Genomic DNA, 144179 nt, shown 5'->3' on the forward strand with positions numbered 1-144179 from the left:
TGTCCTAATGTCACAAGTTGTGATGAATTCTGTAACAAAGAGAAAGACAAAGAGATTTTTTTATAGAGATGCCCTCTACAGAATTTGCTATAGTTTTAATGCCGTTGAACCTTAATGACTCCCCAGTAGGAAAAAAAATATTCTCCTGTATGACAGAGCCATACAGCCCTAACTCAAAGAGATGTCCCTATTCCAAATGTCATGACATATCGCAATCAGTTTTTAAATTATATTTATTGGAAGAAGGTCACTTCTTTATAAAAACCTACTTGTGATTAAGGTTAAGGCGGTGACCTTCAAAGTTATTCATAAATAATAAATTGGCAATCACTTCACAGGCACACTTGTAGAAAGGGTTTTTATAAATACTAAGGCCTCAAATAAATTAGTTTTTCTTTTTTAAAAAGCCTCTGAATTAAGTATTTTGATTTTGATAATTAAATAAACCAATTATATTATATAGTTTCATGCATGAATGTGTAAATGCTGAAGCTAAAGCCTTCTTTACACCTGCAAAGAACAAAATAGTAGTATGGGGAAAACTGAAACTGAAATCTTTGAACAACTGCCATATCCAAAATTCAGAGAAAAAGCTGCGAGTGAAAGAAAGAGACCATCCCTGTATCATTGTGATATCTTTTATTGTTTTTTCAACACTCCCAAGTACAAAAATAACCTTTTTGTCATTAATCACTGCCAAACATGTCTTTCATTAAAAAATATCAATAAAACAGTTTACAGTACACAGATAACAGGATGGAAACTTCAGTTTTACCCCCGCAGTTACAGACTGAACATTTGCCGTCTTACCTCTGACTCCATCCCTCTGGTGCAATAACACTGTACACTTACACCCCTTCACCCCAAAAAACAGCTCTGAGAAAACCACATTCATTTTACAACCATCAGTCAGATGAGATCACAGTATTCCATATTAGTCTCAGAGGTCAAGGATCATCACTAACACTTTCTCAGCAAAAGAACAGTGTGAAATGTAAACATTTGGTATCAGTTAAGTCATTTGTAATCTTTTAGGCAGCAGGTAACTGTAAACATCAGTATGGTTTTGTTATAGTATATATAACAGCACGTTAGCAGCACTGTGTCCATCACAGTTTAGTCGGTGTTAAAGTTGCAGTGTGCGCGCGCGCACACGTGTACACACACACACACACACACACAGAACACACTTTGTCAAATAAAACTATAGTAGATGTTCATCTAATAAAAAAAAATACCCAAACATTCAAATATCACAGTGAAGCAGCAAGGAGGCTCAAAGTTCAACATGATTCACAGTTTAAAAAAAATAACTTATGTACAGGTGGAGTATGACAGACGAAAAATGTCTTCATGGTTAACATCCACCATATTAACATAATTTTTATGAGCAACACATCATAGTTATCTATTCATTTAAAATGGTTAAAAATCACAAAAATATATCCCATCTGTGGACTCATGTATAACCTGAGAGTATGTGATCAATATTCATGTTAAATACTAACAATACAAACAGTTTAGATTAGTGGTTCCCAATTGGTCCAGATTTTTTTTTTTTAAGCCAAAAGTTCAAGGTCCACATAGTAAAGGCCTCGTTTCCACCGAGCAGTTCAGTTCAGTTCGTTTTTTTCTGTTTCCACAGTGAAAAGCTGTGGATGGTACCAACAGAACCGTTCCACACCATCCCCATGTTTGGTCCCCCCTCTGTTGGGGTACCTAGCACACAGATCTGGTACTAAAAGGTGGAGCTGTGAACACTCCAGTCTGATTGGTCAGTAGAAGGCAGTTACTCTGCTCAGGGCTGAGTTGTATCTGGTTTTGAGGCTCATGTAACCACTGTTCATACTGTGGAGAGTTTTATTAGTAAACTGTAACTATAAAATGAAAGGATGTTTTGCTGCCTCTCACAGCAGCTGCAGTCTGGGTCTGGTCTTTTTTAGCCTTGCAAGCTGAAATGTGCTGCATGTCAGTAGCATTCATGAGAAAAAAAGACAGGCTTGTTAGTGCCTTTTAACTCCTGTCAGTGGAAAGGTTGAGGAGGAACATTAGCAGAGTTAGGCCACTAACAAGAGGAAGTATGATCTGCCTTTTTTGCAGCTCTAAGGCCACAGTGACTGGTGGCTGTGTACACAAACTGCCTGTGTGACACAACACAACTCAAGTGAACAGCAAACAAAATGGCTCAGTGTCAGTGTTCCACAAAAGTCTGTCTGTAAGCTGGCTTTCTGAAGTGGTAGGAGACTGCATAGTTCATTTATGTTCCACCAAGTTCTTATATGACATGTGGTGGGAAAAATACCTCTCCACATAAACACACACACATTCCTGTACATACTATACTATATAAAACAATACCTCCCCTATCTCAGTTGCTGCGGTTCTGGAGAGGCAGGGGAAGATGATGAGGTGGAGGAGTTGGAGGTGGTCAAAGGAGGCAGCTCCTCACAGGCAAAATAATCCTTTAGAGGAGCAAAGAGGTGACGGATAACCGGCACGCTCCAGGCCTTCCCCAGAACCTTCTGCCTCTGCTGCCGGTTCATGTTCCTCACGTCTGTGTAGTGTTTGGGGAAACCAAAGATCCTGGTGGAGAGCAAGGAAGAAATCACGTACTGTATGTTAGCTGAAGTCTCAGTGTGCTAAACTTAAGAGTTGCAATATGTTTTCTTTTATCATGATGACAATTCAGCGAATCACCGGTCATTTGTACACACACGCATGCACACATGTACACACACACACACACACACACACACACACACACACACACACACACACTCTTAAACCCTTTAACTGATGCTTACTTTTCTAGTTCAGTGATCCAGAGGTTGTCCTCTTTGCCGTTCTGGATGACAGGCAGCAGAGACACATCTTTGCCCTGCTTCAGAGAGTTTGGATTGGTGGTGATCGTCCTCACCTTCGTGACCTGGAACAAAAACAGCATGAAGTGAGTGATTATTTGTACCTTGACATACAGTGTTGTCATAGTTGTTTAGGAAAAAAGACACATTAATTCCCTAAAATAGAGGGACTAATTGAATAAAAGTGAGCCAGCAGGTTCAGTCACTGACCCTGGCTTCTCTGCCGATCTCTAAACAGTCCTGGAGATTCAGCTTGTCGTTCTGGGACGCTGTAATGGGCCTGATGGAGGATGAGCAGAAAACAGGCAAGTGACCTTTGTTATAATTTTTATCCTCTGCTTTTCAACTTCTAAAAACAACACAGAAGTTCAGAGATGAAGGAATAAGAAAAGAGGGAAATAAAAGAGACAAAAAATAATATATAAAAGCAAAATGACTGTTACAACACTTAAACAGACAAATAATTAGCAAAAACTATTGAATACTTAACAATACTTGACACCAATTACTCCAGCCAAAAAACAGAATGTGAAACTATTACTCTTGAGTAATTTAACCCTTATATTTCATGTTTAGTTACAAGTCTCACCTGCTCATCCCCGGGATGTTTCCCCAGAAGTAACGCGATCTGTGAGCAGGGCTAACTTTGACTGCATCCACCAGCACTGGGTTACACTGTTGAGAAGAATCAGATACAGGCAACATTTATTCTCTTGGAGTTCAATACATCTAATGTAAGTCAGAGAAAAAGAGGTAGGAAGGAAGAGGTGGGAAGACAACATGCAGGGAGAGGAGGGTAAGAAGTAACAGGATAAAAGGAGAGAAGAAGAAGAAGAAGAGGAGGAGAGCACTTTGGAGCTAAGATCCACTAGAAACCAAACACAACTCGAAACGTGAACCTCAAGGAAGCGGCAGATGTTGACTTTGTCATGCGTGTTCATGAAGACCACATTCTCAAACAGCCAGAAGAACGGCCTGGGGTCTTCCTCTTTGGGCTTCAGCAGCTGGAGGATGCGGTAGTACTCGAAGAACAGCCTGCCAGTGCCCTCTGCAGGAGAGAGGAGGGAATCACAGCTTAGATCAATATCTTCAAACATGAATATACAGCATCTGCATAACAACTTGTCTTTACAAAAAGTTTAAAAAAAAAAAAAAAAAGTATGTGGAAGTAGCACTGACTGGTTGGCATTTTAACTTGGTGCTTATGAACACAATAATTAATCAATTCATGTTGACAGTGATTATATTTAAAGCTGACATGGATACAACATAGTTACGTACCATAGAGGCCTTTTCTGAACGGGTTGACGATGGAGAGGTCGTTACAGGGGCTGCCACCAATCAGCAAATCAAACGGACCCCACTCCTCGATCTTGATCGTACAAGAGGAACAAGAAAGTGGTTAAGTTCAGTATTGGGCTAATTTTTCATTTCAGTTACAAGAGAGAAACTAAAACAAACAAATGATTTCAATGGGACAGATAAACAAACAATTTCAAACAGAGAAATATGAAGGAAGGAAGACGAATATTAACATTTCAAATTGTTCATGACGATGTGAATATATGGAAAAAAGAACACACATGTTCCTGGGTGATGTACCGGGCGTCACCAACATGGATGATCTTCCCATCATGATTGATAGCCGCCACAGCAAGTGAATCCTCACAAACCTCTGAGGCAACATATTTCTCCACTTTGAAGCCGAGATCCTTCAGCACCAGGTAGCCTGAAAAAATACAGACACACTTATTCAGGCTGTAAACTTCTATCAGACATCTATTTCAATCCATCTTTTTTTTATTCTACCAAACTATAGCCACCAAACGAATCACAGCGCAGAGGGAAACACGCCTTCACCGCTACTTCACCTGGCACCACTGAGCTAGCCCACATTACATCTCAGCAGACGAGGACGCCATGAATGTTTACATCTTGTGCAAATGTTCTTAACTTCTGAAATCGATTGTTATTGGGAAACAAGGCCCAGGTGTGTGAACTCACCTGTTGCTATGCCATCAAACAGTGAGAGAACCCGGAGCGGTCTGCGCAGGTTTGCAGGGATGGATGGGTAAACACGATGGGGCTCCTACAAAATAAAACAAAAAGCAATGTGGCAGCTGAGTTAATTAATGGAAACCTGTGTTTGAGGGAAAAAAAGGAAATTCAATTACTTCTGTTGATAGTTTGTTTTTGCTTATTGAATAGTTATTTTGCCACCACAGTTCACAAGACTAAGATCTTTATATGTGCAATTTGTGTATTTCACTATTAACGTCCTCCTTTTGTCAGAATTTTGTAACATTTTTTTCTAATTTTTTCTTTAGTGCATATAGATTTTAGTACCTTTTATTTGTTCATATATCTTTTTAAGATTATTTTTTGTCTTTTTACACCTTTATTAAATAGTACAGATAGACAGGAAGGGTAAGAAAGAGGGTAAGACATGCAGCAAAGGGCCACAAGCTTGGAATCGTACCCAGGCTCAGCATATATTAGTTAACCAGGTGAGCAATTCTTATACCAAGGTGTATTTATGGGTTGTCTGCTAAGACAAATTTAATGTATTTTATAAACACTTTTTTTATTTCCATCTGAAACGTACCCCATCACAAATCTACTGTAAATTTAAAAAGCAAATTTAAGATCCTACCTTTAAAACCACATGACACAATAAAAAAGAATAAAGAGCAAAATAAGAGTAGATACCAAAACCAGAAGTTTAGTGAAATAAAGCAGATTAGCACTAAACAAGTATTCGAATAATTAATTTTTGGATTAACAGAAAATTAACTGACAACTATTTTGAAAATCAATTAATCATTTAAGATGTTTTTTTTAGGCAAAAACGGCTTTTCTCTGTTTTTCATCATCTTAAATTGACATGTTTCTCTATTTTCTGATTCTCTTTTATAAACAACACAAATAATAATGAAAATAATTGGCAGAATGACTTGAGAAAATGACAGTAAGTTGCAGCCCTAACAGGTAACTCAGCCATTGTAACAATTTTTTTATTATTAAGAATGTAAACCACACACAAATTACCTTGTTACTGCATAGTGGTGGATTAATACTCACAGACATTTTAAAAGATTAAAAGAGCAGGGGATGCATTGTCATTAAAATGTCTTAAAAAGAATCACTCACAAACTCCATGCCACTGTTGTTGGCAAATAACTCCTGAACACGAATGCTCCAGTCCTGTCTGGGAGTCAGAGCACCGTGGGGTTGATGAGGCTGACACAAGTAGCAGTTCCATGGGTCGAGCAGCTTCAACGCCTCAAACGTCCCCGGACTGACGAGGATGTTCAGACAGTCTGCGCAATATGATCTGCAAATATAAAGGAGGAGAAGAAGAAGACGGGATGGAAACACAATTAAACAAAGGGGAAAAACTTCCATCTTTACCTTTTCTTTAGATAGCGATTACGATGTACAGAATGAGATGAGCGGACCAACCTGCAGCAGCTATCGTTGCCACACAGTATGACCTCCATGCCATAGCAGCAGATGGTACAGTAGGACTGATATCCATCCTCATCGTAACGATACAGAGTTTCTCTTAAGTTATCCTACACGGACACAGACAGCATCACAGACAGTGGTGAGGGAAAGTTAGAAAGACTTATAGCTGGGGGAGTCATGAGTTTTCAAAATTTGATTAGAATGTGGATTTTAAAGTCACGATTTGATGTAATTTTCAATTTAAACTCTTTTTTTTTCTGGACTGAAGGCTTTGGAATTGTTAGACAAACGAATCTTGATTTGTTAAGATTGACACGTCATTACTTTTATTCTTATTTAATTAAAAAGATAGACTCCATGATATCAGGTGTGATATAACTGCCATATTCTTTTGGGGAGGTGGAATATACCACATGAAGGCCCTATGATCACATTTAAATAATTTATTTCAAAGGGTAATAATAATAATTTATTTCACCTGTCAATTGGGAACAAACTGTTAAACACAAAACGGTACCTTAAGTATCACATTCTGCTTTTTTCCCAGTCATATCTATTTCTCTATGTTGCCTGCGAATATGTCCTGCCATATTTGCCTGTCACTGACTGTATATAAAGATGAACGGCACAACAGCTCCCCCATGAGTGAGGCCAAAACATCTCCATCGGCCCCTGGTGACTGACTGCAGATTCGGTCATGAATTTCACCCCCACCATGTTTGTGGATGGAACATGGGCCAAACTAAAAGATCTACAGTATCACATTAAGTACATTTTTTCCAAAGATGGTTTCTGTCATTTTAGGCAGTTATTTTCTTACTGAGGTATATTCTATTAATTAATATAACTATTAATTAGTTATGTGATGCTATGAAAAGGGGGTGTGACGTCATGACTGACAGCTGTATGTGCCAAACACTGTGCACCCAATCGATAGCGCTGCTCACAATTGGGTCAGACAGGTGTACAGCCTCGAACTAGACACCACGCGGCTCCACTTCCTAATCACTGCTGTGCTCTGGCTCCAAATGACATCACCAGTGACAGATGGCAGCACCTGTATCCGGGATATTTTGGCTTCATATTTGCATTGCTGCAGGAAGTGTGTAGTGTGTGGTCGTAACATAAAGAGAAGCAGATGTGTCCTTACTTTGCACTCCAGACAGAGGCTGCCTTTAAACAGAGGGTGGTGAATCTCAACTTCTTCAGTTCCACAACACAAACAGAAGCCTGCAGACAAAATACAAACATACAAATGATTGACTGAAGGAGTGATATCATCTATACAGATCCAAAATGCAAATATAGCTTCTTAAGACAGCATGCTTACCTCAACATCATCATCATCACACAGAAGCTTAATGAGAGATACTTGAGGATTACAATACTGAGCACAAGCAAACACAGCCACTACTCAACTGGCTGATCATTTCACCAGTTACCACTACAAAATAAAAAATTAATGCATAGAAGAGAATGAATTCAGAATCAAAATGAAATACAATACGCTTCAACGCTCACCGTCTATGTCCAGCTTCATGTCCATGATCCGACGAATGGTCTCCTCTGCAAGGACAGAAAACGATAACTGACTGATAATGGCCAAACACATCAACAACTTAAACTCTCTGATTCTCTTGCATGGGTAAATTAAAACATGTTGCATTATTCAAACCAGTTCTCACGTAGAGTTGTAGCTAAGTGTTTGCAGCCGGTAACTAACTGAGAAAGCTTACATGTGTACCATTACATGCTCAACAAACACAACATCATATAGGTCAAATTATAAAACTTTCTGCCTACAAGGTTTGAATAAATAACCAAATAACATCAGTTAAACTGGCATAAGTCCACATATCCTCAACTTGATGAATGGACATGCTGAAACATTTCTCCAGGTCACATACTGGAATAAAACGATTCATTTCAGCCCATAAAATTGCTTTTTTTGGAAGTCATGTTTCAGCTTGTGATGCTTTTGACTCCATTTACACAGTTGATTGCATTTGATTGGACATCATGAGCAAATGCTTGATGCATTTAAAGTATTTACCAGCTAAGAGATTCCTTAACTTTTGATGTTGCAGTCTGATTAAGTAGTTCAGTTGTGAAAACAGTCAGTGAATCAAGCGGTGGTTATTAAGAACTAAAGGACTTCATACACAAAGAATGCCGAATAGATCCTAGATCCAGATCTAGATACATTTTGTTTGCAAATCATGTTAATCTTGTGATTTCCCTCAGTCATTGAAACATGTTTGGTATCAAATACTTGTATTCAAATTCATGTTTAAAAGGCAGAATCTGCCACCTTTTTTTGTGGACTTCCCATCAGTGTTAATGGTTAACGTAGTGAAAGGAAGCAATGCATTCCTCAGTGCACGTTCCACTGACAGAGAAAGCAGAGTTCTCCTGCTCACAGAGCTGTGCTAGCAGTGCCTACATATACCAGGATGCATTTCACGCAGACTTCTGACTCCTTCTGACAATCGACTACGCTTACCATCAACACTGATTCAAAATACACATAAAAAAGTGACGAATTTTCCCTTTAATGACAGAATTAAATTGTGTGTGGTACCTCTGAGTTTTTGGTCCGGCTGGGTGTAGGTGCTGGTCGGCGCATGGACCTTATTGTAAGATTTGTTGTAGGTCCTCTTCTTATAAGGCACAAAGTCTGGTGACATGTCATTATCAATTCCATCAAACAGACTAAATTTCTTCTTCTGAACCTTCCCTCCTTTACCCCTTCCTCTGCCCGCTCCTTTCCCCTTGTCCAACCCTCCTCCCCAGTCATCTCTCTCTCCCTCCCATCCTCCCTTCTCTTGTCTCCCCGTCTCTGCTGTGCATCCTCCTCTGGATCCCTTCTCCTTCAGCACTCCTCTGGGGCTGTTCTCTGCAAAATCAAATTCTTCTTGCCATGCTTCCCATGTTTTTCCACCTCCACCTCTGGGGGAGGACTTCTCCATTAAGCTGCACTGCGGTTTGGTCGCCGAGACTGACATTTCTTCCGGCTCAATGTCACTGATGTTGCTCTTGCTGGAGGAGTTGAAATTGGAAGAGGAGCTGGCCTTCTGGAAGGGTTTCTGCCTCACCTTTGGTCTGCTGTTTGTTTTAGTAACATCTGTGCAATAGACAATCATACATGTGGCCATCAGATATTTTAAACAGTAAACAGTTACCCTGTGTGGCTGTTTTACCTTACATAGGTGCTACCAATTATTATCTGGCTGCATTCTAACTTCCAAAGACAATGATGGCGCACTTCTACAACGCCATCACTGACTCCAACACCATCTGTGATGTGGCTCAGACAGTAGAGCGGGTCGTACACTAATCAGAAGATCAGTCTGCATGTTGAAGTATGAGCAAAATACTGAACCCCAAATTGCTCCCAATGGCAGTTCCATCGGTGTGTGAGTGTGTTAAAAACTGACTGGCACCTTGTATGGTAGCCTCGGCCACCAGTGTGTGAATGGGTGAATGTGACTTATAGTGTAAAGAGCGCTTTGACTGTTCAGATGACTAGAAAGGTGCTATACAAGTGCAGGTCCATTTACCATCTGGTACACAGCTGCAACAGCCAAGGACAAGGACAATCTGAAAGGGTGATTAGCTGCAAACTCCCATCCTGTAAGCCTGCAGGATCCTCCCCTCCACCACCACCACCACCACGAGGCTGTGATTCATCAGGACTAAAACCTCATCAGTAAGATTCAGAACCCTCACTGGCAGGACTATGTTTGCACCACACGCTTTCATTTTTATTTTATCTTACCATCTTTATTGTTATGCACCAAATTACCAAAGTAAATCCTTGTATATTAAAATCTACTTGGCAGTAAACCTGATTCTGAGGAGCCCAAGATCCTATGTTTTAACTCTAGTGTGCTTTTTCAGCATAGTTGTGTTTGAGGAATATTACTGTGAGCTTGGTTTAAAAGTTGGGAATCTGTGAGCACTACAGAGAGCTGAACTGATGGGACTAGTCTTCTAGAAGTGAGAGAACCTTTGTAACAATGCCAGTATACTAAAAAAAAAAAAAAAAAAAACCTGCCTTAGAACACAGATTGCTCAAACGTTAATCTCACTTCAATCCATTTAAGAAATGAGTTTTTAATATACAAAAACATGGAAATAGATATATAATATGTTTAAATTCTGTTAAGTGCTCCGAGTTTAACTCTGAGAAAGACTCATTTCACCCACTGCGGTGTGGAATTAATAAGTAAATCTTTTCAAGCTTTTCATAGTTCACATGTTCATACAATTTGTGGCAGCTGTTGGTTTGAGTCCATCTGGTCCCTCGGGTTTAAAGCCTCCAAAGGCCCAGTCTAACATTTGTTTCAGTAGCTCATCTCTGTCCCCGAGTTGTGCTGAAAACTGCTTCTTACAACGCAGAGCTGCCTCCTGATGAGACACAGAAACAGACATGTAAGCAGGAGAGCAAGTATGCATCAAATTAACACTTTCTCAGTTATTTGACCCTTTTGATCCTGTTTATGTTAATCAGAGAATAGAGAGAGACACACAGACCTGAAGGGACAAGAAGATGGCTTCTCGGTAGGTGATGAGAATGGCGCAAGACTTCGAACAGAAGTTCTGGGTGAAGGCAGCGAATGGTTTCAGAGCCTGCAAAGCGACCTGGAACAGGAGACGAGAAATCAGAGCAGAAAAACAAAATAGATAAAACACTAATATATATCAGTAACTATTCAACTTTCTGCCCTCTTGCGTTTCCGGGTGGTGTTACTGTTTGCCCTCACAAAGACAACCGCTTACTGTTTTCCTCAGAGCCTGGCAACTACTACCAGAGTTTCACCTATACTTATAAAAGTATAGGTAGTAAAATAGTAACAGGGAGGCTCCATAGTCTGTAACCAAATGGCAAACTTTTTGCTGCTTCACACACACTGTCAACAGTAGTGTATTACAGCTTCACTCACAATTCTATAGCCATTACATTGTGCAACCAACTTTACTTCATAACGATAAGTTAAAGCAAAATCTTTTCTATTTCCACTTTAAATTGAAATTGAAGATCTGACGTTTTGATGATGTTTCCTGTTCACGCCGTCATATTAACACTGTAGTCTGTGTTGTTACTGTAACTTATCTGGTACCAAACATGGAGATCCAGTGGTGAAAATGAGAATCATTTATGTACATTATTTTGTACTGTAGTGTATAAACTTTTCATCCGACTCACCTGAGAGGACATGTTCTGAGAGTACCACTCCACCATCCTCGTCTCTGGATTTGGATTCTCTTCATTGCAGGGTATAATGATTGCTGGCCAGGGAGAGAAGAACTCCACCTGACCCCAGACCAGCTCACCCACCGCATACTGTACAACAAATACACACACACTTTTACATGCCACCAAACAGCTGTGATGGTGGGACTAACACTGTGTTTTTGTATTCATTTGAATGGGCATGAAACGTTTGCTAGCTGAAACATTATTTTAAGTATAACACATACATTGTATGTATAAGCTATCAGTGCTACAAATTACTGTCAACTCAACACCGTAGTAATATGAAAACCCTTACAGTAGGTTTTTCGGCAGGGGTGGGCTGTGTGTTTGTGTAAACCATGTCATCGTCAGTGTCATCACAGCTCACAATGACTACATGCTCTTCCTGTTGAGCTCTTTGACCTGCAAGACCTGAAGGGTATATAACATATAAACATTAAAAAACCAATAATGCCAAGGCTCTGCTTCTGTTCATCTTGAGGCGACTCACTGCTATGATGTTGCTTATACTATTCCCACAATAATCAAGACCATGTGTCATCTTAATACACAATACAGCTCTCAAGTATTGTGCATGGTCGTATGCAGTAAGTGTCTTTAATGCATGTTTATGAAGACAGCTGTCAAGGATGAAATGCATATAATGAAGAGGACTCTTACCCCTCACAACACTGAGTTCGGAGGACGAAAGATGCCAAAATAGGAAAAAGTAAAATAAAATTTAAAAACCTGAATCAATTAAATTAATGTCATCAAATGGACCAAAATAATAAAAATAAATGTAGTCAGAAATTAACTGATATAAAGTAACAGAAATTGTTTCATCTTTTAAAAATGATTAAATACAATTATAAATGAATAAAACAAAAGCACACACAAATATAAATATATTTAAAAATATATAATAAAATGAACAACTAAATGGGAAAATTACACAGAAATTTAAATGGAAAAAAAATGAAACACCCATTTATGTCACATTTCTTAATTACTTACTGCTAACATTAATTTAAAAATAAAACTAGCCCTTTTACTAGATTCTGAACAATATTACACGTCTTACTTTGTGCTTTTATCAGTCTGCTGGTCATTTTGGAATCTTCGGTGACATCAACCACATCTGATGAAAATAGAAAACAGTCACATTGGTTAATATTATCAACACTTGGAAATGCTGTTTGATTTACGGCATTAGTGAAATTTTTCATGTTGATGAAGCTGTTGCAGAAACATAAATGATATAGCATGCTTCACTCTCACAGTCACAGCAGACACTTGACAGACTTACCAGAAGAATTGTCTGTGTGTTCCGAGTCCTCCGCACTGCTGGAGCATCTGGGAGGAAGATGCAGTCTGGGTTTGACCTCAACATCATCGTCATCCTCTTTTTTTACTTCTTTCTCCTCCTTCTTCTCTTCTTCTCTTTCTTCTTTTTCTTCTCTTCTCAACTTCTTGCTATCATGACCTCCCTGATTTGGGTGCCTTATTTTCTTGATGCGGGGTATTCCTTCCCAAATGCATGGCTGCAGTGTGGCTTTGAGGGTTTCCTCGTTGTCAGGAAGTGCCTTGTTGAACACCTAAAGACAGCAGTAAATGCAAACACACAAATCTCTTTATGTTTACAACATAACCACGACATCAAAGAACAGAACATATGCTGAATGAACAGAAATGAAACACATCAAAGGATGGATCCACTTTACAGTTTTAATATCATCCTGTAGCCTCCAAGTGTGTTCCTTAGGTAATACAATCCAAATAACCCAATCCTGACTGAGGCACATACGTTCTAGCATCAAAATGTTATTTTCCTAATCCTTTCTAATGTTTTCCCACATGACCTGAAGTGGGTGACATGATGACATTGCTACATATAAACCCCCACGCCTAAGCAGTGAAAATATCACACTAAACATGTTGTTTTTGTGGGGAAAATGTGTCCAGCAAAGACAAGTGTTTGTCTGTGAATACTGCGAGTTATACTGAAGCCATGTTTAATGTGTGTTTAATGTGTTCTTTGAATCAACTTTACAGCACTTCACAGAAACCCCGATGCCGACTAGTGTTTTGGAGGCGTAACTGCAGAGTGACACAGACACACCACTGCACAAGTATAAATGCTCACAATGGCATGGGCCACGTGCGTACGCTATAGCATAGACTCTGCATAGAGGTCATGCACAAATATAAATCCCGCTTTAGACACAAACACGTTGGGAAAATAAGGTCTAGATTGAAAAATACTGAAATCTCCATGCAAAACATACCTTAGAAAACACCTGCGTCCTGCAAAGAGAGCTTGGCAAGGCCAGGATGATCAGCAAGAGTTTACGCAGAGCAGACTGCGGCCTCGTGGCATGCAACATCTGTACAGACAAAACCAGCGACTCTAGTAAAGACACTTCATATCAAATGGCAATGTTTCTAATGCAGCTACTGAATTAGCATTAGGTTTACCTTTGCCCAGCAATGAATCTGTTCCTGTCTTACTGTCCGAATGAAATTGGTGTAGTCTTGGTAGGCAGTGTTTAACTGACCTTGAGGAACCCCCAACTGAACCCCCAACTCTAACAGCTCAGACTTGGACAATTTATTAACCTGAAGGAAAAACACAGATATCACGAGAAGCACATTAGAATAAATCAGGAATACAGACACCGAGGTTTCATAATTAAATCCAAGAGTCTATGTCCAGAAAAAAAGGAATAAAACATTTCAATGACATTTGCCTAATTATAGTTCAATTAATATTAAGCTGTTCTTAGTCTAATGTAGTATGACAAAAATAAATCTACTTACATTGATGTTATCAGAATGTTTCAGCACTCGGCTGATATTCCTCAGCGCCACCTCTCCGAGACGCTCAGGAAGACTCTGCGCTAAACTCTGCAGTGCCGCTTTATAGAAAGCCGCTGCATCCCTCTGGAAGTCCCTCCTCTCCTGTTCTCCGAGATCCACGACAGCGGTGGCCCACATGAATTCTCTGGCACGAGCACCTACTTGCACCATTGATAAGGGGAGCAGCTCGGAGGTGTTTTGGAGAAGGCGCAGGTCGCGGTTCCAGAGAAAGCGCTCTGTGACTGTGGGCCGGAGGAGACTGGCTGCGTAGGAGTGAACGAGCATGGAGGTCATCTGGAGCTCCATAGCCACAACAATTGTGCCGCTCTCCTGCAGCGCTTGGAGAGCTCGGAGCGGCTCCAAAATGTGGGAGAGGAATATAAAGCGTAGTTTGACTTTATGATCCATTAGCCGGGTTCTGATCTGGTTGGCATCCTCCGCTTGCCTCAGTGACTTAAAATAGTCCACTAAAAGCCTCCACTTGCTGGCTATGTTCTTCACAGCATGAATGATAAACAAACACTGTGCAGACATAGGATGAGACGGGTTATAAGACTCAGCAAATAGCCCTTTCAGACTGTCACTGACAGAGGGGCAGGTATAGAAGTGATAGTGGATGTCTCTAACCAGGTCAACCACGCAACTGAAGGAAGCCAAGAGTCCGGCCTGGCAGGCTCTTCCTGCCACCCCAGGATGGCCACAGAGTGATACTAACCTTGGACTGAACACCTGGAGCTTGGATACAAACACCTTGCTCACCTCTGGGTGTGGAGCGTTGCAGTAAAACGCAGCAAGGTTGGGCAGAGTAAGTCCACATTCCTCCAGCTTCTCAATCAGAAGGCGTGCATCATTATCTGCAATTTCTGTGTCTATGATCGTGTCAGAGTCCAAATCCACTGAGGTTTTTGAATCAACAGCATCAATGCTCATCTGCAGCATGAGTAGCGGCCTCACCACACTGACACCTGATCTCTCATCGAAGTAGCCAACAAGGACGACACTCATGTTCCGTCCTCCACCCAGCTCCACGCCCACATACAGGTAGAGGCAGTACGGCAAGCCTGAGCAGGTCTGAATGGTGTCCGTGAAGTGGTCTGGACTCAAGAGGGCAGCAATTTTTGTGTCAGAATGCCTAGCATTTGTACTCGTATTTAGGTTTGCATCCACAGCGTCACTATAGTATCTTCTGATGACTTCCAAAAAAGTATCACTGCTCCCTTCATTTCCTTCTGCCACTGCTGTTGCTGCTGCTTGCTCCACCTTCATCCCCTGCGCCTCTTCTTTCACAGTTGTCTCCTTTTTCTCTGTTTTCAGCTCCACTTCCACAGCCTTCACATCATCATCATCGGATATTACTACTATCATATCTGCCTTCTTGTCCAAACTCTTTTTGCCCTTCATCTTCACAATAATCTCCAGTTTCTGAGGAGGGGTCTGGGGTGGATGGCCATCTGTAAGACACGATAAGATGTAATGTTGCAAGCTTCATATTCCAATTAAAGTAAAGAAAGACACTTTATCATTCGGACAGAAGTTTCCATAGGACTTGGCTGTCACATCGGAATATTTGACTATTTGTTTCTTTTTTTTTCACACAGACTTTGAGTCTTTGAATGGATATTCAGGGTTACAGTCTCATAAACGAGGCAAGTTAGCCCTCCAAGCTAATACAGACTAACTCTGCAAATTTTTGCCAACACTACACATATAACAAAATCCAGAGACTGTATCGTGGTAAGTTGCTGTGCACTGTAAACATACCACTTATAAGAACAAGGCTCAGAGCCTGACCGGCAAAGCCTCGCTTCTTCTACGCAGCTACCTCTGTCTCATTCACTCCACCTGGGTCTGGGTCTGCAGCTGCCTGTACCAGAGGCAGATCTGCGAATCCTAGGTGAGCAAAGGAATGATCTGCCCTGCTCTTCCTGTGATTGGCTAGTACTTGCCTTTGTTGGTTGGATTGATTAGGCTTAGACAAGAGGAGTGAGACTGGTTAGGATTAGGGTCAGAAAGTCAGGGTGAGCCATTGAGAGGTAGAGTAAGGCGGGACATTTCTTCTCTATCTATCCCAGGTCTGAACTGGTCTTTTAATCACCAATCTGTATTCAATATTCAATCTTTTCACACATTGTTGGGTTAAGATGAAAAAAGTATTCATTGGGGAATAATGATATGATTTATACATATACATATTTTCTTTATTTTATTTTTTCTGCCATTTCAGTTTTTGTATTAACTACGGACATTTAGGCACGTTAATTTTGGTGGATTTGCACTGAAGCTCACAATGATCTGCACCTTACTGTGTGCACCTGCAAACAAATCATAATTTAAGTCTTACTGCTTTCTAAGTGTGACAAATTGACAACTGATATACATTTTAATCAACCACACCTTTGCTGTGTAGGATATCTCTGTAACAACTGTGTGATTCACACACTTCTCCCACCTGAGTCAGCAGGGGCCATTCTCTGTCCACCTCTGGCCTCCAAGGCATGGTACTCCCTGCCCTCGGGTTTGTTCTTGTCAAAGAACGCCTTAAACCACTGCAGGAAGCTGAGAGACGACTCGGAGTTCCTCTTCATCAGTTCCTCGACGGGGATGTGCTGGAGAGAAGGAGTCCAGTTTAAGTCTCATACTTGATGAGTTTATAACCAGTAAACAAAATATTTTCAAGTTTAAGGTGTGTTTCTATATGTAGGTTTAATTAGAATAGACAGATCTTTTGAATATTAACATCAATCAGAAAACATTTTCAAATTGTTATCTGCTCTATAGCCCGACCAATAATGAATTTTAGAAGCTGATATTAAGATCAATATTTCAGCGATATGTACGCCAATATTCCTTGTAAAAATAAACACACAACATGTGCAAACACTTTGGATAGAGATCATTTTACTGTTTCTTTTTTATTGTGATCAACATATGTGCGGAGTGCAACACTTGACAGTTGGACCATAAACGTGTCAGTGCTTTCATGGTGACAAAATATGGAGTGAAACTGTTTCTAAACTACCTTTGTTACACTCAGCCATAGGTGAATGTAAAACTAACTTGTGGTGTGCTGCTCCTCAAGCTTTCTAGGCCTCAACCTAAGCTCCTTCTCCCCTCTCTTGTGCCATTGGCTGGTGGAAGCTGGGAACATGGAGCCAATCAGTCTGTCTCGAGTATATAAAGGCTGAGGAGCTGCGCTTCTGGCTTTCTGTTTTGCTGCCATGTGTTGGAAGGCCACTCCAGAGCTCTTTATGACTTTTTGTAAACTTAAGAAGGCAAAGGCTGTTGTTGGATTAATCTGTGTTGAAGTGCTGTTACTTGCTGAGCCAGTCTTGACCTTTGTCAAACTACAGTGACCTGTAAAACAAGCCATGTTGTTGTTAAATTTAATTTTGTGAGACTTATCTCGGACTTCATTTGTCCTAATTTACAACCCTAAAGTTCATTGCTAGGAGTCTCTGTAGGGGAGAGCTGCCAGTTTTGTTACCCTCCTGTTCTCCTCTTTTTTCATGTTTGGTTTGGGAGTTAGTTAAAGGATTGTACTTTATTTTTTCTGGCAGTTAGCTACAGGGCTTGACACTAACTTTTTTCCCAAGGAGCACATGTGCTCCTAAGTTGAAAAAGTAAGGAGCACACAAAGAACTTTAGGGGCACAATGTAAATTGATCAAATAATGTGTTTTCCGTAATAAACGTGATGCAAATAGACATTTACAAGCAAAATTATTTAATGAATTTGTATACAAAATGTACAGAAAGGCAGAATCATCAAGTTTTGAAAAAGTATTGCAATTTAATTTTGTCTTTAATGTTGTTATCTTATACATATTATCTTTGCAATATGATTATCTTATATAATGTTATTACTATCCTGAAACATTCCCCAGGTCCTCTGAAACTCTGCAGGACTTATTTCCACCCTGCCCAGCAGCGGTACCGTGGCGAATGGTCCCTAACTGCGGGGAGAACGGAGCAGGCTTCCCAGAGGTCTGCCGCTTTTCCCGGTCCCTCTTCTCCGCCACACTTTGACTTATTCCCGCTGCAGACAGTGGGACTTATATTCATTCTGCCGACAGTGGCTTGGAAAACCGCCCATAACCGTGTCACACGGGAAAGAGGGAAGGCGGCTGGAGTTCCTCCAACATTTGTGGTTAGATTATCTTATTTTTTTATTGACAAAAATATAGGCTGCTTCGGCTGATTTTTTTAGGCGCACATGTGCCACTAAATATTTTTTACAGTTTGCACACACCTATTTTTAGTCGTAAATGCAAGTGAAACGCTTGCACTGTCGAGCGCTGTAGCTAGCTTTGTGGGTTTGTTTGTATTTAGGGCTATTTTGTTTGTTATGTTGGCCACGGTTTTTACGCTTCCTTAACTTGCAGTAAAATGTCTTGATTTGTTGAGGGCCTCGAAATTGTTTTTTTGGGGGGGTTTTTTGTACTTTATTTTTATATAAAGAACAAACACAACACAGGTATTAAAAAAAAACAAACAAACATAGAACAAACAGTTGGTCACCTACACATTCATACATACGTTATACTGATGGAGATACAAGTCAGTTCATACAGTAATGGCTCAGTTATCATCTCTTGTGGTCACAAACATAATCCATTTTTCCCAGTATAAAAAGGTCATCCTTTGCATATTTTGAATATTAGTCACAATATCTATCCAGTCTGGCTCTGTTGGAGGTGTCGCGTGCAAACATTTTCGGGTTACAGCTTTCTTGCTGGCTGCTAATTATATTTTTGAAAGATATTTGTCTCACATCAGTAAATGGGGTGCAATAATGCCCAAATAGATTGTAGGGCCTCAAAATTGTTTTATTGCCAACCTAATGTTGCAGCATGATTAGCTAACCACTGCCAGCTGTGTGACAAAGGTGTGGCCTATAGAACAGATCAGTGCATCTGTGTATTATTTTTGATCTTGAGAAAGGCCCAAGGGCCAAAAAAAACATCAAAATAAAAAATGCATATAGAGCCGGAGTGTGCAACACTTGTTCTCTACAAACAATACTTACTCGTAACACTCCAACTTGTCTGAATGCAGCTTGCAGTAAACTGTAGTTGTGGATAACGTCCACCTCATCGTTGCTTTGGAACCGAACCCTGGAGAGGTCCAAGCACTTAGGAAACAACCAGTCCATCAACTGGCAATAGGCTGCACCTGCACACACAGAAGCAATCAATAATATGAAGCCAAGTGGGCTCAGAGCACAGCTCACCATCCACAGACCTCAAACATTCACAAAATATGCACTATAACAGCATAACTCATGATTATGTGTTGATTTAAACATGAAAAACAGAAATGCACATTGACCTACCTGTGCATATCTGCTCCACCTTGGTGAAGCCCGTCTGTAAAGTTTCATTTAGCCAAGCCAGCAGCTCATAGCGGTCCTGCAGCTTAAAGCTATACATAGGTACATTTACTGCCACATTCAACTCCATCTCCTGAAGGTATGGACCTGCACAAGAACACCACACCAATATGCCTTTAATGATCAAATCAGTGAGTTTGAGTCAGAAGTCACGTTCCCTAACGTGTCACAGATATTTGTGTGCTTCCTGACATTTCATGATGTGGCATAAAATGTGACAAATATGTGACCCACACTTTTGAAATAAATTCTATAAACGGGTTTAGTGAAACAATGAGTTTGTTAACACCGAGATGAGGGGAAACTAGAAATACAGGTAAGTCAAACTCTGGGTCAGCAACTGTGGTAACTGACTGTGAACCTAAGCTTCTCGCTGGCAGGTTTTCTTCAACAAACCCTGAGTTTCTCTGTTTCCTCCCTCTTACAGAGCCAGACATGCTGTTTTATTTTCTCACTGATTCAATCCACATAAAAGCATGCATCAAGGTGCATTAATTAGCAGATGTTTGCTGTATGTCAGAATCAAATCTTGGTTAAAAATTAGTTTGTTACTCAGGACTAAAGTTATTCCTTGCTGTCAGTCACTTCTTTGAACAGCTGTTTTGGAAATATTACACATCACCCTAGTCTCAGGATAAACTTCTACATGTCCCTCTTTTTTTATAACACTGTGACTGTTATGAAGTTTTAGACACACAGGATCAATAAATAACAATCTCTATCACTCATGATGTGATCAGTCACACTAATGGAACAAAACTCCTGTAATGTTGGAGATTTTAATACTTCTGGGTGACCAGGATTGTGGGCAGCTGCAAAATGTAGTTTGAAGGTGAGTTTTGAAAAGTGGCTGCATACAGTCTGAAGTTTTTTTCACAGCATTTCAGTGATTGTGTTGAAAAAATTACCCTTTCTGAGGTAGCTAGAATAAAGCCGCTGAATTTAAAATTTACTGTACTATAACCATGACGCCCTTTTAAGTGCAAATCACCAACCATGTTGTTACTGGATAAGATTCTGAGCTTACAACCATGTCTCTATCCTTGATCTATATATATTATTAATCTTCAACTACATTTTTTCATCTTCAGCTGATGTTGTGTGTGATTTGTCCCCGTCAGACACTGTTGGAGGGTTTTACAACTCACGTCCACTCCTCACTAGTTGGTTTGGGATGGCACTCAACGTTTGTTAAAGCTGAGTACTGAAACAGGACTCTGGGCTCTGTGTTAGTGAAAAACGACACGACAACAAACAGCTCTACTTACATTCCAAAACCTTGTCTCAACCTTGAACTACTGTTCTGTCGGCAGACTTGTGACATTACCAAATCCTGGAAGGATAACAGCCAGCGATAGAGTCGCATACACTACTGTGTTTGTGCAGGATTCTTCTTCTCTTAGGTTTAGGGCGGGTGGCAACAGCGTTAAGGTGCATTACCGCCCCCTACTGTGTTGGAGTAGTGACCAGAGTTAACAGTCTTCCTACACTGATGTCTGATACTTCTTCACGTTATCGAGAATTCTTTTGGTGAAACAAAACTATGTAACACTGACTCTGCTTGACAGTGTTCACATGATCCCGAATGATGTTTATTTATAAAATACGGGTATGCTGTGTGGAAGACTTAGTACTTCCTGCCCATGTGCATGACAGGCTTTTCCCGCGAACATGCTACGTTCAGTTTTTGAGTAAGTGCAGTTTATGGCGGACTCACTGGATAAAATACAAGCTATGACTAGTCATCTCGGCCTTTGGTGATGTGCTCCAGTCTACGGGACTCCTTTCAAATCCCTTTCATGGGGTCGTGTCTGCCGTGTGAGCAAGAACCTCAATGATCGCCCCCCTGTTGTGGTATTCACGACTTCGCTAGTGGTATTTTTCTGAGAGGTCCGAGGTTAAAATACACGACACACATGTCACATGTCGTAAACATGAGCTCATGAGTTCCCTTTGAACACAGAGGTTGTTCGTAATCAGCAGCTGACATGGTGTAAGATTATACACTGGTGTCACCCTGATATGAAACATAAGCAACTGAAATCAGATCAGCTGTTTACAGTAAACTCTGCATGCTCTACAACACTGACCGGAAGTGAAGCCATGATGAAGGACAACAGAGAATGGGACGATGTCGGGTCCAAACAATGCTAATAAACAATGAACCGAGAGATTTCCATTCTCTGAACGCGTGCTAGCTTTTACACCTAACGCTACAGTAGGGTAGCCATGTGACATAACTTTACCAAAACGACTCACACATTAACCTGAACGACATTCAACGTTTGTCAGTGAAAGTGTTAGCTGCGGTTTAAATGTCCGAAGTCAATGCGCAAGTAAAGATATCGTTAACCGTTAACAAACCCAACCTGAAGTGTAGTTAATGCATGAAGAGGGTAGCTAGCTTATTTATAATGCGCCTCAAACTGGTTACGTGCAATGTATAAGTGCAACTGGCGAAACAAATAAAGACGTTAGCCGCTGCGGCTACACACGGCATGCTAACACACGCGCTAACTTTACAGCGCAGTAGCTAACGTAACGTTACTGTACATTCAAACATGGCGGATTTAACTGTTACGGTAAAGTGGCGTTCACGAACTTGGTGTTCTTTAAAAAATAAACTGGAGTTTGAGTTTTGACGTTAAATCTGTGTCAAACATACTGAATGCGGTTAAGAACGTGTGGTGTACTCACCTCTCCATGGGGGGATTTAAAACATTGATGGGGTCTGGTTGAAGTTGGATACCGCCCCGCGACCCTGAAGCCCGCCCCTCGCTATCCGGCTCGGCTAACTTTAATGCTGTGCCAGGTCTCAAAATGTATAATTCTATAAATTGCAGATATATAATCTATAATATATTTATAAGTAATCTGAGATTGATCAGAAAATACAGACACGTAACAGACTTTAATAACAACCACAGCAAATGTGACATTAACACTCTGTGTTAGCATGCGGAGCTAAGTAGGCTAGCATAAGGCTACAGCGGTTAGCAAGATGTCCTGGTTAGCCTTTGTAGCTAATTTAAGCTAACTCCAAGGTAACTAACCTACTTTGCGATTTTTAGCTCATTAGCCGTCAGCACATAATCACAATTTTAAGTGAAATATTTAGGCGATTATTACAATGTTTGATTGCAATTTGTTAATGTGTAATTACTGACTTCTCTGATAAAAACGACAGAGGCCAAAACCATTTTCAAGTCCAACTCACTACTTTTATTCTGTCACTTAACACACTTGACTTACTGTCACTGTATTAAAAACTGTTTTCATCTTCACGATGTTTATTACAAGTCATTATACATATATTGTTACATTTCAGTTTAACCTTACATTCAGCTTATTCATTTGCAATACCGTGTACACAAATTTCTATTGGGCTAGGCTACTTAATTTTACTTTGTGTTTATATTTTAGGCCTATACCATAACTTGCATTATATTTTGTCTTAGATTCAGTTTTTGCATTTATTTGCGTGATTTTCTATTTTATAGATATTTATTAAGTATTGTTGGAGGGTCCCAGAGCCCCAAGATTTCCATTGCTAACAACTGCCTCAGTGTGGCCTAATTGTTCATATGGTAATAAAGAACACACAGTGCCCTGTCCTCACCAATATTGGGCATTAAATGTAACAGTATGGTGTGGGCCCAATTAATCACTGTAAATAGCCTCTTCCACAAGGCCACAATCAAACTACATTCAAATGAAGTTAATTACTAACGAGACAGTCTTCCAGCCTCTATCCTTTCTACACAACACTAGAGAGAGTTGTTTGCTGTCAGCTCACAGACGTCCTTAGTCTTATATAACTAAAGGCGAGGTCTTCCATCCCCATGGTATTGCCCAGATTGCACACTGTAAAATTGCTGCTCATTACTCGCAAGCTTTTTATGAATAAGCATCTTCTTAGCTCATTAACCCAAACAAATATATAAACACTATTTTCAAGGGCAGAGCTTTTTCAGAACGTGCTCCATTTTTGCAGATTAAATTCACTCAGTCAGAGACAACTACATTTTTCTGTTGACTCTCAAATTTATGACGGGCTGTATGTTCTGATATATATTTTTTATTTCTATTCTTTAATTACATTTTTGACTTGCTGCTATACATAAAAAATAATTGTATTCATTTTGTTATATACTTCACATTTTTAAAAATTATTTGTAAAAGTGTAAAATCAGTACAGCAGATTTTTTTTCCATGATCAAACTCCTCCGGAAGCAATTAATCAACTAGTTGTTAAACAAGAGGCCAGTATTGATAACTGATGAAGCACTTAAGTTATTTATCATGTACATTTCCAACCATTGTCAAGTCGTCTTATTTAGCTTTAGTGGATTTTGACAGTTGCTTTGACAAGCAATTTAAAAACATGAAGGTATGTGAATTTGTCATTGTTTTTATGACTCTATATAACAAACAACTGATGGAGTCACTTAAAAATAGTCCATTAACCAACAATGGAAATAGCCTTTACTTGCAACCTTATTAACCTTTAAAGACCACTCAAAGTAAATATTAAAAAAAATAAATGCACAAAAATAATACATATTTGACACACAAGACTCAGGTTTTTAGCAGCCAAGCTGCCTTTTATTGAGTAAAAATTATATATAGGTTGCTATAAGAAGTACACAAACATAAAAAAATACATCAACACTTTTCCACTATTCAAATAAGTATAAAAATAGCACAGAATCTGTTCTTTTGAAATGCTTTTGCACTTTAGATTCATAAAAAGGCAATAAAGCGAAACAAAAAAAATCATTGAATGTGATTCTGATAAAAGATAAAGCACTAAAAGGTTATAACAAAAGAAACTGTTCTCAGATATTCACACTCAAGCCTACAATTACACTCAAATGGTTTACATCTAAATAACACAAGTTATTAAAAGCTATTGATTAATATGCTCTATATCTTGCTATAACATTACAAATTTAAAGAAAGCTTTATACTGTTAATATATACTGTATTTGTTCTCAATATAAAAAGTCTTAAAAGAGCAGTTAAAAAAGAAAAACTATTTTTTTGTATACTGTTTTCAAGCAAAACATTCAACAAGCTCAGCAGTATTAATGAAGCATGTAAACAATTACTTTTTGGTTTTTAAGGGACTTTAGAATCAGACTTGAAAACTGAAAGAGGCTCCCGGTGGCCCTTTAAGGGGCCTTTTGAGCACCACAAAGGAGTCAATATATTTCTAAATGAACTGGTCATTTTAACATGTAAGAAAGATGTTCTTTGAGGAGGCTTGTGCATTTGTGTTTCAAAAAATAATGTAGTTCCTGGTCAAACGAGAGTTTAAACACTTGTAAACCTTTCTATCGATACAGTACGCAGAACATGGTGTAAAAAAAGTTCCAGTGATAAAAAAAAACAAGCTATATATATACACACAGGGCATATAGGAGCATAAAGCTACAGTATGTATTCACAGAACAGAGATCCTACAGGAGGAGTGATGTACAGTTGCCCCTTTGTCTGAGGTAATGCCCATTTAGGTATGATTTGGTGACAGCCAACAGCATTTAAAATCCTCCAGTTACCAAAACAAGTAGAAAAAGGTTATTAAGAAGGACAGCACCAAGATTTGTGTTTGGTCACATGAAGGGAATCAGTACCAAAATAACCTGTTGAGTAAATCCCCTGTCTGGTAAGCATAAGCATACAGTATGACATGCGATTGCAGGCAAAACCAAAAATGTTTATCATTATTAAGGGGTTTTAAAAATCTACATTGCTGCAGAAGTCTTGCAGGAAAACAGGAAATCCCTCTGGGCAGGAATGTGCACCACATCCTACACATTCAGACTCCTGTTTTCTCACATGATGTAGAATTATTTGTACATACTGTATACCAAAATGTGTAAAATGTGCACCACACAGTATCGACCAGCATCAGAGATGATTTTCACTTTTTGGAAACTGGAAAAACTCCTTTGAACCAAAAGTAGTCAGTGGTAAGATAACATAAGATACTGTGTGTTCACCAGTGTTTCCTGCCATCCAGTCATTACAGTGAATTAAAACAATGTTGTCTTTAAGATAAAAATCTAAACATCTACAGTAGGATAAATGCCATCACTCTTTAACTCTTAGCTGTCTGGAATGGTCAAAAAGACAAAACAATTATCTAAAATTCTGTTTTTGCATTGGCTTGTTTCAAGTATTGTACAGTATGTAGCTATCAGGGAGATGTCGCGGTGAAACTAACTCAATGTGTCACACTATCTATACAAAAAGTTTTTATAAAATCTTTAATAAAAGGTTTTTTCCTTTTTTTTTTAAGGAAGCTAGTTTGCTCGTATGAACTCATCTCAGAGCAAATGACAAAAAGTAATATTTTCTTCTCTCTTTCTTTTTACATCAACAACAAAGAAAGAACATGAACTCATCTAAATATAAAAACAAAAAATTCTGCTTCATCTCCAGGTTTGCTTGTGGTGCACTAGCCTCCATTGCTGAATGTATTTTCCTGCAGAGTGCTTTGCTCAAACACGACTCCACGGTCAGGACATACAACTCTAATATCTGGGAACTTTTAACAAAGTCAGAGTCATTTAACGAAGATAAAAGATTATATTACCGCTCCGACAAGGAGGGTATTAAATGCTGGCAATTTTGTTGTTTTATCCAGGTTAATCATTTAGTAGAGTTCCCAGTTAGTAGAGCTGTACGTCAGGATGTGCACTTCTACAATCTGGGAACATTTAAACTCGTCATTTTGACAAAGACAAAAGATTATTTTGTAAGCGTTGTACAACTACAGCTCGCACAAGGAGTGCTGTTAAATTAATTGTTTGATCCAGCTTAATCATTTATTCTCCAAAACAGTTGTGGATATTTATAATCTGAGAATTTAGGCAGAAAATCCTGATATCATGTTTTGGCTTTTTTAGACAGGCCGACCCTGCTGTGAGGAAATACATTCAGGCGTGAGGCTAGTGGAACAGCAGGAAGCCCAAAAACTGTCCGTCTAATGACTTTGGTTCAAGTGTTTTTGTTTATTTTAACAGCCTGTACAAACAGCCTGTTGTCACATATTTTAATCATCTGCTAAATGAAGGAATGAGCGACCTCTGACATGTTTTACACTTCCTAAAAAGTAAAAAAAAAAGGTTTGATACAGAGCCACTTAGACAGCTGTATCGTCGGTGCCATGTTGTTCTCTATTTTTCTACAACTACTAAGTGTTGTCAAATTTAAAAAATGCCTTTTAATGGCATTTAAAACAAAAAGGAAATCCTGTTAAAATCACTGTACAGGCCTGATGTTAAAGAACACAGCACAGCGTGTCGTCGTCTTTTCCCTTTAAACTCTGCTGAACCTTCAGAGAGCAGGAGCACTCTACTGTCCGCCCTGTCTGTCTGACAATACAGGGCAGTGATAAACCACAGCCTATGCTGCATTTATGTATCTCTGCATTAGTGTGTGTTATGTGTGTTTAAGGCTGCAGTGCATTAACTCCAGGATCCAAAAAGAGCTGGACACAAACTAACAGCTACTTTCACTATTTCCCAGCTTCAGTGATGTTTTAGTGGAGCTGCCGGCCAGAGTGGAGACATCTTCAAGCTCTTACGATATCTGGCTGGCGGCTGATGTTTGTCGGAGCCGGCATCACAATAGAAAAGCTGGTGTTTAATCATAGTTGTGTCTGTTTTCTTGGTGATGGGTGGCGTCTATTCACAGGCGAAGTAGTCTTTCAGTGGTGCGAACAGATGCCTGATGACAGGGACGCTCCAGGACCGGCCCAGGAGTTTCTGCCTTGCACCGCGACCCATGTTGGACACGTCAGTGTAGTGGACAGGGAAGCCGAAGATCCTGCAGGGTGACAAAATACACAACCACTATTACAATCAGAGTCACAACAGTGCTGAAGTGGTATGACACCAACATTAGTCACTAACACATTGTCACCAAAATGCCGTTGCCTTTGAGCTTTTTAGCAGCCCAAAATTCATGTAATACTGTCATTTTATTTGCCAATAGGCTAATGACAGTCAACAAGGCAAATATCAACTGATACCTTAGTACAGCCAATAAATCTGTGCATCCCTAATATTTAATCTTTTGTCATTTTAAGGTTCTTTATTTAACAGTGTGTGTTTCCTGCTCACCTCTCCAGCTCAGTGCACCACAGTATGTCCTCCTTCCCGTTCATCAGGACAGGAAAGTGCTGATCCTTCCCTTGTTTGATGGAGTTGGAGCGGGTAGTGATGGTGCGCACCTTCCCAAACTACAAAACAACGAACACAAAGGTCAAACAAGTGCGACCAAGAAGCCATTTTGCAAATAAAGGACTGTATTCTGTAGATATATCAAACCTTTGCAACTCTGCCGTGATCCAGACAGTCCTGAAGCTCCAGTTTGTCCATCCCAGAGGCACACAGAGGCCTGGAACAGAGAGGAGTCATCACATTTACATACTGTTTATATCTGCTGTCAAATGCAAAACTTACATTCAATATATGTGGATTACAGTAAAATATTTAGCCTTAGATACTACGATGTAGCATGCTGACCGACACTGAAAAATCACAAGTTATGTGTGAAGAAGACCGGATTCAAAAGTGTTTCTGAGATGATGATGAGTTGTTTTTTCCTACCTGTTCATGCCCGGCAGGTTTCCCCAGAAGTATCGTGCACGGTGAGCAGCAGAGACCTCGATAGCGTCGATCATCACAGGGTTACACTGCAAACACAACAAAGACACTCTTTACTCATAAGTTCATGGTTACTATACTGTAATTCTTTCTCTCTGTTTCTCACAGGAAACAAATACCGATGCAGAAATTTGGGCTTACAGTGTATAACTAGGAGGTTAAGCCAAAAATTATGCTTCAGACTGATGTCTTGAACAATGTCTTCTGGTAGATGTAAAAGAATTAAAGAATTATCTTTCCTACATGGATGTCCCTGGTTCATGTTTTTGATATTTGCAGCTGTTTACCCTCTACAGCCCACGTAACTCACCTCCAGGAATCGTGAGATGTCCCTCTTGTCGTTGACGCCCATGGCGACCACGTTCTCAAACATCCAGAAGAACGGCCGGTCCTCTCCTTCTTTGGGCTTGGCCTCGCTCAGCAGGCGGTAAAACTCAAAGAACAGCCTCCCTGTGCCTTCTGGAGCAAGAAAACAATGTTAGAAAAAACAAAACAAAACAAGAACACATCCGCCAACCTGCTTCAGTGCTTCTGTACAGACTGACCTTCTCCCTAATGGAGTTTACTAATATGACAACCTCCTAGTGGTGACTCTGGTTACAGTAAAATAAACTACCACAGCCATTCGCTGCTCAAACTCTTGGATACATAAAACAAACTTAAACTATGTTTTTCTGACATACTAAATAGTTTGGTCGTCTGGGTCTCTGACATGACGTCCTCTGGCAGGTACCTACCATAGAGCCCTTTCCTGGCTGGATTAACGATTGACAGGTCGTTGCAGGGACTTCCTCCGATCACCAGGTCAAAAGGGCCCCACTCCTGGAGCTGAGAGAGACAACAGCACCACCAAGTGTTAGACTGAGGGAGTGACAGCTACTGCATGAATAAAACAACAAAGTGACACTGAAACACAAGTGTAGACTTCCTTATTTTTCATGTTTCTTCTGCAAATTAACTGACAAAACTGTGAGATTTATACCTTTAATTAAACTACTAATATCTATACTAGTGATTTTTGGGTATTTTATCTTAAAAACTGACCTACACGATGAGTTGACAATCAAAAAAAGTTGCTAATTACTGTATTTTTGATTGACAAATCAATTATATTGACTCAGCTACAAATCCAGCAACACGAACTTGACTGCTAATTTAACCCACCATCTAAACTCTAACATCTACCCAGTCTTTGTCCTCTCTTACCACACACGCACGCACGCACGCACGCACACACGCACACGCACACACACACACACACACACACACACCCCTCCTTCCCCAAACACAAGACCCTTTTACAGGAGGACAATGAGGGAAAAGAGGAATGAAAGAGATGAAGAGAAAGAAAGAAAGAAATAAAGTAAGACAGACAGAAAGGAAGAAATAGGAATTAAGGAGTTGAACACACACACACACACACACACATTTACACACTCGGTCAGTGTGACTAACAAGTGAATGGGTTTCTGAGGGGATTTACAGAGGCTGAAACTGCTCTTTGTCCTCTGAACTGAACCAAGTTACTGCAGCTGCCAGCCTGTTTGGTGTGTGTATGTGTGCGTACTATGTTATAACACACTTATTCACTTTCTTTCTGAGAGTTAGACTGATGCCACTTTCATGTCTGTTCATTAAATATGGAGCTCATATGGAGTCAGGAAGTGGCTAGCCGAGCTTAGCGTGACTACTGTTTGTGAACGCATATGTAAAAAACCCTTTCTGGGGGGGAGTAACGTCATCACAGCGGCCCTCATTTATCAAACTGACGTACAAATCAGAGCAAAAAAGAAAAACAAATTAAGCTTTTTCTTCAAAAACTACACACATAGCTATAAATGTCCTGTGCAGGTAGACACATAAAGGATAAATGTTTGCACAACACAAACCTGAAACTAAAGAGGAGCATTTCTCCAAGGTGACAAAGTTTAAGACAATCAAAGCTCCACACATGCAATCAGACACAGTCTGAACTCTGTACATGTACTTGTCAGTACTGGAAGTCGTGTTTTACGTTAACCAGCCAGAGTTAAAGGGCAGGAAGGGGAGAGAGACCATAGCGATTTAGCAGCAGCTAAGAGTACGGCGGAAGCTATGGCAGAAAAACCTTAAAAGCATCCCAGAAAAGTTTCCAGAGTGGATGCTCCAGATAATAAGAGTCTCGGTGTTCACACGCAGGTTTAAAGCAAAAAAAGACGGCTAGCTGTTGTAGATTACCTGTGCACTGCCTGTTCAAAATATGCCTGGTAGAAGAGTGTGCCAATTGCTGCTTGCAGCTTTCTCGAGAATTGCTCAATCAAGTGCTTGACATGATCTGGCCTTGTCTTTCCCCTCTGCCCTTACTTGTGCGGAAAGAGAGTGTGGAGGTGGAGATGTGGTAAGCTCACCTGCAGGCATGCCTCACCAGCACGTGTCGACAGTGTTTGTGTAATTACTCTCACTGTAAGAGGTGGGACTGCACGTTTCACGACAATTAAAATAGTCACTGGAAGTGTTTTTGATGTGTTAAGTATGGACAAAAAGTTGCTGAAACCAAGTTTACACAAAGTAAAACCCAGGTTTACTTTGATTCATCCATTTTGTGTTTGTATTCAGACACTCAATACTTGTCTTGCCTAGAAATGTAAAAAGGACAGGAAAGGTACATTATAATATAAATATTAGACGACTGAAACAACAATATTTGTACTTACATTTTTCTTTGTGATGTTCCTGACATCATGGACGTACTGGATCTTTCCTTCATGTCTGACAACACCCACTGAGATGGAGTCCTCACACACCTCTGACGCCACGTACTGGTCCACCTTAAAACCCAGGTCCCTTAGAACCAGGTAACCTGGAGACACAGACACACCGTTTGTAAGATGCATTTAAAATGAATGAATCAACAAATCAGCTCAAATACATTAGTATTGTTTCTCATTATTCACACACTCACCAGTCGCGATGCCGTCAAACAGGGAGAGGACTCTGATTGGTCGTCTCTGCTCTGCAGGGACTGCTGGGTAAATCTTTGGTTTCTCCTGGAAGATAAACAAAGGAAGTTGCAGAGGAATTAGGACAAATATTTCAGGCATCTCTTGGACGCTTGTTCTTATCTCCGCAGCTCGTGGGTCTGCTGGTCGATAGTGAAGGTTCAGAAGAAATCCTTATCATAAGTTTCATTTTTTATTCAGATGGATGATGGCGTTTTAAGAGCTAAAAAATCCCTCACCAATGAAAAATCTGTTGGCACATTTTCTGATCACATTTTCTCATTATTACTGGAAGACCGATGACCAGCTCTGCAGATTTTAACTGGAACATTACAATATGATGCAATCCAAGTTTCTGCCTTAGATGTATCATCCAACCATTACTTCTGCCCTCAACAAACAACATTGCAGTGCTGTTTTTTCTGACCAGGGCTGCAAATAATCATTATTTTCATCGTCACTTGATCGGTTAATTATTTTCTAGATTATTAGAATAGTTCTTTGGCCTACAAAAAACATCTCTAAAATAAAAGCATTCAGAGTGACTCACAAACTCCTGTCCGTTGTCATTGGCGAAGAATGCCTGCAGCTTGAGGCTCCAGTCGTGCCGTCGCTTCAGGACGCCGTACTGCAGCAGCGGCTGGCACATGTAGCATCGCCACGGGTCCAGATAGCGAGCGTTGTTAGATGCACCGGGATCGACCAGGATGTCCAAACAGTCGACGCAGAAACACCTGCAGGGTGGAGAGGAGATGGTTAACGGTCGTATCAACACATCGACGGAGCAGGAAGTAGTTAATGTGCTGTATCTGCTCTGTGTGTTTGTGTCGCACCTGCAGCAGTTGGCGTTGCCGCAGAGCAGAACCTCTCGACCTCCACAGCAAACAGTGCAGTAGGACTGGTAACCATCATCGTCATACATGTAGGACATCTCCAGGTACACATCCTGAACACACACACACACACACACACACACATAAAACTTGTTGGTTATACATCACACATCAGGCTTTAGTGAAACCCTTTAACACAATCTGATTTAACAGAAACGTGAACATTTTACTGATTTAAAATTTCTGGTGCAGTGAAGAGCAAGGATGTGATCTAATGTAAAGTTCCAGGAAACTCGGCATGACTCACAATGACTATAATTTCCCCCGCTTCTTTTCTTTGCCTACGGGAACTGTGGTCAAAGTTCAGTCATCCAGCTTTTACTGATACTCTGGTCAGTTTTCCTGGTCATCATGTGGTTAACCAATCTGTCACGTACCAGTTTTACTGCTGCCTCTCACAGTGACTCAGCCCTTTTTCTCTTTTTCCTTTTCAACAAAGTTTCTTTTTTCTTGCTCCTCTAAACACATAACGTTTGGGATAAGATATGTCTTAAACTGAACTGTGTAAAACATGAGTGCCATTCTCTGAAACTGGAGCACTTAAATCAAGTCATTATCACCTTTACTAAGACCCCTGAATGCATCACGAATATGACCAACGCAGCTGAGCACAAAGCGCCACCTTCAGGAACTCATATAAACATCACACCTAATAATTGAATGAGATGAGCTGCTGATTCTGTAAAACAATTAATAGTTCGCTGCCATACCTTGCATGTTTGGCACAGGCCTCCTTCAAACAGCGGGTGGAAGGTTGCGACTCTCATCTTTCCACAAGAGAGACAGAACTCTGCCAAGACACACACAGAAACAAACACACATCAATCAACAGTCATAAAGTAAAAATGAAATGAAGCTTTTGCACAATTCCCATCAGTCACACGGAAACAGTGTCGACGTGTTTTTACCTTCTATACTTCTTTTATTCTTCAGAACTTCATTCACCATTTGTTCTGAGAGGAAACAAAGGACAACGTTACAAAGCATGAAAAGACAAACATTTTCATCAAGTACACTTTTTCCTAAACAAGGTATGACATGATATCGTTGTCTAAAGAATGAATATAAAGTTGTATCATGGTGAACCTAGTGATTTACACCTCTAACAGTGAATTAGACCTTTGACCTCTACCTCTGCTGTAGGACTCCTCGGGCGCGGCCTTGCTCTTACAGAGGCTGACTCTGGGCCGCTTCGCGCTGGGGAAATACTCTGGCAGGGAAACGTCGAGGACCTGATGGTCCAGAGGGTTACTGTCTGCAGGGGGACAAAGACACACAAATTTAACTCCTTGCTGAATGGCAAATTTGGACGCAGTTTTTTTGATGAACAGTATTCGACTGGTTTTGTTCTGCTGTCTTGCTCACCGGCCGTGTGTGTGGGTTTGAGTCCCTCCTCTCCTTTGGGCAGGAAACCACCGTTGGCCCAGTCCAGCATGGGTTTGACCTGGTCGTCGGGATTGTCCGACTCGCAGGGAGGAAACTTCTTCTCCGCCCGGATACTGGCCATCTGTGAGCGAGAGATGTGACATGAAGGCAGTTTTAGATGAAACAAAAGTAAGACATTCAAAAAGTATCAAAAGTATGTAGCAGAAGTGTTATTTTATCATATATTACATTATTAAATTATCATTACAGTGCATCATCCTGACAGGTTTTGTGACCATCAGAGAAAATATAAAACAAAAACTAATCGAACAAAGTTCTTAAACTCTTGAACATTCCTCCTCATTTTCTAATCCTCGAAGTACAGAGGCGAGACACTGACAGGCAGGCAGAGAAGGTGAGAAAGTACAGCAGGTTCTTAATCTTAATAAGACGCTTGAGTGACAGTCGAGGGCTGTGATGTGTCAGAGGGATGCAGACGAGGCGAACGAGGCAGACGAAACACAGTGGCTACAAGAAGAGAGGGTGAGACAGCAGCAGCATGAAGAGGCCTGCAGTCACACCACTGACAGAAGAGCACATCTGTCAGCTACACGTCATTAAGAAGACAGAAAGAGAGCGACTCCATAAAACAAACACAGACGAGAATGAAAGATGGAGAGGAGTCAGAGGGAGACAAAGGAAACAAAGACGGACTGTTTATCCAAGGTCAAAAATCAACTTCTTTTGCATCCTTTCGTAAGGTTAACACAAATAAAAATAACTTACGAATACCTACGAAAATGCACTTAATTTTCTTACGCTTTCAACATGAAGTCGACTGTGGAGGATGAAAAACTTGCTGGCAAGATAAGTGAAGACGACAAGCAGAAGATCTTCTGCTAAGAAAATTAAGTGCATTTTCGTAAGTATTTTGCACATACAACACTGTCACAACATCAACAGATGTTGGACAGGACTGTGTGTACGACTCTTTGAATGAGACACGAATAAGACAGAAGTGCTTATAAACAGCACATTACTGCAGCTTTCACTGCTGGTGATGTGCGAAGCAGCCATATTGGATTTTGAGGTCGTGCTGGTGAGGTTCCTCCTACTTTCAAATGGAATGTACCTTTAACTATTCTTTGTTTTTTTAACACTGGGTTGTGTTGTTGATGTGCTGACTGGCGAACTAGCATCTTGAATCTGTCCTGTCGATCTTCCAGCTTCCATTTTTGAGTGATGAAGACAGGCTATCTCTGTCTGCTGGTATGTAGGCATGTTATTTCCTCTCATGCAGGTGCAGAATGTACATGCTGATTGGCTGTTAGCTATAGTTTTTGCGGCTTGTTCAAGTGCAACTTTTTGGCCACGACACATGCAATTAAAAGACCATAAAGATTTTTCACATAGATTATCTCAGGTGCAGTCGCATATTCTCTGCCTGTCTCCAGCTGCCTCTTGTTGTCCGTCTGCTTTATAATCTGACATTTCTTCTTTCTCTGCTCTCGTCATCCTCTCTTATTTTATTGACAGGTTGAGATGCAGGTAGTGATAGTGTGGAGAAGTCCCTTTCACACATCTGTGTTTATTTTATTTGGCTAATGGTGCAGAACACACACACGCATGCACACACACACACACACACATAGAGCTGTAAACTTGCATTATTGCACTTTCAGTGAACCAGCATTGTTCTTGGTTGGGAAACCTCACAGTATGTTTTTACAGCACATGTCAGATCAGCCCACTAACACCTCACCAAACACACACACACACACACACATATTCAATGTAACTGGAGACACCTGCACTGAGGAAGAGGAGGGCAGGCTAACTCTGCCCTGCGAATAAAAGGAAAGGTAAAGTGAAGATGAAGTGGTTTATATCCCAGACAAAACTGCTGTTGTTTCATTTCAAAAAGTTCCACCTAATCCACCCCATCTCTCACCTCCAGTGCTTGGAAGATGGCCCTGCGGTACGAGGCCAGCTTGGTGTAGGAGGCCTGGCTGAAGAACTTCGGGAAGGCGGTGATGGAGTCCAGTTTGTCAGCTGAAACCTGGAGAGGAAAAAAAAGTGGCATCAAACAAAGTACAAACTCACAACTGTTATTTTAATTCCCGCCTTCAAACAGTCTGTTTGTCTTTTTCTTCTTTTCCTCACCTCAGAGAACTTGCCGTCTCCAAACCACTGCAGCCACCTCATGCCGTGGCTTGCCTGCCGTTTGCCAGTGGCGCGCCACGTCACCACGATGCCTGGCCACCAGGAAAAACCCTTGATTTTCCCCCACACCAGCTCGCCGATGCCAAAGCCCTTGTTGTCCTTGGTGGAGAAGGGAGAGGAGAGAAAATGTCACTGTCTTGTACTTTGTGCTAGTTTGCAAAAAATGTCTCATGACACATTTTGTTTCTGAGACACAGGAAAGGTCTGAGGTATGGAGAAGAGAATATGAGGGCAGACAGTCACATTATTGATTTGACGTTTTTTGGGAACCTCTTCCTTTCCCTGATACTGCAGCTGCTGAGGACAGAGGGGGGAAACCAGGACGCTTTGGCAGAAAAATCTTCTTATCTTGCTGCCTTGATGAAAGGAGCATGAGTGGGCAGCAGAGGAGAGGAAGAATTAAGGCACCTAAAAGTCAGTTATATTGCTGGTTTGACAGATATCTGTAAACATATCTGTAGTAAGTAAAAGCTGTAAACCTCCCTGCACATATTTGTTTGCCACTTCCAAAAATCTTGTCTTGGATGAAGATACAGTACAAAGAAAAGTTAAGAAAGGGGGGGAAATTTTGAAATTTTGGAAGAAACATCTAAACTTTTTTCGACAACTACAACTGAAAGCTTAATTTAAATAAAGATTGCATTTCATTGTTATAAATAACCTTGGTAAGAAGATAGGTGTACACAGGGTTTTGTTTAAGATTGTAGTGACTTTGACCGTTTATGTGAATGACACAGAAGTAAGAGCAAGTTTCCCTCCACAGATCAATAAACTAGTGGATTTTATTGAGATTAAATGTCCACATCTTTGAAGCATCGGTGTTCATCCACCTTGGTGTCTCTCTCCACCCGTCTGGAAACACATTGTCATCCGCTTATTTGCTCAGGTGTTGCCTTTATCTCTGCTGTTCGCTTTGCACTCCAGTCTTTAAAGAAAAACATCAAACGTCCCTCGTAATGCCATAATTGACCTGTTTTCTTTATTTTGAACTTTAGGTGTGCTGTTTTATGAGCAGGTGGGATTTCTATGCTTGCAAACAAATCCCAGTTGAGCCGGCACTATGTGATCCTTCAGTCCGTCTTAAGAGAGAAAACCCATTAGGCTTTGTAATGGAGTCTGACTCCTCTAAAGGATGCTACGCTCCACCGACCTCAGCCTGGATCAAGTGAAAACACACACCAACACACTGAGACACAGCAACATACACACACACACACAAAAAAAGCATGTGCACTGGGAAATGTCGAAGGAGCACATCGAGGTCCGTATGACCTGCAACACACACACACACACACACACACACACACACACACACACACACACAAACACAGGCCTGGCTGTGCAGACTGGTGGTCGTCATGACCTGAATGAAACTATTGATACAGAGCAAACACTGCCAGACTGTGTGTGTGTGTGTGTATGTGTTTGTGGCCACCTGCACCAACACAAGGCCAGGTGGAGGAGGCTCTGTGGTCTGTGAAGGGAGTTACCCTCCTCCTCTTTCTGTCACTGCCAAACCTCCACTTCCCCTTTTTAAAATATGCTGTCCCTCCTGCATCGACACAGCTGGCTCACTCTTACTCTTTTCCTTTCCCTTTGCTCATCTTCCACCCTTCTCCAAGAGAGCTTGCAAGATATATTTCTGATCTCTGGAAGTTCAATTATAACCTTTTATAGTATATTTATAATAACCTGGAAGCGTGAAAGAAAGTGCTCAAACCTACAAGGCTGCACAATCCTTTAAATTCGTTCCATTAATAATAGAAAACATTTAGAAATGCTAAATTTGATCTTCATCATTGCTTTGTGCAAAATTTGTGCGACTGCTGACTTACTGCCATTAAATTTGAACCACGTTGCAGTAGTGCTCCCTCAAAGTTAAATTTGGCAGCCAACTGTAAGATGACTATATAACCAAGCAAAAAACAAATACGTTTGGTGACGACTGGATGAAATGTGCATTAAATTTCACAAGATTAAAGTTGAGTAGTATCTACGAGAACGTTCGGCTACTTTCACCCCCCTGTTCGTCTGAGTGCCTCATGTGACTGTTACTTCTGAGGGACTGTGTTAGAATAATGCACTATTCATTAGGAGTGACTTAAACACATGTTGAGAAACATCTGAAGCATTCTTTGCAGGACTATGTGCATTTTAAGACATGTTCCGACTTCCTGTTTTTATGTCTTTTTCGTCTTTGAAGAGCTTAAAAGTCAACTATCTGCCCCTGCGAGTGGATGCAGGTCTAGTTTGTATCCCTGTTATCTTATTCTCTCACACTTCTTACATTGTACTCTGGCTGGACCTCAGAGCTGGAGGAGGTGCTGACGCTCTGGGCCGAATCTTTGGAGTCTTGTTCCATCAGCTCTAGACGAGGGGCTTCGGGGACCCCGCCGGACACAACCACAGCTACTCGAGGACCACCTGCACACTGTCAGAGAAAGAGAGACACAGAGAAGTTTATTAGACTCAGAGGAATATTTGTGTGAGACCAGAAGACAGAGAAAGACATGCGAGGTGCTTTTTTTCCCAGCTGTCATTAACCCTGCTTCAAGTGTGTTTTTTAAGTGTCTTTTAAAAGGTGCTCTTCACCTGAGGACAGGCTGTTATGGAAACACGAACATATTGAATCTCCACCACACACACAGTCAGACACGTGTGTCATCTCCACTACACATCTCTACAGCTTTGTCGAAGACTGGTTGAAAGAATTTAAGTGCCTGATTTGAACACTGTCCTTGATCTGTGTCTAAACAGGACGTCAGTCAAGTTTATCTATGGATTGAAAAAAGGATGGAGAGACAGGAAAGAGACTGTGAGGGGTTTTTTTGCTTTTAATTTTTATTTTAATAAACTGTGATCCCAAACAATGAGGTCTTTACCCTTGGAGCAGAGGACAAGATCAGCCACCAGACAACAGGGACAGTAAATAATGGCAATTGCTGTGTTATGCCCTCGTTACGGTTTAGAAAGCGTGTGATATATGTTCTATCACACGATATGTAGTTGTGGACATCTTACGTCTTACCTACCGGCTGTTAATGGAGATACCACGATGTTGGGGTAAAGATGATTATACAGGAGTCTTAATGCAACTTTAGTCGGAGCTATACTTTAATGACTACACCTGGTTGCACGGGAAGGAGGTATTCAGTACACTCATGATCGTACTGAACTTTGTGTGTGTGTGTGTTTACCAGTAACATGCTCTGCTCCTGCTTGCGGTTCTGTCTGCGAGGTTTGTTGTGTCCGTGCGGGTTCAGACCGGCCTGGAAGATGGTTCTGGGTCGAGGCGTCTGTCTCAGACTCAACTGAGACGCTCCTGAGTTCTTGTCCTGGAAACATACACACACACAAACTCAGTGGCTTTAATGTCACAGTTCCCCCAAGGAAGACTTATCGAAACGCTTCCACAAAATTTAGTATCAGCGGTCATACCTCGCTGTAGGAGTCCCAGGTAGTTTCCTCCTCCTCTGACTTCTTCCTGTTTCTCTTCCTGTTTCCTCTCGTGCACTGGTTATCTTCTGAGAGTAGACAGATGAGATCAACAGATGGTTCGACAGATGGCCGAAATGAAACTCAATATTTTCAAGGGATAACATGCAGGCAGAATGTAGCAGTGCAGTCTCTGTTGTTTTGTTTCTGTAATACACCATGTTAGATTTAAAATGTGACAATGCCTTTGAGGTTTAAGTGCTGAATGTCAGCCTTGAAGGAACCCAAGTTATACCCAAGTTTCAGGAGACTGCAGCAGGTCAGTGAGCTCAAACATACAGGGTGTTTTTGTAGGATGAAAAAGGTTGCAAGTTTCTAACTGGCAAAGTCACAAATCCCTTGAGTGTCCCGTAAATCTACAATTAATATAAGTTTCCTTTATGGAAATTTGAGACAACTATAGGACGTGCAAAATAAAGTTTTACAGACTCTGGCAATTTTAGACTCATATTTTTAGGGCATTTTAAATACAATGTGCTGCATTACAGAGACAACATAATAAATACATCACTGTCTAAATACTAAACCACTGAACACTTCATTTGTGTGTGTGTGTGTGTGTGTGTGTTACCTTGAGGTGAGGCGGCGTCTCCGTTCTGCTTGGGGCTGAAAGGAGAAGGCGGTTCAGCAGCGGTCAGAGGGCTGTTCTCATTGGTCAGCTCCACTCCACTGTCGTTCTCTGATAGGCCCTCAGCTGGAGGCGTGTCTCCGTTCACCGGCGCCTGAGGAGAGAAGAAGAAAAACAACATTAGGGACGGTGACTGAAAGGTAAAGCAGTTAAAATACTCTCAACCCTTATTTTTATTGTTTTATATTAAGTCTAGAAACCGCTTTATAGAAGCTAATGAGGGATAAAGACCGACTCAGACAGAAACAGGAAGCGCTGCCAGTGATAACACACCTTCACCCAGCCTCCACCTCCCCACCCAGAGCTGAGGATGATTACACTGTCTTTGATTTTCTGGCTGACATCAACACTCAAGAGCCTTAGATAAAACCTGTCAATCCATCCAGGATGCATTACGTCCACAGTATAGTGTAGTAAACACTGTCTATCTGCTATTAAGTTGTCACTTGTTATTCCTGTATTTCAATAAACGCACGCTATAATTAATTTGCAAGAAACTGAGCTGCGTGTTTAACCTGTTGAATCATGGCTCAAAGCACAGAACATCCAACATCTTCAAATCTCAAAGCGCCACGGATGATCGCTCTGCCAGACGCTTCTGTCGGCTTTCCAACTGGGTCGCTCATTTCCAAAAAACTCTGGGCTGTTTCCCAACATGCACGTATTGGCTTATTGAACCATTTCGTGCTGTATGTTGTATATTACCAAGTTTATAACACTTATATTGACTGAATGACATCTGTCATGGAGCATTTTCTTCAAGCTACGTCTCGCAAGCATTTCAGAAAACAAAAGGAAGCATGACTAATATGCAAGACATTTATTTGTTGACCATACAAACAAAGCAGCCGTTGTTCAGACAAATCAGTTCAAACCTGACGCTCCGGGGCATGAATGTCTCTTTGCAACGTGGAGTCAAACCTTCCCTTCCCTCACGGGGTTGTTTTTATTAATGAAAAACACTCTCGCTCTGCTCTTATTTTAAAGGTGCAAATATTAAACATTAACTCTGCAGCGAGCCGATATATCTAAACAAATAAACATGTTGAAGACCGTAAGGCATGCCTGCGTGGTCTCGGTCTGACTCAACACAAACAGTGCATAAGAATAACACAGCAGATGATACATTTCTGAGGTATTAGCTCCGGTTGAGTCATCTGCTCGCAGTGAGCAATCACACAGGTAGCCTGAAGGTGAGCAGCAAAGCTTTTATTACTGTTTCTCTCTGCATCATTTGATCTCTCCCCTCAATGAAAGTGAAGGAGTAAACCTGCTGGGTGTGTTCCCGTAGCAACTGCACTCAGCTCTTGTTCAGACATGAACTTGCGACAACCCATTTAAAAGTACTGAGTCCAATTAATCCCTGCTTTCTGCCCACTCACATTAGATGAACACTGAGTACAAAGGAAGCGCAGATACTAATGTAATTAGATAACACCTCAGAAGATTTATATGTGTGTGCATGTCAAAATATGTACGTGTGTCTGTGCTTGTGTGTGTAAGAGAAAACCAGGGATGTAAAGCACCAGTAACAAAACAATAGCTAGCGTATTTATACTGTGAAATGCTCCCGACCACTTGGAAAATGAAAACAAATTCCCAAAAACTAATGCACATTGCTCAGGAGGGCCGTGTCCCCGGCAGCATTCTCCCAAACTGAGTCACATGGCCAATTGGTCATCATCTGACCATTCTACATGGCGAAGGCATGACCCGCCGTACTCTTCCTCTGATTCACTGCTTGCCGTCAACCAACCCAACTCAACCAATAAAGGCAACATGTAATCACCAGCCAGAGGCAGAGTAGGGTGGGTCTGCTGATGTCATAGAAGGAAGGTCTGCTGATGTCATTCTGCATGATAATTAGCCGTGTGCTTCTGTTTGGAGAGTGCCTTCGGAAAAAAGGCCTTTAAAAGCAAGGCAAATGACCTTTTTGTCTACTACCTACTGGGGCTTTGAGATTATGAGCTATTAGAGCAATGGGTAGTCCCCTCAAATGCAGATGGCTCAAAGGTCATGGGCGGAGTATGAGACAATGGGCCCCTGGGCACCCACTTGCAGAAGGCCCCACCACCTCTCGTATATAGGAGCAAGACATACAGTCGTTACAGTTGTTTAGCCTCTTTTTCTCGTTGTTTTGAGTCTCTACCAGAAAGAAAAACATTTTTTGTAAATGTCAAGACAAGGTTTCCAAATATGTTGCGAAAATATCCGTTAAATATTGAATGTTAGCCACCAGAGTTTTGTGTGCTGTAACTAACAGACTGAGACGATGTGGTGGACAACTGGAGCAACTGGAGTGAATGAATATGTGGTAACTTAGAGTAAACTGCTTTAAAATAAACAAATGAATAAAACAAAGTGGGATTTTACATGATGTACATGATGAGTCCTTATTTTTAGTGCGAAAGAGACAAAGGTGGAGCAGAGCGGAGACGGAGCAGCTGTGCAACAGATGGAAAATTGTGAGATTGTGCTGACTTTTTAAGGAAAATCACAGCTACGCATATCTGAGGCTGTTTGTGATTGTTAAACGTCGTAAAACAGGGAATGCGTGTGGTGTGCGAGCGTGTTTGCGATGCCAAATTTCCTCTATAATAAATGAACTCGGTGAACTTGTGCGTAAAGTGTGCGCTCAAGATGGTCGAGAGTGAGAGCTGCTGAAAGGAATGAGGAGAGGGAGACGCAGATGAAAAGAGAGACGAAAAGGTCAGCAGGGTCACCGGAAACATCGGGAATAATCTTCTAGAAACCATGAACCATAAACAGGAAATTATGCAGAAGCAAACGTTGATTAAGGGGAAAATGGGAGAGTCACAAAAATCATTAGAGATCGTCTTCTGAGGATCATAAATACCTCCAGAAAAATTTATAGCAGTCTGGGAGTTAGTTATTAGGAAATCTTGCTCTGGACTACAGAGTCAGACGGACCAATGGAGCATGACCATACTGACATAGTTTACACAATTAGATATATAAACTCATATTAACTTTTTTGACTTTCTTATCAGCTGGGTCCAATCTGTGCAGCTCTTATATACAGCTTGATGAACTTTTATCCTCAAAAACATTCTCCAAATTATTATGATATCCAAATTCAGATTAAAATCCACTTATAAAGAGAAAATGTTCATCCATATGTTTGTTTTCATTGAGATAAATAGATATTAAACCGCTTTTAGGCTACATTCGAGTATCAGACTACTAAAGTTAGCTTCTGCATGTGAGAGTTCATCCTCTTGACATATTTCAGGAGGAGTAATTGACAGCAGAGGAGGGGGGAGACACACTTTTCTAAGTGAAGGGGTTCAGGAGGTGAACGGAGGTGAGGAGTGACTGCAGAGTGAGCAGGAAGACAATTTGAGAGGGACGAGTGATGAAAGAAGAAGAAAGAGCAGCGGCTCAGGCTGAGGAGAGACAGAAGAGGAACAGCTGCTGTAAAAACTACTGCAGATGTTTACACAGCAGTACGACTACTGTGTGAAGCTGTAATCTGTCCATCTGTACACACGGATATACAGACTGGAGCTGCAGAGTGTCCGACTCTATGAAATGTCACGGCTTTTTTAGCAGGAGGTGCCACTTATCTAATCTTATTTATGTTTTTATTCCTTTTGTGATTTGCTGCTGTTGATAAAGTAAACAAAACTAAACAATTCCAATGATAATCAATGCAGTTTATGTGTCGCTTTCAGCCCATTCATTCATTCATTCATTCATTCAGCTGGACATAAACGGCTCATTCTAAGGTAACAAAACATTGATTCTTATTTTCAGGTGATTATACACTCTATTATATTCCATTTCTGATAATATATCCCCCTAAGCCCTACACACTGGATCCTTAACTGAGCTGGATTAAATGAAAATGGACAGAGTAAATTTCAGAGGACATGACCTCCATGTCCTCTCTGATATTCAGCAGCCCTGAATGAACGATCACAGCTGGAGGAAATCTGAATCCCTGCAGCACAGCTGTACATTAGTGGCCTCGGCTGCCACAACACACTCCGCATCTAACACATTAACACATCTAGACATGACTTCAGGGGGGATAGATTGACCCTGAAGCTCATTTTAGCCGCTTCCCATTTCACATTTATATACTCACAGCTGGCAGCTGCCCAGTTCAGACTCCTGACACTGACTCGGCTAACACACACATGCAAACAGCCCAAACGTGGGACAGAAAATATAATTTTCAGCACAACTTGAGACAGAAATCTTCATAGTGGAGTTCAATTTCGAGATCTTTAAATTCAACTTTCGTTCCTCAGAAAGCAGCTGATTTTGGCTGTTTTGGGTTTTTTTCTGTGACTGTTAGTCCCAACTTTGATTGCTTTTGATTTAATACACGTCCCCTTGACTGACAGGTAAATCTAACCAACAGCAATTCAGAGAAAAAGTGCACCACAGAGCTGCTTAAAGAAAGATGATACACAAAGAAGCAGTGAGAGTAAACCCCCAAAACAAGACTGAACTCTTTATCTGGCCTGCTCTGAGTCGACATTTGCTTCTGGCAATGTTTGGACTGCAGACTCAGGTACATTATGACTACTCATACATGCCAATCAAGATGTGAAACATTAAAAAAACTTTCTTTTTTGATGGCTCCAAGTCTCTGCCACAAAGTGTTATATCCATAAAAAATCTTTGTTTCACAGGAGTTCAATTTGAACAGAGGCATAAAACATACTCAAAGAATACAACATAAAAGTGACATTATTTAAAGACTATTTCTTCATAAGATTTACAACCCAAGGTGAGACTTTGTTCTCGTGCCCCAGAGGCAAAAATCAATAATTCAGAGCCAGCTCTGATGAAATATCTAACTAACAAACTGATGTCCAAAGACACAACAATAAAACGTTGGTTGTCTGGACATGTTCAACATATGATGTGTCATAAAAACACAAGTAAGTGTTTACAACCATATCAGGTGATGAGACACGACAGCCGAGGATCATAAGGCCTGTAATTGTAGCTGTGGTTAGGCACACATTTGCATTTGACTGGTTGTTGTCCGTGTAATTTGATAACTTCACAATCTTTTGTAATTTTGCTTTAAGGAGCCTTTTAGGATTTGGGCACTAGTGCAAGTAGAAGAAAACATTTCTTTTATCTAAATTTAATCCTTAAATTTAATTTTAAGACAGGAAACATTTATATATTTACAGCAGCGACCTGCAGGGAGAAGTGACAGACGGGGGAGGTCACACACATTCACACCTGGCAGCCGATCATTACGACTGCACGGTGTGTGATTTGCAGCGGCTAAAGGATGCACACAACTGTTGAATAGGTCTGCTCAGTAACTTTTTGGCCTAATTTGCATCGTCAGGTTTTTTACCTGACACATAACTCATTTCTACTGAGCTGCTCAAGGAGACAGACAAGCTCACACCTCAGGGCTTTTGTCGTCTGTCTCCATCTTCCATTGTCTGCCTCTGGTTCTTATAAAGGAAATGTAACCTTTCTTCTTTTAGTGGCACATAAATGTCTGTTTCTTTCGTCTGTTTTACTCACACATCCAGGTATTTAATACATAATATGTTTTGGTAGTTGGAATGCACTACAAATTCATTTTTTGTTGTACTTAGTATAAAACGTATGTTTCAAACACAGCCTATTTCTTGTCTGCAAACAGTAACTTCCTGGAGTCTCCGCTGGTTTCCTGGCCCCTGGACATGGTCAAGAAATGGTTAACTGTCATTTCTTCACTTCAGTTTTTATATAGATTTTAAAAAAAAAACAAGCTTGGGTGCTGAAAGGTGGATTTTGTTACAGTCGGACAGAGCCAGGCCAGCTGTTTCCAGTCGTTGTGCTAGACATGAGAGATCAGTGGCACTGACCTTCTCATTTAACTCTCAGAAAGAGAGCGAAAAAGCATTTCCCAAATTGTCTCTCAGTTTCTTCAAATACAGCCAACATGTATAACAGTTGCACACATTTCTACAACGTCCTGAGCAACTTGATCCATGTCTGACTCCTCTAGAAATTTTTCAAATGGGTGGCCAGAGGGGTTAAAACCCATGACTAAATTTCAGGATTTCAATAATGCTGTTGGAGTATGTAAGTTACAAAAAACGATGCCATTATAAGGGTTAAGGAATCACACGCTAATATACTTTGGTTTCTTTTTATACAGTTTACATGGCCCTTGGGGGCACCACTGCCGCCATTAAGTGATGGCAAAGGACTGTAGCAACTCTGTCTCACATAAAGCTTTATTTTATTTGCTCCAAACTGACTGAATTCTATCGTCCGCACAATAGAAAATTCACTCAGAATTCCCTTTGGACAGTTGGACAGAAACAAAACCCTCTTGTTCCTTTTCTCTTCCTCCATCACCCCGACTTTCTTGTTACGCCTCCTCTCCTATTTTCTCCTTTCAACTCATTTTGTTTAAATCTTTACTCCTCTCTCCCTCTCCTCGCTCTCGGGCGGACTAAACCAGACCGGGTCTGCTTTTGTAAAAGATGAGAAGGAAAAAACTTCTGTGCATACACAGAGAAAAGGAGCAGAGATGGAGGCTTTGAGGCTACAAATTCTTGTAGCCACATAGGTCTAACACTTACACTTGGGACAGGACTGTGAGGACTACACACGCTGAAAAACAACAGAAACTTGCTGACATAAGTTTGTTTTATGACAACTTAGTTCTGGAAGCATTCACCCTCCCCTCCCTTCTCAGATATCGCCAGGAATAGAGCGACAGTTAAATCAGTGATGTGAACAGAAAGTGGGATTTGATGTCAGCCAGGTAGCTGTGTGTCTGTTATCGTCATTATTATCCTCCATTAAGCCGCCTTCCTGGATATCCATCACTTCTCCTCCTCCTCTGTGCTGCTGGCAGACGTGAACAAACCCAATGAAGCATTAAAGTAGCACAAATGATCCTTCTTCTCTCCTCTGCCTTCCTCTTTTCTCTCTTTTATAGTCAAAACACTGCAACTACTAAAACTATTACTATTACTACAGTGTCAAGTGTGTGGAACATGTCTCACGCATCCCGCACTCTATATGACTCTGTGTGTGTGTGTGTGTGGTAAAGCAATGTATAAGCCCCGCACTGTGCAGATTTCATCGACCTACGTCACGCACACACATTCCACAATGAGCAACAGGCCCTGCGGCGCTCCGACAGCGCTGTCAAAACATCTTAGCGAGGCCTAAATGATTAGAGAGGCAGGTCTGCAGCTAACACTTGGGGCAGGACTGTTCCAACGTTGCATGTAGTAAATTATCACCTGAGGGGGTTTAAAGACTCTGAGACTTTTATTTTTTGTTAACAAAGAACTGAGCAGTAAAAAGTGTGTTTTAGGTTTTTTTTTTTGGTCCATGATGCTGCAAGACCCAACAAAAATGCAAGCTTGCAGAGTTTACCAAAGTACAGCAAGGAACGATGCCCAGTATAACTGTCCTCTTTGATACTTAGAGCCAGTTAAATAACTCTTAGAGGCACAAAGTTAAGCTGGTCTTATGTTTTTTTTATTGACAGTGACATTAGTGCAGAAACTTGTTTCCCTCTCAGTGTGTTTTATGTTTCTTTAAAGGTAACCTGTAGAGTTTTCTGACCTTAAGCTGCGCTGATATGTATGATGTATCCTCATACAACAGTTGGTGTGATATCCCATGAACTGGCACGGCCCAAACGAAGCTGTGTACTTAATTAAACAAACAAAGTGTCTATGAGGAAGTCACTGGTATTGTAAAGTTCATGTAAAAGAGTCGTTAGCCCTCCAAAAAATATGACTTGTGTGCAATAGTCACCGTCCTGGGCTCTCTCTAGTCCCTGAAAAACTTTTCTAAAGAGCTGACGAAAAATGTGCAAACACACTTTGACAGAGTCTGAATGAAAGACAGTGAAAAAGTGTAATACATCTGAAAAGCTTTTTCGGACACTCCTATGCATTATTATCTGGGTGCCATGTTTCCATTCATGGCCTGTGGAAATTAAAACGCAAATATTTTTGCTAAACTCTTGCTAAACAAAGCATTTTGAGATTTCCTTCCATTAAGGAATTTTTTGTGAATCTTGGGAAGTGAGTGCAGTTTATATGCAATTCAATTTATTTGATATAATTCAAGTAAAATAAATAGTTGTCAGTTCTTTCATTAATGTAGTAATAAATAAATGTCAGTATTAGGATAATGTGAGGATACTGTTTTATGTTGAACTGTTCCTTTAAGCTGTAGCCAATCATCAGGACTCATCCCCCTCCCAAACCAAAGTAGAGATTACCTGGATTTACCCAAAGATAGTCTGCTGACCCTGTCGTTAACATTAGGACTGTTTTCCCTCTCTGCCCTCCGGCTGCTGCTGCTAAAACTAAGAATGCATCCTCTGATGTCCGTCTAACTCACTCAGGCCTAAATTTATGGTTGACCCCAAAAAACCAGAGGCTAAACACTATTCTGCAAGTCCAAACTTTAGTTAAGGTTAAAGGTTAAAGAAGCTAAACCAATCACCCATAAATGTTTAAATGTTTCTGACTTCATATGTTTGTTTTAGCAAGACTATGGTTCTGATACCTGGTTCCATTATGGATCCAGTCCCAAGATTAAAAATAATACAAAACAAGTACATATGAATAGATAAAGACACTAAACACAAAACATATGACTCCTTACAGAGGTCAGGAGCACTCCAAAAAGCTTAATAGCCTGCATCTAATCTTCCAAACCACTAATGGGACATCTTTGTGAACACTGCCACTCTTGCTGTCTCTGCAGCTCATTCCTTTTCTTCCATCCTCAACTTCTCATGTGTTTGACTCCTCTCATTAAAACTGATCCATCACCTAAAACATGGAATTTGGGTCTCTGAAATCTCTGAAATTGTAGTATGAAATAAACACGAGTGCCGAACGCAACAACTTCCATCTTTGTTTGACATTTGAAGTTGCAAAAAAAAGCGATAAATTGAGGCTAATATTAACATTTTTTTGGGAGCTAATGCTAACCGAACATTAAGCAGGTTCCAGGTTTGCACACCCCAGCCAGCTGGAGCCCTTTATTGTGGAGTTTGCATGCTCTCCCTGTGTCAGCGTGGGTTTTCTGTCGGTGCTGACAGACACAAAGACATGCAGGTTAATTGGTGACTCTAAATTGTCTGTAGGTGTGAATGTGAAGGTGAATGGTTGTCTGTCCATTATGACTTGTTTAGGACTTGGGGCTTAACTCAGAACTTGAGGGGAAAGACCTAAGACTCTCTTCTGACTTGCAAGGCAGTGACTCGCATTGTGGGGAAAGTAGAATCCAGTGTTTTTGGATCTTGATACATGGAACTAAAAGTATATCTCTGCGGCTATGCTTTTAAAACTGTCTCACCCCCAAAATGTCTTTATGAATCGAGAAAACAATCTTCCATTTAGTTGCTTTTCTGGAACTTTTGCTGACATCAAGAGATAAAGTTTACCCAGTTATTAAAATGTACATTCAACTTGCCACTTTTCCAGAGTACTTTAAGGTCTTCTTGTCCATTTCTCATCAAGTTTAAGTGATATGATCAAAACTTCAGCATCTACAAGTAGTATCAAAATTCTTATCAGCCTTCTGAGGGGATCCACTGTTGCCTCAATCCTGCACATTTCCTGTAACTTGGTACGTTCACACACTTGACTGAGGAACTGTCAGATTAACAGATACAGACAGACCACTTATGAAAACTGAACACAGGAAGTGTTCTGGATAAAACTGCCCACCGTGTCACTTCAAGTACAAACTTTAATGTACGATCTGAAAAGCGATAAGTCATTACCCGCCTCCCCGTCAGGCTGTCTAAACTTGAAGTGAATACCTCAACTCTTCGTATCACACATGATAAGATGGCAGCTGAGCCGGTTAACATGGAGACGAACAAACAACAAACAAGAGAGGGATTAAAGTTGTGATGATAGGAGGAAAATGAAGACAGATGGGGAGAAAAGAGAGGAGAAAAGACAAGCAGATGGCGAAGCGAAGAAAGTGTCCCTCTCAGACAGAGTGATATATGAGCACGAGAAAGAGGAACAAGTTGTAACGGACGACAGGAGCAAAATTAAATGTGTGTGTGCAAGTAGGTGTGTGATGTGCACATACAAATGCCCGTGAGTTATGAAAGTGAGATTGTGAAATTGTGTGTGGGTACAAACAGAGAGAAAAAGTGTGTCTAAAGATTGTGGAAATTTCTGCAGAGTTTGTGAGTCAGGAAATACATGTGTATCTCAATGTGTGTGAGTGTGTGTGTGTGAACCCATACAAAGACGCTAGTGTGCTGCCCTAACGTCCTCCATCCTTCCATGATCACTTCTGTCTTGCCTCCTTCCCTCTTTCCTCTCTCCTAGCTGCCTCCATCCTTCTATCTATCCCACATTTCCTCTTTTTGTAGATGCAGCTGTGGTGTGCATGTGTGTTGTGTCTGAGCGCGTGTGTGTGTGTGTGTGTGTGTGTGTGGGGCACATGCATACACCCTCTCAGCCAGCATGCATTCTCAATTAGACCCATATAACATGCTGGCACTCTTGTCTAGGCATCTGCCTTGGCATTGATACACACACTCTTTTAAAACCACAGCTGGCTCAGAGAGGTTCGGGGTGTGTGTGTGTGTGTGTGCGTGTGTGGGGGTGTTAATGAGAGGGCTGTGGTTTTTGTAAACGATTTTGGCTTTGACTCCCTTATTTCCATATACACAAAGAAAAGAGTACAGTGTGACCTCTCCTAGCTGTTGTGAAACGTGTGTGTATGTGTGTGTGTGTGTGACTTACTGTGGCCGTCATGTTGTTGCTCTCCTCAATTAAAGCAGCAGAGTATTTGTTGGAAGGCATCGCTGTCACGGTCGACTGGTCCAGAGGCTGTCTTGATTCCTTTTCAAACCTGGACGAAACACAAAAAGAGGATAGTAAGAAAGTGAAACAGAACTCTGGTGACTAGACGAGGATCATCAACAGTCACAGTCAGTATCACAGTCATGTACATATGAGCTTACAGACAATTACATAAGGAGAATCTAGCATTATCTAAAGATTAATTATGATCAGCCTGAACAGATACTACAACTAGAATGACGTCCTCATGACAGTATGCCTCTGCTAACCAGTGAAGTTTCAATTACAGTTCACACCCATGTCTGTCCAGACTCATATGAAGCAATAACAGCACAGCACACACACAACTTCAATTCCACAGCACAGAGGATCTTTAGAGTCAGCACAGTTTCAAGGTGCGCAACCATTTTGGTATCTTGATCAGATACCAATTCAGTATCTAACCAAACGTCTCCCCTTCTGTTCCTACAATATGATGTCACTAATGCCCAGATAAGTGTTATTATAGAACATTATGATGTCACGGTGAAGCTGACCGTTGACCTTTTGGAAAAAGTCATCACTTCATTGTTATAGCCTGTTCGTCATTGGTGTGAAATTTTGTCATAATCAGCGACTGAATTCTTGAGTTAAGGCCAGAAGGACCAAAATCATATCAGTTCATCCTCGAGTCCAAGTGGACATTTGTGCCAGATGTTAAGAAACTCCCTCGAGGCGTTCCCGAGATATCGTGTTCACCAGAATGTGACACTTGGACAGACAGTCCGAAAGCATAATACTTTCAGCCACAGCTGTCACTAACAAAAAAGTGCATGAAAAACACACACAAAAAAACAAATTAATTAATTTCTGGTGGAAATAATCATAACTGGCAGAGAAATACAGTTTTGTGGCTTCATGAGGTCATGGAGCAAAGCAGAAAAAAGCAAGACAAAGTCTGGTTCTCCATTAGTGGGGTAGGAGCAGATCTGACATGCCCATACAAACCTGTGGTAAACAGATACACAAGCCTGTCAGGGTGTGTGTGTGTGTGTGTGTGTGTGTGTGTGTAAAAGAGAGTGAACGAAAACAGTAAAAGTATGTGTTTGTACATGCATTATGTATGCAGCACTTCTGCATTCTTCTTTGAATGTGTGACAGTACATTCTTTCGGGCCTCCATGCTGCTGTGCATGAACGCATTTTTTAATGTGGATATAAGTGTGTGTGTGTGTGTGTGTGTGCATGTTTAGGTTTAAATTTCATGGAGGTGACAGGCCAATGGCTTTGTTAAACAAGCCCGTGCAGAGAGACCTGCAGACCTCAGGTAGCCAACTGTCAGTTTTACTTTTACTCATGTTAATCTGTTCGGGGATGCATGGAAACAGTTCACATAATTACACGGAGAAATACAATTATGTATACACACACACACACACACACACACACACCACAGGGCACAGCCTCAAATATGACCTCTGTGTCAGCGTCAACTACAATTAAATCATTTTTATGTACAACTCCATAACAGAGCTGTCGTATATGATTGCATTACAGTGTTAAGGGGTTTCTATTTTTCTGGTTTTCTTGGTGTATAAAAGAAATAATTCTCGAACAAATACTTAGCGGATCAGTCGGCTAACCAACTGCAATTAAGTCAGTTTCTCTTATGAGGATTTGCTGCTTCTCTCCATCGTAAACAACATATTTGGGTTTTTGATTTAAGACATCTGAAGGCATAATTTCAGCATTAACCCTCTCGATGTACCCTAACGATTATAACCAAAAACCAAAACCTCACACATCGTGAGGACTTGTGAGTACCCACAATGTCCCCACAACATGAGTAATACGTGTTCACATGCACACACCCTTTGGTGGCAGGCTGAAGGAAGTCGTGCCGTTCTGTGTGCAGAGGTTGGTGCCCTCTGACTGATACAAACGTCTCTGACATCAATACATCATTTAACTGTGATCTGGGACTCTCCCTTCACCAGACTGCAGAGGTGAATGAGTTCATCTCTCAAACAGGATGCTGACGCCTCCTCCCTACCCCCCACACCTTTGACCTTTCATCCACACACAGCTAGAAGACCAAACAGGTACCTGCTAACTGTCATTCAGGTCTCATTAGGTAATGTAGGCTTAAAACACAACTCTCTAAAGAAAAGGAAGAGTTTTCTTTACAAATCTAAGGTACCATAGCAGGACTTCTATGGCCAGTTATTTTATCTATTAACAGATTTCCAAGGAAAAAGGTCAAAATACATAATATATAATCAAATATAAAAGGACATATGACTGTATTGAAATGATTTTTCAGCATGTTTTGCATGTTGTGCCTTTATTTGTCAGGCACTTAATTCACTACAACAGAAATCTATGGCCAGTTATTTTATCTATTAACAGATTTCCAAGGAAAAAGGTCAAGATTAAATTAGAATAAATTAATAAAATACACATCACTGAACTCTGTAAGTGAGTATGAATTAATACACATCTTGTAGCATTACCATTAAAGTGGAAATAGCAAAGTGTTTTACATTAACTTATCTTTATGACGTAAATGTTTATTGCACAATGCAACGGCCAGAGAATAACAACACAATCTGCATTTAGATTGGTTCCATGTAAGTCTCACGTTCAATAGGCAATTTGGTCTTCCAATGGATGCAATCTCCGGGGAAAATGAAGGCTCTTTTTACTGCACAAAAGAAGTACATCAGAAACTGTGCAACCAAAACAGGAAGATGATAGTGCTTTGTTTTGTCTGTAGCTATCCCAAGTTCTTTGCAGTTACTGTTCCCAGTAGTGGATCGAGGGATGTATGGTAGCAGTGCCACTTGGAAATACTAGGTAGGGAATGTTGAAAAGTAGACCGTTTCCATTTTAACTGAACGCTATGTTTGTTTGTTGTTTTCCCTTTTTGCTCAACCAATCAGACTTCTGCTTAAAATGATGCTCAACTGATGTATAATAATTTCGTGGGTGTCCATGCTGGCTGTGGTGTTCTCAACTGTATCTTTGCAGAAACATGTTTCAGCTTTCAGAAACAGAGAAGTGAGAATGAATTAGAAGAACTGAGGAAGGATGGAGGGCAGAGACTGAGGGGCCCAGGAAAAGGGGACACCAAGTATGGGTGAGAAAGAGGGGGGTTCACATCAAAGTTGTGTCTGGTGGCTAGAGATTAGGGACCGCATTGCAAGAGGGGATTGTTCACTCCCCAAAGGGTATGAACATGAATGTGTGTGTGGTAAGGGGGGGGTCAGCTCCTCAGGGTCTCTCGCCGGGGGCTGCATTCCTTGTCTGTCATGTACTTTATGGCCCCTTCGGGCTCCGATCGAGCCCTACAGTTTATACATTGTCTACTTTGTTGCCCATTGTACAGACTGAACTCTGAAGGCACGCAGGCTCATACAGTATATTATGCACTCTCTCAGCAGAACCATTCTCTGTGCAACTGTCACAGAATGATTAAATATTATAGAACAAGTAATACAAGAATGTGCTGCATTTTCTTACCAATGCCTGCTTGCGTAAATTAAAAGACCTGACTCTGCAACTTGGAACATCACTGGTGCTTCATTAACTTGGAAGTTCTGCAGCTAAACCATATGCTTAGATTTATACGTTGCAGTAACTCCCTATCTAAGGCACAGACTCTGCATAAATGCGTGGTCAATGCTGTAGTCTGACGTGCACCTCCCCCAGACATGTAGTAGAGGGCATACTCAGGTATACCCATCTCTATCTCTGGCCGTTAACACTGTACCCACCTATCACGCAAAAAGCCTTAGGAAAATATAGGGAAGTACACCCACCTCTTCCTCAGTAACCTCCCCATGTACCTAGTAGTTCTCCCACCTCATTAACTACCACTGCACCACTGGCCTCCCCAAAAAAGTACTGTTTAGTTTCATAAACTGAAAACCATTTCCCTCGCTGCAAACAAAGCTTTATTTACTATTATTCACAGATAAGAAAGAATAAATTGTGCAGACAATAAAGCCTACACAAAATAACAACTGGAGTCTTGTGTGTGATTTATCTTGGTGTCAAGAGTTGAGGAAAAGTCTGCTAACTGCCTGGCTAATATATGCAATGTAAAATGTCATAGGTGTATGCTAACAATTTTAGCAAGTTGTCTATGCAGAAAAAAATGAGACTAGTATTGACAATTTTTCGTTAAAATCGAGCTGAATTTTGTAACGTTAGCATTGTTTAACGTAGCTGTTGTCCCTGGCTTCATTTGACTAGGGGAAAACTCTTGCTAGCTGCGAGGCTAACTTATGCAACAGAAAATGTCTCAGGCTGATAGTAATAACATTAGCATGTTGTTTTTGTGGGGGAAAGAATGAAAATTGTCAGTGACCCTTGCGAGTTATAACGGTGCTGAATTTCATACTTTTATTTAATGTTGTCACTATGAGGCTACATTTTACATGTGTTGTAGGTGTGTTAGTGGAGTCAATCAAACTTTACTGCACTTCACAGAAGCTCACTCAGCTGCATAGGAACCCCGTCGCCATATAGTGTCTTGGAGGTGTAACTGCAGGGTGACAGAGACACGCCACTGCACAAGTGTAGTTATTAAGGTGGTTCAGGGTGATTAAAAACTTTTCCCCGCCAAAAAAAAAAACTTCCGACGTGACTCTGATAAAGACGTAACCAGAAGGTTTCAGTCAGAAATACATCCGGCACTAAATGTACATGACAGTTGAAACCCTGCAGCAAACTAATTGTAGTAAACCACTCTTTAAGCCGCAGACACCGTCGACAGCAGCCTCTGGGTAAAGCCGAACATGTAACACATTTAACCGATTAGAGACTTTTTCCTTTACCTTACTGAACCTTTTGTCTGCAACATGACAAACAGTCTGTGAGGACTCTCTGCTTGTATAATATTTAGAACATCCCTTTCAGCACAAGTACACAACATCAGCTTACAGTAGCAATAAGTTTACACAAGGGATTGTGGCTGGCACTCTATCAGTAACTGTCATCATATCATGAGGACCACAGTGTGAATCATAAAATTCATTTCCAATAATAATCAGAACATGACAGATCAGATCCTGTCAGGATTAATCCTTGGATAACAGTAAGATTTAAAATACGCAAAAGGCTTTCCAGGGAATATACTACATTCACTTGCAACATAAACTGCAGCTCCTGCCCAGATTATGCAAAAATTAATTAATCATTTCAATTAAGCAAAGCCACTGGTTGCAGCCTCTAAAATGTGGGGATTTGCTGCCCTTCTGTTTCATATCATTGTAGAATGAATATCTCTGAGTTTGGGCTGCTGGGCAAGAAAAAAAACACATATAGATGTAATTTGTGACGCTAAGAAATTGTTATGGATATTTTTTACTACGTCCTATCATTCTTTATACCCTGTGTGATTAATTGTAAAAAATATTTACATATTCATAGGTGTCATATCGACATTTCCAACCTGACATAATATATAACCTGACTTTGGTAGATAAGATGACACTGTTGGACTCATTGCTGTGTTTTCAATGGAGATCATGCAACGAAACATTGCTGTGTTTCCAGCAGTGCATGTGCCCCCAAAACTGGTTATTTCAAGCCAAAACATGATCTTTTGTTAACTATAACCAAGTTGTTTTTATGCCTAAACCTAAGCATGAATGAACCACAGAGTTGCAGCGATAAAGTCTCAATTCGCATATCTACTACATAATAACAGTGGTTTGCAGAAACGTACAATGACAACACTTTGTCTGGCAATCAGATTACAACTGACGATGAAATAAATAAATGTAAATTGCGGGACTAGTCCAGATACTGACACTTATTCTTCTAACATTCCAAAATAAGAGACAGATATGGCAGAAATGCAGAATGAATGAACTACAGTTGCCCTAAAAAAATGGTGGAAGAAGCAATCCAATCTTTTCCTGAGGTAATACAGTATAAAATACTCTGTTACAAGTTAAGTACAAAAGTGTGAGCATCAAAATGAAAGTAATGATATAAGTACCAAAGGTAAAAATTGCCTACTCATCATGCAGATGACCAATTCAGAATAACATGGATGATATGACTGGATAGTAATTATTAATGAATGAATGTGTTCATCACTTTAATGCTGCAGCTAGTAAATATGGAGGTAATTACATGTGCTGTACATAGTAATGGGAAGCCTCACCTACAATAGTAAAACATACTTTACAAACATTTTGTATTATAAATCTGGATCAAATCAGTGTAGTGCAGTAGAGGTATAAAGTACCATTAAATGGAGAGTACAAGTACCTCTAAACTGTACTTGAGTAGATACTTAGTTACATTCCACCACTGCTGAGGGTGGTCCATGTATGTGCCCCTGCTGGCAGGCAGAGTTACCCAACCACCTGAGTGATGTTAATATCCTCCAGTATAAACCCTATCATTCACTCCTACATGACTCCTCCCCTCCACTTTGCACCGCGTGCTTCTTTCTGTACTTTGCAGTGACTCCAACATGACTGAGAATACTCTTATTTCTTACATTTGTTCCTGTCCTGTCTAACAATACACGCCCGAGGCTACTAATAAATCACCGTGTGACGAGAAAGCAATGGTCCAAGAAGGAAGTCCAACCGGTAAACCTGCATCGTCAGGACATGTCCAAACACCGGGGCGCGTTTAAAACCAGGAAACAAAAAAAGTGCAGAAATCCTGTCGTGCAAACCCAAGAAGTCATGCAGTTAAAAGAGATTTAGCAATAGTCCACGGTTCACCCGGCAGGGAAACTACAGGGGGGGGGGGGGCTGTGAAATCACTGTTAAATCACTTTTCTGCACCAACAGATTGTCCCAATAGAATACACTATAATAGTGTAATGCGCACGATAAATCACTTAAAACTTACCAGCCAGCACCTGAAGCAACGTTAAATCCTTCAGTGAATACTTAGTTATAGATAAAATGAGATTAAAGTAGAGTGAAGTAACAGAAACTACCTTAAACGTTGTATTTCAAAGGAGAGACGCACTCTTACTGCAACACTACGCGCCATTAACTCACAATTGTGCGCTACAGATGCGTAAAACTATTGTAGGAACATTATAAGAAATGCTTATAGTCTCACTACAAACATACTGATTGGTACTTTTGTCTGAACTAAGTCAGGTTCAACATCTACATGCAGCTCTGCTCGGCTCACCGTGCACATGGACATCAAGACGACCGAGCAAACTTCACAAGTGCACCACGGAATAAAGAAATAAAGCATACTGCCAACTGTGCGCCAATCCGCCGATTGTGTGTCACATGGGGTTAAAATGAAATATGTGTTTCTATGTGAAGCTTTAATTATTCGCTTGGTAAATTCCTGCAAATAAATCCTGCAAAAAAAGAAACCCACAAACCGCCCACCGCGGTGTGAAACTTACATAACCATCCACGCTCCTTGCGCTCATCCACGACTGGAAACTGAGAGTGGAGATGTGTCGCGGTGTGTGGACTTCAATATGTGAAGAACGAGTTGGAAAAAGAGTTGAAAACAAAAAAAAAACAGCCTTGAACTTGGAGCTCAGATCAGCAGTCGGTCTAGTAGTCCTTTCGCAGGTCACTGTGTTGGAGCATGCTGCTGCACAACTCTACAGTGCAACTGAGTCACTCACTGAGTCTCTGCGTGCGTGTCCCGTGAACACTGCGTGAACCTCACTCTGGGTCGGCTCACGTTATAGCCTAACCGACCCACTGAGGGGGGGTTGGGGGGGGGGGGGGGGGTGAGCGCAGATTGGCCGCTCACAGCGATTCTTAGGTGGGAATGTCAACTCCCATTTTTCTGTCCCTGCAGGTTAAACATGCAAACAGGAACTACTCTCTTTACCTCCCCTTCATCACCAACTTCTCCCTCTCTCCCTCACTCTCTCAGACTTTCCCTTTTCCCCCGGGGAGGCGAAACCTGTGCAACTAAACAGAAACTACACGGTGCACTTTATTCTGCTACCTTATGTATTTTCCTGAGGGCAAAAAATCAGTGGTGAATGTTGTTGGTGAATGGAAATGTTACAAATACAAAAAGATATTTATGGCAGATATAAATATGAGGAAAAGCTGTGCATATTTATTATTTATGCAAATAACTGGGTTTATTACATATTTATTTCAGTGGGTGGTAAATAGACTGGGGATAGTTGTAAATAAATTGTTGTCTAACTTTTACTTCTACCTACTCCTATTTGGACACCATTATCTTTGTCTTGTTTTTTTGGTTCAAAATAAAGGAATTCATTCATTCATTCAACAATACACAGTGTGAGAATACCCTGCTACAAGTTCAAGTCCTGCATTCAAACTTTACACTATTATAAGTGGGGAGACACAGGACAGGATATCCAGATGAAATTCTGCAACCACTGGCAATCCCATATCTCCACAGTCTGGGACTGAACTCTATCCTTCAAGATGACAACGCTCACTCCCACAGAGCGGGTTTATCAGAGACTACCTCCAGAATTTGGGAGTGCAAAGGATGGAATGGCTTGCCAGCAGTCCTGACCTCAACCCCATTGAACACTTGTGGGATCAGCTTGGGCGTGCTGTTCGTGCCACAGTGACCAACACAACCATGCGATGCCATCCCACTGCAGTGTGTGACCAGGCTGCTGTGGCTGTGTATGGTTCTTCCACACGCTACTGAGGCTGCTGTTTGTTAAATCAATAAATTGTTAAATTGCAAATATGTCTTATTTCTTCAGACTTCAATCATCCAGTCCACCAAACAACAGCAAAAAAGCTGTTTGCCATTGGCAGAGAAGATTTGGCACATTTTTCATGGGCACAACCACATACTCAGCTCTGCTGCTCATCCCACAAATGCATGATCCTTAAAAATGTGGCACCATTTAAAAGGGAACTAAACAGGCTTTCCAACGGTATCAGATTTAATGCCAAGAAGCATTGTTACAACAAAGAAATAATCAACCAAACACAAATCTCCTTACTGTTTGTGCTTAGTTTACTTGAGTAAATGTACTTAGTTACCATTGGTGGATGACATACTCAGATAATCTGCTTAAGTAAAAGTAGCAATACTCTACTTTAAATACTCTGTTACAAGTAAAAATCCCACATTTTAAATTTTACTTAAGTATAAATGTGAAAGTATTAGCATCAAATTATATTTAAAGTTATCACATCACAAAATAATGTATATTGGATTACACTTATCATGTTATAATGTTGCAGCTGGTAAAGGTGGAGCTCATTTTGATTACTTTATTTATTGCTTGGTAACTTCATCTTTAATAATACATCATAATTTACTAGTTATTTATATTTTGTATTAATGATCTGAATGTGCAAAGTAACTAGTAAATAAAATTATCAAATAAATGCAGTGGAGTAGAAGTATAAAATTGTTTAGCATAAAATGGAAATACTCAATTTAAGTACAAGAAACTCAAAGTTGTACTTAAGTACAGTATTTGAGTAAAAGTACTTAGTTACATTTACATATTTTGTGGTATTGCTTTTTTCACGTAGGTAAAAGGTGTGAGTACTTTTCCCAATACTGCTTACATTGCAACCATATTAGTTTATAACTTCTCTTTGTCGTTGACATTATGATGAGATTGAAATAAGCAATATCTTATATCCTTATAGTAACAGTTTACATTGATTGTTTGCCGTTTAAACCACATTTTTATGATAAATAACAAACCTTGAGTTCTGCTTCACAAGTTCCTTTGCCAGTTGGTCACGCATGCGCACTGTAGAACCCGGAAGTGAAATCCACAACAGAGCCGAGCAGCTCTGACGGTTTTTCCAATTCAGAAAAAGACTTTTATAAAGATGCAGCTTCACTTCACTAAAGATGTTTTACCGGATTCTGTCAGCACCGACTTTCAGAACCTCAATAAGTTCAACGAGCAGGTAAATACAGCAGGTTTTTACCGGCGACACCGGAGGAATAAACCAAATGATATCACTATAGTTAGCTGATATAACTGAGCCCAGCTCGTTTCTGGGGGTGAACTCTTCTTCGAGCAGCTCTGTGAATAGCTGTCACGGATTTTGATGCCTTTAAAGTTGAATAAAAAGGATGCGTGGTTATGAATTTGCGGGATTTATCTCATTGAGGTGTCAGTAAACACACCAGTTGACAGCTCGTGTGAATCATGTGACAACAGGCTGTGTGTGTGTGTGTGGTAGAGGAAGACACTCTGATGCTTCACTCATGTAAAACAAGTGTGAAAATACTCCATTACATGTTAAAGATCCGCATTCAAAACTTCACTTAAGTAAAAGTATTGCAATGCATAGTGGCTGCTGTTCTTTTCAGGACAGAATCAGCAGTTTATGAAGCCTGTATTGTGTTTAACTTCAGAAATAATATTCAAAATAGTGTGTATATACTGCAGGTGTCAAAAACTCTACATTGTAATTATGAAAATGATTTGAATACAGACTTTTTACGTTACAATTCTAGCCCTCCTTTTGCAGAGGACCTCACTTTGAAACCATAAACAAACAGGACTGTTAAATTCAGTTATTCATCATGATATTTAACTTTTACTGATCCTAGGGTTTCACTTTTTCACATTAACACGTGACACTTGCCGGAGGACATTGAGACTGCATCTCTTTTTACGATGTGGAATGAGTCAGAAGTTTCTAGAAAATGTAGATTTTTACAAATTAGTCTGCACCAGTACCTTGCTGGTCCAAGTGGGTAATTTCACCCATTAAGATGGTCTCTCCCACCGTCTTATAAGATAACCTGATGAAGGTCTTAATGCTGAGACATTGTCATCGTCCCAATAAATCTGTTATTACCAGTGTAGCAGACGGTGTGTGGGAGTTTTTTGTTTGATGATAATCAGCCTAAGGTCTTGTCCTACACACTTGTCGACCCTCAGGTGTGCATCAATCTACAAATAAGTGATGCAGACATCTTCATTAGATGACATGCACATCATTAAAAGTCCTGTATATACACAAGAAGTATTGGCTTTTAGTTTTAAAGAGAGGAATCATCAAAAAGAAGACACATTTTTATTATTTTGGTAAAAATCGACGTTTGATCAAAGTTGATTTTTCTCCAACAAACCAAACACAACTTCAGACATTAACAAAGAAGTTGATGTTTTCATTTTGTGCAGCAATTTCTTCATCTGATTGAAATTCTGTTCCAGTTCCTGCTGGAGCCTAAAGAGGTAAGCACCCACTCACACTCACACACACACACACACACACACACACACACACACGCATGCATGCACACAATTATGATGTTAATGGGACTTTGGACTCTGTGATTAGCCATGATAACTGAACCGGAGCAAAACATTGCCTGTCCTATTGTGTGTGTGTGCAAATGAATGCGTGTGTGTGTGTGTGTGTGTGTGTGTGTGTGTGTGTGTAGACTGAGAGGTTCATGCAGCAACTTGGTGAGTTTGCAGGGGAACATGGGATGAGTGCTGGTCCTTTGAAGAACCTGATGAAGAGCGTCCTGCTGGTGCCACAAGGTGCGAAACACACACACACATACACACACACACATCCATACAAACATAATGAATCAGTTATTCCCAGGTGTTAGACTGAGACAATGTGGTGGGAAGTTTGTTGGCTGCCTTCCTTATCTACTTCATTTGGTGATTTACTATATTACCTGGAATGCATTTTATTAACCCCCAGAGAACCTCTCACAATACATTCATGTGGTGTTGGAAAAAATTGGAAAAATTTGTTTCCAACTGGGGATATTCACAGGAATGCCCCTCAAGTCAGAACAACAACTAAAAATGTTGAGCAAACCTTTGGTACGAGTTGTCGAGTTGACATCATACACACAGAACCATGGCGGACAAAAGTAAATGCTTGGCTGATGGTAATAAACTTATATTGAATCACATATAGCGTGTACATTGTTTGGTCATATGTAATTTGTAATATCTAACTAGATTGTAACCGTCTCTGTCCATCTAGAGTGACCTAGATTAGTTAGAAACATTGTTTATTAACTTTAGTCGGGTAAAATTTTAGTCATTTTAAGGGATGAACTGGTGCAGCAACAAGTCTGGGACAAAATCATTTTCATCGACGTGTTTTTTAAATGCTCTGAGCAATAAAATACAACTTATCTTCTTTGTAGCGTCTCTGTTTTTTCCACATTATGAGCACACCAATGTCAGAGGAGCAACACTGGACAATCCGAGGAACACATGAATGCAGCATTAGATGCAGTATTGTAGATGGAGAGAGCAACAAGAGTTGAGAACATTTAAAATATGTGTAAAGTAAAAATTGAGGTTTCTGGCCTGTCCTTGAACGTATCACTCTCAAAGGAAGAGTTAAACATATTAGGTAATATGCCTATTAGCTTTTTTTGCCTTAAGTTAGATGCGAAGATATATGCCAAACATGAGTGGTAGCGATTTTGTCATCCAGCTCTTGGGCAAGAGAGCCGATAAACCTATTTCCCAAAATCCAGATCTATGTTGTAATGCAGCAGAGCCTGTTTGCCTCGTCTTCCTGGTGTAGAAATCTGTTTATGTGTCTCCTCTCACATCGTGTTGTCATTGTGAGATAATTGATGGTTAGTAGGAACTACTTTGCCTTTTCTCTAAGTAGTAAACAGTCAGCAAAAACAATGCTATCCATAGTATCACCTATCTCTGAAGAGAATACAGATATAACATACACATAGTGGGGGTTTTTTTGGGCAGTTTTTCCTTATCCTCTGTGAGGGTCCTAAGGACAGAGGGATGTCGTATGATGTAAAGCCCTGTGAGGCAAATTGTGATTTGTGATATTGGGCTTTATAAATAAAATTGATTGATTGATTGATTGATATAAATACACCAGTTTTGAATTTCCCACAGCACCAGACTTGACATTTTTGAAAGTTCAACTGTACAGTGTCAGATCGGCTGCAGCCACAGGAAGGTTTCTGTCTCAGTAACAATGATTCTGTCTGTTCTCTCCTCAGGCGCCCTGAAGAAAAACCTGACAGCCGAGCAGATCAAAGAAGACCTTGTAACATTAGGTACACATCCGAATCGCTCATCGCAGGGTCAATTTTCTAAATGAGGGGGTTAAGTATAGCTGCTGGAGAGTGTGCTCCTATGACAGCATGTCATTTTATGAAGGTGGCATCTAATTCCTGCAGCAGCGTTTCTACTTATTATTGACAACGTTGTACACATGAAAACAAACCTGCTTTATCTGTTGATTCCTCAGGTCTGAACGAAGACAAGGCAGCTCATTTTTCAAAGCAGGTAACTACTATTTTAACACATCTATATAGAGTTACCAGCAGAAGCATTTAGGTCCTTTACTAAAGTAAAAGTACAAACACCACACTGTGAGAATATTCCACTCCAAGTAAAAGTCCTGCATTCAAAATATTATTTAAGTAAAAAATATGTGATCATGAAAATATACCTAAAGTACTGAAAGTCAACTTTTTTTTTGTGCAGTAAAATGTTCTGTCAGTGTTTTACTATTATATATTTTGTTTTTGGATTAATATCCCAGCTGCATTAATGTGTATGTTGCATTTTGTGCTCATTTTAACTCCTTTATATACTGTTGGGTAGTTTTAATCTACAGCAGTGCATCATATTCTATAAGATCATAATATTTTTGTAGCCTGGCTGTCCTGTGAGAATCTCTAAAGAGTCCGAAAAACAGCCTGTGTTCGATGTGACGATGCATTTTCCAGCTGATCCAAGAGGGTTTTTAAAGAGTTTATTTAGCTTAAGAATTAGGAGACTTTATCAACACGTACAGGAACACTGCATGCTTGAGTTTATCACAGTCATGCAGCATCAACACTTCTGGAGATACATGGCTTTCACTGTAGAAGAAGGGGATGAAAACTAATCTGGTTTGATTTGATTTATTTATTTTGAACATTAAAAAAATAATAAGATAAAATAGAATATATTGTTTGAAAAAAAAACTTACAAAACAGTGACAAACGAGAAATCATGAACACACTTACAGTGAGAAATATAAATTAACATTTCATGTCTGAAAAGGAGTTGGAAGAAGCAACATTCTTGTCTATAACTATACTAATCCATCACTAAGCAGACTATGACATAAATACACTCTTGTCACAATCGATCCACCACACATTTACACCACTGCACTACTTAATACCTGATAAACAATTTAATGAAACAAATACGAAAATACAAACTAAGAATACAGACATCACTGTCACCCTGAATGTGCTTTACATTCCCTCTAATCATTTCCCAGCTTTCTGAAGATACTGTCTTTTTACTTTGTTAAAAACTGTCTGATATCTTTGCTTTATTTTATTTCTTCACCCAGTGAGTTCCACAAAATGACGAAAACACAGTTGACACCATTGTTTCAAATTTAATCTACCTCTTAAGTTATACCCCACCCCCACCCCCATCCAAAAAATGTGTTGTAAGTTGTCAGGTAGTACGTTATTTCTTGCTTTGTACATGACTTGAGCCGTTTTACAATCCGCCAGGTCCATAAATTTCAGTTCATGTGACAGGTTATTAGTGTGTAAAATTCTTATGTCTCTTGGAGTGGAGTTGAAGTAAAAGTAGCATAGAAGGGAAATATTTAAGTAAAGTATCAGTACCTTGAAATTGCACCTAAGTATAATACTTAAAACATATGTAGTTATATTTTACAGCTTTTTAAGAGGCATTATGGCATCATCCTTTGTAAACAAAACTTCAGAAACATTTGTGAACTTCTCTCTAATCCAGCAGACAATCAAATGAATCTCTTTGGAAAGTTAATGGTTCATAATTTGCTTTAAAGTTGCACAAAATGTCTTTCTAACATCCCAGATATAATTAATGAGCACAGTCTCATGTATGTTGCAGTGGGGAGAGCATTATGCAGCACTGTCCAGACTTGCTGTGGGACAAACCCTGATGGTCAACCAGCTGGTGGACATGGAGTGGAAGTTTGGAGGTAAGCAAAACCACCAAATGTAGCTCTTGACAAAATTATAGGTTGACTTAAAGTCTATTTCTGGGCACACTAGCAGCACTGCAGTTGTCTGTGATCTCTCAAACTTCCAGCACATATTCATGAACACACACACACACACACACACACACACACACACTGTACTCTAACATACCCATTAGCATAGCTTATGTCCTCTAATTCTTTGTTCTTTGTTCTGATTCATTTGAACACCTCAGCTGATGGCTCTCTATCAAGCCTCATTGTTTATCCATACAGCCTAATGACTTCTTAAGACTCACAGATAATAGAGATGCTAATACACTGAGCAGGGCAGTCATCAGCCCTGTGTTAAGCTATTGCTGAGCTGATCTTCACATTTAAGGACACTGTGATCCAGCTTATGGAGGAGAATGGACAGGGAGTGCCTGTATGTGCTGCACCCCTCTGTAGTTTACTTGACTGGGCTGTTATTGACATGCAAAAAGTTTCAGCCGGACTGTGTCTCTGCATGTCGTCAGTGAGGCGGCTGTATCCGGACGGGCATCTGTGGAGACTTGACTAGTGTGAGAGCCAATGTGGCTGCAGCTTGTCTCATAGGTTGCTGTTCAAACAGACCATCTCATACAGTGCTTAATATTATAACATGTTTTATTTTTTTAAAGTTCAGGTCCTTTGAGGTCTTGCACATTTTGTAATGGCCTCCCTAAAAACACCAAACATCTTTAAAATTCATAATCTGTCTGTTTTTTGGATGATAGTTGTTGCATTTACACACTCTGCATTTGGGGAAAACAACTATTAGTAATTCAGAGGTGTTGATCAAGCAGAAAGAGACAGTGGTGGTTGATTCAACTTAGATTGAGCAGTCAGATAAGTTCAGAAAATATCTTTTAACAACTGTAGTACAACCTCTACAATAAGGACAATGTGGTGTTTCTGTCACATGACAATATACTAACCTAAAGTCCCTGATAATTGATGGTGTTTTTACAGTGTGAATATTTTAGCCGTACATCACCCACATATAGCTCTAGGTAAGAAATAAGAGTAAAGCAAAAAAAATAAGATGAAAGCAGTGTAAAATTCAGGTGAAATGTACTTGTTAAAAAAATAAAGCACACAAAAGAGGAAGTTGTCATAAAGAAAGTGAGTTTTAAATCACTTTTTGGCCTCTAGAGGTCAGATTTACTCAAAACAGTGTTGATAGACGTGCAGCGCTGACATATTATCACCCTAAAAAGAGGTCTATTTGCACATGCAGCCAACACACAGTCCTGCATTTGTGCCTATGTGATGAATTTATGTCCTTTTAGCTCATGTTTGGTCTCCTAAGATAAATATCTGTCTCTTTAGCTGCTACATGCTCCACTTCCATCACCAGCTAGTTGGTGACAGTGTCTGTCAGCTTGGTGCTGCTGAGCAGATAGAGTACAGAGTGTTTATCAGAGCATGTCTGCTGGAAACAAAGTGTGGTGAGACTGAACTCTGCAGTATTTGTGCCTTTAAACCAAAACAGTGTGCTTGAGGATGCAAAGCTACAACTCGGAGTGATTCAGTTTTTGGTGGGAGTATTTTGTGGCATTATGTGACAGCCAACAGTAAAAAGGCGACAGGATAGTAGGGGAGAAAAATGGAACAGGATGTGCAACAAAGTCCCGTGCCAAACACGAACCAGTGATGTTTCAGGAAGTAATGTAATACACTGATCTGGTTTGTTTTTAACAAATGAGGATGACTGAAAACACCACATGAGGCAAATTAACTGAACCCAACAGATACAGTTCAGTTCAGTTCAAATAAACAGTGTAACATAGCTCAGAGTATGTTGTTTTTCTTGTTGTTGTTTTTTCAGTATCAAACAGTGATACAGTCTTCGTAAGCATTGCAGATATGTGTTACTGGTATCTTTGTTGTTGTTTTTTTTACTGATTTTTTTTTGTGTCTAGTATTACTTGTTTGGAAATGGGTTTTTTTTAGATATTTTATAAATATATATGTTTGTTTTTAAATTAGTGTCAAGCAGGTAGTTGTCTTTAATTTCAGTGTTAGTTGGGGTCCTTTTCACGAGGCCCCCACATTTTTTTCATCCAAACTATGCATTTTCTGATGTTACTGTATCTTTTAATCTCTCTCATTTTATTTTATAATATCCTCCTGAGACCCTGTGTCCTCATATGAAGACATCAAATTTTCTTTTTACCAGACCTTCTACTTCATTCTACTTAACTCCGACCTGTGGTCCTCATTACTGGACACTATTTATGCCATCTAGCATTAGCAAAAGCACAATACACTAATCCATGTAAAAACAAGATGGCAGCCATCTCTGCCAAGTCAGTCTGCAGCTGATCCTGACACAAAAGTGGACAAAAACCTGATCAGATTTAATGGTTGAAACTTGTTTATTTCTGATTAATAATGTTTGTAGTTTGATATACCATGCAAATCTGGCCAATTCTAGCAACAGTAACAAGCTGTTAATTAGGAAGTACTTGTTTGAGGACATTGGGACTGTATTATCGTTGACAGTGTTTAGTTTTTTTGTACTTATCAGGTCCTACTGATAGCTAGGAGAAATTAAAAATGCATACCAAACAAAAGTTTGGGTCTCAGAAGGATATGCACAAATAGAGGACCAAAGAACTAAACATTTGAAGAAAAAATAAGTGATACAGTTACAACTCTGTAAAGTGAAAAAAACAATAAAGTGTTCTTTATCGTGATTTCATTGATCTCTTTGTATCAGTCTGAGTGTTATGAGGTTTTTTTCTAACCCCCACAGTGACTGTCGGCAGCAGTGAAGTACAGAAAGTGGGCAACATCTTCCTGCAGGTATGAAAGTTGTGCGCACACACACACACACACACACACACACACACACTCATACCTTCCGCACACCTTTGTTCAGTGTTGTTGAACACAGTTTCGTTGTCCTCTTACAGTTGAAGCTGGTGGTCAGAAAGGGGAATTCCACTGAAAACGTCTACATGGGTGAGTGACTGAACTGTTACTGACACAAACAGAAAACATTTGTTCACAAGAAATTCCATTCAGCAAAGAACCTCCCGCCTCACTGATCTCAAAAGGTCAGATCCAGATGAGTGAAGGTGCATGAATGAAGACATGGTAGATGCACAGACTGCAAGTGCCTCTTGCTGAATGTTGCTGTCTACTCAGGGCAGGAGATATGAGACAGACCTGTTCAAATATTTGAAATTATTTCCACAGGTAGATCAGGTCTGCAGGTTCTCTTTTACTGTGCTGAAATGTAAATATGTGCCGCTGTGTTGTCACACTAGCAGAAAGATATTTGTACGCAGCAGCAGGAATGCACAGTTTGCAGAAGCAGCGCAGAGAAAATGTAGTTTGACCCACTGATGGAGATTATAATTTGCTTTCACATTCTTGTGACGTTGAGCTGCTGCCACTCCTGTCGCTCCCTCTGGAAAAAAGCTTTACAGATGTCATTTTTTTCCCAACACTTGAGCACCAGTAGCAGAACCACACTGCACATGAGTCGACGAGGTGGGTAGAAAATAAAACAGCTGACTGGGAGCTTTTGAGGAAGATCAACATGTGGAGTTGTTTTTGTGCCCTTAACTCCCCAGACAGGTGTGCAGAGTCTCTTTTCATGATCCTCTGCAGCTGAAAAATAATATTTATTAAATCCTGTATTGGCACAGTTTTTTTATGGGTGAACTTCTGCCTTTACACACTCCAGGGGTGTTTCCAATAACATCTGGCATTCTGTATATCAAGTGTCTGGAATATTTTGATGGTGAATTCCCTACATGCTAATGTTACTCATATCCACAATGGGGGGACTTCTGTGATCTTAACTGGTGCAGGCAAACAGCAAGGAATTCATATATAGTCCTTGATGTCTTTAAAGTTGGGGTAGGCAGAAATCTGTAAAAGGCAAAAAAAACACGGCAGACTTTGGAAATACACCCTCCTCCTGCAGCTCTCTTCTCTGTCCTGAGCTGATCCCACCCAACAACCAGGAGCGTTTGCGGTTCATACTGTAATGCACTATAGAGATCATGCTATAAAGCCACCACGAAGTCCCTTCTCTATGCCTCCTTTGCATTTTTATACAGAACCAAACAACTGCGCCATCAGTCTGCTCCAGTGTGTGATTATACACTGTGTCGCGGCTTTGCAGAATCAAAAGAGCCATCCAAAGAACCAGTAACACATCAGCGTTGGCCTCCAAGGTGATATATTACATGTACGTTGGCAGCGCTTTCTAAACAACAACAACGGCGTTATGTGTCTATAACATAATTTACTGTCCCTGTTACATGGCGGTTGATCTGGTCCTCTGCTGGCAGGGTAAGGATCTCCCGGACCCCATTGTTTTCCCAAATTGTAGACTTTTACAGCTGCTGTTCTTTTTCTTTGAGTTAGCTGCTAATTGCTAACAGCTACGTTTTAAATCTCCTGTGGTGGGTTGCACACATACAAGGTTTCAGTGCTGTTACAACCTCCAGTGATGGATAAATGACAAGACCACTCTGTCCCCCCATTCTGCAATCATACCTACCACATACAGCACGGTGAGGCGGTATAACAGCACGATATTCCAGCCTTGAACAGGCAGTGTAAAAGGGACTTGTGTTTATCATGCCATAAATGAGACAAGCATTAGTTAGCCAGGGGCACCCAGTGGCTTAGTGGGTAGAGCAGGTGTCCTTTATACAGAGGCAATGTCCTTGCCGCAGCAGCCGTGGGTCCAATTTCAACCTGTGGTACTGCATGTCATTCCCTCTCTCTCTCTGCCCCGTTCACTCTTACTGTGGCCTATCTAATAAAGGCAAAAAGCCAAAAAAGCCACCCCACCGTCCCTCTGCCTCACACCCCACTGCTGTGGATTGCTTCGCAGGGAGCACAGCAGGCAGCAGCTCAGGAGAAGGAGCTTTAGTCTGCGGCTGTCGTGGCTCAAATTCAGCCAGCGCAAACTCTGCAGTGCCGGATGTCCGGCAGCAGCATTGGGTTTAACCTGTGTAACAGCAGCAACAGAAAGTTTGCTGATCTGGCGGGGAGTCTGGCTGTCTGGTACCCTGGAGCTGGGGCTGCTGCAACTGCTGACCCATGATTTGTTTGTGGAACTGTTGCCCGCTCTCCTCCCGGTGAAGCAATCTTAGCTACATAAAAGCAAAGATAAAGCTGCAGCCGTGAGATTCTGGCTTCAGTTAGCAGAAGGCTAAACTATTAGCAACATTTTCTCTCCATCTCTAAAATGCTTTACCAGTATTGACACAGGTTTCATTTTGTTTTACGTAAAAACTCTCTTTTAGACTTCTGTTTTTTGATGAGTCCCTCTTCCTTTTTGGGTTGCTTTGCAGTGTAGGCCGTTGTTGCCAATGCTGGAATAGCAACATTCTCAACAGGATCCTCCGCCATTGGATCAAGCTTTCACTGAAGGAATGTGCACGCTATCTGCATTTGTAGAACAGCCAATAGGAACGCCTTCTCTCTGAAATAACCTGTAATTGGCCAAAGTTTCCCAGCCCTGCCTAGATCTCCTAAAACCTGAAAACTGTGCCAAGAGGAGGTGCAGGCATCTAGTTTTCTCTCAGACGACTTGAATTACAATATGTTTTAAGTTTATTATGGGGTGTTTCCCCAGCGATGCCAAAATGAAATGTTGAAGTTACTTGTGTGACTCATTTATAGTCTGGGACTCCCAGATCATTTCTCACGCACCTGCAAGAACTTACTTTGTGCAGTCTGTCTGTATTAGGACTACGGTTCAGGTTTCTCTCTGGTCCATGTGTCACGTTATGTCTATGATGAGGCATGCTGTAAAATAGTTTTGGAAAAGCAACAGACAAGTTTTCATCCTATAAGCTATAGTTCTGTTTTTCAAGAAGTTGCTTCATTTCTAAACACTGAAAATGTCCAAATATAGCTACACTACCATTTAAGTAGTTAGCACTACTGGAACTGGATCAGGAAATGTCAGCTGATCAATATCCCAATATTTAGAGCCCAGTCGCAGCAGTTTGGTTCAATAATGATTGAGGGTTAGTTACACCTTGCTGAATCCAAGTTCACAGAGTATTCTCCTCTGTCGTGCAACACTGGAGTCATCGACTGAATGGAAGTTTGAATCATTTAATTCTCCTTTTCTGGGCAAAAAACTGCTTCAAATGTAAAGAAAAAATCTGGTGTTTGATTGATACTGTTTTTATTAAAATAGTTATCATAGGAAAGAAGAAAAACATCAATATAACAACTGGTGCTAAACTTTGGAGCAGTAGTATAAGCTATCACAGAGTTTGAGTTTTCTACCTCCTGCTGCATATGCATCCATGACTGTTTATAAACCAGTGGTTCCCAACTGGTCCAGCCATGGGGTCCAGATGTCTCCTTAGTTTAAGGTCCACACAGTTTAATATTTTCAGTGTCAAACTTGCTTTTGGCCATGTTGCTGAGCGGCACTTAAAATTAAGAGCTCTGTGCCAGAAATTCACTGTACTTGAAAATACTGTATGAATACAACTGCCACTGTAAAAAAAGTCATTTTATTTTAACTTGAGTGAGCTGATGCTTTAGAAAGAACATCCTGGTAGTCAGGGTTGTAAGACATGTATTTATCAACTAGACCAAAAATAATCCCAGTCGCTTACAGAGAAATTTTCCCGTATGAAAGCCGACCCGTTTTTACAACAAGAAATCTAAAAAAGCTGCCTTAATAAATAAACGATAAACGATTGGTTAAAACCTTGTTGTTTATACCAAAGTGTGAAAGGGCGCAGACTTTTTTTTTTAAATTCTATCTAGTGTCATAGAGTAGCACTCAGTCTGTTTATCTACTAACTGTTTCCTGTTTTCTTCCCTCATCTCCTCCAGAGTTGACGCTCCCACAGTTTTACAACTTCCTACACGAGATGGAGAGAGCCAAGGCCAGCATGGAGTGTTTCAGCTGAGTGTGTGTGTGTGTGTGTGTGTGTGTGTGTGTGAGAGAGAGAATGTAAGAGTGTGTGTGAATGTAACAGTGTGTGTGTTCATGTCAGACTGTCGCTGCAGGGCAGAGTGTGGTATGTAGTACTTCATGTTTTGTGTCTGTGTGTGGCGCTGACAGCCCCCCCAGTGACTGAAGCTAAAAACAAAAACAAATCTAATTTACTGCCAACATTTCTACTGAAATCGACTAATAAACATGAATCCAAAACAACACACTCCGAGGTGTTTTTTTTTTAAACTTTGATTTATGTGGGACAGTCCTGTCAGTGGGTTTCTCTCTGTGGCATTACAAGGGAATGTTTCTGTGAATGAAGTCTGACGTTTCGTCGATACTTTCTCCTCGTCCGTTACGACGAAACATGAGCGAGCCCTGTGGCGAAGTTTTGGCATCTTGATACGAATAAAAAAAACTGTAAAATGAAGAGAGAAAATTAATCCAACCTCAGCGAGACCTGTTTGATCAAGTTCAGTCCTGTTGTTGTTTCAAAGAATTAATAATGGGATTCCAAAGAATACTGCATACATGTACTGTACATTTACACAGTCATGATGGGGTGTGGTAAATGTTACCACTGTTGAAAAATAAACGTATTAATTTGCAGCAGTAATAGATATAAGGTAGATACAATAGGCGATGGTAGAAGAAGCGTTCAGATACTTTAATTACGTATTAATACCACACTGTAAAAATACCCCTCCTCAAGTAAAAGTCCTTCATTTAAAACCAACTTAAGTTAAAGTATTATCAGAGGTAGAGTTTTATACTGAAATACTTTAAGTACAAGTACCTCAAATTTGTACTTATGTACATTACTTATAAGTAAATATACTTAGTTCTATTTCCTCCTCTGAAACAAGTGGTGATGAAAGCCTTCATAGCAACAAATACCACACAGTGATACTTCTGAACCCCGAGGCAGATTTCAGAGGTGTGAGCATCTCGGATGTACGTGTGTCTACTAGTCCATGTTTTTGTTCCTCTACATTTCTTTTCTTTCATGATCTACACAATTAGCTCAGTACTTATCTGTGGGATTTTCTCTGCATGTCTGTGACAGTACAGTAACAGTGTCTCTGTGACTCAGTCAGCAAATTTCATGGCAGTCTGCCCACTGGCTAATAAGATATCTTGTTTTATTCTTGAAGGCTTCTCTTTGATCTACTGATCTTTTATTGCACGTCGCTTTGTGTAAAATCGTCTGCCAAATAAACATAAATCTTTGTGTTGACATTCTGGCCCAAAAAGTCTGAAATAGAAACAAGCCTGAGGGGGGTATTTAGGCCCTTCACACATTACTGAAGGCATCTGTTTTGGAGGTTATTTACTAATCCTACAAATGTATGTATCCTATGATGTGATGTATTACTATAGATTAAATTACCAAGCAGTATATATGAAGTCATAAAAATCAGCTCCACCCTCAGCTGCAGCAAGTGATAAATGTATTAATGCATCAGTAATACCAATCCAATAATCATTTTTCTACATAAAGAGTACTTTTACTTCTGGAACTTTAGGTTTTCATGTCAGTACTTTTTAGCTTTTAATTAGGTAAAAATATGAATGCACTTTTACTTGAAATGGCGTTTGTTGTGTTTTGGGTTTTTATTTTTACAGTCTATGCTATCAGCACACCAAGACAACTAACGTGTTAACCACCACACACCGCACACTTTTACACTGGCTTACACATGTTAACATAAGCTAACGCTACAATAATGTTACAAGGCTAACGTTAGTCCTCTTACATGTAATATTTGCCAAATGTGGGCCTGTGTGCAGTTAGCTAACGTCACTAAGATTACTTTAATACTTACTTCTAAAGTTTACCTCCAATTATGGAACTTAACTTTGTTAGTGGCGATTTAGCATGGCAAAGCCTAGTGCAGCATTCAGTCACGTTGCTGGTGTAGGTGGGCATGCGTTGTGTCCTCTGGCTCGCCGACGTTCCTCCATAGCTCCACGCTCTTGTCCAAAAATGTGCATGTCTGGCTCCAGAAATCCAAGATGGCAACGGCCAAAATGCCGAGCTTCAAAACAGCAGTCCACAAACCAATGGGTGATGCACCGTGGTCCATTATTTTTACAGGTTTTTATATATGAAAGCCATTTCTGCCAGTATGATGAAAAAAACAAAGAGTCTGTAAGCCATGAGAAACTTTCTCGAAATAATAAACGGTACTAGGCCTTCATTTTTAAAGGTTTCTCATAATTTTGAGATACTAAGTCATTATTTTGGGAAAGTTTTTCATTATTTTGAGAATTTTGCGAAATCTCGAAATCCAGAAAGGAAAAGTCTCAATGGAAAATAGAAAATGTAATAATGTGTGGACAGATTTGTATGCTTTTACTGCCGTGCTTCAAAGTCTAAGTACGAAATAATCATCAGTAGCTCGGCCAACTTGTTATATGCTATATTATATGCTTTGTGTGACTTATTTTTAATAAGAGGCAAAGTTAGACTTAATAGGCTGTTTCTTTATTTATAAGTCTCAAACAAAAGAATTGATATGTTTAATTCAAATGTCTCTCGAGTAATATAAGTGACCAGTCGTCAGTCGTGACACTTTATGAAGCACAGCAGCAAAAGGAAACTTTTTTCAGCCCGAGGCTTTCAAGTATGTTTTGCGTCTCCTGAAAGAGTGGTTGTTGGGGTTTTTTAGCCAAAAATGGCTCTTTTGACAGTGAAGGTTGCCGACCCCTGTTCTAAGTCGTCATTATTTTAGTTTCCCATTTTGAAAAACATATTGTTTTGAGACATTAACTCATTATTTTGAGATACTAGCTTACTGTCTTGACAATGTTTCTTACTATTTTAGGATATTAACTTATTATTTTGAGATATTATTTCATTAGTATGAGATACTAATTCATTATTTTCGAGAAAGTTCCTCTTTTTAATGCCTCTCTTTTTTTCATTACTGGCAGAAATGGGCCTCATAGACTTATTTATTCTTTATTACTGCCACTTTTACTTTAAAAATCAGATTATTTCTACCACCACAAGGTTGTTTTGATGCATGCTGCATGTCTTGAAAGTAATGGCAAGCAGAAGAAAGTGTTTTCTGCTGCTGAACCAGCATCTCTGCGTGCGTTCATCCCACTGGAGGAAGACTATATCTGAGGAAGTATTAGATTATCTGATGCTGTCAGCCCAACAAAAACATGACGGCCGAATAACAGCCTATTTAAAAAGTGTGTCTGGATGCCTGGAGCTGCCTTGAGACATTTAAAATCAGGGCAACAGTTATTTGGAAAAATAGATAACAGGTTGTTGCATACACACAGATGCCAATTTATTAAGAACACATCAAACGAATGCAGTGTAACACAACAGTCCTGTAATAAATCCTTCATAAAGAGAAGTGTTTCTGTAATATAGTTAACCTACACTGACATAAATGGGCTGACCAAAATAGTAGGAACACCTGTCAGTATGGTGCAATACAACTGCAGCCTCCAAAATATCATAGAGTTGTATCAACACTTCTCTAAAACTGAATATTGTAATCTGCATGAAGTAGGATTGATTACAGGACTGCATAAATTGAGCTTCTGAACGCCATAAAATATGTATATACTGCAAAAGACCAAACACGCAATTTTCAGCAGAGTCAGTGTTCTATCATGTTACAGGAATGAAATCTGTGCAGTCATTTAGTGAAACAGGACACATATTTAGACCTTTGAACACCTAAAAAAAGGGCCATAAATCCATCATAATATTGTGTTAATAATCGCCTTCATAGTATGTCATTTTCAGGAAGTTATCCATACAATATCATATTGTGAAGAGCTCTAGATACCAAATACAGTTTGCTTCTAACAGCCTGAAGCTGCACATCTTAGCCATGGATACCCTTTATTTAGTGCTCTGTGTTCCGTGATGTGAATGAGTGATGTTTCTGTGTCTCTTTCAGACCGCCACAATCCTCTCTGTATTTCCTCAAGCATATAATTTATCATCATCATGAGCAAGATCAGACTTATAGCTCTTGTGGTGTCCCATTATCAGTGTCTGTAACCCCAGACTTCACTTCACAAACAGCTCTTCCCCTCAGGAAATCTTGTATCTAGTTAAACATCCTGCCATGTGTAACCTTTACAGCGCACACTGTATTTAACACATCCTTCCCTCCATCACATGTTGTGTATTCAGACAGACTGATCACTGGGCCCCCGTTAAATGGTAATATTTTAAACTTCCCATGTCTGACACTAAAATTTACTTCATGGAATCAGTCAGAATCGAGTCTGAACACGCTCTAACAGACTGTACCTGGAAAAAGCACTGGCTCTAGATGTGTCTGCTTGAATCCAGTGCTGATATAAAATACCATTCAAAAGCTCAGAGACAGCTGTTGTATCATTTTTTTATTCAAAAAAAAAATCACTTTTGTTCTTCAACAATAACTATTTTAACAGACTTTTTTTAAAAATATAAATATAATTTAGACATCAAATATATTATTTACATTTGAAATAATTTTGGCCACAAAAGGAGATTGATTCAAACTTCCATTTAGCAGATGTCCCCACGGTGTTACGTTACAGGTGAGAATACTGTGAGAACTTAGATGCTGAATTTGTTTACTGGTCCAGAAAAGCATCACTGACCCTCAAATATTATTGAACCATAACGATGCAACTCAACTCTAAATATTAAGTTAGTCCGTTGGGCCCTCTGCAGTCTAGTTCTCATTCAGAAAGGTTCAAATATCACCGCTTTGTCAGTCAGTAAATTGAACATCAGGCACCAACGCCATAAGCCACCTTTCGGAGCAGTATGATACACCGCCAGGCATCATCAGTTCGTAACGCGGCCATATGGATGATTTTGCATGTTATGATACACTGACAGTAGGCCGGATGACACCTGTCGAAGCAGTATGATATGCTGCTAGAAAGCATCAGCTTGAAATGCTACTGGCAATGACGTAATATAAGGAGCTGAAAAGTCCGTATAGGGGGGAGTGGTGGTGGATGGATCAACACACCCTGGACTTTCACCTGGGAACCTGGTGTTTGCTTCTAGTGTAGAGCCAAACCATGATCTTTTTTTTCGAAACCTGTGCTTTTGTTTGCATACCAGCGTTGGTTGTGGTGTCAACAGCAGACCCAGAAGGATATCTAGCGCGTAATATGTTGACAGGAAAGTCCACTGACAAAGCGGCAATATGTGACAACTTGGGATGAGAACGTGTTGGGTTAGACGGGGAGAGGAGACGAGATACTTGAAAATCTCGCGATAAGCTCCCACCTGGCACCTGCAAGTGACCCCTGCATCCATGGTGACTCCTGCTCATGGATGTATTTTGCATCCGTGCTCCTGCTCCTAGACAATTTCAACTACGGGATCAATAAGGGTAAGGCACGTAATTAGTTACACACAGGGTGTGACAATCTAGCTATGTTTTCAACTGCTTTCTTCTAGTGTAGGCCTATCGCTCAATGTAACAGGTTAGGTTAGTAACAGGTTGTAACAATGTTCGCTGACAAACGTGTATGGGCAATTTTACAACCTGTTACTAACCTAACCTCTTACAGGTTAGCCATAGGCCCACACTAGAAGGATGCAGTCAAAAACATAGCTAGATTATCATACCCTGTGTGTAACTAATTATGTGCCTTACCCTTACTGATCAAAAAAAAATTACCACAAAAAAAACAGGAAAATATTACTCAGAAAAACAGGGAAAAAAATAACTCAGAAAAACAGAAAATATTACTCAGAAAAACAGGGCTTTTTTATTTGTCAAGGGAATGCAATGCGCTTCCGTAAATTCTAGATTGCTATAGGCATTATTGTCCTCTAACACTGAAACAGGAGCCTGTTCATATTTAATCTGCACACATTTTGATTTAACGATTTATCAAGTTCATTTATCAATGACTGCTAATTTCTTCTTTTCTCATTTAACTGTTGCTCAGAAAGATCTTTGAGACATTTCAGTCGTCAGTCTGGTTGAACCATTGTACATTCTTTCATACAAAATAACATCTATTTCTAAAGAGGTTTTTCCACAGCCTAAAGTAACAAAGTCCATTCAGACATATAGAGTAGTCCTCTCACACATCTTATTGGATCCAATCAAGCTTTTGTGGCGGGAGATTACAAACTTTACAATCTGTCACTGGCTACTTATCTCTGTGCCTCTGTGTTTCCTCCTACATTTTCCTGTGAGCTAACCTCACCAGTGCCTCTGCATTTAACATTCCCCCTGTTCTTTTTTTCCTGCAACGCAGCAGTTTTATCTGCAAGAATGCACTTGTATACGCAGTGCCTAATATACGTCGGAATTCAGGATTCCCTGCTTCCTGTTTAAAAGCACGAATCATCTCTTTCATTCAGACTTTGTTGTTTGAAGGTGTGAAACACACTCTCAGTGTGTTGTGTTTGTCTCAATGTTTCTTTGCATAAAGGGTATGTGACTTATTTAAGATAAATAGAATGAGTTTTTTAATCTGTGTAAAAGATCCTGGTTCTCATGAGGAACACTTCAGGCGTCCGTGATAGCTTGAACACCCATTTCCTCATCCGGCTATAAACCAACACAACATTGTGTTGTCTTCCTGAAACACATCCCCAAGCCTTCTACCATTTCAGAGGTGAACATGACATTCCCATATGTAAGACCTCCCTGGCCCGTGTGTCTCAGACACCAAAAGTTTTGTCACTTGTCTGATATTTCTTAAAGAAGCACACAGAGAAACTTAGAACACATTTAATTTAGTTTTTCTATGACCACGTCTTGATGCCCCTGTAATGTTTTCCCTTTTTATATGCAGGTTATTTTTAAACTTGGGAAAGCCCACTAAAAAAAAAGACAATAGTGTCCTTTCCCATTGTCAGTAGCCAGGCAAGCATGCCTGTCTGTTTTGTTTTGTTTTTTGCTTTTTTTACTGGTGTGTCTTGCTCAGTGTCATGGATGCATCACAAATCAATCTGACTCTAGATCGGGCTGTTTGCGTTTTTACAATTTTTCGTGCCATAAATAGAAGCCAATCTGCAATGAGTAGCAGAGGAGAAACACTGATTTGTAATGTGAAACTGCTTATTCTGTGTTTAAACTAGTTTCATAGGGTCCGTTTGTTTTGGAGAGGAAGAGACCTCTGTGGATAATTCAGCTCTCAGTTAAAACCTCCTGAACAATGAATACTGAAGGAACACTAACCCTGAGAAGTTTCATCTGGTTGCAATGTGCAGTCCTCACCACTAGATGCCACTAAATCTCCCTAAATCTCACACTGAACCTTTCAAACTCAGTGCAGACTAATTTAGAATGATTTCTGAGCACTGCTTGGACAAATACAGACAGTATTCTAGGCAGTGATGCACTGCAACAGAGGCGGAAATTATCATGTCCACCTTGGTGTCATGTTCCCACCAGCGGAAGGGAAACTGTTTTTGTCAGTTGAGTTTTAAGGCACATTCACACCAGGATAGTCCTGGGGGGCTCGGTTCGATTGGGAGGGGAATGCCGGAAAATTTCACACATTTGGTTTGGTTCACTTTCACACTGCACGTTTTAAAGCGGACCAAACCTCCTGGACAACATCACGCAGTTACAACAGCTGCTTGTTTGTATTGCCCGAAAAAAACACTGACCAGGAAGAAAATATGCAGGAGGAAGAAGAAAACCTGGCTCATCGATTGGCCAGGACTGAAAACGGAAATCCATCGTGGGTAGCCACAAGCAACTGTGATATATAGTCCTCTGACCATATATCAACAAGCACCTGCACCTCCTCACTACTCCACGTCTGACATTTTCCAACTTTTTCTTTTTTTTACTTCTGCCTCTCGCAGTTCACGTTGTTGGCTTTGTTTTTTTTTCTACCCAAAATACACTGCGCTCTATGTTGCTGTCTCTCCTTGGTTCGCTTCCTGTCTTTGGTTCGCTGGACAGTCCGTTTGCATTTTCCACTGTAAGCGAACCGCACTAGGGTTCACTTGAAAGTGAACCGAGACCCCCAGTTTTCAAGCGGTCCAGGGTTCGCTTGTTTGGTCCGCACCAGAGTTTGAACGAGCGTTCACACCACTCCAAACAAACCAAACTATCCATAGAAGCGGACCAGGGTTCCTTTAAAGCGGACCAAATAGCACCAGTGTGAATACATCCTTACTATCAATTTGCTGAGAGCAAGTATGCCTAATTTCTCCCTGTTATTTCTACCAAGACTCTGTCAGCTCTGGCAGTTTGGGATCACTCTGTAGTGTGTCTGCTTGTTTTTAATCTTAAGTAATAATTGAAATTCTGATGTCCTCACCTTTGCTCCCAACACTGTTTGCAAATCGACCTACCTATTTTGGATTTTATTCTGTCCTCTTTATTTTTGCTCGTCAAAATGAAGCAGAATTTAACCAAAGAGGGGACTTTTTTGTGGACGGACTTTGCCCATCACCACCATCAGCCCCCTCTATATTACTCAGCTAGATGAACATTGGCTCATCAGCTACACAACTTGTTCTGATACTGCAACCTCTTACTGAGCAAATATCCCCCTTCTCAAAAAGTCTTCCTTCTGTTCAGTTATTTTTTCTGTACGAGACTTTAAGCAGACGAAAGTAACTAAACTCCTGGTTTCTCTCAGACTGAGGGATTCCCCCCGTTGTCTAATTTTTATCTTTACCTGTACAGTCTTTCACTTTCTCCTGGAGTCTGGCTTCGCCCCCTCTCCCTCCTCCTCCTCCTCCTTCCTCTCATCGTGTGACCCAACATGTTGCTGCGTGTTCTCATCCACACAGGAAAAGTGTAAAGCTCTCTTATGTTTTTCTCAATTGTGTTTTTATCTCTGTTGAATTTCAGTTTAATGTAAAAAAAAAAAAAAAGTAAAGAAATAATCAAACAGATATAAAATCATTAAGTGTATCTGTAACTTTTAAAGGACCAAAGTTTGCTGTGTTGTGAGCATTTGTCTTCTGATTTGACATATTTTATTACAAATACAGACAAAGAAATAATATTCCCTTAGAACATTTTATGTTTGACAATAATTCAGAGTACTCAGTCAGTAGACAGTGTCATTGGTTCAACCCTGGATGGAAAAAGAGAATATAACTATAGCGTCATCATCAAGTCAAAATTTTAATCTTGAATACTTTGGTTAGCGACCAATTACCGTAGACTGTATAAAATAATGGATGTAGCCACTATGATGTCACCTATTGGTTTGTGGACTCACGTTTGGCATTTTGGCCATTGCCATCTTGGATTTTTGGAGCCAGAAGTGACCATATTTGGACAGGAGGGTGGAGCTAACCCTTACACTAGCTGCTATCTTGGTTAGCATGGTGCATTTGCAGGTATGTCCACTTGTGATAATGCTAATGCTAATTTTTGCTTGCAAAAAAACAGCCTTAAAACCATCAAAACAATATGTACTTGATGAAAAAGGAGTGGATATCAATTGTAACCCTTCCTATTAAATACCAAAGCCAGGTGTTGGGTCTTGGTGGTGTTTTTTTTTTGACCAATGGGAGAGGGGCTTAAGATAGGGACCATGGTAAATATTTTATCTGCTAAACATCAGTGTGTCAACATCATCGTCAGCATGTTAGCATGTCCACATTAGCTCAAAGTGCTGCTACTCCTGTACTAGAGAAGCTAGCCTGGCTGTATGAGAATGTTTTTATCTTGTTTTCAGTGGCTGCACCCCAAACTGATAACAGAATGGTCCCATGTGGGATCGGTAACACTGAATTGTTTGAAAGCTTTCAATGTACCCTTGAGCCAAGAACAGAACGTCTGGGTGCTCCTGTTAGTGTCCTGCAGCTGACTTAAGACAGGTTTGACCAGTCAGAGAGAGTGGAGCAAAACATTGATGAAAAACAGCAAGCATGCACAGTTTCTTAGAAAGAAAAATACAAAGTTATTCGACAAATGAGCTGCTCCTCCTCTGTTTTTCTTTTTCATTTAGTTAGCCAGGCAGACACAGAGCCAGCAATATCGTTTAATGATTAGTGATTCTAGCTTGGAACCAGAAAACCCTCTCAAATGAAATAAATTACTCAAGCAATGTCGCCCAATGTCACTGATTAAAGATTTTTCTAAGGTTTTTAATAATTGTTGGACAGGTGTGTCTCTACACACACTGCTTGCAAAAGCATAAATTCATTTTTGTTTTTAGACTCTTCAGGAGATCTGTTCTAAATGTTGTGAATAGAGTTGCCGCAATATACTGGTTTTAAGGTATACTGTGATATAAAAGTTGACGGCTATCATACCGTGTACATTTGCTTTTCAACAATATTTAAAGAAAACAAAATGCAACTGAATGTATTTTCAAAGGGGAAACTTTTTTACACAATCTACCGTTAACAACATGGTTTCCGTGACACCTGAGATGGTTATCGTACCGTGATAATTTCATACCGTTGCAACCCCAGTTGTAAGGTTAATGATAAAAGGACATTAACACCCGCCATTTCCTTGAACGTGGCTGCCAACCATTCTGTGTAAACCTTGCTTTGGTGTGACAGATTACTCTAACAAAGATAACATCTCTGTCTAGTCTGTCAAACAAATAAAAACGGCAAGACACAGCTAATAGTTGTCTGTATTTCTACTAAATGCAGATCTGGGAAAGCTCTTTCCAGTGTAACAGGTTTAAAAAAAAAAAAAAAAAGAAGAAGCTCTGTGTGTGTGTGTGTGTGTGTGTGTGTGTGTGTGTGTGTGTTTTATGTTCCAGCAAATTGCTGTGTGTCTGTGTTTTCGTAATGGGGAATAACCACGGGCTCTTCAAGGAAAGAGTCTGTATGGAGAAAGAAAAAACTGAAAGATAAAGGCGAGGCCTGAGAATTGTGTGTGTGTGTGTGTGTGTGTGTGTGTGTGTGTGTGTGTTTTACCGTTGAACCTGCAGAGGGAAGAGGAAGTTTATGGGAACTAACTCCAATAGCTCACAGCTGTCAAACGAAAGCGCGTTTGTGTGTGTGTGTGCCACACTCCTCTATGTTACATTTTTTCTAATGTACTTATTGTGCCCCCAAGCTGAGAACATGCAGGGTGTACATTCCTACAAGTTGTGAATGTATGCTGTGTGTGTTTTTGTATGGTCAACACAGTTACTATGGCTCATCATTTTTGCACCTAACAGAGAGACTGAGGCGCTGACAAGCTGCCTGTCTTAAGGGTTTTTCCTAAAATGTTCTGATGCTTGTGTTTCTGTCTGGGTTTTTTGTTTGTCCAGTCCAGGTGTAGAAAGACAAAACCCAGAGGTGGAGGAGAAAGACAGTGATATGTCTCCTCCTGTCAGTGGAGTTCATCAGAGGCTTTGGGGTCAAGAGCCTACATTTTTGCCCCATAGTAAATAGAGAACTATGTCTGGGCATGTTTTACAAGCAAAAGAAGTAAAGCAGTATTTGCATTAGCAGAAACATTAGTAGGTGATGTCATCGCACAAACATCCCTTAAAAACAGATCATAAATAACTGTCTTTTAATCTTCTCACACTGTGGAACACTGTGGCACAGAGATCTGTTTCCTCACTGTGAGGCTGGACATCCAGTCATGAAGCCAGCTGCCACCACCTGGATCTTCACATCCCACCAGTCACTGACAACACCTGAAGAAGAAAGAGGAGATCATTGCTCACATTTATTAAAGGAGTTTGGTTGCGGCCCCTGCAGGTAAAAGTGTCCTTCTGTCACTTTATTATTTAGATGGAGGGAGAGACTGAGAGAATCTACCAACTGGATGACGCAACAGCGGTACTATTTTACCTAGGTTCTCTGAGCTGGTTGAAGTGGGAAACTTGCCCCTCTGTGAACCAAAAAGAAGGAAGCAATCTGTTCTTTTAAGTCCCCACTGTGGGCCCTCAGGAAAGAGTGGGGCCCGAACCAGTCCAGCTCTGAGGTGCGCGGGAAAAGCCTCTACCCTCAGGCCACTATCCTGAATGAAGACCCTGCCTATTACCGACCTCAAGTAAGAGTGTGTGTGAAGGTTTCAAAGTTTCAAATCCACTTATTAGGTCTTTTCCCCAAACGTTGACATGTTTATAGATGGGAATAATCAGTTGGTATAAATATTTTACCTAAACCTGACATTTGACCTCTTTTTTAACCTTAATCTGTTAAAAGGGATGAAACCTGGCCCTAGACCTTTTTTCTAACCCCTAGTTAACCCTTTTTTATTCCATGATTGCGAAGTTATTATTTCTTTAAGTATTTTTTTCTTTGGAATGTAATTAATTTTGCAACAGTTCTCTCTGATAAAAAGAGTAACTATATTTAGACAAAGACCTGTGCTGGTACAATTTCATTACTCTCAAGGCCCTGACACACAAAGTTGAATATCAAACTAAGTTGTGATATCAACAAATATGAATCCAGGGACTGAAAATTATTTATGGTGTATTTTACAAACTGTTTACACCTCTGTGTATAATATCTATTACTCTTATTGTGCATATATGTTTGCTACATTCCTATTTACATTCAGTCTTTTCATTTGCAACTACTGTCTACACAATTTATATTGGTGCATTTATACTTTTTATGTTCATATTTAGCCCTATATTTAGCACTGTTTAATTAGTATTGCTAGAGGAGCTTGAGACTTGAGGTTTTTATTGCCAAAGAGTGCTTCTCTGTTATGAAATTAAAGAACTTGAACTATTATTGACCTGAATCTGCAATGTAGCCAGTAAATAAAGTTATCAAATAAATGCTGTGGAATAAAAAGTCTAACACTTGCCTCTGAAATGTAGTGAAGTAGAAATATTAAGTGGCATACAAGTAGAAATACTTTTGTCAAAAATCAATAAATAATTAAACAGAGAGAAATCGAGAGCCATACACAATGTCACCTTCAATAAGGGGACGGCTTCTACACGACAACTTCATGTAGTCTAATTGCTCTTTCTTAATACATTTTCTTGAACTGAAAAATATATCATAGTAAATATCAATTACTCTAATTAAGTACAGAAACCTAAAACGTACACTTAAGTAAAATATTTGATTAATGATGCACAATAGATGTCCTGTCAAAACATAGAATCTGCCTACAGTTTAAATCAAGACTGTAGTATTAGCACAATGTTAATGATGCCACCCGTACAAGAAACCGGATTGGCCAAGCCCTAACCAATGGTATAGCTTAGTATTGTCTCTGCTGTCTTGTGAACCAATCAGATTCAAAGCAGCACTTCCTGCTGAGTCACGCAGGTAACTGACGTCAAAAAAGACGATATTATTTATATGAGTATAAAATGAATATGCCGTCCATATTTTTGTACAGTAGCAAATTAGCTTCGACATTTAAGCTCAGGTTTAATTTAATCAATACAATACACATTTAAAATCAAAATATGGAGAAACGATTAATATCAAGTGTTAGCTTAGCTAGCGTTAGCGTCAAAACTTTAAGATAGCTAATGCAGTATGTTAATGTAGCTAAAAATGTTAGCATAACATTAGCTAAAGTAGCATAGCTTCTGTCTAGCTGCTACATATATTTGTACCACTGTGAGATTAATTTAGTCTGTTGTGACAGAATAATATTGATGCTAACAGGTGTGTATGGATAATTCTGTTAGTTTACATGTCAGACTCAAGCAGTGCAAAGCTAGGTTGACTATTTTAACTTTATTATATAATATTATTATATCATCGTTACGTTGTTTTCAGGAGATGAAATGGCAGCTAATGTTACACTTCACAAATGGCCAAAAGGATGTTAATATCTGTGGATCGCCAGCCCTGCCCAGATTTACAAGATTTCTGGTATGTAAGTGTTGGACATTTTCGATTTTGTTAAAACATAGTATGTACTCCAATGATGGAATATAAGCATGTACAGTGTTGAGGTACTTGAAGGCTACTTTACTTTATGCTACTTTATTTATTTACTAGTTCTCTCCACTACATTTTTGGGGCAAACATTGCACTTTTGCTACACAATGTTATTTGACAGCTGTAGTTACAAGTTACTTTGCATATTTAGATTATTAATACAAAATATAAATCTACTGATGAATTTTGATAAACTATCATAAGATACCCAGCTGTCTATAAAGGAGGGGAGGGTGGAAAAATCGATACAGCGTAGTATGGCGATATTTTTGTAATGATGGATACACAGTATTGATTTTTTGTTCCTATAATCTATTAATAGCTATTGCAAATACAATTGAACTAATTATTCCATTCATTAGATGCATTTTGCCTCAATCAAAATATTTAACAAAATATTTGAAGTGAGATGAAAATACTATGTCTTATTAAATATAAACAGATGTTGACAAAGTTTTCCTTTTGGTACATAATTTGCAGTAGAAAAAGAGAAATAAATAGCAACATATTACAATGTTATTGCAATACTCAGCATATTGTAGGATTTTTTAAAATTGCAAGAATACTGTATTGATTCTTGACTTAAGTGACATAATAATATTATATTGTGAGGCATCTGGTGATTCCTACAAGTAATTAAAATTACCCCCACCTCTACCTGGTACAACATCTCAAGTTATGCTTTCCCATTAATACATCAATAGGTATAATTCTGTAATACAATTGGCCTATATATGAACCTAAAATGGGCCATTATGTAAAATGGGTTTTACTTGCAATATTTCAAGTATATCATGATGCCAACACTTTTGTGCTTTTAGTTTTGGATGCAGGACCTTTACTTGAAACATTATTTTTACACTGCTACTTTTACTTAAAGTAAAAGATCTGAGTTCTTCCTCCACTACTGCAGTACTGTAGGAAGCAACCTGTGGTCTGAGAGGGGTTAGGGATGGAGTGACATTAGTGGTTTATATTTTATTAATAAGCTTGCAATGTATCCAGTCCACCCCTTATTTTGTGGCACACTAGAAATCACAGGTTAATGTGATATCATATAAAATAATCCATGTTTTTCACTGAAATATGAGACAGGCTGAGTTAGTGGTAAGCACCTGATTTAGAGCACCCTCTGCTGTACAGGAGAGGAACTATGCCTGCCTATAGAGTCAGAGGAAGGAAACGCCATTCATATGGAGGCTGTGGAAGTGTGTGGGGTGTGTGACTGTACATGTGTGTATTTTGTTGATAAGCGTAGCCTTGTCTCGACTCATACTGTTCCTCCTCATGTGGATTTTCTTAGAAAGTGGTTTCTCTCTCTCTGTCGATGGTAAATAATGTCTTCCTGCCCATAACTGTGAGAAACCTGCCTCCTACACAAACAGATACTCTAGGGACACTGCCACACAAAAAAGACACACTGTAACAGACTCTGGGTGCGTAGGTGAGGTCACTGGGGGACCAAGGCGCCAACTAGCTGTTGGCTAGGCCAGATAGAGAAGTTGTTATCTGGGCCCAACACACTCCGCTGCTGCCTCAGTCCTGGAGGAGCCTGAATAATTTGTGGATAAAGATGCATAAAGTGAGAAAGTTTAACAGCTTTGTACAAAGGCAATACAAGATGGATACTGTGTGCAATAGAAAGTCATTTTCCTAACATCAAGTTAAGATTGATTGCTGGAAACCAAAAATTCAGGCAGACTGAAAGCAAAGCTCTCTTTTCGCAGTCTGGAATTTGTCAGATCCCATAATAGTTGCCTTCAGTGAGTTTCCCATCTCTTGAGACAACCTGACCCACTCACCTGTTTGCATAGCTTTTCCTTATTTCCACTCCAGCCTTCTTTTATATAGAGAGGTTTTTCAGCTTGTCTGTTTTGCTGTGATGCTGTAGCGTTAGTGCTGTTCTTGTCTGTTAAAACACTGTTCATAGTTTGTGATTACCATCCCTGCTGCCTCAGCTCCTTCTGAACTGATGCCCTGGCTGTTGCAAAGTGTGGTGAATTGTTCTGAACTTAATACAGCTATCGTTCAATCAGGAGAGACTCATTTTATAGTAAAAAGAATATTTATTAACATGTGCACATAAGAATGAAAAATGTGCAAGTGCAAGTCTTTGGCAAGTAGACCCCATCGAGATGGTATGATTTAAGGAGGGTGATGAATCCATAGTCGAGTAGGGATCCATCCAGATCTCCCTTCTCGTCTCTCAGCTCAAATCCACTGGATGACGTGTTTCATGGCGGCCGGCTGGTTTGTTATCCTCTGCCGCCATATTGTTTCCTGTGTCAAAATAGCCAGGCTCTCATACAGTGTGCCAGGGCTGACGTCAAAACCTGGAAGTTTAGCATCGTACTGGTTCCCGGAAGAGAAAGTGAATGTGATCTTTGCATTGTGTTTTGGATTATGTCAGAAAATAAGCTCTGTGGCTAACACAAGTTTATGATACTTACAGGTTTTGTTCAGCGAGATAATCTTCACATATGAACACCTTTCATACCGCATTTGAAGCTTAAATGCGATCGCCAGAAGTAAAAAGCTAACGTTAGGCTTTAACGGACTACATGACTACTCCACGGTCGCATGACTCTTGACGTCACCGCCACTAAGCTTTCAACTGATTTCGGCTGCTTTATTTTAAAAACATTGTATAATGGGGAAATCGGACTGTTTAAGCTAAATAAGAAGCTGTAATGGCGGACTGCCAGCACTCTCGCCTGTTTGGGGTGATGACGTTTAATGTCCCCGACAGGGTTTGTAGTCGTATTGAGCAACTTGTTAGCAACCGCCTTTTTTACGACACGTAAAAGCTTAAAAATTCACAAGTAGAGTATTTACTGACGTGTTTTATGTCGTAGAACAAAACCTGAAACTCGCTTAAGCTTTTGTTAACCACAGACCTTATTTGAGGCATTTTACCAAAATCCCATTCAAAAAACGTATTGACTTTTAGACAAGAGAACCGGAAGTGCTAAAAGCGCTAACGGAGTTCCGAGTTTACTGGCACACTCTATTACTTCACCCGCCAGTGGAGGTGTTTACTGGTCCGCTGCGGCACAGTGCATTCTGGTAGTTGTAGGTTTTCTTGCTCTTGAGCATCTCTGTTTTCTTTGGTCATGTAGCACCCATGTCAAAACTATTTGCATCTTTCTTCTGCACAGACAGCCCAGTTTATGAAAAGACCATCTTTCCAGCTGTTAAATACTTCCTCATGTCGGTGTACTGAGATGTTTTATGTAGTTGAGGAATCGCCAACTAGAGTCCCCGTGCTCTGAATGAAGACATCTATATTTGTAGACACTTTTTTTAAATCTTCAGTTTAGAATAACTGCATGAAAAAAAGATCGCATTTATTGCATAGGTGGGAATAAATTAAGAGTTTACCGCATTCATAGTTAATTGTCAGTTAAAAAGAAATCGTGTAAGAATGAGATCAAGACTGCATTTACTTGTGAAACCTGTATTGTGTGCTAGCTCTCTTGTTCTCAGCTTCTATGTAGTGGATTTCTGTGATGGTTGAAAACATAACAATTTTTTTGTAAAAATCATGAAACAAAATAATGTGGCTAAATCACTCCCTTAAATCAGTGATATTTAAAAGGGCCCCTCATGGTGGGGCAGTATTGTAGTTCAAACTGTTATACATTTACTGTATGTGTTACTGCAGCTCTGAGAGATTAAACAAGGAAGGAAGGAGTGCTGAGGCAGTAAGTATTAATTAGAAGTTTCTCCTTGATCTGCTGTGACTTGGCTTGTACCACATTTGTACATCGGTTTGGCCAAAAACTTCTTCCAAATTAATATAAATATATATATTGACAGTCGTGTTGTGAAGTGGACAAGAGGAAAATTCTGATGTTCGGAATTCATTGTTACTTGAACATAATAACCCCCCCCAACACACACACACACACACACACACACACACACACGTGAACAGCCCATAATTTCACTCCTTCAGAGGTACCTATCTAATCCCCCCCCCCCCTCCATTTTGTTGCTGGGATCCTGTTACTTAGCTACCAGTTGCCACGGTTGCCTGGGCTGATGGGGTTACCTTGGCAACCATACCCATCCCATTGTGTAGCAATCCAGCCACACTGGGCCTGTCCCAAGGATACACACACACACACACACACACACACACACACATGCTTGCACACACGCAGGCATACACACACACACACACACACACACAGGGGTAACATTATCCCAAGGCAGCCCCCTCCCCCCTCCAGTGCCCAGTGCCCCATGCCTCCTCAACACACACACACACACACACACACACACACACACACACACATAGGCTGTACACTCCCACTCCCCCGCTCAGCACACAGCAGCAGCTCCTGGTGCGGAGGAAGGGGTTGAGCCTTTGCACAAAGGTACACATATACACACACATATACACACACACACACACACACCTGTTAGCAGCTCCAGGTTGTTGTTTTTTGACCACGAAGTCTTCCCTTCACCTGTGGAGAATACTGCTCTGTGTGTGTTTGTGTGTGTGTGTGAGAGAGAGAGAGGGATTAATACCTCATTAATAATCAAACCTGTTTCTAACCCACCCACGACGCTGGTTTTAATCTCTCCTCCACCCCTCCCTCTTCGTCTTTCTTCCACTCCCTGATTCTGTTTCCCGTTTGTGAAAAAAAAAAAAGACCCGGTTAATTGTGACTTAGCGCAATCAGTAACAGAAGAAACACCGCTGTGATTCAGTGTGTGTGTGAATGACTGCAGGCATTCCTCAGTGTGTGTGTGAGTGTCATACTGTCAGCTACAGTGCTAATGTATTCACAGACAACCCGCTAACATAAACATTAACACTCTTTCAGTCAGCACCGCATACTGTTTTATACAAACTCAGAATGAATAATCAGAAAATGACCTGTGCATTTTCTTTTGAATGTAAACACTCGCTGCTCCCCCGTCTGCAGGAGCTAAACACAGAGGGATTACACAATGATGTCATTAAATAGAGGCCAATCAGTATTCATTGAAGCATCCTAAAGAAAATCTTAAAGTGTGTAGAGGAGCTTAAGGAGCAAGAACCAAAGATATACTTTACACATGATTTGAACTAAATCAGACAAAAAAATCCCACTGAAATAAAATGAATAGTGACACAAATGGAGATCAGAAGACGCTCAACAGGTTTCAGTTGGGCCACATCATCCATCTCACCACTAGAGGGTGCTGTTGATTAATGAGAACCATTTTAATACAGGAGCAGAGAAGTTGGAACAAAGACTCTTTAAAATGACACGAAACTCACAAAAAAGGGAAAAATATAACATAAACAGTGAACATTTGGCACAAGTTGAAATGATTTTAATCAACTTAACTTCTAAGCAATTTGTGAGGGCAAAATAAAAAGTTTAAAATTAAGAAACTGTTTTTGCTTCCCAAATAGACGGTCGGAAGATAAAACCACATTAAAGCAGGGAAATGGAGTCAATGCAGCAGCAAATAATATTTAATAATATTGAAGATTAAACAGTGATACAGAACAAATATTAATGAACTAAATTACAATAATTAAACTTTATATTGATAGTAAGTTAAGCTGTAGGAAGTGGTTTAAAGATGTAGTATCATCAGGAAAAACTGTGACTCGTTTATTTTGTGTCACTCAGCTTTAGAGTTACACTAATTATTATTTCAAATCCTCCCAATGTCATTCAGTGTCCTCAAAAATAAGCATGTTTTGTCTTTTTTTTCTAAAAAGTTCACCGAATGTGCCACTGACAGTTTGATTACTACAAAATTTTGGTAACGTGTGTCTATGATTGCTGTCACATGTAGGGTTGCAGTGGGATGCTGGCTTTCTGGTACACCACAGTCTGAGAATTGACGGTTATCATGCCATGTACTTTTGCTTATCTACGATATTGAAAAATAGGCGAGTGAATGGAGTTTCTTACCTGCATGTGCGAGTCCACCTGACTGCCTGTCAGACTTTTTACACAAACTTTGATTAAAAGAATTGGTTTCATTTTTTAGTCATTATACACTCAGATTAATTTAGTTTTTTTGGTCGTTTTCCAACTTACACCAAATACACGCAAAAAAAGACACGGTAATAATAATGATAAAAAATAATAAGTCAATCATTTTTGACAAAACAAAGCAAGTTAAGCTGGATGAAAAGGTGTCGGCCGAAGCCTTATCTTATTGCACTTACCGTTTATACATCAAGAGTTTTATGCTGTTCTCTTTAGGTTTATACAATGAAAATAAAAGAAACAAGCAAAACAAAATATATTCTATATATCCTCAGGTCCCTAACATATTCACATACACACATTGGCGTTCATAACCCAATTTTAAATTTGTTAATCATCCCTTTTTTAAGTATATGGATTAAAGATTAGTTTAGATTTAAATTTATCAAGTGTTGTACACATTTTCATTGTCAAAATATTCCACACATTAACTCCTTTGACTCCTTTACACATCTTTGTTTTGCATTTGTTCTAATCTTAGTTTTTGTGAACTTACAAGTTCCTCTTAGTTCAAACTGACACTTTCTAATTTTGAGCAACTTCTGGACAGTCTGGAAGCATCTTATTCTTTACTCTTAATTTTGCAGATTTAAAGAGCATGCGAGTTTATAGATAATTTGTTGGCTGGTTTGTGATAATCATAAAATGTATGGTTCAACCAATGAAGAAAAAGGATTGTAACTGGCAGTAACAACAGTGTAATACTGTGAAACATTGATATTTTTAGATCGTTATCACACTGTGAAAATCTTATACTGTTGCAGCCCTCGTCACATTTATTACTGACACAAACAGAAAGAGCGTGTTTCAATTATTTCCACCATAGATGAATTTGCCAATCATTTTCCCAATAATTGGTTAATTGTTTTATTCATGAAATGTCAGAAATATGTAAAAAAAAAACTCCCTTTACTATTTTCCTAAAACCTAATTTTGGGTGCATTCACCTTAATTGTCACTTCCAAATAAGCAGTCTGCATTAATACGAGAACACTTTGGATTTCTTTTAAATCCTCTCTAGTTTTCGGACTGTTGTATAGTAACTTAATTTAACTTAGTTTACACTCACAAAATCTGTTGTAAAGCTGTGACTAACAGTGCTGCTATGTCTCTAGATTTATGGGAATTTATGAGTGAAATAACAGACATGAATGTTGGCTGAAACTACAAAAACAAGGAGGCTGTGATTTATCTTTCTTTAGAAGAGCAGTACAGTATACTATGGTAATTCGGTTAGCCTATGTGTGTTTCCATCTACTGTATATGTTGCGTGTGTGTTGACAGCAGGCAGGGAATCGTTGTGGGTCACGCTTCACCAGCAGGCTGCATTCATGAACGCAAAGCAGTCTCCATAGGGTGAAAAACATGCTTTACATACGGCGGCTCATTAATGTGTGTGGGAGGGTCTGTGCAGCCCGCTGTATGTTCATGGGGATCTGTGTGAGGGTGTTCGTAAGAAGTGTGTGCACTCAAATATGACAGAATCACAGCAGAGAAAGTTCGTTTTTTACCAAAGAAAACTCGATCTAACAGGTGATTTAGGAGTTGAATATGTCAAAGTGTGTGTGTATGTGTGTATGCATCATACGGCTTTTTATGTTGACAGCAGGACCACATTTGTGGACGCAAAACTCCACAGGATGAATAAACATGCATTACATACGGCAGCTCATTACTGCCCAGAGAGCCATATTAATGTATGCTGTATGTTAGTGTGTGTGTGTGTGTGTGTTTTCTGCAGCACGGCGGGCAGCTACTTGCAGTCAATGCTACATGGACTCTCTTCTTTGATAAGGCCACATATTTTAGACCGCCTTGTTAACTGTTACCTGTTAAATGCTTTGCCAAAGGGTCCCTGCTGGCTGGAGGCTGTATAGGGAGTTGAACCTGTGACTTGATGTTACAGGTAGGGCTGCACGATATGCCAAAAAATTCATATTGCAATTATTTTTTACAAAGATTGCGATATGAGTCAGGATTTTAGTGAGAGTGGTAATTTCTGTATTTTATTTTCAATGAAAAAATATAAAAATGATAGTTTGTCCAATCAAGCATGTCTCCTCTTACATCTTCCTTGAGTTAAAGGATCTGTTCATCAAACTGGATATTTCAGTTTCACGGGTGCGTGGAACAACATTTTCTTATCTCCTTTTTTGACTGCAATAGTCGAGAGGTGACAGAAATTGAGTAGGGAGAGAAAGAGAAGGGATGACAGACACCTTAAGCGATTATATCATTAACATCTTAAACTCTTAGTCCCCCCAAATGCCCTGTTTAAATCGCTTCAGTAATAAAGGAGACCTTCTAATCACTCAGTAATAGCACAGCTTAAACAAAACTCCTTAGACAGTTGTATCAATTACATTTAAACCTCAGTGGATGCTGAAATGACAAACCACTTGGCATTTAAAACCTTCAATCCCACAAGATGCCAAGGCCAAATTTGTCCTACAACAAACAGAATAACTGATTGAAACACTGATATGATAGGCCTTATCAGACCAAACATTTCTAGGGACTCCCTGAGAGGAACTACCCACTGAGGAGCTCGTCACATACAGTACAGGCCAAAAGTTTGGACACACCTTCTCATTCAATGCGTTTTCTTTATTTTCATGACTATTTACATTGTAGATTCTCACTGAAGGCATCAAAACTATGAATGAACACATGTGGAGTTATGTACTTAACAAAAAAGGTGAAATAACTGAAAACATGTTTTATATTCTAGTTTCTTCAAAATAGCCACCCTTTGCTCTGATTACTGCTTTGCACACTCTTGGCATTCTCTCCATGAGCTTCAAGAGGTAGTCACCTGAAATGGTTTCCACTTCACAGGTGTGCCTTATCAGGGTTAATTAGTGGAATTTCTTGCTTTATCAATGGGGTTGGGACCATCAGTTGTGTTGTGCAGAAGTCAGGTTAATACACAGCCGACAGCCCTATTGGACAACTGTTAAAATTCATATTATGGCAAGAACCAATCAGCTAACTAAAGAAAAACCAGTGGCCATCATTACTTTAAGAAATGAAGGTCAGTCAGTCCGGAAAATTGCAAAAACTTTAAATGTGTCCCCAAGTGGAGTCGCAAAAACCATCAAGCGCTACAACGAAACTGGCACACATGAGGACCGACAGGAAAGGAAGACCAAGAGTCACCTCTGCTTCTGAGGATAAGTTCATCATCCGAGTCACCAGCCTCAGAAATCGCAAGTTAACAGCAGCTCAGATCAGAGACCAGATGAATGCCACACAGAGTTCTAGCAGCAGACCCATCTCTAGAACAACTGTTAAGAGGAGACTGCGCGAATCAGGCCTTCATGGTCAAATAGCTGCTAGGAAACCACTGCTAAGGAGAGGCAACAAGCAGAAGAGATTTGTTTGGGCCAAGAAACACAAGGAATGGACATTAGACCAGTGGAAATCTGTGCTTTGGTCTGATGAGTCCAAATTTGAGATCTTTGGTTCCAACATGGTGTCTTTGTGAGACGCAGAAAAGGTGAGCGGATGGATTCCACATGCCTGGTTCCCACTGTGAAGCATGGAGGAGGAGGTGTGATGGTGTGGGGGTGTTTTGCTGGTGACACTGTTGGGGATTTATTCAAAATTGAAGGCACACTGAACCAGCATGGCTACCACAGCATCCTGCAGCGACATACCATCCCATCCGGTTTGCGTTTAGTTGGACGATCATTTATTTTTCAACAGGACAATGACCCCAAACACACCTCCAGGCTGTGTAAGGGCTATCTGACCAAGAAGGAGAGTGATGGAGTGCTGCGGCAGATGACCTGGCCTCCACAGTCACCGGACCTGAACCCAATCGAGATGGTTTGGGGTGAACTGGACCGCAGAGTGAAGGCAAAGGGGCCAACAAGTGCTAAACACCTCTGGGAACTCCTTCAAGACTGTTGGAAAACCATTTCAGGTGACTACCTCTTGAAGCTCATGGAGAGAATGCCAAGAGTGTGCAAAGCAGTAATCAGAGCAAAGGGTGGCTATTTTGAAGAAACTAGAATATAAAACATGTTTTCAGTTATTTCACCTTCTTTTGTTAAGTACATAACTCCACATGTGTTCATTCATAGTTTTGATGCCTTCAGTGAGAATCTACAATGTAAATAGTCATGAAAATAAAGAAAACGCATTGAATGAGAAGGTGTGTCCAAACTTTTGGCCTGTACTGTATATGCCCAGTGAAGCATGACCTTTAATTTCAGTCCATTTTTCCATGTTCCTTTCTTTTTTCTTTTTTTATTACGAGCTGTTGTTTGGGTTTTGTGTTGTCTGTTGTTTGCACATCTAACAGGATTTTAAAAATGGTGGTTGCCAGTGCTGCAGTGCCTGTGTTTGACTAATCAGTGTACACTTGCATCACCTACGGTTGTGCTAGTAGAGTACCAACTCTCTCCAACATGGAAGCCAAAAAAAGTCCCACAAAACGGCAAACCAAGAACCGCGACCAATCCTAGCTCTTGCGGTCCGGACAGGGATGCTTGATATTGTTTTTTTTGCTGATATCTGATATGATATGCTGATATGTAGCAACTCATTTGACTGATTACTGATACCAATATCTATATATCCACTTTTTCCCTGCCTAATTTTAGTGATCATCAAGTGTCTTCTGTAGTGGAATTAACATCATGTTATGCATGCTAACTCTTATCGTGACGGCCCACCAGCAGATGGAGACATGAAACAAAATGCTTTTCAGTGAATGTAAAATTCATTCATTATGCAAATTAAGAAAAAGCATGTTGGCCGATTCTGATAGTTCACTGTAAAGGCACTATAGGCAGATACCAATGACGTGAACTGTGCAGTCTGATTGGTGCCTAACACCAGGTTCACACTGGATGCAGAAGCGCTCCGATTTTTTAGTTGTCGCGCAGCTGCTCGTCCACAGTCGCCACGCCGTTTACACTATTTCTCCGTGCTGGTCAGCAAGTGATTCTGCTCTCTGCTCTGTTTAAATCACATATAGAGCTCTGTCTGCTTGTGTATGTGTGTGTGTGTGTGTGTGTGTGTGTGTGTGTGTGTGTGGCTCTGTTCGTCTCTTGCTCTCCGTTTAGACACAATTGACAATATGTGGAAGCATGGGGTAAATATTTTATCATTTATTGTATTCAGATCATTTATATTATATCTAATACAGTCTTTATATCATTAACAACACATTTTCAGGGTGTTTTCTTGCCAGAGTCGTTGGCTGCTTGCAGAAAAAATATACTAGATGCCAAAACTATCTCTGCAGATCATGAGCCAGCCACGGCGCTTGGCCGCATCCAGTGTGAACAGCCCAATCATAAACATGGGCGCCGGAAGGAAGCGGTCAACACTCCATAGAAAATTGCACGACTTCGGTGTCCAGTGTGATCCCAGCGTAACTTAACTGATAAAATAACGTCTGCCTTCAATGATTATATATATATATATATATATATATATATATATATATATATATATATAATATTTTTTCAGTGTATCCCGTTGTATCCATGTCGTATGTACAGTATATACACACTCAGTGAATCTGTCCCTGATGACACAGATCATCCAGGTGAATTAAGCTAAAAGCTCCCAGCTCTTATTGATTCCTTCTCTTTACCACACTTCAGTCATGAGGGAGAGATGCAGATGAAAGGCAAACACATGGTTTCATCTTGGATTTTAAAGCCATGATACATTTGAAAAATAGATGTAGCACCAAATGAGATGCAGCTCAGCATCTGAAAGCTTCTCTTTTTGTGTACAGATTGCCTGTTTTCTGTAAACCATCATTCATGTGAGAAAAACCCAGAGTATGATGCGAAATATAAACCTAACATTTCTCCTCTTAATTCCTCAGAGGCCGACTCCTTTCTGGGGATTTGGGGTTTTTATTTGAGAGCAGTTATGTTGTCTGAAAAGATGTGCAGGCTGTACAAGTAAACTGAATGTGTGTGTAGTCTAAGCTGTGGACCACATAAAGACACAACTCTCCACATCTACAGGGCTTATCTGAACATAACCAGATGGTTGTGGTTTGTCTGCTCTCTGAGGAAAGAAATGTAGCCGAGGATGTTTTTATGTAGAGGAAAGGGACAGAAGACTGAAATAAAAGAAACCTTTACCTTTACGCTTACACAGTTTTTTTTATCTGTGGCCATGGCAGTCACAAAGCCCTGGGGAGGAGTGACTGAGAAGGGAATACGGAGCTCTTTTTCAGCACTTGATGAACAAAAACAAAGCTTGTGTTGTGTTGTGTGGCAGTGAAATCTGCAAAATCTAATAAAGGTTATATAAATATATTAGTCTGTAGAAACTGTTTTGTTTTAAATCAGTAATATAAGTCGTTAATTGTCAGCAAAATGATCAAAAATAAGCTGGTTCCAGCTTCTCAGTTATAAGGATAAGCTGCTTTTCCCTGGTCCATATTATTATAAATTAAGCGTCTTTAAAGGTACACTATCCAGGATTTTTTGTTTACTGTTTGCAAACACAACAAACTCGGCCCCTCCTCCTCGGCTTAATGAGACTGAAAGAGCAGCAGTGGTCAAGTGAGCTGGAGAGTGAATGAAAAGAGGTTGCACCGTTAATGAGAACAAAGCAGTGAATCAGAGAAATAAAATGTTATTTTCTGATTATTTCTCATGACGGGTACATTTCAAAGCACACATTAACACACCTACTAGGGGTGGGGCTCACCAGAGGACCCATGAGATGATAATATCACGATACAATTATTGCAATATTAAATGTATTGGGATAAGATGAGTATTGTGATTAAATATATTGCGATTTTTTTTACCAACTGCAAATTATTTCCCCAAAGGAAAACTTTGTCAGCATCAGCTTTACCCCATTAGATAAAGTTTTCTGTCTTTTCATCCGACTGTAATCATTTTTATGGCAGCAAAATGTGACACAAGGCAGACAGACTGACCAACACTGCCATAAAACCTGCCATAAATGCTGCATACACCTATCAAACTGAACTGTATGCAAATTTAACGTCATCTGCGAAGCTCGATTAAATGTGTTATAAAAACACTTCACATGCAAGCTTCCCGCTGACGCCGACGGCACATTTCTGATTTCTTTCTGCCTCCATCGTTGTTTTGATGAACTTCTGCTCAGTGCCGCTGAGTGAGACCTCTACCAACCTCACCAGGAAAAAACACCTCAGCACCATCTAGTGGACTGAAAAAACAATTTATTTTATTATTCTAATATCAAAAGTTGTATTAAAGTGTGTATTTGCAAAATTAATAATGTATATAATAAAAGATAGATACTTGGCATGCGCTTGTGTGTCTCTTGTAATCTAAAAAACATCTCGGAATTTTTCAGTAACGTCAGTGAAGTTCTCCAGTTTCCAGTTTATTAGGTACACCTAGCTAAAATTAATATCCCTGCTGTAAATCCTACATTCACGAAGGTTATAATGTTCAATTTTTATTGAAATTGTATGAAAGAGGAGTTGTTTGAACGTTTGGAGGCTGTAGTTTGTCTTGCCTTTCATGTGTTTGTGCTACACTGACTATTTTAATATTAGTATTAATATCTGAGATTTAATATGATTGTTAAATGAACATTAATTGTCGTTATATATTAAAAAAAAATTCCATCACTTTTCCAGTTGAGTAGTCAAGTGCTATTTCACTGACTAATTAACACCACCTCATCTTCTGCCTGTGTGTTGAAGTGTGTCACATTAATTAAATTGCATTAATCTCTTTTACATTTTGTGTCTCTCATATATTACCATACAGCGTGAACCCCCTCAACTCTCTGAACAGAGCCCACCCTGAAAACATGCAAATCAAACGGAGCCCTGGGTCAACCTGCCTCATCAACTCGTCCACACAAGTGCAGGTAGGAGTATTTTGTCCATGTGTGGTTTTCATATTTACTGCGCTGTGGCCTCAGCTTTTCTGTAGGCTGTGATGGGAATAACAGGTGTGATAATTAACTTGTGAAAATGTCCAGTGTGGCCTTGGAGAGGATCCTCAGCCTGGGCAGTCTTGCACTGACTCTGCGGAGGAACAGGTTGTCTGACATGGGGATGTTCTCCTCCTGAGGTATCACCACTGCTTTAGTGCTAAACACACCAAATAAGCTGAACTAGTGTGTGATAAAGCCATGGTTCGGTGACTGAGCGGCTTGAGTGAGTTTGTTTAAGTGTGTTTGGCCCCTTAAATGCTTCATATACAGAAGACGTGTTTTTTTTTTTTACTTATAAGTCTGTCACTATTGACTGCCAGCCTCTTATATTATTTTTTTGTAGGCCTACTGACATATAATTTTAGTGTGGGGGTTGGAAGCCCAGCTCTTTTATATATATTGATATAATTTCATTTTGAGGCAGTTACAGTCTGCTGCTGGTGCTGTCTTGATTTTTCTGATCCTTGTTTTGTGTGATATGTGGGCACATGGAAGGTTTAGTAACAAGAAAGTAATGTAATGAGTAGATGAGCAAATTACTTTTTTTTTTTTTATTATTTATTACTTTTTTGGAGTAACGCCCCCAACACTGCTGACGTCAAGATATAAAATATTAAAAACAGAAACTTAAAAATGTTTTAAAACAATCTTTTTTTCTTCAGAGAAAGCAAACAGATAAAAAAGTATCACATCCAAAATAGAAATCACATCATAAAAGACAACAGATGTTTGACAGAAGTCAGGATGCAAATATCAGTTAATTTAAATGTGAAACATGAAAAGCAAAGCAAAATATATTTTGAATTAGCAGCCATTGTTAATTGATTGGTGTAATATTGACAATATATTGAAAGATGATTAATGATAATTTATTACAAATATTAATTTTAAATGTTAGATTAGTTCTGATATATTGCTTTATGTGTTTGTCAGTTATATATGAAAAGCAAACACAGATAAAGTCCCTTATATTCCTCTAGAGAGGAACATGTTACATAAACATGTAACTGTAACTGCTGACTGGCAGCAGTGTGTTGTCTGTCTCTTCTGGCTCTGTCTGAACTCAGCTGTGTGAGTACGACGTCACAGATCAGATCCTATGTACACACACTGAACTTTGACCTTTTTTGTGGCACTGCAGAGCCGAAATAGCTCAGTTGGGAGAGCGTTAGACTGAAGATCTAAAGGTCCCTGGTTCGATCCCGGGTTTCGGCAGCAGGTGTGATCTGCTTTTCATGAATATACCACTCAGGGATCAATATAGAACCAATATGTCTATGAGGGTTTGTCCACAAGCCGTGGACAGCAGGATGTCTATGTGTGTATGCCTGTGAATGGATGATTAACTTGTAGTGTGTGTCATCATTGTATGTACGGGTGCATTATAACAGTGTGTGTATTGTGTAGTGTGACGTAACAGATAATGTTTCTGCCTCTTTTTTCACCTTTTATTACAAAGAAAGACATTTTGAAATATGCTCACTTATATTATTTACTGTAAACACAAAGACTTCAGTCCATAAATTAAATATTTATTCGTTCACACAAAATGACTGATAGCACCGTATCCATCAAAACTGAGTCCAGTTAATGAAAACCTGGAAATAAGTGAGCTGGAAAAACATTAAATAAAACAACATGCTGTCCAGAGCATTTTCTCAACATGAAATAATAATAAAAGGAGTCACGAGTGAGAGATGAGCAGTTAGTGCTTTATTAAATACAGCACATAGAATCAGATACAAGTTTTTTTTTAAGTTGTAAACTAAGTGATTATTTTTTAAAGTGAATCATTTAAAGGTCTGTGTAGGATTTAGTGGCACCTAGTGGTGAGGTTGCAGATTGCAACCAACTGAAACTTCGCCGTGTGCCAAGCATGTTGGAAAACTACAGTGGCTGACGCAAAGACATGAATGGCCCCTTCTTGACCCAGTGTTTGGTTTGTCTGTTGTGGGCTACCATAGAAACAACATGGCGGACTCTGTGGACAAGGACCTGCTCTGTATGCAGATATAAACATTAGAGGCTGACATTTTTCAGGAATCCTGGGATTCACGGCTGTTTCAGCTGTTAGGAGTTTTACTGTTCTGTATAGTTGATTAAAAATGGTTCATTTTCATAAGCTAAATATGCAGTTTTAATATTAATAAATGCCTTTTTCTTTATTATTTTTATACACAATATGGGAGCAGGATGGGATGGTAACATTATTCCAGAATTGAGGTGGGACGGGAATAATTTTTGTGGGAGTGGGATGGGACAGGAGTGAAAATTCACTCCTGTGTCATCTTCTAATAAACGGCTGATTCTAAGGTAACGAAAACAAAATAGTTATGAATATAATATTCAATTTATGCTGTTATATCCCCTTTAATCCTACAAACTTGACCTTTAATTAGTCAAAAAATGGCTTAGTAAATTGACAGAAAATTAATTAGCCACTATTTTGATAACTGATTAATTTTATTCTAAAGCTTAAGTACCAAAAATTCACTTCATCTGATTTCTTAAAATGTGAATATTTGCTGGTTTTCTCACAGTAGTTCTCTACCAAATGATAAACGTATTAATCGAGAAAATAATCCGCAGATTAATCGCTAATAAAAATAATAGTAGGATGCAGCCCTACTGCTTCTGGTTTATCATTCCAGCATTTCAAAGCCTTGTGATACGCAGGTAACACAAAGTCCATGAGAGAAATACACCTCTGTTAACTAACTGCAGCCCGTATGAAGACATGGTGGGCTGAAGCCTATAAGCAGCTGCTCCTCATCGCACTTGATACAAGCCTGAAATGAAATTAGAAAATTACATTTTTTATCATGCACAAAAATACACTTTGCTCCATATTTTCAAGGATATTCCAAAGATGTAGACATTATGGCACTAACACATTATTGTAATTATACAAAAAAATGTGTCACATGTTCTTGACTGATTGGAGGACAGCATTAGAGACAAATGTTCACTCCAGTGGGACAAACAAAACACAGTTTTAAGGACAGAGTGTCAGTGTTATCATTTCCATGATCTATGGAGCCACTTCATCAGTTGGTTTTAGGTTTGTATAAGATTAGAATCAGGATTAGGTTTACAGGTTTAGAGGCTGATGAATGACTGCAGTCAGTGAAGGTCCTCTTAAGTACAGTAGGATCAACACTGTGACATGTCTGGAGGCTCTTTGACCAGCAGCACGTCGGCAGCTTTGTTCACTGTGAGGAATGTTTCCGGTATTTCTTTTATTTATCTTTGGAAATCCCTGCGTGTGTGTGTGTGTGTGTGTGTGTGTGTGTGTGTGTGTGTGCACATGCATCCACTTGTGGCTTCATTTAGCTTCTTATATATTTGGTGCGTGCAAGCATGTGTGCACATATCTGTGTGTTTGTGTGCATGTTGGTCGCACAGTCTGCCTCCTTTTGTGCATGTGGATGTGTGTGTTCCTATGTGGCAGCCCCCATGTGTTTGTATGCATGCTTGGACATCCATGTTTGTTCATATATCTGCATACATTACTGTGCCAGTGTGCTTGTGTGTGTGTGTGTGTGTGTGTCTGTGTGTGTCTGTTGCTGTTTGTGCGTGATTGCATATCTGCATGTGTGTACTTTGTGTGCGTTTGCACTGTCTGTGTGTGTGTGTGTGTGTGTGTGTGTGTGTGTGTGTGTGTGTCCCAGCCAGGAGTCAGCAGCAGACCTCGTCCTCGACGCCCACTCACACTCCCTCCAGCTGACTGGCACCATGGCAACCAAGAGATCCAGCCAGCCGAGCAGGCGAGGCAGCCAGGGCCCTCCGTGTGTGTGTGTGTGTGTGTGTGCGCGCGCTCTTGTGTCCATATCTGTGTGTTAAGGTGTGTCTCACTGAATTGTCTCCTCAGTTCTTGTTTGTGTATGTTGCGCGTGCACTCGGAGCATTTACATACATGTGCATAGAGCGTCTTGCATTCATTTCCAGCTACATTGTACATGTGTTAGCTCATGCATACATACATGCTTATGTGAATGAGAGTGAGCACATATGCATTTATGTGCATGGTGAATGTTCATTTGGGCGTGCAGGCGTATGACTGCACAGCTCTGTGTGTGTGTGTGTGTGTGTGTGTCTGGAGGCATGTGAGTGTGTGGATGGGGGTGTTATTGGGCCGTTGCTCGGCCAGAATGCAGAGTTTTATTTACCACGGATGCAGCAAGAAAGGGATCAGAGCTGAGAGAGACTCTCCTCGCCCTTTAACTGCTGTCATCTCCTCATGAGCAGAGGGCAACACAGCTACCTCTGACTGTACCAAAGGCCAGATACATTATCAACAAGGGTCAGTAAGACTCTGTAAAATTACAGATAGTAGACTAAAAATAATGTAAACATCTCATTGAAAGTCACAAGTGCTATATCATGGGCAACTGGACAACTGTGGCAAGTCCAGTTGCCCATGATATATCACTTATGTTTACCATGACCTGGATGACTGATAATCGTCACTGTCATCTCATTGAAAAAGACTTTGCTGGCAGGAGGATTTAGAAGGCATCAGCATGGTCCATGAGAACCTTTGAGCAAATGTAACAATAAAACGACAAATATACAAGTAAAATAGTAAAGGCAGTACTGATCAGCTGTTCAGTCCTTGTTTGTGTTTTTTTTGTCAGCACCATCAAACCCGTAGCAAACACTGTCACTGCTGTTAGCGACGGTAGTGAGCAAGCTCATTGTCTCATTATGGTCAAGTGGCAATTTATGTGGATTTAGATTAATTAATTAATCTTTTTTCATTGGTTCATCCATCCATCCATTCCATGCCACTTATCTGGATCCAAGTCCCATTAATTTAATTAATTATATCATTAGGAATTATTGTTATATACTGCTGGGAAGACCTGAAAAAATTTAATAAAATTATAAATAATTCAAGACTATATCATCACTACTGGTTTCCCATTGTATTTTGGCTAGTATGATCATGAAACAGGTTTTAATTGAATTCTGTGTGGTTTAAAAAGGTCTTAAAAAGCCTTCGAAGAAGGGAAACAGCTCTCTTGGCTTTGTCTGATGGTAAAAAACTGCCTACCAGCACCTTTTGAGCTCACTAATGTCACGATGAATACGTAGTTGTAGTATTAATAGGGATCAACATCCCGAAATCCTGGAGGGACTGATAAACTCACCATCTCTACTTTACGCAGGCAGCGCTGGGGATGAGTAAGGCTTATAAAATGAACACCCCCAGATAAGGGTGCTCTGATCGATTGGCCATCGATCTTCAATGGCTGATATTCGTTCTAAATGGTTGAATGAAGGCTGCTCAGAAGAGCCAATCAGATAAAGCAAAACATGTATGACATTATGCACTGCTAAAAAAGCTTCACTGGGCCATCGTTTTTTGGCTAGTATGATCATGAAACTGGTATTAAATTGAATTCTATGTGGTATAAAAAGGTCTTAAAGAATCTTAAATTTAACTTGGTGAACTCTGCAGAAACCTTGTATAAAGACTGGAAGAAGGGAAACAGCTCTCCTGCATTTGTCTGGAGGTAAAAAAGTGCCGACCAGCACCTCCTGAGCTCACTAATGTCATTGTGAATATGTAGTTGTAGTATATTAATAGGGATCAGTGGGGACATACAGTAAAGGTTGTTGCTGGATTGAACCCCAAGTCAAGTGTTAGAAATGAGAGTGAAAAACTTCCCCTAGTTATGATCTCTGCAGCAGCTCTTGACAGAAGAGGACTGCAGGTTTCAAACCACTCTTCAGCTTCATCCTGGTTTGGGACAGTTCCCCGCCATGTTCAGGGCCTCCACAAACTGACAGTGGAGATTTCAACACTTAAAGGTTGTGTGTGTTTCAAACAGTAGAAGAGAAAGAGGAAGAAAAAGGAGAAGAGGACAGTTTCGCAGAGAAGGAAATCCAAGAGGCCCAACCCAGGACGGCCTCGGACACGGCTGAAGAAAAAAATCCTGCCCAGGGAGGATTAACAACTGGATGGACAGAAAGCACAGCGACACTGTCACATTCACGATGCGTATACACAGACTCTTTATCCGACAGCTACACCTGTAGACAAAACTTTAGGTTCTTGTGTGTCCTTTTTTGTACGGTATACTCAGTGTTGTTATTTCACCGTTCTGACCTGCCAACGGACTGCAGGTGCAAATTACATTAAGGCAACAATCTGGTAGGAGCAGTTAATGGTGACGTTTATATTTTAAACCCTGCATGGTCCCCTTTAATAAAATGAATAAATAAAAAGATAAAACGAAGAATCAAAAGACCCCAAAAGAGAATATGCAGTGCGGAAATCTCAAAGGAAACATGAGCAGAGTCTTTTTCATTCAGTGGAAATGTACAGTAGGAATTATAACTTTTTTATATTGTAAATAGCTATCATTCATATGTTGTATATTTTCCATACATTTGACACATACTTTATTCTTGAATTTAAAGTGTACAGTCTTTAGAAAATGCGGCCATAGCAAATTACACTACAAAGGAACGTTGGCATTAAAATATATTTGCATCAATTGCATAATGTTTTTCAATCGTCTGTTTGCACCATAGTGACATCTTAAGGGCCGCGCACAAAGAGCAGTTTATCTGTTACCCTTAAATGTAGAAGTAATCGCTGAACAGGCTCAGTATGTTGTTTAAAAGACAGAATTTTGGACACGTGATTTATGGATGGTGTTGCACAGGATAAAATTACAGACCGTTTTATTACGAGAAATTTTGTAGCAGTGAAATACTTTTTTAAAATTTCTAAATCTTTAAACTTATTAACTGATTTCTAAAAACTCATTGACTTCTTAAACAGTTGTATTCAGTGTGATTCCCCTCAAACAGCAGTTGGTTTCCCACCAGCTGCCCTCGACAGGCAAACGTTGGCCTCCCGGACAACGGCACAGAGAGAACAAAAAGGGGGAGCGGGAGGAGAAACTAGAGTGTTTTGAAACACACTTTCACTTCCCATGGTGGAAGGTTATTTTCATCCTCTTGGTCGAGTTTCTCTTTTTTTTCTCTCCATCGTCTTATTCCTACGGGGAAAAGCAGGGGCTTTCAGATAAGACACACACACACAAACATAACGGCCCAGTTTGGACTCAACTCAACTTCAGTTGTCTTTGAAACACAGGCACACAGACAAAGCTCTGTTTTTTCTCTCAGTGTGATCTTAGTATCTGTTGACATTTATTCTGAGATGTGAATTTCAGAATAAAATCTTAGTGTTGATAAGAGTTTTTTGTAATTATAAAAATGATTAAAAGCAGGTTGTGAAGTGGATTTCTTAGAATCCTCATTTTTGTATGACCTGCTGCCTTCAAATGGAACTCATGAGCTTGTGGTTATAACATAAGAAGCTGTGTACATGATATGGTTAGCATTCAAGTGGTTGAGTCGTGAGAACACTGCTGTTAGACGCTACTGTCGGTGTCTAGAAGCTGCCAAGGCTAACAATGTAGTGAGCTGGGTAGCAGGTAACATAATACAGGAATCAACATTTTCCTCAGAAACATTATAAAATTACAAATAAAACTCTGACTGAAATTACAATATTTTAAATTACCATCCACCGAAAAATTAACTGTCATGGCTTCCACTGTCTCTGACAACGTCGACAAACATGCCACGACTTGTGAACTCGGAACGTATTTATTTAACCTTTATTTAACCAGGAAGTCCCATTAAGATTAAATTGTCTTTTACAAGAGAGACCTGGCGGAGGAAGCAGCCAATCAAAACACATTTAAAATGCAACAAATACAACATAAAATACAAAAATCCACAATAAAACAACAACTATTCAAACATAGTGGCCTCTCAAGAAAAACAAGCACATGTCTCTGTCACCACTTTCTTTATTATGCCCTTAAATTCATCAGTGGATGTAAGTGTTTCTGATTTTAAATCTTTTAGGAAGCTGTTTCATGTCCATGGTGCAGAGTAGGAGAATGCAGTTTTCTCTAGATCTGATAAAACCCGGGATGCATTAAAAAAGCAACCACCTGGAGGAGCGTGGCTGGAAACTACCAGAGCTGACACACAGAAGGGAGCAGAGGAAGGCCAGAAGTTTGCCCATTGTTGCTTAAATAGATAGAAATATACCAGTGCTGTTGTCTATGAATGGTCAATAATGCTCAACCCACCAAATCATAAAGAACGCAGTGATGAGTAAGTGACTTTGCATTTGTAATAAAATGTAGAGATGACAATTAATGACAATTTCAACTTACAACGTTGTGAGTATCACAAGAGAGGGGCGTTCATATGGACTTGTAAACGTGGTAAAATGACCCCATTTGAAGGCAGCAATATTTACAATCTTAGAGCAAAATCATATTTGAGGAAGAAATTCGATATGTAGAATTTTAGCTCAGAATTAAAACAAACAGTGTCTGATTACATTACACAAAATAATATTTAGATTTTAAAATCCTGCAATAGGCCCTTTGCACAGAAGAAATAGAGACTTGTCACATTAGAAAAAGATCAGTTTAAAATGTCTGCTGTATAAAGCGGCCTATCTTGTCAGTTTGAACCACTAATCCTGTGCAGCAGAGCAGAGTGTCCCATCTCTTCCGAGACTGATGATTCACAATGTGTTTGCAAATAGTTTTGCTGGAAATCTTGTTCAGCTAAAAGATATTTGTGACCTTTTGATCATGGGATGAAACTACCAGCGTTCAGACAGGAGAGGCTCAAAGTTTGATTTAAACTTTCCTTTTAGGGGTTCTAACTCAACGCCTCAACACCATAAACACTTGATGGAAATTGAAGTAAGTGACATGAAGGTGTGCAAACTTAAAATGTGACGCTGAAGTTTCTTGATGCAGTTTTTATAGGGTGCCGTTTGTAAAGTGTCTCACGCTGAAAATAACATCAACATTTTGCCACATTTAGCTTCAAACAATGTTTAAAAAAGTATTGTGAATTTTTTAACGTCACCTTTTACCACATTTACAGCAATATTTGTTAACTTAGAAATATATTAAATAGTTAAATCTAAATATTAAATGTGGCACCTAAATGTTAAATGTTAAATCTAAATATTAAATCTAAATCTAAATGCTAAATCTAAATTTAAATCTAAATGTTAAATCTAAATATTAAATCTAAATCTAAATGTTAAATCTAAATATTAAATCTAAATCTAAATGTTAAATCTAAATGCTAAATATAAAAATAAATATAAATGTTAAATCTAAATATTAAATCTAAATCTAAATCTAAATGTTAAATCTAAATGTTTTGGGTGAAACTAAATATTTAGCTAATATGCAAATTCACACTGCCGGTCACCGGAAGTACCAAAATAAAAGCTCGAGATGGTCAGACTTTATAGAATCAAATAATGAATTAAAACTAACTTATCGGGGGGAATGAACACTTGAATATACATAAGCATGATAATAACTACCTAAAATAACAAGAAACGTGTTTGGAGAAATTTTATTTGATGTGTACTTTGAGTTGTTAGCGTCCTTTCGGAGGGATTAACAACCTAAGCTAAACTAACAACCGTCAGCTCTTAGCCCCGTTAGCAGTGTCTGTAATGACTCATTAACTCTTAAACGGTCCGTGAAAAAAATATTTTTTTCCAGCGGATGTCTTAGTTACAACATGATTGAGCTAGCAAAGCAGTTTTGTGTTGCGATGTGTGGTATTTATTCAGTTTTAGGAAATCACAATGTTTAGAAAGCATCAGTGGCCGCAGCAGCAGCAAAGCTATCAGGACGTCATCTGTTAAATGTCTCCCGTTGTCGGATACGACATGAAACTACTCCAGTTAGCTCAATCATGTTGTAACTAAGACATCCACTGGAAAAAATATTTTCTTCACGGACCGTTTAGAGTTAATGAGTCATTACAGACACCGCTAACGGGGCTAACAGCTAACAGTTAGCCTCGCTAATCTACGATAACCATGTTATTAATTTCAGAACATGATAGTAATGTTTGTTCAATCATTGTGTTTATAGGCTTTACAAACACCAGATTAGTCTAAACGGTGATATAGTGATGTGAAAAACGTGAGATGTGCATATATATATATGTAGCTAAACTCCGCTGGTTTTCTACCCGGAAGTATTTGTAAACAACAAGGTGATTCCCTCCGAAGGGACACTAACAACTCAAAGTACGCATCAAATAAAATTTCTCCAAACATGTTTCTTGTTATTTTAGGTAGTTATTATCACGCTAATGTATGTTCAAGTGTTCATTTCCCCCGATAAGTTGGTTTTAATTCGTTATTTGATTCTATAAACAGTCTGACCATCTCGAGCTTTTATTTTGGTACTTCCGGTGACCGGCAGTGTAAATTTGCATATTAGCTAAATATTTAGTTTCACCCAGAACATTTAGATTTAACATTTAGATTTAGATTTAGATTTATTATTTAGATTTAACATTTATATTTATATTTATATTTAGCATTTAGATCTAACATTTAGATTTAGATTTAGATTTAATATTTAGATTTAACATTTATATTTATATTTATATTTAGCATTTAGATTTAACATTTAGATTTAGATTTAATATTTAGATTTAACATTTAATATATTTCTAAATTAACAAATATTGCTGTAAATGTGGTAAAAGGTGACGTTAAAAAAATCACAATACTTTTTTAAACATTGTTTGAAGCTAAATGTGGCAAAATGTTGATGTTATTTTCAGCGTGAGACACTTTACAAACGGCACCCCATAAGTTTTCAGTTCGCTTACAGTACAAACCTTTATTGATGCTTTGAATGAATCCCACACATTAGCACAACAAAGTTTTCTCCAGAGATCCCTATTTGAGAAAGGACCTTGTTTCCTTTGTTGATTTAGTTTATGCCATGCTGATTCTTTGAAGAGGAAACATAGCCGACTTTAGACCACCTAGCAAAGCACGATGGAGACTGTAATGGGGCCATGTGCAACTAGGGTGGGGCCTTTTGCCCCAGAAGAAGCAGACTGTCAGCCCTTGTTCCTTTGGGCTTGTGTTGAGGAAGCTTGAGTTTTTCTTGAGACTGTCAGTGAGATGTGATCCATCCCTACCCGGTCATTTTTGAAGCAGCTTGTGCTCTGTTAGATGCATTATATTATACAGTTGATCATGCTGTTGTGTACCGTGTCAACCCCCTGTATGTTTTAATCATGATAAGTTTGCAGTTTATTGTTGTCTCTGTTCTTTGTCTCTCTGCAGTTCTTCTCTAGAGACCAACTGGGGCTGTTGTGTTGTAGCTGCTGTGTGTGTGTGTGTGTGTGTGTGTGTGTGTGTGTGTGTGTGTTGTTGACACCACATGTTCTCCAAGGAGGTACTATAACAGCCCTCATACACAGCAACCCACCTTCATAAATGTGAACACATAAACACACCCATAAAAGATGGGACTCTCTAAGAATAAAGAGTTCCAGCCCACCTTAAAAGCAGGCAAATGGAATGGAAAAAAAAGATAACGACAAATGTCTTGATATTTAATGCAGGTCAGCAGGTACGAGAGGTAAAAAAGTGTGATGGTTTGCACACGTGAATTACCAAAATCTGGTAGCAGCTGTTTGTAGCACAGGCAAAATGGAGGGTAATGCCAAATGAATGGGTGTCAAACTACCTGGCACTTAAATTCACAGAGCTAACACATTCATGTTTGAGTATGTTAACAATGAATTCCAATTATGAGAAATCTAAATTAGCTGGCTGGGGCCCTCTGAAAACACAGGGAATATGAATAATCTGATTTCTCTGCGAGAGATGGTGTGACTTCATTCTCTGGGTGGTTGAGATAGTAGTGTTCCCTATGTAGGGTGTCTTCATTTAAAACAGAGCTGCCGAAACCCGGGATCGAACCAGGGAGGTCAGGTAAAGTTTGAAAGAATGACAATGGACACTGAACGTCGACCTCTTTTCATGTCATCAGAGCCGAAATAGCTCAGTTGGGAGAGCGTTAGACTGAAGATCTAAAGGTCCCTGGTTCGATCCCGGGTTTCGGCAGCAGGTGGGCTCTGCTTTTCATGGACAAACCCTTCATGGGTAATGCTACTATCCCCACCATGCAGAATGGAGTGATGTGTTAGCCTGTCTGGCTGCTACTGCATGTTAGTGCACTAACAAGTGCTCACTCATACAACGGTTACCGCCGATATTGGTGCTAACTCAAACTACATGGCACTTAAATTAACTGTGCTAACGTAGAGGGTGTTTAGATGAATAACCCATTTATGTTTGAGTATGTAAACACCAAAGTCTGTTTATGAGAAACCTGAATATGCTAGCTGGGGTCCTGATGAAAACACTTGGATGTATACAGGGAATACGAATAACCCCATTTCTCTGTGCTCATGTAAACACCACATCCTGAATAGAATCATAATCTAGAGCCTTATAAATGGGTTATTCATGTTCAATACGATCAGACTCACAGCTAGCCTGATGGGAAATTGGAGGGTGGTTGCCATGCTTCTGGGATGATGCTGTTCTAACATCAGCAGCAACTGCTTGTTAGTGCACCGACATGCACTAGCAGCTGGACTGGCTGCCACAACAAACCACAGAGATGGTGTGACTTCATTCTCTGGGTGGCTGAGATAGCAGTGTTCCCTATGTAGGGTGTCTTCATTTAAAACAGAGCTCACTAGCTGCCGAAACCCGGGATCGAACCAGGGACCTTTAGATCTTCAGTCTAACGCTCTCCCAACTGAGCTATTTCGGCTCTTTGAGTGTGTAAAAGAGGTCAAAGTTCAGTGTGCGTAGAAAGGATCTAATCTGTGACTTTGTATTCTCACAGCTGACCACTTTTCACTGTCAGACAGAGTGAGAAGACAAAGACGACACACTGCTGCCAGCATGGGTAATAGTCGTTTGCTGCTACAAGTATATTAATGTTCTGAATGTCATATATCGCTCATTTAAGAGTTTTTAAATCAATTAATTTTCAACAAACGTAAGATTTACCAAATGTCACTGTAACAAGTCCCATATTTATGGGTATTTCCAACGGTCTCATTTCAAAGTCGTCAAAATCCAGCACTTGGGCAGTGACGTCCAGCGTCAGACACTGACGAAAAAGCCGCCCTGTCACAGCAGCATGATATGCAGTCGGTCATCGTTATAGTTTAATGTCGGCCGGCGGCATCAGGGGAAACGTAGCGGGAAAAAAACAAAAATTACGGTGGTAAAAAGTAGGGCGGCCGGGCAACACGTTCTCACTCTGACCTCGTCACATATGGGCGTTTGGTCATGGACTTTCCACGTCCACATACGACGTTGCCCTGGGTGTGTTGGTTGCTGACATTCTGGGACACCGTGTCAACTTCATTCTGTTACATGTATTGTCTTCTTTCAAAATACACTTCTGTTTTCACAGGACATTTACCGTTTACATACAGTCTCTTTCAAAATAAAAGCACTGCTAAAAGCAAAAACACTGCAAATTGACATGTTTTTTCCTTCAACAACAAATGCACATGATGGGTTTAGGAAAAAAGGGTTAGGGTTTGGCTTTAAAATCTTAGGGGCTGGAACATCGCTCTCCTGAATGAAAGTTGGTGTTTGTCTGACCTAACCACCACCCCTTCCGCCCGCCCTAGTTGGGCTTTCGCCGCCTTAACTTTTGTCCTTGTCCCTCTGCATTTCCCCCTGATGCTGCCGGGCCGTTAAACTATAATGCCAACCGGCTGCGTATCATTCCGACATTAAAGAACGCCTTTTTTCGTTGGTTTCTGACACGGCAAGTCACTGCCCAAGCGCCGGATTTCAACGACTTCAAGTGAGACCAGGCTCGGTCGGGAGGGGTGCTTGATGGCACCGACCCTTATCCTGGGCGGGTGGTGTTTGCTTCCTGTAAGATTGTGTTCTTTTTTCCTAAACCCAGCCACGTGTGTGTTGACAAAACGTAACCACGTGCATTTATTTTGAAAGAGACTGCATGTAAACGGTAAATTTCCTGTGAAAACAGAAGTGTATTTTGAAAGAAGACAATGTATGTAACAAGCAGAAGTTGACACGGTGTCCCAGAACGTCAACAACCAACACACCCAGGGTACCTTGCATGCTGTATCTGGACATGGAAAGTCCATGACCAAACACTGATATGTGATGATGTTGGACTGAGAATTTGTTGGTATGAATGCCTCTAATCTTAGTTCTATTTTATTCTTATATAACCAGTACTCACCATGCACTTTATTTAAAAGGCAAGACTCAAGGTACTGAGGCTTGTGAGAATCATTGAAATCCTAACCGCTTGGTTTAAGGTTGGCAGAATCTTTGACTTATACAGAAAAAGTGTTCTTGACACTTTGGTGTACAGCTTTTTTTTTTATTATATCCTACTTTTAAAAGTCACCTTCTAACTTTATTTCTTTTTGTTACAAAGATGATTCAGACATAATGGCATTACCAGAAGAGTACAGAGGGTTCAGCTGCATAATTCTAATAATTTTGCCAACCAAGGACTGGGACATTAACAGTTATAACAGTTTTTTATTTTGTGCTACCAATAGCCTCACAAAACCAGCAGTGTCTCCTTTTTTCAACCGTTGCTGCAGTTCAGGGCTGCTGATTGAGCAACAGTGAGAATAACTCTGCAACTAAACACTCACTGTGATATTCAGTCTGATAAGAGGAGACAAACGGAACAGACTGTTTCAGGTGGTTGTCACTGTGTATTAATACAGTGCTGACACGTAGTGATGTTTGTCAGTTCAACACAGGGAGCTTGTTTGTCTTTGTTTGGCCTCCATGTGGTAAAATTACCAGTAACAAACATGTCATAACATGTTTTTAGAGAATCACTTTTTACACCCGCTGTGTGTGGGACATTATTTTCATCTTTCTTCTGGTCACAGATCATTAGCTACAGGTAGATCTATGCTGTGCTCAGTTCACACTGGATGTTGGAACTTCATGCTTGTGGCTTCTTCAGTTGTGTAGTTTGGAAACACTAGAAGCCCATTGCATGAAGACAGAGCTACACTAAGACTTTGAAGTCAATCTGGTTTTAGATGTCAAATATTACCTGTTGCATAGAACTTATTTCATAGTAAATAGAATAACATCGACTAAAATGGCTAAGTGTGCAGTACATAGTGGATAGAATTTGATGCCATCTTGTTTTAACATTTTAATCAAAGTAATGGCAATTCAAAAAGGTGAAGTTTGAAAGAATGACAATGAACACTGAACTCTGACCTCTTTTTACATTTCCAGAGCCGAAATAGCTCAGCTGGGAGAGCGTTAGACTGAAGATCTAAAGGTCCCTGGTTCGATCCCGGGTTTCGGCAGCTAGTGAGCTCTGTTTTAAATGAAGACACCCTACATAGGGAACACTGCTATCTCAGCCACCCAGAGAATGAAGTCACACCATCTCTGTGGTTTGTTGTGGCAGCCAGTCCAGCTGCTGGTGCATGTCGGTGCACTAACAAGCAGTTGCTGCTGATGTTAGAACAGCATCCTCCCAGAAGCATGGCAACCACCCTCCGATTTCCCATCAGGCTAGCTGTGAGTCTGATCGTATTGAACATGAATAACCCATTTATAAGGCTCTAGATTATGATTCTATTCAGGATATGGTGTTTACATGAGCACAGAGAAATGGGGTTATTCGTATTCCCTGTATACATCCAAGTGTTTTCATCATGAAAACATGCACCGCACTTGTACAGCAGTTTCCGTTGATGTTGGAACTGCTAATGGTGCTAACATTAAGGGCGTTTACATGGCCAGTAATAACCAATTTATCTTTTACTATGTAAACACTGAATTCCGTTTATGAGAAACCTGAATATGCTAGCTGGGGTCCTCTGAAAACACTGTACATGTAACACATGTATACAGGGAATATGAATAACCTGATTTCTCTGTGCTCATGCTAGATGCATGTAAACACCATATCCTGAATATGATCATAATCTAGAGCCTCATAAACAGGATATCCATGTCCATGTAATCACACACATAGCTAACCTGATGGGGAAACAGTGGGTGGTTGCTACGCTGCCGGGAGGATGCTGTCTCAATATCAGCAGTAACCGCTGTATGGGTGCAGTGCAGAGCGCTTGTTAGTGCACTAATATGCACTAGCAGCAGTGTGTCATCTTTCTCTTCTCACTCTGTCTGAACTGAGCTGACAGTGAAAAGCGGTCAGCAGTGAGAATATGAAGCCACAGATCAGATCCTATCTTCACACAGTGAACTTTGACCTCTTTTCATGTTGCCAGAGCCGAAATAGCTCAGTTGGGAGAGCGTTAGACTGAAGATCTAAAGGTCCCTGGTTCGATCCCGGGTTTCGGCAGCGGGTGAGGCCTGTTTTTCATGGACAAACCCTTCATGAGTAATGCTACTATCTCCACCACGCAGAATGGAGTGATGTGTTAGCCTGTCTGGCTGCTACTGCATGTTAGTGCACTAACAAGTGCTCACTTATACAACGGTTACCGCCGATATTGGTGCTAACTCAAACTACATGGCACTTAAATTAACTGTGCTAACGTAGAGGGTGTTTAGATGAATAACCCATTTATGTTTGAGTATGTAAACACCAAAGTCTGTTTATGAGAAACCTGAATATGCTAGCTGGGGTCATAATGAAAAGACTTGGATGTATACAGGGAATAGGAATAACCCCATTTCTCTGTGCTCATGTAAACACCACATCCTGAATAGAATCATAATCTAGAGCCTTATAAATGGGTTACTCATGTTCAATACAATCAGACTCACAGCTAGCCTGATGGGAAATCGGAGGGTGGTTGCCATGCTTCTGGGAGGATGCTGTTCTAACATCAGCAGCAACTGCTTGTTAGTGCACCGACATGCACTAGCAGCTGGACTGGCTGCCACAACAAACCACAGAGATGGTGTGACTTCATTCTCTGGGTGGCTGAGATAGCAGTGTTCCCTATGTAAGGTGTCTTCATTTAAAACGGAGCTCACAAACTGCCGAAACCCGGGATCGAACCAGGGACCTTTAGATCTTCAGTCTAACGCTCTCCCAACTGAGCTATTTCGGCTCTTTGAGTGTGTAAAAGAGGTCAAAGTTCAGTGTGTGAAGATAGGATCTGATCTGTGACTTTGTGTTCTCACAGCTGGCCGCTTTTCACTGTCAGCTCAGTTCAGACAGAGTGAGAAGACAAAGATGACACACTGCTGCCAGCATGGGTAATAGTCGTTTGCTGCTACAGATATATTAATGTTCTGAATATCATATATCACTCATTTAAGATAAGGTAAGATTTGGTAAGATTGTCCAAATGTCTGAACTCAAACATGGCACTATAACAAGTCCTGTGGCTCTTTGCCAGTTTTGATTCAGACTTATGGTGACTGACTTTGTTGATTCTGAGTCAGTCATTTTTTATTATTTATGAAACAGACTGTCTGAATCAGACAAGTCTGACTGAGGAATAATAGTTGTTATTGTTTTATTCCTTCCACGTTTGCCTGCATCCATCCTGCTCTGGAAGAAGTTCCCATAAGAAGCTATTGTATCGCCCCCATCTACCTGCACAGAATCAAGGTTACTGAACACACACGGACACACACACACACACACACACACAGATACAGATACAGATACAGAGATATACACTGAGCACAAATTCACATATAAAATGCATGACACAGTTGATACAATTGATTTTGTCTTGCAGCCAAGTGAAACAGAACACACAGACTTCACACATCAGTTTCCCCTGGTCAGTGGTTAAAACACCATCGCCTTCATCACACACCATCATTATATGCGAGACTCACCATCAGCAGACTCATTATGAGAATTTAATAGTTTAATTGCATGAGACATGAAAGCGTTGCCGTTCAGACGGGAGAGCCTCCAACTCTCCCTGTGAAGGATAGAGAGGACTCTGTGAAATGACTCGAGCCTTTGAAATTGCTCTCTTGCAGAAAATTAGAAAATGAGTTAGACGGATCAGGGTGTTAAACACCAACAATTTTTTACAGGTCACTTGTTGGAAAAAAAAAACAAAAAAACTTTACAGAAGTATGAAGGCAGAATAAGGATGATCATGGCGGCCTTCAATAAGATGATTGATTTGCATCAAAATTGAATAAATAAGTTGATTTCAGACTCAGTACTGATACTGTCTAATTTCAAATCTCTGTCCTGATAGGAGCCTTTAAAATAACTAACATAAGACATGTTCAGGGCTCGTCATTAAAGGGGAACACCAACTAAATTAAGAATTCTAATATAATGTTTCTTTGGCCTTGGAAAGTGAAGTCAATATTTGTGAACATGAGCTACTCTCTCTCAAAGCCAGAAACCAGATAAAGTCTCAAACTTGTGATGTCATAGGGTATAAAGTCTGGAGCTGCTCCATAGACAACGAATGGAAGCCTGATTTTGTGAACCCACAGAGTGTGTGTTTCCTTTTTTATACCCAAATGAGCTTTATTCTATTGTAGTGTAGTTCTGAAACAGAAAAAGTACCGATATACTCAGAACATTCCCCTGGGTGCTCTCAGTGTCATCTCGAGCATCTTTCCCTGTAGCTTCTTTGAATATGACATCATACATTGATGCACTGTAAAGATGGAGGGCAGGCAACTGGAGGTAAAGACTACCAGCACTGCACAAATGCCTGTGTTTTGCGCTGTTTATAGCTGTTCCAATAGATCAAATTGGAGAAAAAACAAGGGCCAGTTTAAGTCCCGAAGAGAGTAGGAAAAAGTTGAAAAAACTCACTAAGAAACAGCGACAGATGTGGATTGAAAACTACCATCTTCAGTCCAGAGGGACGGAGTCAACTAATGTCAACACATAAACATGCCTCGAATTTAATGCAATTACAATACGCTGTGACAACAACTGCTTTCAGGCCACGACCCTGATGTTAAACAGTGTTTCACCAGACTTTAGCTAGCTTAACTAGTTAGCTAGTAACATCAACCTGACAGCAGTGCATCAATATACAAAGTTGAAATATAAAAGATAGTTATACTCAAGCATATTTACTCACCCAGCCAAAAAAACAATACAACAGTCATTTCGGTTGTGGACCCAACCGCACACAAAATAATGATAGTCCACTTGAGTATTGTACATTTTTATTAGCTTGCAGTGTAACGTTAATAACGCTAGGAAGTTAGGAGGATGAAGTAATTTGTAACGAGGATCATGTCCACAGTGGGCAAACTGGTCAAGTAATGGGGAAAAATTAATTTTCATTTTTATGGATCACATCCAACATGAGTTTCAGTTTTCTGGCAATACCCACTACCTGCATTTTCATCCAACTTTTTTATGTAGTCGTTTTCCTCTATATCCAAAACCTGGAAAAGTCATGGAATGTCATTCATTTTCCAGGCATGGAAAAGTCATGGAAATCATAAAAATGACTGAAAGTTTTGGAAAAGTCTTAAGGTTTTGTTGTGTGTAATGAAATTGTTAAAATAATCTTCCGTGGACCGGCGACCTGTCCAGGGTGTACCCTGCCTCTCGCCCGATGTCAGCTGGGATAGGCTCCAGCCCCCCCGCGACCCTCAAGAGGATGAAGCGGTTAGAAGATGAAGATCTTCTGTGGATAAACATCCATGTAATGTAAAAGTAATGGCAAATTTATTTTCTGTAGCTGTCAACGTGACAGAGCTCTAACACTCGTGAATGTGTGACATTTTGTGTACCATCAGGTATGTTTCTTCATTTTCTTCCCACATTTTGTCTCTTCCTACATGTATTTAAGCTAGCTGAAATTGTGTTGAACACAGTTTGAATCAGATATGTTTAAAGAATGCAGAGCAAATGGGGCAGGGAAAAAAAAATCAATATTATGGATTCTTGAAAAGACATGGAAAAGTTTGGAAATTTTGCCAGTGAATGTGTGGGAACCCTGATGGATTTATCACTTCCTGTCCTCCATTTGAATTTCTGGTCTAAACAAGCTCTTCATTTTCTATGGAGCAGCTCCAGATTTTTATGCCCTGTGACATCACAACTTTGAGTCTTAGCACTCCAGTTTTTGGATTGGCTGTTTAGTGAGGATCTACTGCTAGTTCCACTGAGCTAGCTAACAATTAGCCACGAAGGACGCCATTAATGTTTAAGCACATGCCTCTCGTGCATGAGTAGATGCATGATTCCTTCTGTGTGGGGACATGGTTGGCCGGTGTAGTTTGGTAAAAAGAAAATAGTTCCTATATGAAACTGCTTACATTGAGCTGTGGATGAATTCGAGTAACCAGGTCAGGATTTCTCGAAAGAGACATTGCTGTTTTTCAAATGAATTTTTAGGCACTTTAAGCACTACAAGCCATCTAGGTCCATTATATCAGAGAGGAGAGAAGGCAGACATCTCTGCAGCCAATATCTCCAACACTCGGTAAATCACACCAAAACAAACTAGATCTATATATGTAGCACTGCAGGTAAGAGGAAAAATATGTATTTTTGATTTTGGGGTGAACTGTCCCTTTAACTTCCGTTCACGTTCTGATTCTTTTGAGGATGTTTGCTGTGAATTCATAGGAGAATAAACTTCTCTCCATAAATAAGTATCAGGCTGAACAAGCCAGCTCGAGGAGCATGATGTGAACTGTCAGTTCAACAGAGTGGTGTTCCTCTTTCAGGCTGGTAGAGGATGCTGTGTTGGGGGAGTGTTTTCAGAAACCTGGTTTAGTGCCAGCTTCCTTATTTTGATGTGAGCGCTAGAGCTGTTTCTACAGTGGGTTACTGACCTGTTTGTATCTCTCCTTGCTCCAGTGATTTCAGGGTTGCATCTGACTGTCGGATGGAGGGCAGATGTCGGTTAGACACCTCAGCTGGAAAACATCCTCGAAAAAGTGTTGCTTTAATCTGATCATCTGTCCTAGTATAGTATTTGGTGGGTTAGTTTTTTGCTCAAAACACGAGGGGATAAAAACAAATAAAGAAATGACAAAGGGCAGATAAGAAATTAAAACATTTCACCTAAAAAAGGCAAGAGAAATACCTGAATAGTCTCACTTTTCACTCTGCAGTGCAATATGTTTTTGACTAGTCTAGATCCCAGAATCAGAGCATCAGTTCTCATCTTTCATTACAAATGATTTACTACAAACTTGAAACCCAGAACAGTGATAAGATGCACAACTCAGTCACCAGAAAAAATGTTAGCTTTGTACATTTCTGCAAACCATGAATACGTTACATTTGCTTGCCATTAATTATGTAGTGGATATGTTGAACGTTTCAACAAGGCTGTGGTTAATGTGTGGTTGGGTTTAGGCACAAAAATCATTTATTTATGGTCAGTAAAAAATCATGTTTTGGCTTGAAATGCTGGCACAATGCTGGCAGAAAACGCTGTGATGTCTCTGTAAAAAATGAACAATTTTGATGGCACTACCCCTGCTGACGGGTTGCTACAAAACACCCATATTTGTAGTCTAAAATGTAGCTACAAACACCCATGTTTGTAGCCTAAAAATCCACTGAAAAACCAGATTGGTAGCTACAAAACACCCATGTTTGTAGCCTAAAAATCCACTGGAAAACCACAGATTGGTAGCTACAAAACACCCAGGTTTGTAGCCTAAAAATCAGCTGGAAAAACACAGATTGGTTGCTCCAAAACACCCATGTTTGTAGCCTAAAAATCCACTGGAAAACCAGATTGGTAGCTACAAAACACCCATGTTTGTAGCCTAAAAATCAGCTGGAAAAACACAGATTGGTTGCTCCAAAACACCCATGTTTGTAGCCTAAAAATCAGCTGGAAAACTACAGATTGGTCGCTACAAAACACCCATGTTTGTAGCCTAAAAATCCACTGAAAAACCAGATTGGTAGCTACAAAACACCCATGTTTGTAGCCTAAAAATCCACTGGAAAACCAGATTGGTAGCTACAAAACACCCATGTTTGTAGCCTAAAAATCAGCTGGAAAAACACAGATTGGTTGCTCCAAAACACCCATGTTTGTAGCCTAAAAATCAGCTGGAAAAACACAGATTGGTTGCTCCAAAACACCCATGTTTGTAGCCTAAAAATCAGCTGGAAAACTACAGATTGGTCGCTACAAAACACCCATGTTTGTAGCCTAAAAATCCACTGGAAAACCAGATTGGTAGCTACAAAACACCCATGTTTGTAGCTTAATCATCAGCTGGAAAACCAGATTGGTAGCTACAAAACACCCATGTTTGTAGCCTAAAAATTAGCTGGAGAAACACAGATTGGTTGCTACAAAACGCCCATGTTTGTAGCCTAAAAATCTGCTGGAAAACCACTGATTGGTCGCTACAAAACACCTATGTTTGTAGCCTAAAAATCAGCCAGAAACAAACACAGATTGGTTGCTACAAAACGCCCACATTTGTAGCCTAATCATCAGCTGGAAAAACACATAGTGGTTGCTACAAAACACCCATGTTTGTAGCCTAAATATCTGCTGGAAAAATGCAGATTGGTTGCTACAAAACACCCATGTTTGTAGCCTAGAAATTCGCTGGAGAAACACAGACTGGTCACTACAAAACACTCATGTTTGTAGCCAAAAAATCAGCCAGAAACAAACACAGATTGGTTGCTACAAAACGTCCACATTTGTAGCCTAAACATCAGCTGGAAAAACACATAATGGTTGCTACAAAACACCCATGTTTGTAGCCTAGAAATTCGCTGGAGAAACACAGATTGGTCACTACAAAACACCCATGTTTGTAGCCTAGAAATTCGCTGGAGAAACACAGACTGGTCACTACAAAACACTCATGTTTGTAGCCTAAAAATCTGCTGGAAAACACTGATTGGTTGCTACAAAACACCCACATTTGTAACCTAAAAAGCTGCTTGAAACACAGTGGGTTTTGTCAGCTGTTTTTGAGCAGTGCTATGCAGCTTGGCAGGCATCTTCTCTAGGTCGCTGGTTCCCAACTGGTCCATCCACAGGCTCCAGATTTCTCCTTAGTCATTAGTTCAAGGTCCACACAGTTTAATACATTCAGTTTCATACTTGTGGTTGGCCATGTCGTCACGTTAGCTTGCTGTCTATCAAATAGCTGTCTGTTCGTCACTCACTCTACAGCAGGAAATGACACTTCACAATAAAAGCTCTGTGTGGGAACTTCACTGTACTTCAAAATGAAGTGTGTTTTTAACAAACTTGACACGTTTGTAAGTCACTTGCAATTAAATTAAATCATTAAATGTTGTCATTACTGAAATTTCTAATGTGTTAATCAATAAAATAAAATCTGATATAATGGGCTGCAGAGGGATGCTTTTGTTTGAGAAAAATAAGGAAGGCAGGTTTAATGTTTTCAAAGCATTTAGCATAAAACATTAAATGGCAAAAGACACAGATTAAGATTTAAAAGTGATGACAAAGGAGATGAAAATGGAATTAAACAGAATAAACAGAAGAATAAACAAATACTGTGCTGCTTGAGACTTTAATAAATAGCCCCAGATTTAGTTTAGTAAAAGGCAAACAGGAAAGTTTTCTTGGAATTTGTTGCACAAAAACTGAACACTGTTTCTCTAGTTTTGACCCAGGGGACAGTCAGAAGACTTAAATGCCTGAGAGGTGCTAATGTAGCACACGATCGGAAATGTATATATTTTGTAAACCAAAAATAGTATTTGAGAGCTTGGCTGATTTGATCCACTGTCTTGGTCTCAGTGAGGATGATAGCAGCAGGTGTGTTTTGGGTCATTATCATGTTGGAAAACTGCATTGCGGCTCAGTTTCTGAAGAGGGGCCAAGTATGTATCCAGCCCTAAACTCACCTGTGCACCTGTGGGCCATCCTCAAGCTGAAGGTGGAGGAGCACAAGGTGTCTTCACATCCATCTGCTCCATGATGTCATCATGGAGGAGTGGGAGAGGATTCCTGAAGCAACCTGTGAGCTCTGGTGAACTCCATGCCCAAAGGGTTAAGGCAGTGCTAGATAATAATGGTTGGCACACAAAATATTGACACTTTAGGCACAATTTGGACATGTTCACTGTGGGGTGTACTCACTTATGTTGCCAGCTGTTTAGATGTTGATGGCTGTGTTTTGAGTAATTTTCAGAGGAAGGTAAATCTATGCTATATACAATATGCTATATGCTACTATACAAGCTGTACACTGACTACTTTAAGTTATATCAAAGTGTCATTTCTATAGTGTTGTCTCATCAAAAGATATAATGAAATACTTGCAAAAATGGGAGGGGTGTACTCACTTACGTGAGATACTGTACATACATACATATATATATATACACATATATATATATATATATATATATATGTATATATACATATATATATATATATATATATATATATATATATATATATATATATATATATATATAAATATATATATATATATATATATATATATATATTTATATATAAATATATATATATATATATATAAGCTCTAATATGCATCAACTTAAGTCTATGATATATCGATGATGTGCAATGTCAAGTAAGGCAAATTAACTCAAATAACTTGCTTGATGCTTGATACAAATAGAAAGCTTGCAAGGTTCTCATTTTCCATGACCTACACCAGCCAAGCCTTCTGCTTTTAGACGCCACACTACGTCACATGTGTGGCGGCGTTTGTTATGGACAGTGAGACACTCTTGCATGTGTGCAACCAGTGCAGCAGACACAGTGACATGCAAGCTTTTCTGAAATTAAATGGTTTAATTGCTCCTTTAAAAGTCATGGAAAAGTTTTGGAATTTTGTCCATGAAAATGTGGGAAACCCTGTTACTCAGAGAAAATCAACATGCCACATGGCCTTGTGAGTTCTTGGACCAGTGTTTTGTTTGACTACTCTGTGCGTCCTAGTTATTTCAGACCAGTCAAAATGATTGTGTGAATGACATTTGTAGTTACAGTGCAAGAAGGTTTTTGGCTGCTAACATTTAAAGAGCCCAGGATCTAAAACCTTGTTTGTCCAAATTACCTAACTTAACCATACTTATTTTTTATCAGCTTCTCTCAGTATGTTTGCTGCACCAGGTCAGCTACATAAAAGTCATTTTAAATCGATTAAATGTGTGAATGAACTGAAACAAATGAGGCCGATCACATATTTTTCTGTAAAATGTGATAAAAATAGATTTTTCAGACCTTCTGCAGGTCACAAAACAATCATCCCAACTTATTGAATCTCCACGTGTTTGTTTCTTTCCTTTTTACTACAAGCTCTCCGTGCAGATTCGTGATCATTTTGGAGATGTATTCTCACATGTCCTCGCCTCAGACTGTGTTACACCCCCTTTTGACATCTGCGGGACCGTGTGGTAGACACAGAGTGCACTTTGGTCATTTTTGGACACTTCCTGCTTTTTGAGCTCGAGCTGCAGCGTGCATGTCCCGTTGACTCAGCCCGGGTTAACAGACTGGACTGGTGGTGTGTCGCAGCGGTGTATTTATGTATTTAGGACTCCAGCTGCTGCTGGGAAGGAGAGCTATTATCACCAGGACCTTATTGTGTATTTGAGGAAGGAGGAAATGAGGCGTAGCGTTGCGCTTTAAGGGTGCAAGAGAGAGGAAAGACAAACCGGATTCAAACAGGTGTCCGGTTGTCTCCCATCAGAGAGAGGAGGAAGAGAGAAGGTGGCAAAACGGACGGAGGAATATTGTGAATATTTTTCATAAAATATTGATCTTATTAGGCACATTTTGAGGAGCAAAAATTGAGGACGTGTTTCTTTTTGCAAACCGTGCGCTCCTTCGGTGCAACCGTGATGGAGCAGCCAAACCAGGAGGACCCCGTCTGTTAAAATCGGAAATATCTTGTGTTTAAAGACAGATAGCCAACCGTGCATCTCCTCTCTTTCTCTCTCTGTCTCTGAGGAGGAAGAGGAGGTGGTAGAAGAGGGGAGGCGGTGACTGACATCCCCCACGGGACAGGCCGACCGACCCACGCTTCTAACAGGTGTGTCTGAAGAGGGCATACCGCTCCAATCTGCACCGCCCGTCCGGCCGGTCCGTGCCCCCTCCCTCCCTGCCTCCCGGTCCCTTGCTCGTGTCTCATTGTTCCTGGCGAAATTGCATCCAAACAGGGGCTGGTTTTGGAGTTAAATCGGGCCGTTTTGGCATCCCCAGTGAGCGCGTATTCTTTTCTTCTTTCGGTCTCCTCGCACGCAGCTATCCGTTGGTGCGTAACAGCCGAGAGGAGGAGGTGGATATCCAAACGGCTCCTTTTGAGACGTTAATTTACAAACGGACGGGACTTTGAGGCTGGTTTGTGTTTTTCTGGAGGAAATGGAGACGATTTAAAGGACTGAAGTGGTCGAAGAGGAAACTGGAAGATTTTGTTTGATTTATTTGCACCAGATTGGCAGGTTTGGACTGATTTCGCCCCCTGGTGAAGAGGCAGAAAGCCACCGCTGGTGCTGTGGTTTCGGCGACGTTGTGCAGCCAAAACGACCCCACATCTGATCTCAAAGTGGGTTTGTTAAAGGACTCTTTCTCTTAAAACAAAGTGCGCCTCGTTTTATCATGACAACGAGAAAAGCCAGCAGTGTGGCGGACACGGTGACTACCTCCTCCTCCACCAGCACCAACCACCACCACCACCAACAGAACCAGCCGAGGAGCCGGAGTCCCAGCAGCGGCGCTCCGGCGTCCGAGGCGGCGGGCGGAGGGGCGGAGATGTTCGGTGAATTTCAGGACTGGTGCCTGCGGACGTACGGGGACTCCGGCAAGACCAAGACCGTGACCCGGCGTAAATACAACAAAATCCTCCAGACGCTGATCCAGGGGGACGAGGAGAACAGCAACGGAGTGTTCCTGCACGAGAAAGGCAACAACCACATCAACGCCAAATTTAAATTCTGGGTCAAGTCCAAGGGCTTCCAGGTCGGGACGCTGCAGGACGGCAAGCACGGCTCATCGGACAGACCGGTGCTGTATGTCCCCATCAAGGCGACGGTTAGTGCGTCTTCCTCTTTCACTCTGGGCTGCGTGTGTGTGCGTGCGTGCATGTGTGTCCCGTTTTCATGATGCGTGCTGTCCGTCACCGTTGGGCTACCCTTATTTGCCTAAAGAAATAAGGTGTGTGTGTGTGTGTGTGTGTGTGTGTGTGTGTGTGTGTAGCCTGAAGCTATACATAACATAACTTTCCCTGGCTCTGTGCCATGGCTTCAGCAAACACCTGTTCCAATACAGGGCTGAGCCTGTTTGTGGCTTTGCATTGGTACTTTATTATTATTTTTAAACCCACTATCTTTAATGTCACAGCCTGTCCCAGCTGAGTGACAGACAATAGCTGTACTGGGAAACATGCTCACAATGATGTACTCAGTGATGGTAAAAGAAACTGACTCTTCTGATTATAAACTCATTTATTTACTTTGCTTTCAAAAGAAATAATGACAGGTGCCTGACACAGTTCCCAAGAACCCAAAGTGATGTCCTCAAATACATCTGTGGGACTGCAAACCCACAACATTGTATTTAAAATGAGGTGAAACCAAAAAAAGGAAACAACTACTAGCATTTCAGGTTGTAACCTGTAGCTCTTATAAATATCTACAAATGACTAAAAATGGTGATTTTGTTATGACAACTATGAAATGAAACAGTGATGAGAGTTGTAAGTCATTCAGGCATTTGATTTAGTCGTAGTACATCAGAGAAGCATGTTTTTTGTCTCTTGAGTCCAGTTTGACTACCGGGCTATCACAAGTGGATTATTTTTCTGCCAAATGATTAATTGGCATATTTTTTTCTAGCAGTAATGAGGGACATCACTGAATGTGCACATTTCCATCTTATCTGTCAGACTTAACTTTTGCCCTACAGTTTGAAATGTTTATGTTCAAGAGAAGAAAATAAAATAAACTCAAATACAAAACTTCAACTCCAGTTAAAAGCTGATTAAAATGCTTTCTTGTTTATTTAGTGAGACTGTAGTATGAGAATCCAGATCTGACTAAACAGGCAGAACAGTTTTAATTAACACCTCTCTCTTCCCAGTGCTATATTTTGTCCTACAAGTGTTCCTTGCATTCTTCTTAGTACTTCTGCATTCTACAGTCCTTATTTTGATAATTTCTTTAATCTGCTTTTAAACAGTTAAGGCCCAGTTGTTCACTTGATCTAACTTGAGAAAAGGTTTGATATTGAGATTTATTTTTGCTCTGTTCCTGGGTTGAGAGGTTAAGGGAGGTGCTTGATGTGATAAACCGAAAAGGTGTTTGTGTGTATCCATCCAGAGCTTTGACGTCGTGTTGCATTCATGTACTGTATTTAAAAGTTGTTCCCTAAGACTAATATAAAATGAATCTGGATGTCCTGAATAGGGATATCACTGTCTGTTAATTTTGCTTCCGGTAGCCTGACACCCATTAACGGGTTACTAACTGTTTATTTTTTTGAGGAAAAAAAAGCTAAAATGATGTAAAATACAAGAGGCCTTTCTTTTCAGTCCAGCACTCCAGTGACTCAATGAGCTTTAGCGCTACATTTCAAAGCGCTGTCAGTTTAGAGGTGGTAAAATTTTAATGTTTTGTGATAATCATGTTTTGCCTTTTATTTAATTTTCTGTTGGCTTTACTGACAGATAGGCAACCAGCCGTGTTAACAGGCAGAAACATAATGCCCACTGCCCACCCTCCGGCTCCACTGGTTAGCTAACGTTAGCTTTGGCCACTGTGCATTTGGGAGGGAGCTAGCTTGCAGCCACTCATTTGGCATTTACCGCTGGTAACGTTGCTGTGGAAACATGGTGGCCACCCTCTGGTGTACCCCCAGGTTGCCCCAGTGAATAAATAGATTCATTTTGAGTGACAAAACCCCTTTAGCATTGTTAACTATGTTAGTACAACTAGCTGACACAGCTAATGGTGCTAACAGAGCTAATAGGGTTAATACCTATAGTTGATAATGCTAAAGGGGGTTTACGGCTCAGAATTGAGCTGCTTACTCAACAGGGCAACCTGGGAGGGAGACTAGAAGGTGGGTACGATACAACACTGTTGGTTCTGGATGGCATTACTTAGCTGTAATCAATGAATGAGCAGCGCTGCTAGCTAGCTCCCACCAGACCCATTTGGTGCGCAGTGCAGGAAACTGAAGAGTAGCTAAATGAATCTATGTATAAGGAGTCAAAAATATTCTCCGCGGTTAATTGCGGAGAATATTTTTGACTGGTTGTGCGTGTCGGTTTGGAACAGATTAATGGTTAACCGTTAACATCCTTAGTCCTGAATAAGCTCAGTTTAACCAAGAGTTGTTAGGTGTGATGATAATAAGTCGAGCAAACTGCAGTCATATAATGATGGATATTGTCCACACACACAGGTGTAGAAGTTTTCATTCATTCATTCATTCATCTTCTAACCGCTTCATCCTCTTGAGGGTCGCGGGGGGCTGGAGCCTATCCCAGCTACATCGGGCGAGAGGCAGGGTACACCCTGGACAGGTCGCCAGACTATCGCAGGGCTGTGTAGAAGTTTTCTTACTGTCAAATGTTTCTTGAATTTGATGCTGGCTTGATTACCATTGTGTAACATCACTTAGTTATTCACTGAAGCAAAATGAACAATGAACATTTTGTGGTTTGTTCGAGTCTATTTGTAAAGGTTGCATCCAAAAACAGATGTCATCATTAAAAGCACCAACTCATAATCTTACCCAAATAATGTCTGTGACGTAACAAAATTCGCCAGGTGCGTCACATGACAGAAAAGTGTGGAGCAACACATTTTTCTGTGGAAAATACATCATTCCTGTGGAGTGACACTCATCAAAAGAGTCAAGCACCATATCATAAATTAGGCTTTGTAGTTTGCTGGAAAGTAAGGCGATTGTAGTCAAAATTACCTTAAAATGGAATTGACTTAATGGATGAAAAGAAAATCAGTAATTCAGTTTTCATTATCAGTTGCTCGTTCATGCTTTTAATGTGAGGAGTTACTTGCTTTTGTTTTCTATATTTTGTAAATTGAATGTCTTTGAGTTATGGACTGTCGACTGGAGAAAACAGACAATTTGTGACAGATTTTTCCTCGTATTCTGACAATTTATAGACCAAACAATCAAGAAAATGTAGAAAATATTCCATAATTGCAGCCTTAGATTGGATGTCATGACTAAAGAAAAAATTCACAGTCCTTGTTGCCCATGTCTCTCATCATCCACCTTTTCATCAAGATTTTTATAATCACCTCCTTTTTGCACAAATTACAGCACCAGTGATCAATACTGATTGCTGATTGTTATGTGTCCACTGATGTGAAGGTAAAGTGGTGTTAATGGTGGTACAACTGGAATCACAGCGTACCTGTTGCTCACTGTGTTGTCCTCTGTATTCATTCAGTTGTTCAGAAAGACAGAGAAAGGCCTGTAAATGTGTTTTGTCTGGTCAGTGGTCTGAAGTCTGTTCCCACAGGAGGAGCAGGATCATTTGTATTTCAGTTATGAGTTGGTAAAATGACTGTAGCTGTTACACAGACGATGTTGTGAGGAGGGATCTTACCTCAGTCACACTTTACTCTTCATTTTTCTTTCTTTGTGTTTGTGCGAGTGGTCGGGAGCAGACCAGGCCTACATGTTGTCGGTCGTATTTTCAACCGAGAGAGCACTTGTTGCCGGTTGAGTGCAGTGTGAGTGGGATGTCACAAAGATATGAATGAAAGGAAAGAGAATGGGCTTATTTCTTTGATTGCAAAACACAGTGTTATATTTAGAAATGATTCAGTCTGTGATCTCAAACAGAAGGTGAATGCCGTTTAGTCACTGTGTCTGTCGAAAAAGCTTTGTGTTAAATGATTTTGTTGTACGTGCACACTCAAATCAGAGGTTGTTCAAATGGCTGAACAGACAGGTCGATGTAACGCCGGATTGCTGTGGAGATGAGAAGGGTTTGAGGTGCTGGTTGGCATGGTAACCGCTTGGCCAATTTCACCCTGTCCCATATCATTTCATATTCAGATTAACATCAGGAGTATTGCAGTGAGGACTGGAATCCTCTTGCAGAGTTTATCTTCAGTAAATCCCTCTGTGTGTCTCTCTCTCAGTCTTGGCAGCAGCAGGTCTGTTGAGTCTGTTCAGTATCTGAGGATTGGGCTGTTTAGACTGCAGGGAGCGAGAGAAGGATCCTTTCTGTTTTCTCTTGAACTTGAACTGAGTGTGTGTCTATGTGCTGTTTCTAAACATAACTGGACCGATGTTAGAAAGATGAGGACGCTTCTCCAGAGTGTGGATGTTATAGCCAATCCTCACTGAGATTAGCCTTACTAGGTATGTTCACCCAAATCACAAAAGATATATTTTCTCACTTCCCCTCTTGAGGTATCCAGCAGTGCAGATAATTTGTGCTTAATGTGTCCAGGTTTAGAGATGTTTGTTTCTTCCTCCTCCGCAATACAGTCATGGTTAGTCTGGAAAATCACGATGTTGAAAGTTTCATAGGGACAACTTTTTTAAATTAGTATTTCACAGCTGGAAAGAGATCTTTTCATTAAACCAGGCTGTCTATGCAGTTGAAAATACCTTAGAAAATATTGAAATTGGTGCTACATGACCAGAGAGAACAGAGAAAAGGGACTGTGGCTTTTGCTTTTGCCCAAGAGGTAGAAAACCTACAACTACCAGAATGCACAGCGCCGTCCAATTAACACTCCCGCTTGTAGATAAGTTAATGCAAACTCATCCGTTTGACACACAAAACATTTGAGGAGAAAACCGGGCATCGCAGTGACAGAAACGTGGCTGATATTTGATCAGTGCTGCTCAGTTTTTTTCAGCCTCTGTTTTTGCTATGCAGGAAACAGCATGGCACCCACTTCCTGTTCACAACCTCTCGCTATTACAGCTAAACAGGGCACTAAAATATGTTTCTGAAAACATTTTAGGCAAGAAATAGACAATGTAGTGATTTAACCTTGTTTATAGTTAACCAGCACTGCCTAGTTTTAACGTTTGATTAGAGTTTGGTCTGAGTTTGATAGAGGGAGGGTTGCGGGTCTGTCTATTGATCCACTTCTATACTCTTTGTGTGCGTGGTGGCAGCATGTGGGTGGGCAATATGAAAATCTGGAAGTACAGCCTGTAGTTCGAGCATTAGGCTTGGGAGCTAGCAAAACTTCAGAGTTTAACTGGGAGGGGAACAAGGAGATCTACGCACTGGTTAGATTGAGGGAAGTTTACCACAGTCCATTAACACGTACTATCAAAAGTGAAGTTCCCTTTTCAAGTGCACAGTTCCAGTGAGAACTGACTGCGGACGCCACCGTAACATAACAAGATGTGGTGATTGTCCCAGTGTTGCAGTCAAGACCACTTCACCCGAGACCAAAGTGTATCAAGGCCGAGATAAGACCAAGACTTTGACAGGTTGAGACCAAGTCAAGACCAAGACTAGACCAGTGTGAGTACCACACTGCATTACACACTACGTTAAAATTAAGAACATGTAAACCATCGTTGAAATGGTTCCAAAAGATCCACATTTCCATAAAAACACCCACAAAAACAAATGAAGATTCATCATTTACCTCTTTTATAGCCATATAAGCTGTATATATATGTGTGTGTAGGAATGAGTGTACTCTGAGAAATGTCTTGATAAAATAGGCAAAAGGCATTGTAGTTGTAAACTGGATCTGTGGGAATTTTCCTTTGTTTTTGATGAACAAATAAAAACAAACACTAAGGAGCTAAAATCACCTTAACTGTCTTTATTCAACACTCTGTTTCTGTACAAGCAATTAAGTGATATATCAGCAGTTATGGTCTTGAAATAAAATCCTGAGTTCTTCTTGGTGTGAGACCAAGACAAGACAGAATAGAGATGCAAATGAGTCCAAGACGAGACAGAGACCTTCAAAAAGTGGTCTTGAGACCGGTCTCGAGACCAAGACCGATCTCGAATACTGCAACACTGGATTGTCCTGAGTAAAAGAGACACTGGTTTTTAGAAAGACTTGTTACTGTTGATTTCCAAAATGTAACCCAGCGCTTTGTTTTGACCCCAGCCTTTATTCAGGGATGATGAGTTGTGTGTCCAGGTTGCATCCCTGATTATTATTGTTTGATTACAGGCCATTATATGATGATCAGCATAAAAATGTGTGGAATGACCCTTTTGTCTCAGCTGGTTTAAAGACAAAATGAAATAAAAATATACATATATTTGCCAAGTTCTGAATGTCCCAAAGTTGATATGCTTTATGCCAGATATATATGTAGAAAATTGTTTTTGAGTGTTCTTGTAGCAAAATCTCTTCTTGTAAAACAGTAAAATATTTTTGAAGACCCATCTTAAACTTGGTGGCTTGATTTTAGGGGGACTAGCCAACATAGCTCATCAAATAAAACCACACTAATCTGTTAGCTTGTGGGTTGTAGCAGGTAGCAAAGCAGTATCACAGGCCAGAGGTGTTTGTTTGGATTACAGTTGGCAAAAACTTTGTTTACATTTCCTAGAAAGTGAGGTTGTGCTCTTATTTATCAATTTCTCCCTCATTTTTCTCTCTCTGATCCTTTAATGCGAGGGGGCAAGGATGGAGGCTAACAGTCCTTTACAGCTACATCACTGACTACAGCTCCAATTCTCCCCACTGCTCTGTATCATGCTGGATTCACCCACTGTTAAGCAATTCAATTACATCTAAAGGATTTAAACATATTCCATCTCTCATGCAAATTCGTCACATTCCTGAAGCTGAGGACGCTTTAACTTTTGTGTCACTGTGACTTTAAGATTAGGGATTAAGTGAATACATTTGGCAAGTGAAGGACCTCATTAATATATTAATAACAAGCCTTTGAGTGTGTGTGTGTGTGCGTATATATTAGTCAGCAGTGACAGGTTCTGTAGCCACCTGCCCTTTTCTGATCGGATGTGTGTACTCGATCATTCAGTGCCAACAGCATGTCACCTCATACGACGGAGCACATCGTCTACAAAACATTTGGCTGAAAAATTAAAACATACCTGGTCTGTCATTTAATATTAAAATTTAAAAGGTCCAATGTGGCGTGTTTGTTTGCATCAGTGATGTTTTTACAGCCAACAGCAAAACAGGCCAGTATTCTTTAATTATGATCAGCTGAGAAAAGCTATTTTTTCCCATATGTTCAGACCGAACAAACTCTTGTGATACATGCATTGATATTTGGAAGCATGAAGTTATTCATCATGGTCTTCCCTATTCAGATTCTTCCTTTTGAGATCACAGTTATAGATATGACCCGTGGACTAAAATTAATGATGACTGTAACGCCTCTTCAAATCCAAAATGCACATAAGTTGGAGAAAGTGAGCAACAGTCCCCAAAACTATAGAACTTTACAAGTGCTTTCGAGTGAGACACGTAAAGGAGAAGGCTGGTGTTATTTTGTATTTTTCATATTGATTAAAATCTCCACTGTGTTCGTCTGTCTCTCAGCACTGTCTGACTTCCCTTTCCTGTCTGTGGCACACAACCCCAAGCTGATTTGTCCCTAAAATGTCAATCTTTAAAACAGATCTAATTATGGTTTCATTTCTTAAAAGGCTCACTAATGCGTCTAAACAGCTGGGGTGTTTGGTTTTTAGCCAATGTTATCAAAACCAAACGAAATGCTGTGTTTGTTAGGGACTGTTTTCAGCGGTGGACACTGGTGTGCACAGGGGCGGGGAGCAGGGGGGGCAGTCACTCCTCCTCCCCCCCCCCCCCCTCGTGGCCCAATTGTTGAAAAGCACTCACTAAAGTACCCTCTTGGGAGACAAAATGCGCGCTACAGTGCCCTCCTGGGAGACAAAACACGCGCTAAAGTGCCCTTTTGGGAGCCAAAACGCGTGCTAAATTGCCCTCCTGGGAGCCAAAATGCGTGCTAAAGTGCCCTCCTGGGAGACAAAATGCGCGCTACAGTGCCCTCCTGGGAGACAAAATGTGCGCTACAGTGCCCTCTTGGGAGCCAAAACGCGTGCTAAAGTGCCCTCCTGGGAGCCAAAATGTGCGCTACAGTGCCCTCCTGGGAGACAAACATGCGCTAAAGTGCCCTCTTGGGAGCCAAAACGCGTGCTAAAGTGCCCTCTTGGGAGCCAAAACGCGTGCTACAGTGCCCTCCTGGGAGACAAAACGCGTACTAAAGTGCCCTCTTGGGAGGCAAAACGCGCGCTAAAATGCCCTCTTGGGAGCCAAAATGCGCGCTACAGTGCCCTCCTGGGAGACAAACGTGCGCTAAAGTGCCCTCTTGGGAGCCAAAACGCGTGCTAAAGTGCCCTCTTGGGAGCCAAAACGCGCGCTAAAGTGCCCTCTTGGGAGCCAAAACGCGCGCTACAGTGCCCTCCTGGGAGACAAAACGCGTGCTTAAAGTGCCCTCCTGGGAGACAAAATGTGCGCTACAGTGCCCTCCTGGGAGACAAAATACACGCTACAGTGCCCTCCTGGGAGACAAAATGCGCGCTACAGTGCCCTCCTGGGAGACAAAATGCGCGCTACAGTGCCCTCCTGGGAGACAAAACGCGCACTACAGTGCCCTCCTGGGAGACAAAATGCGCGCTACAGTGCCCTCCTGGGAGACAAAACCCGTGCTACAGTGCCCTCCTGGGAGACAAAATGGGTGCTAAAGTGCCTTCTTGGGAGCCAAAACACGTGCTACAGTGCCCTTTTTTTTCTTTTCACCCCTGCCCTTCATGAAGTCTGTGCACGCCACTGGTGGTGGATTGATCCACAGTTGGTGCTGTAGTGAGTAATTGTGTCAGCAGGACGGTGTGTGTGGCGATGAGTCACTAAACTACAGTGTGTGTGTTTATAGTGAAGTAACATGTCTGCCAGTGCAACAGTGTGGCTCGCTGATGTGTTTTAGTAGTTTCTGGGCAACAGTGGAGCTCTATGGCAAAGGTTTTGGTACTTTGGTATTCTAATCTGAATTAATTAACTATAAGAAAATAAATAATATCACCACCTTTCTCCTTAAAGTCCCATATGTGCTGGTGTAGCTGCTCAGGAACACATTGAGCAACTTGTCATACTCTTCACCCTTTCCTGCAAAATCCAACTTTATCAACACAACAGTTTAGTCTTTATGTCTTTAGCAATACAGGAAGTAAACATCAGATGATGCTAAATGACAATAACAGCAGGACAGAGCGACTGTCGGCATGTCATGTATTTATTTCCAATCTCATTTTCCGTCGCCCAGATTGAACCTGTCGTCTTGTCTTTGTCTAATTTCCTACCTGTTGAGCGAGGTGAGACGTACACACCTGTGTGTGTGTGTGTGTGTGTGTGTGTCTGTGTGTGTGTGTGTTGAAAGATCTTAGTGGTGTTTATGTCTCAAATCAGCATCCTGCTTTCTTCCTGTCTGCGTCATGCTGAGAGAGGTATGACCTGACTGCAGCAACAGATGATCAGACAGCGATTGTGTTTATACACTGGCACACAGGTTGCGTGTGTATGTGTTTGTGTGTGTGTGTGTGAGACAAAGAGATGATATTGCTCAGCTGATGCTTGAGGTATGAAAGGATGTAGGAATGAAATAACTGAAGACAAAAAGGTTTAGGATGTATAACATAAAGGAACAATTGCTCTCCTGGGGGCTCTTAGGTTTACTTTGCAGCCTGCACTTGTGAATGTAAAACACACAGGAGAGACACACGACAGCTTGCAAGTAATCAGAACTAACAGAGAGACAATATCAGAAGATTGATATGGAATATTGATGAGTTAAGTGACAAAGAACTGGTGCGAATTCCCTCCCCTTTGCTTGCATTCATTACTCCTTGTCTGTGTCATACACAAGCTCTTAACCCATTTTGATGGACATGCTCCTCTGCTTTTTCATCATCACCTTAAGGCTTTAAATTCTGAATTAACGTCTATACGCAGCAGCACTTATGAATGATATGCCTAAAAATATATCATGCATCGTGGATGTGATGGTGTGTGCCAGAGATGCATTCAATCATCATCTGTATTAAGATATAATTTATTTTTATTTTTATTTTTTTGTGTAATGTCTCAGACAGACAGCAGTTACCTGATTGTATAATATCTGCTTTGGCCCGTTTAAAGAGATACCATGCAGGATTGTTGGTTGCTGTTTGTGAGCATGCTTACCAGTGAAAATTAAAGTAAAAGCCAACCTCAGATTTACTCTCGCTGTAGTTATGTTTTTCGAGGCTGTGTCTCGAGGCTCTGGCGCCTCTTCGAAATAACTGGAGCATAATAGTATATTTCCGTCCATTTTCTGCAGGTGGATTTATTACAGTTATTTCAGTTGCATCCAGGTTTTCTTGTTTTTTTCCTTTTGTTTAATCAACAAATATTTTGACACTGGATTTGTCGCTTGATGCTGCGCTCAGACTACACCATATTTTTTATGATTAAACCTTTCATTGCTTTTTCAGCATTAGAACAAACAGTACATTACAAATGTACAAACAACATTCAAAATTCAAGGAAAAGATGGTAATAAGGAAAAAAGAAAGGGACGTGCACATTCTTCTTGACAGTGTGTAACACAGGCTGTCATGCAACAGTTATACCACATCATATTTCGTCTTACGTTCGTCCACATAGCACAGACACATTAATGTACACAGAATAAGGGTAGGACCCAGAGATATCACTTGACACGTTAATCATCTTATCGATCATCTCCAGATAGGGACCCCAAATATTTCTGAAAACCTTTACACTATTATTAACTTTGCGAATTAGCCGCTCAAAAGAAGCTATCTTCGCTAGCTAATTGCTCCATTCTTTGAGGCTGATTTTCTCTTTTGACATCCAATGTCTCAGCACCGTCCTGTCCCCTGTGTTGAGGGCCAGTTTCACCCAGGAACAGGTTAGTCTCCATTGGTAAGATGCCCAGTATACATAACGCTGGACCCTCAATGAGGTCTGTTTCCAGTATATTGTTAATACATTTGACAGAGGCTGACCAGAAGTCATGCACCATTTCACATTCATAAAGCATGTGGACCAGCGTGCCCCAGTCTTTGTTGCAGACCACCATATTTTCAGAGATGCACCATTTGTGAATTTCTGGGCTGAAACCAATTTTTGTTGTTGTTGTTTATTTTGTTTTTGTTGTTATTTATTCACCCTTTGGTGCTAAGGAAAAAAAGAAATTTTCATTATGAAAAATAACTGTTTTAAAGTCCTTCAGCCCTTCATTACACTGACTTACACAAATCCAATTATACACATTTTTGAAACAACCTTTAAAATAACCTTCTCTGGAACAAGAAACTAAAAAAAACTTCTTTAAAAGCCTTTTTATTATAAATAATAAATCATAATTCCCTCTCTAGTATCTGCTTTATATTGCTGTGAAAGCAACAAATTTCTCCTTCAACTGTATTTATTCAAGATTCTTACCAAAAGCAACATTTTACATCATGAGAACATTATAGTAAAAAAAAATGTTGTGGGGCGTCCAACATGCAGTGTTGCTTGTCTTTGGCTATACCAATCTGTTCATAACAATCGATTGACACAGCTGACACGTGTTGTCGATCCCAATCTGAGCTAACCTTTGGTGGCTGGGTCGAGCTATAAACTGGCTGTTATTGTGCAGTCTGAACCAGGCGTATGTCATATCAAACATTAGCCTGTTCCAGCTTCTTAATTGTGCGGATAATTGCTGCTTTTCTTTGTCTTACGAGTTAGTCGGCCTGTATGTTGGAACTGTTGGACAAAACAAGCTACTGTATGTGACCACCTTGAGCTTTAGGATCTTGTTATGGATTTTATGCTGACATTTAATAGACAAACTAATTAATTGATAATTAATTAAGAAAGAAACTCATCAGCAGATTCATCAGTTATTAAAATAACCTTTAGTTGCTGCCCTTTTTGTTTCTGAAGTTTAACAGATTTCACCCCATGGCCAGAAAAAGTACCTGTTTATGGTAGTGTTATGTCCAGTTTAGCTGTGTGTTCTGATTAATGCCATGGACATGTTTTGAGGTGGGGTGCCATCTGCACAAAACTGCAGAGCTTGGTCTCACTCATAAGTCATTGAAATCTGGTGCTTGGGCAGTGACTTGCGGCATCAGAAACCAATGAAAAAAGGTGTCCTTTAATGTTGGCATGATGCGCGGCTGGTTGCCGGCAAAAGTCTGACTGGGGTAGGCGGGAGGGGTGGTGGGTGGGTCCAACAAACGCCGACCTTCACTGGGTTCTAGAGCCAAACCCTGTTCTTTTTGCCTAAACCAAGCCCTCATCAGGAGAGTTTAGCAGTGACCTGAGGTCTCATTTGTAAACATTGCGTATGCACAAAACAAGGCCTGAAAGAGGCGTTCGCCACTTAACACACAAAAGTTGTGATCTATAAAAACAGACTTGATGGGAGAAACTTTGGCCCATGCTTACGGACATTTTAGAGATGGGCAATTGGAAATGCACACGGTGAGGTGATGATTGAAAAAATTGTTGAATGATTTTTGGCGCACACCGTTTTTGGCTTTTGTTCGCACGTCCATTTTTAGTATGGATCCTATGCATTGTTTTATAATGAGACCCCAGCACTGCAGTGCAGAGTGAACTGAGAAAAACTAAAAATCCTTGTTTCTGATTGGCTTGAAGGTGTCTGTTAAAATCTCATAATGAGACATTGCAAACATTTCTGGCTACCAGTTTAATTAGAGTTCTAAATCAGGGCACAACAGGTAACCGTAGCAACAGGTGAGACGGATCAAACCACCAGTAAAACTGACTCCACACAAACCTTTTAAAAAATGGACTGTTTGAACACAGCTGGACTTTTTGCCTTTGATAACTCACCGTGAAATGAAGTGTGGTAATACTCTGATTGGGAAAATTACAGAAGCTTTATGGAGTCCACCACAGGGAGCGTGATTCTAGTGACTCTGTGTGTTGAGAAGTGCTGGTGTTTTGTTTCCATATACAGCCTGGGACTTGTGCTACATTTCATCATCTTCTCTGGTGCAGTTCTGTCCTTTTGTCACTACCAGAGAGCTGACGTTATTAAAAACGAGGCTACATAATGGAAGTTCCCTCAACTGGCTTGTGGTGGAGAAACTATCCTTCGGTTAATTCAAGAGGGCACTTTTTAATTAGCTTAATTAGTAATGCAACCGCCCATTTAGCTGCCGGGAGTCTTTGGTTTAAGACTGGGAAGAGAATCTGGCCATGAGGTAGATCTACAGCCCTTATTAATTTAAAATACAAAGACACATACACCATCAGACCCATGTGGGACTGTCCATGTCTGTGTGGTAACTATACCACTGTCATGGTTTTTGGTTTTCAGTGTTACTGAACTGTTTTATTTTACTCTGAATGTCCCTTTTAGTCACAGATTGAAAAAACATCATGTTAACACATTTAGCCCCGAGCATCAACACTGAAACATACAACATGAATACAGATGTTAGTTGTAGTCATAATTATGTGGTCCTGTCTTAAAATAATCTGGTATTTTTCTCATGCAGTCCCACGTCACTACAGTAGTCATACAAAATACAGACATAAAATGTATTTGCTTGATATTAACCAGTATTGTAAACTTGTTAAGCTCAGTTCAGACCGAAGATTCACTTCGTCAAGTCACCAGCGGCTGGTTTTAGAATGAAAAGCATGTCACCTGTTTCAGCAGCCAATCAGCTTGTAGCAAAGTCCGCCAGCCAATTTAGTTACTGTTAGCAGACGCTTGCTGTGGCAAAAGTCCTCCGTCTGGCCAAGCCCGTCTCATTTAAATCTGCACTGGCGTTGACATGTATGTTAGTCTCCCTCCTCGTGGTGTTGGACGATGGGTTGCTGCTGCTGCTTGCTGCATGTGCGCACATCAAACACACACACACACACACACTCATTGACTGATTAATTGGCGCTGGTTATTTAAATTATTGTGGCGTATTTATTATGAATACAGTCCATTTGAAGCACAGGTCATTTTGTTTTTGCCATTTCATCACTAAATTGCAAATAGAAACTCCATTTCTATTTTAAGACACTTTAAATTATATTTAGCTACAGAACAGCCTGAAAAGCTGGAAATTAGAGCGGAAGTACAAAGAGGTGTTGCTATGGAGACATTGCTATGGTTACACCGTCTCTTCTAGTCGCTTTAGTGCAAACTGGCAGGTTTTCAGAACGTTGCAGGCCAGCACATTGCAAGCAGTTTTAAGTTTCAACTTGTCTCGTCGCAAATCCGGTCTGAACTGGTCTTTACACTCTGTTAACCAATCCCAAGAGACCAACCCTATCTGCCTGAATCAAACTTACATGTTTTGCCGGGGTTTTAAGAGCGGAGCAAAGTAAAAACAAAGTACAATGTCTGGTGATATTAGGAAGACATGTCGATTTAGAACAGCTTCAATAGCAGCGTCTGTCTTGTCCTCAGCACTCGCCATCGTTGTTATAACTCCTCACTGGTTCCAGGACACTGCTTAACAACAGCTTGATAGTGGTGTTAGTCCAGCTTGTGGCACTGATTGACTAATCGCTAGTCCCCTGCTGTGCTCATTGGTTGTTTTTTTATTTTAACCAAGAATTGCTGTTTAAGTCCAGATGTCAGACGAATCAGTCAACCCAAACTTGGTGGATTTGGTGGACTTAAAGGTCTGAACCCTGGCAAATAAATACACAATGCAGATAAAATACTTTATTGTCAGCTCCTCATGTTCACATTACTGCCATCTCTATTAAGAGCTCTGCTGCAGGATTTACAAAACACACACAGCCCTTCAAGGTTCTTCTTTTTGCATCGATTATGTCAACTTAAGACTAAAGAACAGGCTTTATAAAGCTCAGTGATGTTAATGACTGTCAGCAGGTTAAATGTTCAAGCCAGATGTCATATGGAGCATCTGTAAGTATCAGTGGCAATGATTCCTGATGCTGTGGGAAAAAGATAAAATAACAAATGAGAGCACATTGATCTGTAGCCTACATCTAATGCAGTTGTAGATGACAATATGGGAAGAAGTTTTTTTCTTTCTTTACTTTCAGTACTGTGAAAATACTCCACTTTAAGTGTAAGTTATTTTCTTCAAAAGATTACTTTATGTATTATCAGTGAAATGTACTCACAGTATTAAAAGTGCAGTAAAATGTTCCCTGACTTTGTTATATCAGATGTTTTTGGACTAATATAACTGCTGCATTAATGTGTATGTTGCATTTTACTGCTGTAGATGTTTAATGTAATCTCTTTTTAACTCCTGTACTGCTGGGTAGTTTAATCTACAGCAATGCATCATATTTGTAGCGTGGCTGTCCTGTGAGAACCATTTGTATCCGAAAAGTCAACTTTTCATGGTCAGCCGTTTTCAGCTTTGTGACGAATCCAAGAGAGCTTTTTAAAAGTTTATTTAGCTTATGCAGTAGCAGAATTTTCTCAGCAAATAAAGGAATACATCCTCCTGCAGTTTTTCATAATTCAAAATCAACCAGGGATGCACTCCATGACCCTGTGAGAGGACATGAGTTTAAACCTTTGACTAATGTTGCAGAGTTTAAAAGAATTCTGGCTTAACAGCGAGATCAATAAGTCAGATTTTACAATGAGCCTGAGAACAATTCCTTGTGGTCTCAGATGAGTCACTTATGGTCTCAAAGTTTAAGATTTTGAGCTTTTTAAATAATGAACAGTAAGTGTGTGCTTGTAAATCATCATTTAAACCTGTCAAAAACTGCTGGAGAAATGCAAGTTTGATAGAAATTATTGGTAGTATACGTCCTCTCCTTTGTCAGAGGATGTTATTCCTCTTGTCTCTTGTCTGTCATCACTCCACAGCCTTTTCTTCTCTCTTGTCTTTGCCTGAAAACAATAAACTTGCGTTGATGTGTGACGTGAAGAAATCCATACAAATCTGATACAGTGACTCACAATGTAAATTGCAGCAAACAGGCAACTTTGCAGTGATGGTCACAGTCCTTATGGTAATTACAGTAATGGCTGGAGGTTTTTGTGTTTTGTTTTGTTGACACATGAAGCACCTTCATAATAGCTGTCTCTGTAGGATTCAGTGAAAAGTGAAGACAGCAGTGCGAACAGAGTCTGAAGTTCCAGCTAAAGAAGGAAGCACTGAGTGGTTTGTTGGGACTAATAATAGTTGCTATCTAGACAGTGGTGTCAAGTACATGTGATGACTGCTTCCCCTTCCCCTCACTGGCTTCGACCAGAGCTGTAGGCAGAGGAGAGTTGGCCGGTTTGAAGCAGAGCCTTGTGTACAAAGAGTTGTATCAGTTGCTCCATCGATCATTGGTGTATCACTGTGTGTGTGTCCATCAGAGCGTCTACAGATACAGCTTCTCTGGTGGGAAAACACTGTTCAGCGTTTCACCTGCTGTCCTCTGTGCTGACTCTCCAGTATGTGGTTTAAAACAAGAGGACAGTTCAGTCCACCTCGCTTGGTTCCAGACATTTGAATCACATCCCACATCTTTGATTTTTGCAGCGATTCAAACGGCGCTGCTGTTATGTTTGGTTTGTTGAAAAAACAGCTGAATAAATCAGAGCTTTTTTTTGACAGAATTTTGAATAATGTAATTTTCCTGTATCAGAGCCAGCAAAATGGTGACAGAAAAACTGCAGCAAAAGAGTGTGAATGTGATGAACACAGCTGTACAGGTTTTTGTAAATGACAACCATTAAGGTAACTGCATGCAGCAGCATTTACTGCAGGTATTGTGTTGTCTAAGATTGATGCTGATGGGTCAGATATGGCACCTCTGATTGAACATCAACATGACGTTAGACTGAATAATGCAGTTAAAATTAAGTGACTGATTATCAGACTAAAATTTCCTGCCCACATACTGAAATGTGTAACTGGAG

General features: G+C 40.2%; 4 protein-coding genes and 6 non-coding genes across 13 annotated transcripts in view; 6 read left to right on the forward strand and 4 right to left on the reverse strand.

Moving 5' to 3' along the window:
• Positions 1 to 643: 643 nt before the first annotated feature.
• LOC125891273 (uncharacterized) lies at positions 644 to 21209 on the reverse strand. 2 transcript variants are annotated; one of them, XM_049580401.1, is made up of 26 exons: positions 21084 to 21209; positions 19759 to 19902; positions 19453 to 19598; positions 16877 to 17033; positions 14389 to 15878; positions 14047 to 14187; positions 13857 to 13955; positions 12878 to 13166; positions 12653 to 12709; positions 11885 to 12000; positions 11539 to 11676; positions 10866 to 10973; positions 10598 to 10739; positions 8911 to 9453; positions 7851 to 7895; positions 7480 to 7559; positions 6324 to 6436; positions 6012 to 6195; positions 4866 to 4950; positions 4445 to 4590; positions 4143 to 4233; positions 3761 to 3909; positions 3451 to 3536; positions 3072 to 3141; positions 2805 to 2926; positions 644 to 2583 (listed from the first exon to the last, which is right to left on the reverse strand). In XM_049580401.1, the coding sequence occupies exons 2-26, from the start codon at positions 19883 to 19885 to the stop codon at positions 2364 to 2366; spliced, it is 4944 nt and encodes a 1647-aa protein (XP_049436358.1). In that variant the 5' UTR covers positions 19886 to 19902; positions 21084 to 21209; the 3' UTR covers positions 644 to 2363. The 2 variants fall into 2 exon arrangements, 1 of the variants encoding a protein (XP_049436358.1); XR_007449619.1 differs by lacking the exons at positions 644 to 2583; positions 2805 to 2926 and having other exon boundaries at positions 3103 to 3141; positions 3748 to 3909.
• Positions 21210 to 24393: 3184 nt separating this feature from the next.
• Positions 24394 to 58550, reverse strand: dnmt3bb.1 (DNA (cytosine-5-)-methyltransferase 3 beta, duplicate b.1). 3 transcript variants are annotated; one of them, XM_049580403.1, is made up of 22 exons: positions 58267 to 58550; positions 50824 to 50932; positions 40019 to 40169; positions 39391 to 39473; positions 39150 to 39287; positions 38240 to 38383; positions 35893 to 36051; positions 35681 to 35788; positions 33730 to 33871; positions 33497 to 33619; positions 33273 to 33317; positions 33075 to 33154; positions 32305 to 32417; positions 32022 to 32205; positions 31435 to 31519; positions 31187 to 31332; positions 29231 to 29321; positions 28804 to 28952; positions 28437 to 28522; positions 28155 to 28224; positions 27948 to 28066; positions 24394 to 27651 (listed from the first exon to the last, which is right to left on the reverse strand). In XM_049580403.1, the coding sequence occupies exons 1-22, from the start codon at positions 58272 to 58274 to the stop codon at positions 27510 to 27512; spliced, it is 2475 nt and encodes an 824-aa protein (XP_049436360.1). In that variant the 5' UTR covers positions 58275 to 58550; the 3' UTR covers positions 24394 to 27509. The 3 variants fall into 3 exon arrangements, with proteins under 3 accessions (XP_049436360.1, XP_049436361.1, XP_049436359.1); XM_049580404.1 differs by having other exon boundaries at positions 28804 to 28949; positions 39391 to 39476; XM_049580402.1 differs by having other exon boundaries at positions 39391 to 39476.
• Positions 58551 to 60602: 2052 nt separating this feature from the next.
• Positions 60603 to 72983, forward strand: commd7 (COMM domain containing 7). The gene is made up of 9 exons (XM_049580434.1): positions 60603 to 60757; positions 61987 to 62040; positions 62250 to 62352; positions 63819 to 63875; positions 64070 to 64107; positions 65710 to 65800; positions 68583 to 68632; positions 68743 to 68791; positions 72659 to 72983. The coding sequence occupies exons 1-9, from the start codon at positions 60677 to 60679 to the stop codon at positions 72733 to 72735; spliced, it is 600 nt and encodes a 199-aa protein (XP_049436391.1). The 5' UTR covers positions 60603 to 60676; the 3' UTR covers positions 72736 to 72983.
• A 28664-nt stretch (positions 72984 to 101647) lies between these two features.
• trnaf-gaa (transfer RNA phenylalanine (anticodon GAA)) lies at positions 101648 to 101720 on the forward strand. The gene has a single exon. It is a non-coding gene; the product is annotated as a tRNA-Phe (tRNA).
• Positions 101721 to 112394: 10674 nt separating this feature from the next.
• trnaf-gaa (transfer RNA phenylalanine (anticodon GAA)) lies at positions 112395 to 112467 on the forward strand. Its single transcript has one exon. It is a non-coding gene; the product is annotated as a tRNA-Phe (tRNA).
• A 645-nt stretch (positions 112468 to 113112) lies between these two features.
• Positions 113113 to 113185, reverse strand: trnaf-gaa (transfer RNA phenylalanine (anticodon GAA)). Its single transcript has one exon. It is a non-coding gene; the product is annotated as a tRNA-Phe (tRNA).
• A 2499-nt stretch (positions 113186 to 115684) lies between these two features.
• On the forward strand, positions 115685 to 115757 carry trnaf-gaa (transfer RNA phenylalanine (anticodon GAA)). Its single transcript has one exon. It is a non-coding gene; the product is annotated as a tRNA-Phe (tRNA).
• A 937-nt stretch (positions 115758 to 116694) lies between these two features.
• Positions 116695 to 116767, forward strand: trnaf-gaa (transfer RNA phenylalanine (anticodon GAA)). Its single transcript has one exon. It is a non-coding gene; the product is annotated as a tRNA-Phe (tRNA).
• A 645-nt stretch (positions 116768 to 117412) lies between these two features.
• trnaf-gaa (transfer RNA phenylalanine (anticodon GAA)) lies at positions 117413 to 117485 on the reverse strand. Its single transcript has one exon. It is a non-coding gene; the product is annotated as a tRNA-Phe (tRNA).
• Positions 117486 to 125732: 8247 nt separating this feature from the next.
• Positions 125733 to 144179, forward strand: part of LOC125891275 (nucleolar protein 4-like) — a 253944-nt gene continuing 235497 nt past the window's right edge. The window contains exon 1 of the mRNA XM_049580405.1: positions 125733 to 127361. Coding sequence (XP_049436362.1) covers positions 126930 to 127361 — 432 coding nt within the window. The 5' untranslated portion in view covers positions 125733 to 126929. The remainder of the gene's footprint in view (positions 127362 to 144179) is intronic.

Source organism: Epinephelus fuscoguttatus, linkage group LG7 (genome assembly GCF_011397635.1).
Source record: "Epinephelus fuscoguttatus linkage group LG7, E.fuscoguttatus.final_Chr_v1".
In the NCBI taxonomy this organism is placed as follows: Eukaryota; Metazoa; Chordata; class Actinopteri; order Perciformes; family Serranidae; genus Epinephelus; species Epinephelus fuscoguttatus.

What these genes read in the sequence shown, in the direction of transcription:
- commd7 (XM_049580434.1), top strand. Translation starts at nt 60,677, where the DNA reads ATGCAGCTTCACTTCACTAAAGATGTTTTACCGGATTCTGTCAGCACC. An exon ending in AGAAGACCTTGTAACATTAG is followed by an intron (nt 63,876 to 64,069) that starts GTACACATCCGA and finishes TTGATTCCTCAG; the next exon opens with GTCTGAACGAAGACAAGGCA. An exon ending in CATGGAGTGGAAGTTTGGAG is followed by an intron (nt 65,801 to 68,582) that starts GTAAGCAAAACC and finishes TAACCCCCACAG; the next exon opens with TGACTGTCGGCAGCAGTGAA.
- dnmt3bb.1 (XM_049580402.1), bottom strand. An exon ending in AGGTCCAGCCAGAGTACAAT is followed by an intron (nt 36,052 to 38,239) that starts GTAAGAAGTGTG and finishes TTCTCCACCAAG; the next exon opens with GACAACAAGGGCTTTGGCAT. An exon ending in GAATAAAAGAAGTATAGAAG is followed by an intron (nt 33,155 to 33,272) that starts GTAAAAACACGT and finishes GTGTCTTGGCAG; the next exon opens with AGTTCTGTCTCTCTTGTGGA.
- LOC125891273 (XM_049580401.1), bottom strand. Translation starts at nt 19,885, where the DNA reads ATGGAGTTGAATGTGGCAGTAAATGTACCTATGTATAGCTTTAAGCTG. An exon ending in GGTGGAGCAGATATGCACAG is followed by an intron (nt 19,599 to 19,758) that starts GTAGGTCAATGT and finishes CTGTGTGTGCAG; the next exon opens with GTGCAGCCTATTGCCAGTTG. An exon ending in CAGACTGATAAAAGCACAAA is followed by an intron (nt 12,001 to 12,652) that starts GTAAGACGTGTA and finishes TATACCCTTCAG; the next exon opens with GTCTTGCAGGTCAAAGAGCT.